The sequence below is a fragment of the Bos grunniens genome, chromosome 2 (genome assembly GCF_055505025.1).
Source record: "Bos grunniens cultivar Pamir isolate PY7600 chromosome 2, Bosgru_T2T1.0, whole genome shotgun sequence".
NCBI lineage: Eukaryota > Metazoa > Chordata > Mammalia > Artiodactyla > Bovidae > Bos > Bos grunniens.
Genome location: NC_141166.1, coordinates 17,844,926 through 17,989,104, shown reverse-complemented (window position 1 = coordinate 17,989,104; position 144,179 = coordinate 17,844,926). Strand labels below are relative to the sequence as shown.

At 41.0% G+C, this 144,179-nt stretch overlaps 4 protein-coding genes across 10 annotated transcripts in view; 3 read left to right on the top strand and 1 right to left on the bottom strand.

Moving 5' to 3' along the window:
• The window catches only part of SPATA3 (spermatogenesis associated 3), a 9,986-nt gene extending 6,288 nt beyond the window's left edge, over positions 1-3,698 (top strand). Inside the window, exon 3 of the mRNA XM_086335820.1 lies at positions 1,550-3,698. Within this exon, the coding sequence (XP_086191946.1) occupies positions 1,550-1,655 (106 nt within the window). The 3' untranslated portion in view covers positions 1,656-3,698. The remainder of the gene's footprint in view (positions 1-1,549) is intronic.
• Positions 3,699-36,705: 33,007 nt separating this feature from the next.
• C2H2orf72 (chromosome 2 C2orf72 homolog) lies at positions 36,706-46,554 on the top strand. Of its 4 annotated transcripts, none has more exons than XM_086335808.1 (4): positions 36,706-37,602; positions 41,222-41,332; positions 43,674-43,709; positions 43,858-46,554. In XM_086335808.1, exons 1-3 carry the CDS (start codon positions 36,744-36,746, stop codon positions 43,676-43,678), a joined length of 975 nt encoding a protein of 324 aa, XP_086191934.1. In that variant the 5' UTR covers positions 36,706-36,743; the 3' UTR covers positions 43,679-43,709; positions 43,858-46,554. The 4 variants fall into 4 exon arrangements, with proteins under 4 accessions (XP_086191934.1, XP_086191927.1, XP_086191918.1 ...); XM_086335801.1 differs by having other exon boundaries at positions 41,219-41,332; XM_086335792.1 differs by lacking the exon at positions 43,674-43,709.
• Positions 46,555-55,018: 8,464 nt separating this feature from the next.
• PSMD1 (proteasome 26S subunit, non-ATPase 1) lies at positions 55,019-136,672 on the top strand. The gene is made up of 25 exons (XM_086335730.1): positions 55,019-55,196; positions 59,296-59,339; positions 59,973-60,046; positions 60,234-60,403; positions 63,411-63,616; positions 66,778-66,921; positions 69,027-69,253; positions 70,593-70,653; positions 71,710-71,838; positions 73,271-73,359; positions 73,832-73,910; positions 74,506-74,679; positions 76,270-76,381; positions 76,943-77,139; positions 78,410-78,505; positions 80,494-80,558; positions 109,248-109,362; positions 112,942-113,058; positions 119,621-119,723; positions 125,258-125,427; positions 127,090-127,182; positions 129,093-129,179; positions 129,748-129,894; positions 134,462-134,617; positions 136,469-136,672. Exons 1-24 carry the CDS (start codon positions 55,181-55,183, stop codon positions 134,606-134,608), a joined length of 2,862 nt encoding a protein of 953 aa, XP_086191856.1. The 5' UTR covers positions 55,019-55,180; the 3' UTR covers positions 134,609-134,617; positions 136,469-136,672.
• On the bottom strand, positions 84,163-99,406 carry HTR2B (5-hydroxytryptamine receptor 2B). Of its 4 annotated transcripts, none has more exons than XM_086335750.1 (4): positions 99,299-99,406; positions 97,691-98,396; positions 89,282-89,482; positions 84,163-85,191 (listed from the first exon to the last, which is right to left on the bottom strand). In XM_086335750.1, exons 2-4 carry the CDS (start codon positions 98,211-98,213, stop codon positions 84,299-84,301), a joined length of 1,617 nt encoding a protein of 538 aa, XP_086191876.1. In that variant the 5' UTR covers positions 98,214-98,396; positions 99,299-99,406; the 3' UTR covers positions 84,163-84,298. The 4 variants fall into 4 exon arrangements, with proteins under 4 accessions (XP_086191876.1, XP_086191886.1, XP_086191872.1 ...); XM_086335760.1 differs by having other exon boundaries at positions 97,691-98,022; positions 99,299-99,395; XM_086335746.1 differs by lacking the exon at positions 99,299-99,406 and having other exon boundaries at positions 97,691-99,216.
• Positions 136,673-144,179: the final 7,507 nt, after the last annotated feature.

The window sequence follows — 144,179 nt, the reverse complement described above, 5'->3', positions numbered from 1 at the left end:
AACAGGGAGCTTTACTCTTAAAAATTGTGCCATCCACATGGTATCTGATTCGCGCTCCTTCCGTGGCCACCAGACCAAGGGGGAAGGCCTGCCTTTCCTCCCCACAAGGCCAGGGCCCTAGCTGCCTGCTTCCTTTGCCCCAGGGACCAGTTCTTCACTGATCTTTCTGTTTATGAAATTGCCCTTAGCCTCAGCAGGTCATGGGCTTCCCTGGTGGCTAAGCTGGTAAAGCATTCGCCTGCAATTTGGGAGACCTGGGTTAGATCCCTGGGTTGGGAAGATCCCCTGGAGAAGGGAACGGCTACCCACTCCTGTATTCTGGCCTGGAGAATTCCATGGACTGTATAGTACATGGGGTCGCAAAGAGTCGCACATGACTGAAAGACTTTCACTTTCATTTTCTACATGATAAGCTAAGACGTGCATCTAGAAACTCCGATGCAAACCAGGAAGGGATCTGTGTCCCAAAAGAGATGTTCAAAGAGCTTCGCTCCTGAGCTGGGGTCCAGGTAGATGCTGTGTTATCAGTCATATCTGAGCTGAATCTGGAAGGATTTTAGGATGCTCTTGAGCACACACATACATGCGCACGCACACACATACACATGGCCTATTTTAAAGGGAAAGGATCCCGGGTGGAGGAAAAGGTACAAGCGAGGCTCAGAAATAGGAATGTGAAGGGGAGGGGCCGAGGTCCAGTCTGGCCTGTGTCAGGTGTGCACCTAAGTCTGCTCAAGTTCACACCTGCTTCTGTAACCTTTCCATTTCTATGCAGAGTGGAGTGTTGGCTCTGGCTTTAAATAAATTAAAATTTTGATTTTTTTAATTAAATTAAAAAATTTTAAGTGCTTAAATATTAAGTAAGAATCTCTGCTTTAGTAGGGTCTTTGTCCAAATGGCTACTGCTTTTTCTGAGTGCCTTCCACGTCTGCCTGCAGTGCAGGAAACCTGGGTTCAATTCCTGTTTTGGGAAGATCCCCTGGAGAAGGAAATGGCAGCCCACTCCAGTACTCTTGCCTGGAAAATCCCATGGGCGGAGGAGCCTGGTAGGCTAAAGTCCATGGGGTCGCAAAGAGTCAGTCAAGTCACTTTCACTTTGTTCATACTTACTAGCAGCCTCGTGCAGTTTCCCTTCCCACCCGCTTTGTAGGGGTGTAATATGTGGCTTCTTCAGTTGCCTAGTCTCCAGAACAGACCTATGCGGCAGGACTCCTCCACAGCGGGGTTGTGAGGCCTGAAGAGGACACTGGGTGGGAGGGAGGTGTTTAGCACAGGGCCTGGCACACGGCGGCCTTAAACACCTTGTCATCTTCTCTCTGAGTGCCCAGGGGAGCTGGCATCCCAGGCCAGCCCATCCCCGGATCCTGGAGGGAGTCTTGTGGTAGAGCGTTACTGAAAGAGGCGAAAGGAACTGTGTTCCCTCGAGAGGAGGACCTTTAGCGGGGAGATGGGTGTTCCTGTCATCCTCATGGTTTCCTTTCCCCTGCCTACGGACGAGCACTAAAGCCCAGCTGCCCCCAACCCATGGGTTCTCTGCTTTGCTCTGCAGAAGACCTTCAAGAAAACATTCCACTCATCGTAATTCGCGTGCTCCGAGCCCTCGGAACTGTTGCTGTGGCTCTGGGAGCCCTAGGAGCTGCCTACTACATCCTTGAATCTTTGTAAACAAGTCCCCAGGCCCGCAGTCCGGCAGGTATGTGGACCCCTTTCATGCCCGTGGCCCTCTGCAGAGTGATCCTAGAGCCCATCGACTCGCCAGCCGTGTAGCATGGTGAAGCGCCTGTCCCTTCTCTGAAAGGAGGAGGTCTTTATGGGGGCACCAAGACCCCCAGTCTTTCAGGGGAAACTTGAGAGTGAGAGACTCATTTCTGGCCTCAGGGCCTACTGGCGTGGCTCTCTCGGGCAGCCCCGGACACTCATGGACAACGCTAAACCCATTGTTGGGATCGTCAAAACAGAGATTTCCCTGTTCCCTGCTGACCTCGGGTGGTTCCTCTCCTCACAGACCCCAGCTAGGAGGAGACAGGAGAGGTGAGCCGGGGGTCCTACACCTCTTGGAGCTTTTCCTCCAAACTTTCTCCCTGTGGTTCCCACTGTTTCCAGCCTTTCTTGTCCTCTGTGAACTTCGTGTTCCACAGAAACCTTCTCCCATCTTTTAAACCACTGTTCTCTCCAGCCTATTCCATCCTGTACTGTGGATGATTTTTACGTACATAGGTGGCCTGTCTCCACCTTCTAGTACAAGATCACTGAGGGCAGGGAGCCTGCCTTATGCAACATCTTGGATCCTCCCCTGTCTCAGGCTGGGCTCCCTAGTAGCAGAGCCTGAGACAAGGATTTGGGTGCACAGGATTTAGTGAAGGAAAAAGAGTGAGGGGAGGCCAGAGAGGGAGGGGACGGAGCAAAGCAAGGATGAGGTCTCAGCTGAAGTCCACTTAGCCTGGTCCAGGCAGGCCTGGAGGTTGAATGACACCCAGAGGGGGTATAGCCTTGGGGCAAGAGGGTTGGCCTTTCTTGCTCTTCTGTGAGTCAGTCGTTAGCTACTGGGAGAGGTTAGGAGTGTGTGTCTTTGTGAAAAAGTGGCTCCCGTTTGGGTGAGGACAAGTTCCTGGGGAAGCAGGCAGCTCTAGGCCATCAGTAGACAGCGTTCATAATTCACAGGACTGGGCAGTGGATATGCAAGCGCACAAACAGGATCTGAGCAGGCACTGAGAGCACCTTTTGCCGGGAGCCATCTCCCGGCATATTGCATATTGAGTGCAGCACTTTCACAGCATCATCTTTCAGGATCTGGAATAGCTCAACTGGAATTCTATCACTGCCGGGAGCCAGCGTGAGGAACTCTGCCCGTGGCAAAGGTCCTGAGGAAGGAGGCTCGGCATACGCAAAGGCGGGATCGAGCCTCAGGAGTCCCCTTGGAAATTCTCGAGCATCTACCCCCAAAACCAGAGTCTGCCTATTTTCTGCTTTGTGCTCTCACCTACACCTCTGACTTTATGGGGGGCTGTCCCCCACTACCTCTCTCTGAAAAAAAGAGTTAACTTACAGCTCCAGTTAATAATTCCTGGGTGTGATAGTGTTTCAACCTACAAACTCTTTTGGAAGTCCTCTAGCCTGCCTGAATAGGTTTTTCCGGCCACATGTGATTGCTCAGAGCCTCCCAACTGTGAGAGGCATGAGATGTTCTAAACTGTCTAAATACAGACTCCTTTGAGCAGTTAAAAGATTGATTAGAAATTGTATTGGTGAAGGGTTTGTCACTTGTTGGGCCATTGTTTGCTGCTAAGTTTCCATATCCCTTACCTGCTGTGTCCCTGGCAGTGTATTGATTAATATGATTGGTGTAAGTAGTAGCTTTAATGTTTGTAACCTGGGACCCTTGAGTTAATTCTTTTTCTCGTTATAGCCCACCACACCTTTGCCCTGTAGGAATGCAACTTTATCTATGCTTTTGGAGGGTGGCGCCTGACTAATCACCTTTAGAGAAAAATAAGTTTTCTGAAGAAAGGGTCTTAAAATGTTAACAGGCCTCCAGGCCAGAAGATGATGCAAATCACCTAAACTTTTGCATATGATAAGTTTGCAGGAGGAAAGCCTGGCTTGCTGCAGGACTCTACCCCTTCCCCCATTATTCTCTATGCATAACTTAAGTATAAAAACTACTTTGGCAAATAAAGTGCGGGCCTTGTTCACCAAAACTTGGTCTCCCCATGTCGTTCTTTCTCTCACCTTCTGGCTGAATTATTCAGCCTCTTTTCTCCACTGAATTTCCTCACTGAGCTATCCTTATTCTATTACTCTTTATATCTTTAATTAACATTTAAATAAGCTGTTGTTTCCTGATTCCTTCCTTCTCCGTTCCTCTCTCCTTTTCACTCTTTAGCTCTTTCTCTATCTTTAGATCTTTCTCTATTTTCTTTTGGTTATATACCCTATAATACATGTTCTAGGGTCATAGATGGGAAATAAGTAATTTTTTATATAATTCCAGATGTTATTCCAAAATTATTATTCAAGTACTCTCCAGTTACCATTATATCGATATTCTCATTGCTTTACATCACCAGTAATTGGCATCATCTGGTATCATACATGTTTAACTATCTCCTGATATGTGGAGGGTGCACTGATGCCTCATACTGGTTTTCAACTCTGTTCCACTTATTCCTTGTGAGGTTTACCAGGATAATTCTGTTTTTTTATCAATGAAATACCAGTTTATATATTTCTCCCACATTTCTATTGATTTAGAGAGCTTCTTTATATTCTGTTTGTCATATTTACATATTAAAAATACATTCTTTTCAAAAAAAGGGGGGGGGGAAGAAAAAAGGAAAGAAAATAGAGAAAGATCTAAAGATAGAGAAAGAGCTAAAGAGTGAAAAGGAGAGAGGAACGGAGAAGGAAGGAATCAGGAAACAACAGCTTATTTAAATGTTAATTAAAGATATAAAGAGTAATAGAATAAGGATAGCTCAGTGAGGAAATTCAGTGGAGAAAAGAGGCTGAAATAAGGATAGCTCAGTGAGGAAATTCAGTGGAGAAAAGAGGCTGAATAATTCAGCCAGAAGGTGAGAGAAAGAACGTCATGGGGAGACCAAGTTTTGGTGAACAAGGCCCGCACTTTATTTGCCAAAGTAGTTTTTATACCTTAAGTTATGCATAGAGGATAATGGGGGAAGGGGTAGAGTCAGGCAGCAAGCCAGGCTTTCTTCCTGCAAATTTATCATATGCAAAAGTTTAGGTGATTTGCATCATCTTCTGGCCTGGAGGCCTGTTAACATTTTAAGACCCTTTCTTCAGAAAACTTATTTTTCTCTAAAGGTGATTAGTCAGGCACCACCCTCCAAAAGCATAGATAAAGTTGCATTCCTATAGGGCAAAGGTGTGGTGGGCTATAACAAGAAAAAGAATTAACTCAAGGGTCCCAGGTTACAAACATTAAAGCTACTACTTAGATTCCTGAATGTAGTCAATACACTGCCAGGGACACAGTAGGTAAGGGATATGGAAACTTAGCAGCAAACATTGGCCCAACAAGTAACAAACCCTTCACCAATACAATTTCTAATCAATCTTTTAACTGCTCAAAGGAGTCTGTATTTAGACAGTTTAGAACATCTCATGCCTCTCACAGTTGGGAGGTTCTGAGCAATCACATGTGGCCGGAAAAACCTATTCAGGCAGGCTAGAGGACTTCCAAAAGAGTTTGTAGGTTGAAACACTATCACACCCAGGAATTATTAACTGGAGCTGTAAGTTAACTCTTTTTTCAGAGAGAGGTAGTGGGGGACAGCCCCCCATAAAGTCAGAGGTGTAGGTGAGAGCACAAAGCAGAAAATAGGCAGACTCTGGTTTTGGGGGTAGATGCTCGAGAATTTCCAGGGGAACTCCTGAGGCTCGATCCCGCCTTTGCGTATGCCGAGCCTCCTTCCTCATGACCTTTGCCACGGGCAGAGTTCCTCACGCTGGCTCCCGGCAGTGATAGAATTCCAGTTGAGCTATTCCAGATCCTGAAAGATGATGCTGTGAAAGTGCTGCACTCAATATGCAATATGCCGGGAGATGGCTCCCGGCAACCTTTAATTATCAGTTCAGTCACTCAGGCGTGTCCAACTCTTTGCAACCCCACGGACTGCAGCATGCCAGGCCTCCCTATCCATCACCAGCTCTCTGAGCTTGCTCAAACCAATGTCCATTGAGTCGGTGATGCCATCCAACCATCTCATCCTCTGTCATCCCCTTCTCCTCCTGCCTATAATTATCCCCATTGTCAAATCCATGTGCCATGAAAGCTTAATAAGTGATGAGGGGGAGGAGAAGGGGAGGCAGTAATGGGAGCTTTTTTTTCTTTTTTTTAAAAAACTTTTTATTTTATATTGGAGTATAGTTGATTAACAATAGTTACTTTCAGGTGGTTAGTTTCAGGTGAACAGCAAAGGGACTCAGCCATACATATACATGTATCCATTCTCCCCCAGACTCCCCTCCCACCCAGGCTGCCACATAACACTGAGCAGAGTTCCCTGTGCTATCCAGTAGGTCCTCATTGGTTATCCATTTTAAATATAGCAGTGTGTACATGTCCATCCCAAACTCCCTAACTGTCCCTTCCCACATCCTTCCTCGCTGGCAACCAGCCCCAGACCTCTAGCAGCCACAGCAGGGTGTGTGGTGGGAATAGATGCTCAAAAGCCCAACCCAGAAAATAAGCTCCAGGGAGAGCTCGCCATCTCCTCAAAGGCTCTGCTGCCTGATCATGGGACCATTCATAAAAGAGCAGAGAAGCACCTTAAGCTTTGCAAAATTCCATAGCAGCTGAGGATCCCCGGTTTCCTCATCTGTAAACAGGAAACGTCATAGAACCTTCCTCTTGAGATGGTTGGGAGCATGAGACGGGGTGCTTGGAGGGCAGAGAGCTGGCCAGGAGTCTTGTTACTGTTATCATCTTGGAGATGGTTGGGAAGATGCTGGTTTTGGAGTTAGAGCCCACGGTTCTAGTCTGGCCTCCACTCCCAGGTCGCTGGGTGTTCGGGCCCATATTACTTAACTTCTGTGAGAGTCGGTATCATCTCTAAAGTGGGGAGAATAACAGCACGTTCAAGGGCAGTGGTTGTGAGGATGAACTAAGGGATGTACGGCCCTCCCGGGCTGGCCACCGGCTGGGTAGACGGTGTGCTGTGCTGAGTCATTTCAGTCATGTCTGACTCTTTGCGACGCTATGGACCAAAACCTGCCAGGCTCCTCTGCCCATGGGATTCTCCAGGCAAGAATACTGGAGTGGATTGCCATGCCCTCCTCCAGGGGATCTTCCCAACCCAAGAACTGAACCAGCGTCTCTTACATCTCCTGCACTGGCAGGCTGGTTCTTTATCACTAACACCACTTGGGAGGCCCTGGGTAAGGTGGTAGTGACTGGCGTTTGAAGATGGTGCCTGAGCTAAAGCGTTTCATCTTAGAATCTCCTCCTGGCAGCACCCATGGGTGTGAGCTTGGGCAGGAAACCTTGGGATCAGATCCTCATTCTACCCCCAGTATTTCTTGGGCCTGGACAAGGTTTTTAACTCCTGATGCTTCATTTTCTTGCTAAGTGCTGATAATAATAGTACAGCCCACGTTAAGTGGGGGGACTCGGTGAAAAAAACGCATGTTAAACACAGTGCAGTGTCTGCCACAAAGAAGACCTCAACGTAGCGGCTACATTATCATCATCCTTTTTTAACTCAGTAGTCCCCAAATTTTATTGACCTTTGAAAGCTATAATATAATTTATTTTTTAAATATTTTTTAGAGTAGTATTAACCTACAATGCTCCATTAGTTATGGCGCACAACATAGCGATTCTATGCATTACACAATGATTGCCACAGACACTGTAGTTTTATTAAAACCTAAAATTGTTAACATCAGTAGATAAGAAATTTGTAAACTAGAAGTCAGAATATAGTCAAGCTATGTTTTACAGCTGATCACTTATTTTCTTTAAATTAGCTTCCTTTTTAGCTTAAATGCAATTATCTCCAGTTCAATTCAGTCACTCAGTCGTGTACGACTCTTTGCGACCCCATGGACTGCAGCACGTCAGGCTTCCCTGTCCATCACCAACTCGCGGAGTTTACTCAAATTCATGTCCACTGAGTTGGTGATGCCATCCAACCATCTCATCCTCTGTCATCCCCCTCTCTTCCTGCCTTCAATCTTTCCCAGCATCAGGGTCTTTTCAGATGAGTCAGTTCTTTGTACGGAGAAGGCAATGGCAACCCACTCTAGTACTCTTGCCTGGAAAATCCCATGAACAGAGGAACCTGGTAGGCTGCTGTCTATGGGGTCGCACAGAGTCAGACACGACTGAAGCTATTTAGCAGCAACAGCAGCAGTTCTTCATATCAGGTGGCCAAAGTATTGGAGTTTGAGCTTCAGCATCAGTCCTTCCAATGAATATTCAGGACTCATTTCCTTTAGGATGGACTGGTTGGATCTCCTTGTATTCCAAGGGACTCTCAAGAATCTTCTCCAACACCACAGTTCAAAAGCATCAATTCTTCACCACTCAGCTTTCTTTATAGTCCAACTCTCACATCCATACATGACTACTGGAAAAACCATAGCTTTGACTAGACAGACCTTTGTAGGCAAAGTTTCTGCTTTTTAATATATTGTCTAGGTGGTCATAACTTTCCTTCTAAGGAGCAAGCATCTTTTAAATTTCATGGCTGCAATCACCATCTGCAGTGATTTTGGAGCTCCAAAAAATAAAGTCTGACACTGTTTCCACTGTTTCCCCATCTATTTGCCATGAATTGATAGGACCAGATGCTATGATCTTAGTTTCCTGCATGTTGAATTTTAAGCCAGCTTTTTCACTCTCCTCTTCCACTTTCATCAAGAGGCTCTTTAGTTCTTCTTCACTTTCTGCCGTAAGGGTGGTGTCATCTGCATATCTGAGCTTATTGATATTTCTCCTGGCAATCTTGATTCCAGTTTGTGCTTCATCCAGCCCAGCATTTCCCATGATGTACTCTGCATAGGAGTTAAATAAGCAGGGTGACAATATACAGCCTTGACATACTCCTTTTCCTATTTGGAACCAGTCTGTTGTTCCATGTCCAGTTCTAACTGCTGCTTCCTGACCTGCATACAGGTTTCTCAAGAGGCAGGTCAGGTGGTCTGGTATTCCCATCTCTTGAAGAATTTTCCACAGTTTATTGTGATCTACACAGTCAAAGGGGTGCTTTGGCCACCTCATTTGAAGAGTTGACTCACTGGAAAACACTATGATGCTGGGAGGGATTGGGGGCAGGAGGAGAAGGGGACGACAGAGGATGAGATGGCTGGATGGCATCACTGACTTGATGGACATGAGTCTGAGTGAACTCCGGGAGTTGGTGACAGACAGGGAGGCCTGGCGTGCTGCGATTCATGAGGTCGCAAAGAGTCGGACACGACTGAGCGACTGAACTGAAATGATAAAGCAGAAATAGATGTTTTTCTGGAACTCTCTTGCTTTTTCAATGATCCAGTGGATGTTGGCAATTTGATCTCTGGTTCCTCTGCCTTGTCTAAAACCAGCTTGAACATCTGGAAGTTCACAGTTCACATATTGCTGAAGCCTGGCTTGGAGAATTTTGAGCATTACTTTACTAGCGTGTGAGATGAGTGCAATTGCGTGGTAGTTTGAGCATTCTTTGGCATTGCCTTTCTTTGGGATTGGGATGAAAACTGACCTTTTCCAGTCCTGTGGCCACTACTGAGTTTTCCAGATTATCTTCAAATGGGCCATAAATGCAAAATCCTACGTTTTGTCATTAAAAGATCACGGGAAATATAAACACTGTAAAAATGAAATGTCCTGGAATTCTGGCTGACGGGGTGCCTGAAAAAAATCTCAGCTTTGATGTCAGTGTCCTGTGTGTTCAAAGATACTTGATTAGTGCTGGGTGTTAAGACTAGCCAGCTCCACACCGAGACCTTCTTTAACCAGAGAGTTGAAAGACCACAGGAATAGGTAGTGATTCCATATTATTGACTGCAATGTCCAGTGCCACTCAGAGAGTCTGTGGTCCACGACGGGTATGTCCAGCCCTGAGCCATGGGGGATGGGGAGATGATGGGAGGAGAGACAGGAGGAGGGGAAGTGAAGGGGGGCGCAGACTGCAGGGAGAATGGAGAGGCAGAGAAGAGAGGAAGGAGTGGATTGGAAACCTGCCCTGCCTGGACTAGGTCACCTCCCTGGGACTACTGAGAGTTTGCATTGGTGGCAAAGTTAACAAGGCTCCCCAGAGACTGAATCCAGGCTCCACTCCAGCCCTAAAGCTGTGTGTATGTTGCTGGCAGGGGTCCAGTTGGCGGGTGGGGCTTGTTTGGGGACCCCAGCATCACTGCCATCACTTTCAAACCACGCAGTGTGCCAACATCACACAGTTCTGCCTCTTTCTTCTGTTCTGAGTGGTGACTCCTCTGTCTCCCTAGGGCAGGCCCCTTTCCCAACACAGAGTTAGGACAGGTGGGTCCTCCCAGGAACAGACAGACCCTCTGTCCTTGGTCCCATGATTTCCCTGGAGAAGAGGCAGACTATGCCAGCGCCCCCGCCCATGTAGTGGCCTGAGACAGAGCCCTTCCCAAGCCCCAGAGCCCATGCCTGGTGATTGTGAGGAGAGGGTGCTTTCTCACCAGACCCTCTGCTTCTGTCAAATTGCTCTTCTGGTGACAATTTGGGAACCAGTGTTGAGATCCACGCTCACTGGTATCACATGTGTTTTAAATGACCTCATTTCCAAACTTGGCTTCTGTCAGGGCCAGGCTGTGATGTAAACTCCCCCGTCATTCAGTGGATGCTGAGGGTTCTGAGGGTTGGATGCATGCACCACCAGTAGGAGGCAGGGAAGCATTTTCTGGAAGCCCAGAACTAATAGCCACTGGTGGCCATGGTATCTCCCACCTGGCTCCCCAGTGTCCGCCCAACACCCCTCCCCATGTAGGTATGCAAGTGGGTCAGCTGGGCTGTCACACATTAGTACTGACCATGTGCCCAGCACCACATCAGGTGCTGTGAGATGTGACGACACAGTAGGGCATGGACAGCCAAGTCCACCAACAGGCCAGGGCTAGACTCGCGACTCTGAGGTCTGGTAAAATCTGTGGATCTAGGCCAGCCAAAGTCCCCAGGCAAAGAGATCAGAGGCGAAAATTCAGATGGAGGCCCACATACTTACCTGCCATCCAAGCTAGAAGGTGGCAGAGTCCACACAGTGGGAAGTATTTGGTAATTAAATAATGCATTCATTCATTAGATATTTCCTGGGCACCTACCTTGTGCTATAGGAGTAAAGCAAGCCAGACAAGAGCTCTCCTCGGGGAGCCTACATTCCAGTAGATGCAGGCAGACTGTGGACAAGTCCGTGAATAAACAGGATCACTTGATTTGGTGGTAAATGTTGTCAAGGAAATAAAGTGGATCTGATAAAAGGCAGAGAGAGGTGGGCTGAGCAGGAGGGGCTGCTGCCAGAGCCTGGCTGTTCTGTGAAGACCCCTCTGAACTGAGGTACCTTTGGCAGAAGGAGCCAGACCATGCGGATCTGAGGGAAGAGCATTCTGTGCAGAAGGAACAGCAAACCCTACATCCCTGAAACAGGAAAGATGCTTAATGTTAAGTTTTAGGGCCAGAGAAGCCAGTATGGCTAAGAGCTAAGGGGTCAGGATGCCACTTTAGGGGAGACCAAGGTCAGGCAAGGTCTTGGAGTTTCCATTGTGTTCTAGATGTGGTGGACAGCCCCTGCTACGGAGCAACAGCAAATCCTTACATAAGCACACCTCTGGACACTTTACATTTATTGCGTGCATGCTAAGTTGCTTCAGTCATGTCCAACTCTGTGTGACCCTATGGACTGCAGCCTGCCAGACTCCTCTGTGCTTGGGATTCTCCAGGCAAGAATACTGAAGTCGGTTGCTATTTCCTCCTCCAGGGGGGTCTTCCCAACCCAGGAATCGAATCCAAGTCTCTATGTCTCCTGCATTGGCAGGCGGGGACTTTACCACTAGCGTCACCTGGGTTGACCAAAAAGATCATTGGAAATTTTCCGTAATAGTACGAAAAACCTCAAACGTTTTGGCCAACCCAATATTAACTCATGCATCCTCCTCTCAAATGGGAATATCTCAAGCTCCTGGTTTTGATTTCAAAACAATCACAGTATCTATTGGGTAAAGAATGGGAATGGAGGAGGAAGACCAGGTAGGACTCATTTGCACTGGTCTAGACAGGCAAAGACGGTGCTTGGACCAGGGCGATGGGTGTAGAGGGAAAATGAACAGGTACAGTGTGGGCTTCCCTGGTGGCTCAGACGGCAAAGCATCTGCCTGCAATGCAGGAGACCTGGGTTCGATCCCTGGGTCAGGAAGATCCCATGGAGAAGGAAATGGCAACCCACTCCAGTCCTCTTGCCTGGAAAATTCCATGGATGTAGAAGCCTGTAGGTTACAGTCCATGGGGTTGAAAAGAGTCAGACACAACTGAGCGATTTCACTTGGCTTCAGTGGACAGTGTGGGGATTGAACCAGCAAGTCTGGCTGGTAGACTGGATGAAACAATGAGGAAAAGGGAAGCCTCAAAGTTGACTCCAAGAGGATGAAGGCACAAGGGACAGAAATCAAGAGTTCTGTTTTACTGTTATTTTTGCTGGACAACCAAGTGGAGATGTCAAGTAGGTAGAAGGATAGAGGGAGCTCGCAGGAAAGGATGGGTCTTAGCTGTGAACATAAGGGTCATTAGCAATAGCTGATGTAGGAAAGATGGATAGAGCAGAGGGCCAACGTGGAGAAGTCTGATAGTGAAGGGAGACCCTGTGGAGTAGACACCTGTTCCTGGTCTTCTCTGGGTCTAGGTGAACACCTGGGATCTCAGGAGGTTTCCAGAGATAAGGAAAGCAGGCAGGCTCAGGTCAACAAGTGTCCACAAGGTCACAGAGATGTATCTCAGTGGGAGGAGCTGGTGAGCTGTGACCTCTGGTGGTAAGGCTCCAGCTGCTTCTCTCTGCTTGTTCCCCTGTTCCCTGACAAATGTGGACAGACAGATGTGCGCTTCCCCAACCTGGTGCCAGGACCCATCCCCATTCATGTAGCGAACAGTGGGAGGACCCTGAACCAGCACTGGGGTTTGGGTCTCATTGCCTCTTGATTGGATGAGCCGACCCTGGTGCTCACAGAGCCCCCACTTGCCAGGCATCTTGTTGCTCAGCAGCTGCTCTCCATGCAGACCCTTTCACGTGCAAAGAGTTTTCACTGCTTCGAGAGAAAATTTCCTTAGCTTGACAGTTGAACGAAGCTTACCTACCTCTCTCATGTGGTTAAGGTGCTTCCCAGTAAATCTGGGAAGTGTTCTACCAATGGCATCGCTCTGACGCCTCTCTTTTTAACTCAGCTGTAAGACGAAAGTGGGAACTGGTAGGTTTCCAAATGCCCACAAGGCCTTTTCAGTTCAGTCAGTTCAGTCGCTCAGTCGTGGCCTTTTACGACTTGATTTACAAGTGGATTATGAGTTAGGTTACTTGGTGCTGCCAATTTCAGAGAATCCAGTTCAAAATGATATTAAGGAGATTATCTCACATAACAACAGGACAGCCGGCAAGTGTCAGAGCTGGTTAACTCAACGGTGTCATCAGACACCTGGGGACTTTTCCAGCTTCCGGCTCTGACACCCTTAGCATGGGGCTGGCTAGTTCCCCTCCTGGGCAGATGGCTAGAGGAGCTCTCAGAATTGTATCCTCATACCTTAAAAAGCTAGGTGGCGCTGGTAGTAAAGAACCCCCCTGCCAATGCAGGAGACCTAAGAGATGCAGGTTCCATCCCTGGGTGGGGGAGAACCCGTGGAGAAGGGCGTGGCAACCCACTCCTGTATTCTTGCCTGAAGAGTCCCATAGACAGAGGAGCCTGGCGGGCTACAGTCTATAGGGTCACAAAGAGTCAGACACAACTGAAGCGACAGCACGCATGCACACCCTGACAGCCAGAAGCAAGGGAAAAGGCCACCTCCCCTTGGGTCTCTTCTTGAGTTAAAAATCTGTTCCCAGGGTGCCCCTCTCCTGGAATACTTGCTCCCTCATTGGGGGTGACAAGCCCCTGCATTGGGTCTCCTGCTCCTTCTTAAGCAAATTAATAGCATAGCAGGGTGAATTTTCGTGACTGGATTAGACCGGTCTAGATGTCCCCCACACCCTGCCCCTATGGACTAGTGGGGACAAGGAGGGGCGTATCCAGCCAAAGGAGGCCCCTGCCAGGAAAGAAGACGTGAGAGTGGATATGGGAGAAGCAGACAGCAGCACCGACTATGGCGGGCAAGAGTGTTTAAAGAAGGTGATATGTTAGGCAGTGCAGGATGAACGGCCAAGTGCAGACCTGTTGGCCTAGAGACCTCTCTGACTTCAGTATTTCAGCCACTGAAAGCCACCCTGAGGACCCGTGAATCAATGCACATGCGTATGTTGGTGGGTGGAGGAGGGATGAATTACGGGCATTTGCTGAGTCATCCAGAGCTTCAGAGACTCAGCTCTTAGACCTTCTGAGAGGGAGATGGGCAGTTGGGTGTCCTTCTTACCCTAGAGTGAGGAACCACATGATGACAGTGGCAAAGCCTCCTCTCAAGGGAAAGACGTTTACAGAACTTTCTTTCCAAAAACTTGGTGAGCCTCTCTCGCTGCATCCCACCAGTGAATGACGCAGCACTAAAATCAATCAGCTGCTTTCCCCTCTCCTTTTGGGCGCTGAGTGTAGTAAAACCACCACGGCCTTCCATTTCGGGGGAGAGAGGCTCCATCTTAAGTGCTGGGGACAGGGAGAGGAAACAGAAGGTGCCAACAATGGCCCAAGCCCAGTTCCTGCCAGGCATTTTGCATAAGCTCGTTACAGCCTGAACGGAAAAAAACAAAGTCTCTGTGAGTTCAGACAAAAGGAAGAGGGAAGGTGATGAATGGAAGAAATTTTAATCCTAAATTATTTATTTTCCCACAGGAGGATCTTAGCTGCTAAACCCTCACCCTGAGGCCATAAAACTGGAAAGCCACCAGAACTCTGGGGTCACAGAGTGTTGTCTAAGCTAATGGCTCTGTCCTTATTTTTCTTACAGATCCAGTTTTCCATCAAGGATCTCTCTTGTCACCAAAATAGAACAAAACCAAAAAAAAATCAAAAAAAGGAGTTCTGTTTCTTTAGTGTGTTTTACCTAGAGACACAAAAGTTGGTCTTGGCAAATGGGTAGGGAAATGTGAGGGCCTTGGTGACTTTGTGAGCCCCCCCACCCCAAGGTAAACCAAGGTGGAATCCTACCCTTCCTTTTGGGGGCCACGGACCCAAGGGAAGCAACTTTGTCTGCACACACTCACAGAAGAAACGATTTCAGATTTTCCTATTTTAAATGCAGGAATTAGGCAACTTAATTCAGTACCTAAGGTAACTAGTCAACGGGCACTAGTATCCACCACCAGAAAACTCTGTCCCTGGGAAATGGCTTCATTCAGCTTCGCCTGGGATGGGGGAAGTTCAGAGCCTGTCGAGGCGTGGCTCGCAGCCTTGTGGTTTGTCGGACGACGTACCTGCCCCCAGCCAGTGCCTGCTGGGTCTGGACATCTAGTTCCTGGACCGGCTGAGGCAGAAGTCTTAGTTCAAGGTTATCCCAGGAAACACCAATAGGGGAGACAGGTGTGGAACAGGTGCAGTGGCCACTGGGGGCAGATGAAGCTGTATCCTTCTAACAGAGTGCTAGGGAACAGAACACATACCTCAGAGTCACCCCGCCCCGGAGGGGAAGTTGGGTATTATTTATACACTCATCGGTTAAGGGCTCCTGGGAGGGAGGTGGTTAATTTTGTGCCCTGCCCCCTCGGTGGGGAGGGGGCCCAGGGGAATGCAGATGGTGGAAGTTGGGAGTTGAGAATGCACTGAAGCCTGTTACCCAAACAGGAAGGGGTGGGTAGCAGCAGGGGTGAGGACAACCCCTAACTCAAGTGAGCGAGTGCACAGAGCACCTGGGTGACCCGCTCGCCTCTAAGGGGCCAGGCTTGAACCAGCAGGACAGCCCTGGGGGAGGCAGGTCCGCCTGCAACAGCACAGGTGGGATTGAGCAAGAAGGTGGGGGGGGGGGGAGGAAGGGGAAGGCAGGTTGCCAGGAATCCCAGAGCCCACCCACCACCTCCCAATCCCAGGATTTCCCTTCCTGAGTAGACACTGGGAGACTTGGAGAGGGTGCCCTGGGTTGCCAGGATCCTTCTCTGGGCAGTCAGCTTTTGGGAAGAAGAATGCTGGTTTCTGCTGGGGTGGGGTGGGGTCCTGCTGCCATCTGGCCTGCAGAAAAGGGACCCACAGACACGGTGGGGGGACCAGGGACCCCGAGACTGCTGCGTCCGGTCAGCCCAATTCTCTGAAGACATTTAGCTCCTTTTTCTGGCATATTAATCAGGCCCCCTTTGGTTGTAAATGTCAGACAACCTAACCCCAAGTGGCCTGAGCAAAAGGAGCGTGTACAGACTCCAGTAAAAGTCAAGAGAGAGTTCAGTCCAGATGTGGTTTGTTCCCGGGGTGTAGGCTGTGCCCCCAGAGCCCGTTTCTCTCCATCTGCATTGTTGTGTCAGTTCCGTGTTCAGGCAAGTTCATCCTTCAAGGTGCACCAGCCATAGCCACCCCCAACCCCACCACCTCTGAAGTCAAGTCTGGCTGGGAAAGGCAGCCTGTCCCCGAAGCAGAAGGCCCCTGATCAGGCTCTGATTAGGTCTGGGTCCCTCCTGGAACTGCACTCTAGCCAGGGCAATGCGGTGCTCTGATTGGCCAGGCTAGCCCTACACAACCACCTTTGGAACTGAGGGTCAGCTCCACAGAAACTACGAGGGCTGAGAGCAGGGAAGAGACCAAACTGTTTTGGTAACCTTTAACCAAAGGAAATGGAAGTGCGTGCTAGGCAGCTACAAACAGCAGATACTGATGCCAGGTAGGTTTGGACCTGCGACCAGGGCCTTGGTGCTGGCCTCCCACTCCTGCTTCTTTCCCTTCCACCTCCACCGTTTCACCAACATGGAATTAGCAGGGAGCTGAGGATTTCCAGCTGCTTTGAGCCCCAGACCCCTGGTGGTCAGATTCCCCCCAGCAGTGGTGACCTCGCATTACTCCCCTTCCACCCAGGGAAATGTAGAGTCAGTGCTGACTGTCACAGTAATTAGGGGATACTATGGGCCACTAGTGGTGACGGCCAACAACACAATGCATGGGACAGTCCCACACAATAAATAATTATCCCGCCCCCAAACGCCAACAGCATCCTCCTTGGCAATCAGCACCACTGGGCTCACCCCAGATACTCTGCTGTGCTGGTCTAGCCTTGGGTCTCACAGTACTTATCATGGACCACAGGCATCACTCTTAAAGAGTGGGAAACCCTCCCCCATGAGAACAGCCACGTTCCGAGAGTCCCCCATCATCCTGCTGTGTGGCCTTGTTGTCCATCTCCCCCACACCACCACTCTCCCCTCCCCCCGTTAGGTCCTGGAGGCAGAGACCAGGTGTTTTCCTCTCTCGAATCCTTCCCAGAACATAAAAGAATCTCGTGAGTGAATAGGCCTGCCACCATTAGGACCATTTTTGAACAAACAGATTTGGCTTGGGTTATTGTATTCAGAGTGGTTTATAAATGTAATCATGGGATTGAACTAGAGTTGACCCTTGAACAATTCAGGTTTGAACTACACAAATCCACTTGTACACAGATATTTTTCAACAGTAAATGCTGCAGTACTACATGGCTCATGGCTGATTGAATGTGAGGATGCCGAGCAAGCGCAGATAGAGCAGCCAACTATAAATTAACTCAGATAACCCCTCATGTTGTTCAAGGGTCAAATGTATTTTAATTACTGCCAATTTCAAGCGATAGCTCTGTGAGTGCCAAGTCACTTCAGTCGTGTCCGACTCTTTGTAACCCTATGGACTGTAGCCCACCAGCCTCCTCTGTCCATGGGAATCTCCAGGCAAGAATACTGGAGTGGGTTGCCGTGCCCTCCTCCAGGGGATCTTCCTGACCCAAAGATCGAACCTGCGTCTCCTCAGCTCCTGCACTGCAGGCATATTCTTTACCACTGAGCCACCGGAGTAGCCGAGAGAGCTCCAAGAGGTGCTTTTGAAGTTTAGAACTAGAGAGAAGTAGAACCAAATATATTTGTAAACATAGTGCAATAACTAAGGTTGTCGTGGCTGTGAGCTTGTAGACAGCGTGGTCGAGGCTAGACTTGAGGATTTAGCATCTTCAACAGGCTGGACTCAGACCTCAACTCTGAATATGGTCTCCAGACCACGGGTTGGTTCTTCTTGGGAAAATCAGGTCTGTCCCACTGGAGCAATCCATCCAAGGGAGGGAATGAGAGTAGAAGAAGGAAAAGGTGGAACCAAGTCCAGAAAGCCCCATCCTCCAGCACTTGCCTGTCTGGTCCACCCAGCTCATTGGTTCCAGGAGCCTAGGACCAAGTGAAAGGTGCTGAGCTTTCAGATACTACTGTGGCCTTTATCCATCCCATCGCCACCTCCAGAGGACAACACTGTCCCACTGGTCATGAAGCATGGTGGGTTATAGGTACAGATCATTAGTAACTATGATCCAGAAAACTGAACTGACAAATCCATCCATAAAATTCATGAGAAACACCTAAGTACAGCCTCTTCCAACTCCTGCCTAGGGTCTCGGGCTCACTGTCGTGTCAGGCAAGGCAAGTCGTAACCCAGTGGAGCAAGGACAGCTTTTCATGCTGCCGTTGCAAATTGTGGCTTTACCAGGAAATTCAGGCAAATCCTGTGTCCCCAGGAAACTCCTCTTCTATATATGTAGAAACAGCATATATGTAAATAATATGCAGATTATATACGTGATCACACTTCGCACAGCCATAGAGACTCGAAGCAGGGATTTGAATCAACAAAGTGCCCTTGTCAGCATCCCAAGATGCATTCCTAGCCAAAGCCAGGAGGAACTGAGCCATGAACTAACAGAAGGAGTGGGACAAAGAGCCTTGAGGCACCTCCTCGCTAGACGTGTAGCATTGCTGGCTGACAAGGAGGAAGCTCTCCAAGAAAGAGGACCGCTTGGTCCCAGCTGCAGGGTTGAAGCAAGGAAGCCAAGCTCAGACTCCTCCAAGAGAGAGAACTAAAAGTCTATACATGTCTGGGGTGACCAACCCCAGTTGAGTACATAAAAGATACACACAGGAAGGCCCACCTGTCTTCCGCTGGACTCAGGGTGAAGAGTCTGGGATGCCTGATTCCATGAAAACGCTGAACACCCTCACTGGATTCTCCTATATGCCTTTCTCCTCCGCCTCACTCCATTTTTCTGCCCTTCTCTTGCATGCCCACCTCCAGTGCTCTAGTGAACTGCTTTTACCATGTTCTGGGGAATCTGATTATACCCCCAAAATGGTGTTTGGATTGCAGTCTGCTGGAGAATGGCACTGGGGTGTGGTTTTATCTGCAGGTGTGGTTGGAGGTGATTTTAATGTGCTGATGAGCCATCTTCAGAGACATAGTGTGTATGGAAGGTTCCAGAGACTACAGTTGCTCAAAGAGCCTGGGGCTCCCAGCAGGCCCTTGGCTGAGCCCTGGGAGTTGGATAACGCTGACTGTCTCATCCTCCAGGGATGAAGGATCATTTGCGGTATATTTTGGACCTTTGGGAATGGCATCCCGTCATATCAGTGTCTTCTAGGAGTATCTGAGGTTACACATGTAGTTTTGTCGTTGTTCAATCACTATGACTCTTTGCGACTCCATGGACTGCAGCACACCAGGCTTCCCTGTCCTACACTACTTCCCTGAGTTTGCTCAAATGTGTGTCTGATGAGTCAGTGAGGCCATCCAACCATCTCATCCTCTGTTGCCCCTTCTCTTCCTGCCCTCAATCTTTCCCAGTATTAGGATCTTTTCAAATGAGTCAGTTCTTCGCATCAGGTGGCCAAAGTATTGGAGTTTCAGCTTCAGCATCAGTCCTTCCAATGAATATTCAGGACTGATTTCCTTTAGGATGGACTGGTTGGATCTCCCTGCAGTCCAAGGGACTCTCAAGAGTTTTCTGTAACACCACAGTTCAAAAGCATCAATTCTTCGGCACTCAGCTTTCTTTATGGTCCAACTCTCACATCCATACATGACTACTGGAAAAACCATAGCTTTGATTAGACAGACCTTTGTTGGCAAAGTAATGTCTCTGCTTTTTAATATGCTGTCTAGGTTGGTTATAACTTTTCTTTCAAGGAGCAAGCGTCTTTTAATTTCATGGCTGCAGTCACCATCTGCAGTGATTTTGGAGCCCAAGAAGATAAAGTCTGTCATTGTTTCCATTGTTTCACCATGTATTTGCCATAAAGTGATGTGACCAGACGCCATGATCTTAGTTTTTTTGAATGTTTAGTTTAAAACTAAAGCCAGCTTTTTCATTCTCCTAGATTTCACTTTCATCAGGAGGCTCTTTAATTCATATTCCGTAAGGCTGGTGTCATCTGCACATCTGAGGTTATTGATATTTCTCCCGGCAATCTTGATTGCAGCTTGTGCTTCATCCAGCCTGGCATTTCGCTTGATATACTCTGCACAGAAGTTAAATAAGCAGGGTGACAATATACAGCCTTGACCTATTCCTTTCCCAGTTTGGAACCAGTCCATTGTTCCATGTCCAGTTCTGACTGTTGCTTTTACACATGTAGACACCTCAGCAACTTGACCCCAAGTGCACACTCAGGAGTCGAAACAAGAATTGGGACAGCAACCTCAGAGGGTCTTTCATCTTTCCAAGAGAATACACCCAACAGGCCCTGGGGTGGGGTGGAAGTGGAGGAGGGTGTTGCTAAAACACCCGCATCTTTCTCACTGTGACCTCTAGGGGGAGCCTCCTGCTTCCTCCAGCTAAGAACCCACAATGAGGACCCTTACTGGGACCAATTCCTGGCCCTGAGTTTGAGCAAGCTCCTGGAGTTGGTGATGGACAGGGAAGGCGGGCCTGCTGCAGTCCATGGGGTCTCAAAGAGTTGGACACGACTGAGCAAATGAACTGAACTGAGGCTTCAAAGCCTCCTTCCTCCTCAAGGCTTTCTCACTCAGCCTCTCCAGAGCGGGAAGAAGACGAGCATGGGGTGGGGCCAAAGGGAGCAAACGACAAGGGTCAGGTCTCCTGACCGCCCCTTGGTTCCCACAGGACCCCGGGGAAGTGAGAAGGGATGGGAAAGGAGCCCCTCTGAGTGTGGGGCTGAATCTCTTAGAAACACCAAACGGCTAGAGTCTGCCCCTCCCCAGCGTTGCCCACTGGGCTGCCCTGCCCCTCCCCACCAGGCCCGGTCCTCCAGGGAAGAGGAGGCTGCAGAGCACCAAACGGTGGCGGCCCTTGGCATTGAGAACAAGGTTGCGTGTTTATCTCATGCAAAGCAGCTCCCTGGAAACCTGCAGGGGGAGGTGACTCCACACACATCCCAGAGTCCTCCTCACTCTTGGCACACACGCCGCCCCCACCGGCTCAGCCGCCTGATGCCCTGCACTCCTTTCTCTCCTCCCTTCTGTATCCTTCACATGGTACAACAAACATAGAAAGACTTCATTCACAGGCTCCAAGGCTCGGCCTTCTGTGGGAAGCTTTCTAAATATGCAAATTCCTCAGTGTTGGATTTCTCTTTTCAAGTGTATTCTCACTGAGAGCCCTTAAGCAGATCAAGACTTTCCTGTGCAAAGGGCTCCTTAAAAATGATATCTGCATGTAAAGGAGAAGCTTCTGAAACTGCCAGGAAGCAGAACTTCCAGCTGTCAAGTCAGGCCTGACCACGAAGGGAGGGAGACCAGTTTCTCAGAGCTTCGCAGGGGTGAAACCCTCACTTTTGATCTTTGTGCCCCACCCTCATCTAGGCCTGGGCCCCTCTGTTCAGAGTTGCCCTGCACCAGTGCACATGTTAGTCCTGGATAACTGGGAACTCAAAACAAGACGGCTGTCACTCACCAGAAGCTCAAACCCAGGGAGGAGGACAAGCCTTGAAATGAGCCAGCTCTCCACTTTCCAGAAGCCCAGCTCCCTTTACCCCCACAACCAGGAGGTTCGGGCCTCAGTGCCTCCTGGACAGAGCAGATCCGCCCTGGGGCAACTGTTGGGTCAGTAAGTATCGGGTGTTTTAAGGCTTGATGTCCTGTCTGGGCTGCCCCCACGTTGGCATTTCCAAGAGTAGGTCTCTTCCCCTGAGCTTCTCCTCTGACCTTCACCCTCTTACTCTCTGACCAGGTGACCCCCCAGGAGGGGGTGCCCTAATCTCCCTCTAGCTTCACATGGGGTTTAAGCTGAAATAACTGAGGCAAACAAGATTCCTCTCTCCTGTTACGCCCTTTCCCAATGCCGCCAAAGAGATCACTTGGTTAAAATGGACATTTTTTCCCCTGATTATATAAGATTTCATGCCTATATTTGCCACCCGCTCTTGTCACTTCTCTTGGAAATTGTTCCATGCAATACATCATTTTTAACAGCTACATGAGGTGCTGTCATCTGACTGTTCCTTAACTGATCAAATGAGCCTCTGCAGGTTCCGCATATTGCTGGCTCCCAGTGCTAATCAGCGAATACTGGCTATGATGCCTGTCGGACTCACAGATGGGGAAGGGGGACCTAGCTGCATCTGGCTTAGCCAATAAGGGAAACAGTGGCTCATGATCTGTAGAGTCTACTGATCAAGCAGGCTCTGGGGTGGGCTTAATCCAAAGATCCCATTTCTTTCTTTTTCTCCACTCTGCCTTCCATGAAGTTAGCTTCGTACTAAGACTCCTTGAGGTTGTAAGACGGCTGCCAATAGCACCTGTTACCAAACCAAACTTGAGTCTACTTGCCTGCGCACAGTAAAGGCAATCTACCACCACGAGGCTGTGGTGCAGGAAACTGCAGTGTTCATTGTAAGGTACCAGACAAGGAGTCTGGGGCAGCTAATGCTCAGTGAACCTGTGCGGACATAGGGCACCACATTCTCACAAGTTTGGAGTGGAAGCTGTCAACATAGTCTATAATATCTCCTTGCTAACAATTTTAGTTGCCCACTTACATATATACTCTTATTATCCTAATCATTAACTGCTCAGTTTTGTACTTGGGAGGAGCCCTGCTGTGTTCTGCTCAGTTTGAATATGGCTGATTCTCTGTTTAAATTCTTACCAGCTCTCCTGGCTCAACTGGCTATTTTTGCCACTACATGTTCACATTCTTTGAATCATTAATTCTTGAGCCAGGCTCTTGTGACTCAGGGGAGGCCTAGGTGACTACAGCTTTTCTACAAACAAGAGGCAGGCAGAGAATATGGGGAAGGAGTCTGTCCCAGGAAGGTCCCATGGCCTGACACACCCAGGACCATGAAGGGTGACAGCGTATTTTACCCATAAATGTGCCATATTTGTTTTGAGCTAAAAACACTTAAAGCACAGATGATGCAAGAATGGCATCCTAATCTCCCCTTTCCTTCCTGAAAATAGGAAATTAAAAACTCCCATATGAAAGAAGCCTTCCAAGTACCAGAAAGAAAGTAATATTCTTATCAAGGACAAAACTGACAGTTGGGACTGAGAGAATTCTATACAAACAGGCTTTGTTAAAATAATTCTTACCTTCCTTTAGCCTCCCCACACAGTTCAGTAACTTTTCCACAATTGCCTGTCTTTTTTAAACTAATATAAAAGCATATATGTTTTTCTGTTTTTGGGGGGTGTTCATTTCCTTATAAGGGTTCCAATGTCATATAACATTCTTAGAAATTTGTATGTTTTCCTCTTGTTAATCTGTCTCATGTCAGTTTACATCTCAAGCCCAGTCGAAAAACCCTAAGAGGGTGCAGGGAAAAGGTTGCCTCCCTGACAGTTGCAATATGTCTTTGTCAACATCCAGAAAGGGCCCACAAGCCTGTGCCTTTCCCAGCATTCCAAGTAGCAGTCCTATAATTTACTCTAATTGGACCCCTTTGAGTCACAAACCACCAGTGATGGAGACCAGGGGAGTGGAATGTGCTGATTGTCTTAGACCTCCCAGGGGCCACCTACAGATTCGGGTTGAATTAGCTTCCCCTGAAGTGAGTAGATTGCATGAGAGAAGGCATATGATCTGAGTGAAAATTAGGTTGTTTTAGTAAAGAAGCTTATTTAGTAAGGGCTTCCCTAATAGCCCAGTTGGTAAAGAATCCGCCTGCTTCGCAGGAGACCCTGGTTCAATTCCTGGTTCAGGAAGATCTACTAGAGAAGGGATAGGCTACCCACTCCAGTGTTCTTGGGCTTCCCTTGTGGCTAAGCTGGTAAAGAATCCACTTGCAATGCAGGAGACCTGGGTTGGGAGGATCCCCTGGAGAAGGGAAAGGTTACCCACTCCATTATTCTGACCTGGAGAATTCCAGGTCGCAAAGAGTCTGACATGACTGAGTGACTTTCACTTTCAGTAAGGAAGCATGGAATGCTGAGGAGATGATCAACATGTACATTCTCAGTATTGGTTTTTTCCTTTTTTAACACGTCACCTACTGATGGATATAATAATGTGCATGTTGGCTCAGACAGTAAAGAATCTGCCTAACAATGCAGGAGACCTGGGTTTGATCCCTGGATGGGAAAGATCCCTTGGAGAAGGGAATAGCAATCCACTCCAGTATTCTTGCCTGGAGAATTCCATGGACAGAGGAGCCTGGTGGGTTACAGTCCATGGGGATGCAAAGAGTTGGACATAACTGAGCAACAGACACTTTCACTTTCACTGATGAAGATACACATTTTCCCAGTCTTTCACTCTTAAAAACAGTACTACCATGAACATCCTTAAACATACACACCCTTTTGCACAGGATCCCCAATACCATCTTCAAGCTTGCAGTATACTTCTCTCTCCATGTTTGAGGCCCCAAGAACAAGCTGCCTGACACCTTCACTGTCATGGCCTGAGGAACAAAGACAGAAATGAGTCAGGGTGGCTGTCCAGGAAAAAGTGAGGCCTGATTCTCACTGCACAGAAGCCAATTATGGCCAGGGTGTACTCCCCGAGGGCCAGAAATCCTGGTCAGAGACCTTCATTGGTGCAACTGCCATGTGTTTTTAGACTAATTCTGTGAAGTACAAAGACTAATTAGCTCTCTGATACACACCTGACAAATAACAGTGAGACAGAGACAGAAAACAGCAATGCTCTCTCATTCAAAAAGTTGATGGGAGGGCTTCCCAGGTGGTCCAGTGGCTGAGACTCTGTGCTTCCTATGCCAGGGGGCCCCAGGTTTGATCCCAGGTTTGACCAGGGAACTAGATCCCATATGCTGCAACTAAGAGTTTGAATTTGGAAAAAAACAAAAAAAACAAAAATAATGCTGCAGTTAAAAGATCTTGCATACTGCAACTGGTAACAACTAAACAAATATTTAAAAACAAAAAACAGGGACTTCCCTGGTGTCATAGTGGAAAAGAATCTGCCTGCCAATGCAGGAGACACAGGTTCAATTCCTGGTCCAGGAGAATCCTGCATAATGCAGAGCAATGTAGTCCATGTGCTACAACTACTGATCCTGCGCTCTAGAGCCCACGAGCCACAAGTACGCAGCCTGCAAGCTGCACTGGTTGAAGCCTGTGTGCCTAGAGCCCATGCTCTGCAACAAGAGAAGCCACTGCAATGAGAAGCTTGCCCTCTGCAACGAATAGCCCCTGCTTGCCATAACTAGAGAAAGCCCACCAAAGCAGTGAAGACCCAGCACAACCATAAATAAACAAATAAAATTATTTTTTAATAGAACTTTGAAAGAAAACAAAAAACAGAACAACAGCCAAAAAAAAAAAAAAAAATTGAGGGGAAAGAGGGACATACAATCCATAGCTATAACAAAAAAAACTTTCTACATACTGATTTAGTCATACCTCACACATTTTGGTGTTTTATTTTTACTTTTACTCAATTAAAAATATTTCCTAACTTTACTTGTTTTCATTTGCCCCACGGGCTACTTAGAAAGTGTCCCATATATTTGAGGAATTCCTAGATATTTTATTGATGACTAATTAAATACCTCAGATACTGTACCTGTGTGTTTTCAACCCTTTGAAATTGATTGAAGCTGGGGGATGAGTCTATCATAGTGAAAGTGCTACATGTTTTTTTTAATACAATCTGACAATCTCTATTTTTCACATAAAAGTATTTGGTTCATTGATGTAAATAATTATTAATATGGTTAGATTTCAGTTTACCGTATTGGTTTAGTTTTCTGTTTATCCCATCTGTTCTTTTTTTCTATTCATCTCTTCCCTGAGTATATTTAGTCTGCCATTTATTTCATCTATTTTTTTAGCCAAACTTCTTGGTGTTGTTTCTAGTGTTTTGTTTTGTTTTTTCTAGAAACTGGAACATTCATCTTTAACTTACCCATGTAATGATCTCAAGCCTGCCTACCACCACCTGCATGCTACCTGCTACATGTGAACTGTCTGTCCCTCAGTCACAGCATTTTTCCAGTCACAGAAGCTATTCATTCAGGCATTCATCTATCAGGTACACTTAATGAGCACCAGGATATTGCAGGAAGGAGGTGCTAGTTCTCAAACGAAGTGTAAATGGAAAAGGATATGTTTCCTTCTGGGCTTCCCCAGTGGCTCAGCTGTATAGAATCCACCTGTAATGTATGAGAAACAGGAGATGCAGGTTCAATCCCTGGGTCAGGAAGATCCCCTGGAGGAGGGCGTGGCAACCCACTCTAGTGTTCGTGCCTTGAGAATCCCATCAACACAGGAGCCTGGCAGGCTACGGTCCATAAAATCGCAGAGTTGAACACGACTGAAGCAACCAAGCGCGCATGGTTCCTTCCACCACCAGAAGTGTCAAGGCAGTGCAATCATTATCTCTAAGACCAATATGAAATGATGCTGTCACTGGAGAAAGTAAGGCCATTACAAGGATGAAGGCAGACTCTCCTCAATCATGTCCCAAGCAGTTCCAGTCAGCTCGACTTGAATGCAAACAAGTCAAGCTTCCTATACAAAATTATTACCTGAGAACAGGCAGAAGTCATTGAACTAGGAAAGCCAGAACGATTATGGGTGACTTGGAGCCAATTTTCCACACTGGTATATCTGAGGATGGTTTAAGAGCATCTTTAAAATGATGATTGAGAGGATTTTCAAATCATAAGACCAGTGCACAAGATCCGTATGTGTCAGGCTGTGCACAGAGGTGCTTTTTATAATGGCATGCTGCTGCTGCTGCTGCTAAGTCGCTTCAGTCGTGTCCGACTCTGTGCGACCCCATAGACGGCAGCCCACCAGGCTTCCCCGTCCCTGGGATTCTCCAGGAAAGAACACTGGAGTGGGTTGCCATTTCCTTCTCCAATGCATGAAAGTGAAAAGTGAAAGTGAAGTCGCTCAGTCGTGTCTGACTCCAGCGACCCCATGAACTGCCGCCTACCAGTCTCCTCCGTCCATGGGATTTTCCAGGCAAGAGTACTGGACTGGGGTGCCATTGCCTTCTCCATTATAATGGCATAAAAGTCCCCAATTCAAACTACCACACAATTGCACTCATCTCACATGCTAGTAAAGTAATGCTCAAAATTCTCCAAGCCAGGCTTCAGCAATATGTGAATCGTGAACTTCCAGATGTTCAGGCTGGTTTTAGATAAGGCAGAGGAACCAGAGATCAAATTGCCAACATCTGCTGGATCATGGAAAAAGCAAGAGAGTTCTAGAAAAACATCTATTTCTGTTTTATTGACTATGCCAAAGCCTTTGTGTGGATAAACTGTGGAAAATTCTTCAAGAGATGGGAATACCAGACCACCTGACCTGCCTCTTGAGAAACCTGTATGCCGGTCAGGAAGCAACAGTTAGAACTGGACATAGAACAACAGATTGGTTCCAAATAGGAAAAGGAGTACGTCAAGGCTGTATATTGTCACCCTACTTATTTAACTTATATGTAGAGTACATCATGAGAAACGCTGGACTAGAAGAAGCACAAACTGGAATCAAGATTGCAAGGAGAAATATCAATAAGCTCAGATATGCAAATGACACCACCCTTATGGCAGAAAGTGAAAAACTAAAGAGCCTCTTGATGAAAGTGAAAGAGGACAGTGAAAAAGTTGGCTTAAATCTCAACATTCAGAAAACTAAGATCATGGCATCCAGTCCCACCACTTCATGGGAAATAGATGGGGAAACAGTGGAAACAGTGGCTGACTTTTTTTTTTTTTTTTTTTTGGCTCAAAAATCACAGCAGATGGTGATTGCAGCCATGAAATTAAAAGATGCTTACTCCTTGGAAGGAAAGGTATAACCAACCTAGACAGCTTATTAAAAAGCAGAGACATTACTTTGTCAACAAAGGTCCATCTGGTCAAGGTTATGGTTTTTCCAGTAGTCATGTATGAATGTGAGAGTTGGACTATAAAGAAATCTGAGCAGAGAAGAATTGATGCTTTTGAACTGTGGTGTTGGAGAAGACTCTTGAGAATCCCTTGGACTGCAAGGAGATCCAACCAGTCCATCCTAAAGGAGATCAGTCCTGGGTGTTCATTGGAAGGACTGATGTTGAAGCTGAAACTCCAATACTTTGGCCACCTGATGCAAAGAGCTGCCTCATTTGAAAAGACCCTGATGCTGGGAAAGATGGAGGGCAGGAGGAGAAGAGGACGACAGAGAATGAGATGGTTGGATGGCATCACTGACTCAATGGGTATGAGTTTGGGTAAACTCCAGGAGTTGGTGATGGACAGGGAGCCCTGGCGTGCTGTGGTTCATGAGGTAGCAAAGAGTCGGACATGACTGAGCAACTAAACTGAAAAATCCCCAACATTTGGGTACTGATTGAAATAAAGTATGGTTAATCATGGGCTTCCCCGGTGGCTCAGATGGTAAAGAACTTGCCTGTAATGCAGGAGACGCCAGTTGGATCCCTAGGTCAGGAAGATCCCCTGGAGGAGGGTATGGCAGCCCACTCCAGTATTCTTGCCTGGAGAATCCCATGGACTGAGGGGCCTGGAGGGCTACAGTCCATGAGGTTGCAAGAAGAGTTGAACATAACTGAAGCAACTGAACATGTACATACACACGGTTAATCATATATATGGGACTTCCGAGGTAGCTCAGTGGTAAAGACTCCATCTGCCAATGCAGGAGACATGAGTTCAATCCCCAGGTCAGGAATATCCCCTGGAGAAGGAAATGGCAACCCACTCCAGTATTCTTGCCTGGGAATTCCCATGGATAGAGGAGCTTGGCGGACTATAGTGCATGGGGTCACAAAAGAGTCAGACATGATTTAGCGACTAAACAACAACAAATTACATATACGTGACACTATTTAGCCTTTTGAAATGACAGTGTCCGTCTATAGATGTTGACATGGAAAGATATCCACAATATATGGTCCAGGGAGAAAAGCAGGTACTCGAACACTGCGTGGTGCCATCTGCATGAATAGTTAATGGTAGAGCAGACCTATGGTAGGAGCCATGGCAACCCACTCCAGTGTTCTTGCCTGGAGAATCCCAGGGACGGGGGAGCCTGGTGGGCTGCCGTCTATGGGGTCGCACAGAGTCGGACATGACTGAAGCGACTTAGCAGCAGCAGCAGGAGTCATGGACCAGGGATTGTGTCTGGTTTTGAATACCGTCATATTCTAGAGCATGACACAGGGATTTACATATTCTAGGCCATCAATAAATATGTGTTAAATATAATCAAGATTTTGTTAAAAACCTTGAAGGTTAACCCCCTACCTGTTAATAATAGAATAGTCGGTGATTTTTTTTTTCTTTTTTTATTGTCTTTATTGTCCGTTCTTTTTCTGCAAGAAATATGCTGAGAAGAGGACTGACCGCTGCCTTCAGAATTACACCGTAATGAATACATACATTCCTCTGTAAGCACACACTGGGTTTTCAGGTCCCTGTTGTCTGTGTTGCTGCCTGAGAGAGATGGAGGCCAGTGGAGGCTCTAATGAAGCTTTAGTGACTGCATTTTGTTCTTCTTAAGTTTGCCTCGCAGACAAGCTAGTGACTTTCTGATGTTAATCTACCAGATCCATGACCAGAGCGGGGAAAAGTGCTTAAAAACTCAAAATTCTTAGAATTCTTCCTGAGGATTATAAGGCTCCATGAGGACATGAGTTTCTGAATCCCATTCCACTATCCAAGCAATAAAGATAAGTTCATAACTATTATGTCACATGTCAAGTAAACATCAGATGGAAGAAGAGGAGTTTTGAAAGACTGCAAGTGGGTAAAAATTCTTTCTACTGCAGGAATCACAGAAATGGTAACACAATGATTATTCTCAAAGGCTGAAATAGAAACTTTCATCTCAATAAAACCCCTGAGATTCCCAGATTAGAGAATGGCACAGAGTTCAGGATAAGCCCAAGTGAAAACATTTGAGATATTTTATGTGTATCTTTATTTTGATCCTGCTCTGACTAAAAAATAGAGAAAAAAAAATTTAAGCTTGCTTGCGAAATACATTAATAAAATATTTTTTAAGAAGTCACAGATGCTATTGGGAAGAAGAGAGAATTAGCTTAGGAGAAATAATGTGAAGCCAGGGATAAGGTTGATACACAAAATGCTTGTAATGAAAGTTCTACACAGTTGCTAGTTACGAGCCACAGTTTGAGCTTCCTAGTAGCCCATACAAAGAAAGAAACAAGACCAGCTGTTTTACTCAGGATGTCTGTGAGTTTAAAAACAATCATGTGCTTAATTCCAAGACCAGAAAGGCATCTCTTCCATGTGTTTTCATAGGGAACAAGGGGTCCCATCGAACACACAGATCTGTCAATGGAACACATGTTTCCATGCACTCACTGAGCCCATCTTTTTGAATCCTTGATCCATCCCTCTGGGAAAGGGAAGTTCCAGCCAGGATCTGGTCTGAGCAAGAAATGTTACAATAAGATTCATATTTAGTGGTCAGCTTATCTTACACCAGTCCCCCTGTGAACATTGATCATGAAGTCACTGATGTCCATATGCTCAAACACATATGTCCTAGATCTTATCAATTAGGGGACTAAGGGGAGGCTGAAAATGCACAGAATGAGACGTATAGGTAGAGGAGCAGGAAGTCCGTGGTGAGTGCTGGCCCTCAGGTCCACCCCATGGACACAGCTGACCTTCTATTTGATATTCTGTAAAGTGGAGCTTGCTCTGAGTCTTAACTGAGGAATGGAGATGACGCCTGTGAATACTGTCCTTTCATCCCCTCTGATCTCGAGGTGCCTGGCAGGGAAAGTGTGCCTGGTTGCTGAGATCTGTACATTCATGATGTCCTGGAGAGGTATGGTCTCATTCTACTTTTAGAGCTCCCCTGGTACCTTTAGAGCTTCCTGGCCACTCGTGACCAGCATCATCCTACCATAAAGCTGGATCTGGAGAGACTCAGGCTCAAGCTCCAAGTTGATACAACCAGGTGGATTTTTTTTCTCATTCTTTTATTTTTTTCAATTATAAAAGTATGGCAATACATTTAAATGAGACTTGGAAAATATAGAACAAAGTTACATACAGTTCCACTATATATTACAATTATTTTTGAGTAGATAAATTAAGATTTTTTAATTGGAATTTCAATATCAAACTCTCAAAAATTAATAGAATATACAGAGAAGTAGAAGGATATAGTAGACCTAAAAAGCATCATGAACCAATTCAACATGATTAAGATTTATACAATTTTCACACAACAGCAGGATACAAACTCTATTCAAATTCCCATAGACTGTAAACTAGGAGACACTGGAACATATCCAGGGTGCAAGAATTTCATGGTCTAAAGGTATTGAAATCCTACAGAGTCTGACTAGGTGGATTTTTAAAGGAAGACCAAGTTGAGTGGCTTTGAAGTTCTTACAGCACAGTTCAGCTGTTGTTCACTCCCTGCCCCACCGAGCCTCAGATGCGGACAGAGCCTCCTGGAGCCGCCTGGAAGCCATGGCCCCGGCAGCGGGTGCAGATACCCTCTTTGAGGGTGCAGGTCGAGGCTGCTTTTTGCCAACACTGTGCTAAAGATGCAGACGTGCAAGCCCTGCTCAGGGAGCCTGTCAGCTGCTCCTGGATGCTAATTAAGCAGGGTGGGCTAGCGTGCACCCTTCACCCAGATGTCCTTTCAGCTGTTGCTCTCGGGTCTTCTATCATGAGCCCCTCAGTGGATGTGTGGGGCTGGGATGGGGTAGAATGGCTGAAATGTGGCTAGGTTTCTGCTGATGGAGGGGGTGCCTCTGTGCCCTTCCCCCATCCACCCAGATAGTGCAGGTGTGCCCTGAGGGCCTGCCCACCACTCCCCCTGACACCGCTGTACCATCGTGGGCCCCTCGGGAGCACTACAGGGGCTTAAGTCAGGGTTTCTGGTTCAGCGTCCTCTCCCAGGCTTCTTAATGAACCTTCATTAGACCCTAGAGTTCAGGTAAGGCTGAGATGCTTAACCCCCAGAAGAACACCTGCTGTCCCAGAGATCTGCACTCCCAGTGCCCTAATGGGAACCAGCGCTGGCCAGGGAGAACACAAAGGGGAGCAGAACATGCCACCCGAAAGTGTGCCACTTTGGTGTGTGGATTATTTTGAACTGAAGGCGATTAAGACCTTGAAAACTTAGGAAAACCTTTTTACCTCTTCTTTAACTGCCTGAAAAGTGAACACGTTAGTCGCTCAGTTGTGTCCAACTTCTTGTGACCCCATGGACTGTAGCCCACCAGGCTCCTCTGTCCAGGTGATTCTCCAGGCAAAAATAGTGGAGTGGGTTGCCATTGTCCTTCTGACCCAGGATCTTCCTGACCCAGGGATTGAATCTGCTTAGCAGGCAGATTCTTTACTGTCTGAGCCATCAGGGAAGCCTAAGAGATTTTTGAAAGGAAGCTTGTATCAAAAAGACAGCTCTTACCAGAGATAACTTTTTTCTAATCTGAGAGACTTACCGGCCTGGGTAATATCTGATGCCAACCATCTGCTCTTCCCATCGTCCTGTGAATGGCCCTCATCCTCCTCTGGCACCCCAGAACCCTAACCCTTTCCTCAGCTCAGGATGGCAGCAAAGCCTCAATTGGCCAACCGCCTTTGTATCTTCTGTCTATGTGGGGCTCCAGTATGCACATAATTTGTTTTTCTCCTATTAATTTGTCATCTGTCAACTTAATTATTACACCAACCAAAGAATCTAGAATGGAGGAAAAGAATCCTTTTCTTCCCCAGCAACGAGGAGATGAGCTTCTAGCACAAGGGAGGGAGGGGAAGGAGGAAGGAAGAAAAGACTGGGATGAAAAAGAGGGAGAAGAGAAGAGAAAGAGGTGCCAGCAACTCAATCAACATTACTCCTTGATTTCTAAATCAGCACTTTTCTATCACTCCTCCTCCCAAGCTCTACTTGAGCAAATACGTGTGCTAAGTCGCTTCAGTCGTGTCTGACTCTTTGTGACCCCATGGACTGTAGCCCACCAGGCTCCTCTGTCCATGGGATTTTCCAGGCAAGAATAGTGGAGTGGGTTGTCATGCCCTCCTCCAGGGGATTTTCCTGACTCAGGGATAGAACCCAGGTCTCCTGCATCTCCTGCATTGCAGGTGAATTCAGTACCACTGAGCCACCGGGAAGCTGAGCAAATATAAAGAAGCAAATTGTTTCAGAAATCCTAGTTTCACTTTATGTCTCCATTGCTAAACCAGAGACATAAGAGCAAGCCTGTTTGTTTCATGATTTTTAGGGCATGAACAGAGGGAAGGAAGAAATACTCTTGGCAGCCTACCGCTTTCTCTAAGGCCTTCGTAATTTCCTGTTAATTTAAGACCTGAACCTTTGCCAGGTAAATAACACAGGTAAAGATAAACTTCACTGGCCCTGGACTCTGACCTTTGTTGAACGCCCCGCCCCCTCTCCAATCTGGCCTCCATCCCACCGCTGGAAAGTTTGGAACTGTTACCTGGAAATTTTGAGCAGAGAACAAATAGCTGAAGAGACAGAGCATATTGATTTTAGACCAGTGAAAGTATAAAAACACCAGCACATTTGAGAGTTCCTCTCCAGTCAGCTGATAAGTTTCCCTCTCTTTCTCAAAAAGGTAACCCAATGGAGTCAATTTCCCTTCCACGTTCTTGATAGGGCTCCCACCCACTCTGCCACCTCCCAGCTTATACCCACCCAGGCTGTACTTTGCCAGCATTGCACAGAACAATTTACTTAGACAAGAGTAATTTAAATAAGTATTTAATCGCTTTTTCTCCCTATTGTTGAGCACATCTATATTTCTCTTCTTGTTGGAAGGCTTCCTCTAACAGTGATTTCAAAGAGGGGCTGTATATGATAAAGGGGTTATACCCTTTATATAGCTGATAATCTAGCTAGAGATCAAAATCTAGGTTCCAAGTTCTTCTCTTTGATACTTTAAAAATATCATTCAACTATTTTCTTAAATCCAGTGTTACTGTTTAGAAATCTGAAGGCAATTGATTTTTGTTCCTTCCTCACCCCTCCGCTATCCTGTTGCCTGGAGCATAGAGGTAATGGCTGGAGCTTTCGCTGCCAGTTTGAATCATGAGGACAAGATGGAGGAATAGTGATCCAGAATGAAACCTGTGTCTTCAAAGACCCAGTAAAACAGAGCTACAACATCAGCCATGAACTATCCATCTTTAAACTTCTACAACAGAGAAAAATAAATGTTCACTGTGTTTATACAGTTATGTGTAGTCTGTGTCATTAGCAGCTAAAATGAATCTGATTTCATGTATTGATTAAATCTGCATTAGCTTATACTTTCCAGAAATCTGATTAATTTTCTCAGTGAGTTCCTGTTCACCAGATATCAGCTATCTTGGCTGGCAGCGGGTAAACATGAAAGGGACTGAAATTTAGGGTTTATCTTGAGCTCCCTCCTAGTGAGCTCAAGGAATATGAGTGGGCATAGGAATGGCCTCTGGCATGACAGTGGGAATTTGGCAACTCCCCATGTGCTACTACGCTCCACCCCCATCAGGGGACTTGTGGGCACACTCTCCCCGCACGACTCTTTTCATGAGCCAGGCCTTGTGGTTGGAATGCCCTGTTCCCGCCAGGGGAAAGAAGGGACTGCTAGGCTGCAGGTCTGCTTGTCTGTACTTCTGCCCTCAGCCTGATGTTACCATCTGGGGCTGTTTTCAGTGCCATGGGAGGCGGGGTGGGGAGAGGCTGGAATTGGGCAATGATCTATGGAGGCCTCTGTGGGGTGAAAAGAACACATCACAAGGCGATCGATCACTCAGCCTATCCCTCTCCAGGGCACCCAGCTCTCATCTGGAAAGGGTTTCTGTGTCTCTCCCACACATGTGGCCTCCCCGCTGCGGCCGCCAGGAAGGTAGGGTGGGGGAGGGCACATTTCATGGTTTTAGGTTTGTCTCTCTGTCTTCTTCAACCTCCCTCTCGCTTCCATAGCACCATCAGGTCTGTATTCACGGGAGTGTGCTGGCATCTCAGGCACATTACCATCTTGTCAGCCCTGCATTTTTTCATTGTACCAATCACCATCTGAAGCTGATATTTATACATGTATTTGTTTACAGTCTTTCTCTCGAAACCTCCACTAGATCTGCAGCTCCACAAAGGTTGTAATTTCACCTGTTCACAGCTGTCTTCCCAGCACTGGGCACAGTGCATGGTAGAGATGCTTGATAAATCCAAATTGTTGACTGAATCACTGAGCTGGTGCTGGAGCACAACCTGATTCCAGCGTGGGGATTCCTGCTCCATATCTTGTGCTTTTCCCACCAAAGTCCCTGGATCTCCTGGGCAAAAATGGTGTAGAGAAGCAAGAGCTCATATTAACTAAGACCCCAACAATGATATTGGGTCCTTCCCGAAACACTGGCTGAAATCACTGCTGGATGATCAGACGTAGGGCAGGGCTCCTCTGTCCATGGAATCCTCACGGCTTGAGCTCAAGAAAGCTTTGTTTTAATTGAATACACACACAAACTCTCCAGGAAGAGGTGTTTCAACATAACTACAGGGGGCAGGAAACAAGGTAACTACAAGAGCAGTTTGGGGGTTATATGGTGGAGGAGAGAATGGAATACTAACGTGTTCTTGGCTCAAAAGGGCCTTTGGTCTATACTGTCTCATAGAGGGCAGGTAAAGAGCCTTGACCAGCGCTGCCCAATGCCCTAGCCACTCATTTCGTGTGGCTATTTACACTTAATTAAAATGAAATAAAATCTAAAATTCAGTTTCTCAATAGCACTAGCCAGGGCTACTGATTTCCAGTGCTCCATAATAGCCACATATGGCTAGTAGCTATTGCACTGGACAGCTGTTGTTTAGTTGCTTAGCACTGTCCGACACTTCTGCAACCCCATGGACTAGAGCCCACCAGGCTCCTCTCTCTACAAGATTGACCAGGCAAGAATACTGGAGTGGGTTGCCATTTCCTCCTCCAGGGGATCTTCCCAACCCAGGGATCGAACCTGCATCTCCGGCATTGCGGGCAGATTCTTTACCACTGAACCACTTCGGAAGCCATCACTGGACAGTACAGATAATATATAAAACACTTTCATCATCACGGGATGTTCTGTTGGACAAAGCTGACTTAGACCCTCAGAATGAAAGGGAATTCGTTCCTATTGCTGACCTGGCCTACTGACATTCTCTTGTCTTCCAGCCCATCCCCACGTCCCCAACACACACATAGATCAAAACAGCATCCCATCCCCACAGACTTCCTGCTCCACAGGGAGCAACACTGTCTGCCTTTACTTCCAGGGCCCTGCAGGTCATAGGATTTATTGAAACGATGAGCCCTCAATACGTTTTTGTTCAAGGCTGAAGGCCCCCAAAGTGAGTCAAGGACCGAAATAAAGGAAGAGATTCCTGCTTCCCTTCTTTTCTCACCTCTGGTGCCCACACACACACACCCTCCCCAAATTCCAAAGCGGCAGTCAGGGACAGTCCCACCTCCAAAACTTCTGTCCCCACACCACAAGAAAGCCTCAGAAATATCTGCTCCAGGTCTCAGACCAGTCTTGCTTGTGAAGGTACATTTGTTCACATGATAATTTTCTGTCTTACCCCACCTTCGACTCCTGTGCACTTAGGCCAAGTGTGAGCTGCTCAGCCGTGTCTGACTCTTTGTGACCCCGTGGACTGTAGCCCACCAGGCTCCTCTGTCCGTGGAATTCTCCAGGCAAGAATCCTGGAGAGGGTGGCCGTTCCCTTCTCCAGTGCACCTAGTAGGTGTTCAGTAAATGTTGAATGAACCGCTCAGTTTCCCCTTGTCTGCCGCCCGGGGGACCTCGGGAGGCGCCACCCTTAGAGAGCTGGTGGGGAGAAAGCCCCCGCCCAGTTCCCGGCTGAAGCGGGGCGATCCGGCCCGAGGGCCGGGGGTCGGGCGAGGCGCAGCCCTGGAGGCGTGTCCTCCCGGGCCGGGCGCTGCCGCCCCGAGAGGCGGGCAGTTGGCCCGGCAGGGCCGCAGCGGCCGCAGAGGTCGGGCGGCCGCGAGCATGGAGAGGGAGCTGGAGGCGCTGGCCGCCCGGCCCGAGAGCCCGGGCGAGCCGCCCTTCCAGGCGCTGGTGGAGGCGGCGGGCGGCCGCGGGCAGGTGCTGCTGGTGGGCGAGCTATGGGAGCGCGAGCAGAGTCGCGCGCTGCTGTGGGACTTCGCCCGAGCGATGTTCCCGCCCCAACAAGCCGCCGGCAAGCCAGGCGGCGGGGCCGCCGAGGGCGCGGGGCCGGGAGCGCCGAGGGCGCCGAAAAGGCACGCGACCGGGGCGCGCGCCATCCGCTCGCCGCTCGTCTTCGTGCTGTGCCGCGCGTCGTCGCTGGCCGCCCGGGGGCCGCGGCGCCACCTGCGGGAGATGCTGCGGGATGTGCGAGGCCGGCGGCGGGCCGGCGCGGCGCTTGTCGGGGTGCTGGTGGCCGAGGCGGAGCCGGAGGACGCGGTGGCCCCGGAGCTGCGGCTGCTGGAGGCGCTGCTGCGCACTGTGTTCGGCCGCCAGGCGGGAGGCCCAGTGCAGGCGGCCGCCTACCGCCCTGGCCAGCCGGGTTCCAGCCTGGCGGTTCAGGCGGCCGCCTGCAGGGCCCTGCAAGCCGCCGGGCCCTGGCATCCAGGTGAGGGGGGCGCGAGGCCCGCGGGGCATGGGCGGGCGGCAGCTGGACATCGCACTGGGTGGGAACTCTTTAGGCCAGCGCCCCCCGCCCCCGCCTAGTGGTACCCGGAGGTAAACTGAGGCCGGGAGAGAGGCGGTGCCTAGCCCTAGACCTCCCAACTAGGGCGGAGCGGGCCCTGGGCAAGGGGCCGAGTCTGTGCCAGGCGGACCCTGAGTGTATGCGAAATACAGGGGCTTAGGAAAGCCAAGCAGAAGGCAGGGGAGGTTGGTAGAGAGAGGGCTGGACAGCGCTGGACAAAGATCTAGAAGTTTCTGGGAGGAGAAGGAGGGCGAGGAGACGGGAAAGCCTTGCGAAACGCCAGTTTAAAGGTGGGAGGAGCACAGGACTGGGACTAGGGTGTTTCTGGTGCTGGGAGCTTCTAGGACGCGCGCTGCTAGGGATGCGGAATGCGCTACGGGTGCGATGGTGAAGCGCCGTGGGGTCAAAGGAACAAGGCAAGGAATAAATGCGGGGCACTTGGAAGTTGGGGGAAAAGGATGTAAGGGACTGAGGCACAGGCTTTCCCAGTCCTTCTTGACTGCCCACCGCAGTATCTGCCTCTCTTCCTCCTAAGGAGAGGGGAGGGGAGTGGGGGTCTTTTCCCAGCCCCGGTGACTGCTGCCATCAGCGAAAGGGTGAGAATCTCCTCCATTCTGGTACACGAGGTCTTACAGAAGCTTTCCAGGGCCCCGAGATTAAAATACGGACGCTAAGTACAACTGGACCTGGCAAAGCTAGGAAGTGCCAGAGCGATCTTTGCACTTCTAGCATCCTTCGCCTACTCCTGTCTCCAGCATCTGCCACCCCCAAGCCTTCCGGCCTCTACCAACCCTTCTTGCTACAGAGTTTCTTAAGATAGAGGCTGTATTCTGCCTCCCTGGGCATTCGTGTGTTAACCCAGCAACTGGGTGATGCCAGACTTAACAGGGGTGGGGATGGGTCTCCTTTTCCAGCAAGGAGACCTGGTACCCCTGATGTCACAGGCTTCCCTGCCAACTTGGCCAGCCTAGGTGAAGACCATCCCTTTCAGCTGTAGAGCCTGTCCTAACCTCCCCCACCCCTTCCCACATCTATTCTGTTGAGTCTGTGAGAAAGCCAGCTAAATTTGAAACACAGTGTCTAGCATCCAGAAAGACATAAGAATGTCCCGAGGTGGATTGTCATTCAGATTGTTGCTGCCAGCACCTTTGCTGACCTGGCCCCATGGGGAAAATTTTCTGTTCCTTAGTGAGTTTGTGCCTAGAAAATTATCTGAGCCCTTAGTTTCTTAGCTATCTACTATTCCCAGGGAACAACTTTTTAATTCCCCAGAGCCAAGCTCGCTCTGGCCTCTACTTTTTTTTTAACATTGCAATTGCATGAAAAGTGTTTTCTTCCATCCTCCTTCTCCTCTCACCATTCAGAAGTGGACTTCTCCTCCAGAAAGCCTTCCCTGACCCACTCCCCTTCACAAATCAAACCCCAGGACCCGCTTCTGCTCTCCAAGCTCTTACCATGGTGGTTTCGTCACTTTCCCATGTGAATCACCACTGTATTCCCATTTCCCAACACCCTGCTCAGCACATAGAATCCTTGCCTCCTTTTAAACAGTAACACTTAAAATCTTTTAAAAGTTTGTGAGGGAATCATTCTCTATTGGATTAAAGTCAATTATACTTTCATCAAAACGTATTGAACATGAAACCTTTCATTAATGACTGAAGGTCATGGGTGTAATTATAACTCATTGTCCAGAAATTCCTTTCAGGTTTTTGTGGTAGGCTATGCCGTGGATTCATGCTGCTAAGGTTTTGCTAGTGATAGCAAAGTTTTCCAGTCTCTTCCCTCACTGTCTGGTGGCTATTCTTAGACTTTTAGGCTACCTGCCTCTTGCTAGTGGTTGTTTACTCGGTGTATGCTTAATACAGCTGTCTTTTGGTTGCAAAACTAAGGACCCACTCTTATTAAATTGGGTACAAATTAAGAGTAAATGGGCCCCACATAAAGAATCATAAATAAGGATTTTCTGTGTTTTGGCTCTCTGGAGTCCGTTTTAAAAACTTTGTTCCAGTTGACCTGATTGCAGATGGCTAGGGATCCCCAGATAACTGAGGTGATACTATAATAAGGAAACTCGAATCAACATGTAATTATTTTGTGTATGATTATCAAAAATGATTAATTCTATTCCTATTAAGAAATAGTTTGATGGCTTTTTCAAGAATAGTTGAATGGCCATCATTAAAAAATACAAATAATAAATGTTGAAGAGGGTTTGAAGAAATGGGAACCGCTCGCTACACAGTTGGTAGGAATGTAAAGTGGAGCAGCCACGATGGAAAACAGCATGGAGGTTCCTCAAAAAACTAAAAATAGAGTCTCCACGCGATCTGGCAGTCCCACTCCTGGTCATATATCCAAGGGAAGCCATAATTCAAAAAGGTACACCACCCCTACATTCATAGCAGCACTGTTTACAATAGCCAAATGTGGGAACAACCTGAGTGTCCATTGACAGATGGAGAGACAAAGAAGATGAGATATATACACAATGAAATGTTACTCAGCGTAACAAAGAATAAAATAGACATTTATATATATATATATAATGAAATACTACTCAGCCATAACAAAGAATGAAATAATGCCATTATATATATACAATGAAATATGACTCAGCCATAACAAAGTATGAAATAATGTCATTATATATATATAATGAAATATTACTGAGCCATAACAAAGTATGAAATAATGTCATTTTATATATATATATAATGAAATATTACTCAGCCATAAAGAAGAATGAAATAATGTCATTCTCAGCAACATGGATAGCCTTAGAGATTATCTTACTGAGCGAATGAAGAAAGTCAGAAATATCATATGATATCACTTATATGTGGAATTTAAAATATGACACAAAAGAGCATATCTATGAAACAAACAGACTCACAGACATAGAGAGCAGACTTCTGTTTGCCAAGGAGGAAGGGTCATGCAGAAGGAAAGGATTGAGAGCTTGGGGTTAAAACTAGTATGTATAGGAGGGACACACAGCAAAGTCCTACTGTATAGCACTGGGAGCTATATTCAATATCCTTTGATAAACAGAAATGGAAAAGAATATATTTTTTAAATGTATAACTGAGTCCCTTTGTGGCACAGCATAAATTAGCACAACATTGTAAATCAACTATACTTCAATAAAATTTTAAAAACTTGTTTGAACTAAAAAATCGAGGGAGGAGGTTTATGGGTCCTTGAATTTTTTCTTTTGTGCTATATAATTATAATTAACTTCACATCGTTTTGGTTACTGTTGTTTCTCCAATATGGTACCTACATAGGGTTTCTGTGAAAATGAAATGAAGTAATATCAATATATATAAAAACAACTGGGTTTTTAAAGTTAAGTTTGAAAACCCTACCCCCTTTTGCAAATTAGAATCTTTTTTTTTCTTTTCTTTTTTTTTTTTTTAGTTAGTTGAAACTAGGGCAGTTGACAGCTGAAACTTTGGTTGCTGAACTGAAAATTCTCTCAGTTGCATCAGGAATCATCTGACCCATGGCCTCTGAGACTTTGTGTTCTTTCTAGCAGAAGGAGCCTGGGAGAGACCAGGCCTTCCAGCACTGCTGGCGTGCTTTTCCTGGGGTCCCTGGAGCCGAGGGAAGAACCCAGATACCAGCTCCCGCAGTGGTCCAGCTCAGGGTGAGTGTGTCGCCTTCTTGGACTCCTGGACCCTGAGGCGGGGGCGGGGGGGGGGTGGGGGCGGTTGGGGTTACAGTCAGGTGCACACAGGGACAGGAGGGATGGAGTGGACCAACATCCAGGAAGGCGGGGAGTAGCAGGGTGGGGTGGGGTGGGGGCTCTAGCCCCAGGAGTCTCCGCCTAAGGAAGGCCGTGTGGGCGGGGCCGTAAGGCAGATGTCAGACTTGCCTGGTGGGGCACCTGGAGCCAAAAGCATTGTTCCCTGCCTTGCCCCACCCCCGCACCCCTGCCCACCCCCCCAAGGATCCTGGGAGGTTCCCCAGAACAAGTGACTTTTGAGCTAAGGGTTGGGGGATTTTCTTAGATGGAAATGGGAAAGCTTTGGAGAGGGAGCACTATGAACCAAGGCTTGACAGCATGATGTCAAGCTCAGAAAAGGGACCCCTGCCCAGAGGGCCGGGGTGTGAGACGCATAAGAGGACTGGTGAGGGCCAAGGCTGAAGAAGAGAGTCAGGACCAAATCAGGGCCCTGGGCCCAGGTCTCTCAGGAATAAGGAGCCACTGGCGACTTCTGAGCAAAGGCGTGCAGATTAGGATGTTAAAGAGGGGACTGGACTGCAGGAGCAGGGAGAGACCAGAGGCAGAGCCCAGCTAAGAGGGAACTGCACCCTGCTCGGGCGCTGGGGTCCCTGCCTCCGCAGGCTGTCACCCCAAGAGGCCCTGAAATTGCCTCCTCTCCCAGGCTCTCTCATTCATGGCGGCTGCTCCTTCCATCAGCAAGAGAATCTCCAGCCTCGTGTAACATAATGTAATCACAGGAGGGACAACCCGTCACCTTTGGCACAAACCGAAATCAATGGCCTGACTATCTCATCATATTCACAGGTCCCACCCGCACACAAAGGAGGGGATTATGCAGCATAAGTGCCCCAAGGAGTGGGAAACTTGCTGTCTTAGAATTCTGCCCACACAATCGAAAGCTTAAAAAATACAAAAGGAGAAACACAAATATTAAAAATCATTCGTTTAATTCCCTCACTCAAAGGTAACTATAATTTGGATAGACTACTCTGTCTCCTTAGCTACCTATTTATAGCACCTTGTACTATTTACATTTTAATAAATTCACTTCTATATAATAGATAAATCATCTGCAAAATGCATCACATATTTAAAATATTTAATTACAAAAATGTTGACTTCAATCTCTGCATCATCATTTTGGATGTATCTGGAAACTAAAGGGAAAGAAAGTGAAGGAATCATAAACAACTTTATGTAGATCTTGGATCACTTCCCTCTGTAGCATAGAACAGATTGTTTAGTCTCATGTAGAAGTGAATACATTAAGATGCAAATTGCATTTACAGACCATATGTATACGTTTATAATGCAGATCATAAATAGTAGATTATACATACGTACATATACTGTTTTAGAGTCTGCTTTCTTCATCAATAGCATAGTGTGACTGTGCAGTATTCCACAGCAACAATTACACATCAGCATCTTTCATCTTCTTTTTTCTTTGAGATAATCATAGATTCACACACAGTTGGAAGAGACCATGTAAAGAGTTTCTATGTACATCTTGCCCAGTTTTCCCCCATGGTAACTTCTTGCAAAACTGTAGGATAATATCGACAACCTGGATATGGACACTGAAACAATCCACAGGCCTTATTCATACACAAATGCAAGTAGAATTAAATATCCCTAATTCTAATTGCGTTTGTGCATGTGTTTAGTCTTAGGGAATTTGATACATCATTTTTAATGCCTGAATCCCATCATATGACTGAGTAAGCGATAGTTTACTCAGCCAATCCCTTTGTCAGACCTCATATCAATTAGGGTGCTCTCAGCTCCGGGTGAAGAAACCATGATGCAAACCAGTATCAACAGCCCAGGAATTCATTATTTCACCTAAAAGACAGTCTAGAGATGGAATCAGCTTCAGGGCTCATTGATTCAGGGGCCCAGCGACCCCATCAAGGACTCAGGCTCTTTCCTTCTCTCTGCCGGGCTGTCCGTGCCGTTTCATCGGTAGGCTGGTAGCAAGATGGCTGGAGCAGTTCCACTGCTGCTGGTGCTATGCTGCTGCTATATCGCTTTAGTCGTGTCCGACTCTTTGCAACCTCATGGACTGTAACCTGCCAGGCTCCTCTCTCTATGGGATTCTCCAGGCTAGAATACTGGAATGGGTTGCCGTGCCCTCCTCCAGGGGATCTTCCTGACCTAGGGATTGAGCTCAGTCTCCTGTCTCCTGCCCTGCAGGCAGATTCTTGACCGCTGAGTCACCACCACTGGGAATTCTAATTATTCCTAATTATTTCCTTAGGATAAAATCCTAGAAGTGGAATTGCTGGGTCAAAGGGTATGTACCTTTTTAAGGTTTTCGCTATGCATTTTGTTGGGTTTTTAAAGTAGATAGTTACTGGGGCCGACTTCTTCGCTTTCATTCCCAGCGTACCCACTCAGAAACTTTGTCCTCTGACTGGGTGATTCCTTCTCTTATGTTCCAGGTGACCTCCGGGACTCTGAGGAGGAGCTGGTACTGACGGCTGTATATCCCAATGGAGATTGCGAGGATCCCGGAGAGGGGTCAGAACCCTGTGACAGAATTGCCTCTGCTCCCACTGAGCCCGCTGGAGACTTGAGATGAAGGCTGGACCCCTGGCTGCCCCAGCTCTAACCTGCAGACTTGGAGCTGGCTCTTCTCACTGAGCTCCCCCTGCCTCCATGTTGACCTTGGAATGATGGTAACTACAAGGTCCCACCTGCCGGGGGCTGTTGCATTAACATGTTACCAGCCAGGCAGGGAGACTTACGAAGCTAAGTAGGGCCTAGGAAAATGTATCCTCTGGGAACCTGCAGCCCACCTTGCATCTGCTCATTCTCTGGTCACAGTGGGGTTATTATTTCTCTTTGTGCCTCGGTTTCTCTATGCCATTGAAACAGACAGCTATGGGCTTTGAGGTCCTGTGGTGCTGTGGCATCCTGTCGTTGTTTGCATGAGCATCCATCATTTCAAGAGCAGCTGGACCAGAAATCATCAGATCTGAGAGAGGAGCCCTGGACCTGTCACTCAACCTTTGGGGCTTCTAGTTTTCAAACACGTAGGAGTGCTACCAGCCCAGTGGCTCTCAACCAGGGGCCAGGCTACTGCTCCAGGCAGCATTGGAAACTGTGTTGTGTGTGTGTATTGGGAGAGTCACTGCGACTGTGGGGCACCCCTGGAATTTAGTGGGCACCTCATAATGTACAGGACAATCTCCAATGGTGCAAAATTGTTCCCTTAAAAAATGCCAGTTGTGGCAACTTTGAGAAACGCTGGGTGAGACTGTCTCCTCCCAGTCAAATTCTAGGAAGAGTCCCCAGAGCAGAGAGAATTAGATTTCCTGGGGCTTTGGCTCCCTGAGCAAGGCAGAATAAAGATGCACTGCCATCCTGGGGGCCTCTGGGGCCAGAGCGAAGATGGCCCATGATGCAGCCCCAGAGTATAAGTAGTTTTGCACATCTTTATTCTCCACGTTGACATTGACTTTCTGTGCCAAGTTCTTTGAGAATAAAGATGCTGGGAACTGACCATGTCACCAAACAGAAGGAAAGTTAGGGGTAGGAATTACAAGAGCATAGGATTTGTTTTGGATCTCAGATCTGGTCCTAACACAAGATCAAAGCTGATGAAGCCCAGAGGTACCAAGTTCCAGAATCCTTTTTGCTCTGCTTATGAGTCCATCGGAGTCAATGATGTTCCTTTAAAAGTCAGGAAGACCATCTGTGGTTACTCAGAGAGAAAACTCTGTATTACCTCCCTTGTCCTTCTCACCTGCCCCTGGAGAAATCCAGTCTTTAGAATGGCAAGGAGAGCTCTGATTTTCCCAAGTAGAAAGCACTATCTGTGGGAAGCAGCTAAATGCATTCATCCATGCATGATTCACTCAGCAGACATGCAGCTGTGACTGCTATTTGCCCAGCACTCTACAAGATGCTACATAACTTGTGTTAGTTATTTCAGCTCTTGCTATGATGGCAACCAAACATGGAATGGGAAACCTTCTGCTGCCCAGGAGCTCTTTGATGTTAAGGAGGAGCGCTTTCTGCTCCAGGCCTCCTGTTTATTCTATCAGGGAGCCTAATCCATATTCGACTTCCCAGGTGACACTAGCGGTAAAGACTCTGCCTGCCAATGCAGAAGAGGCAGGTTCTATCCCTGGGTCAGGAAGATGCCCTGGAGGAGGACACGGCAACCCACTCCAGTATTCTTGCCTGGAAAAAGTCCATGAACAGAGGAGGCTGGCAGGGTACAGCCAGAGGGTCAAAAAGAGCTGGACACGACTGCATGACTGAGCACACACACAGTCCTTATCAATGTGAGGGCAGGTAGGATGACAGGAAGGACTTCCCCATACACAAGAATGGATCAGTGAACTGCTGGTTTTGTTTTAAAACAAGGGGCCCCATTCCTTCAACCGTGGCCACCTCCTGGGAAGAGAGGAAGTGGGAGAGCAGCCCATGCCCCCTGTCACCCACGTCCTCCAGCCAGGCAAGCTGTTTGCCTGCACCGCCACTGCAAGCTGGATCCAGAGTTGCAGGCAGACCAATTTCTGCATCAGTATTATCTCGACTGAAGGCTAGGACTGCAGAGGGCTCTGCAGTATTTAGTGGGGCCCAGAATGGTGTGTCTCAGTTAATCCAGAGGGAGTTCAGACCAGTGCAGTCAGCAGAGATGCTGAGACTGCAGCCACTGTTATTGGTGCACTTGTGCAACAACAGGAGTGGCTGGTTCCAGTGCTGGTATTGGAACAGTCTTCGGCAGCCTCATCATTGATTATGCCAGAAACCCTTTTCTGAAGCAGCAACTATTCTCATATGCTATCCTGGAATTTTTTTTTTTTTTTTTTTTGCCAAACCACATGGCATGTGGGATCTTAGTTTCCAGACCAGGGATCGAACCCACACCCCCTGCACTTCAAGGCGGAGACTTTACCACTGGACTGCCAGGGAAGTCCCTGATGATTGCTTTCTTGAATTTTGTTTGCCATGTAACAGAAATTACTGCTTGAAATGTTGGCATTCATATTAATTATGGATGTAATTCTGTGTATCTTACTGTGACTCTGAAAACTGTAGTACTGGTGTCAGGGAAATGTACATTATTTCCAAAGTCATTTCGTTAACGATAAAAACTTTAAAAAATAAAAAGGAATTAAATAAAATGGGAAGGCTGGTAATTTTGAAGCTGCTATATATTTCTATTTCTCTGTTAACCTCTTTGTAATAATTTGATTGAAGTTTTTTTAATCTAGTGGGGGAGGTGGGAGCTTTATTTAAGTTGGGAAATTGTCTAAGACAGAAGTCACACGACAGCAGCCTCTGCTGTGTTTAAAAATCTTTTGTAGGGATTTCCCTGGCAGTCTAGTGGTTAAGAATCCACCTTCTAATGTAGGGGATGTGGGTTCAATCCAAAGTAAGATGGCAGCTGAGCCCACGCACTGCAAAAAAGAGTCTGCCACTACTGAGACCCGCAAGTGAGTCTGCAAGCCTCTGGTGTGAAGGGTGATTTGGTGATGTTCAGTCGCTTCAGTCATGTCTGACCCTTTGCAACCCCATGGACCGTAGCCCACCAGGCTCCTCTGTCCATGAGATTTCCCAGGCAAGAATACTGGAGTGGATACCATTCCCTTCTCCAGGAGATCTTCCAGACCCAGGGATCGAACCCAGGTCTCCTCCATCTTCTGCATTGTAGGTGGATTCTTTACCGCCTAGCCACTGGGGAAGCCCAAAGGGTGGTTTACACATGATTTTTTCATTACCTTCAGTATTTGCTGTGAATAGTTGAAGAGAGCAGGTCTTTCTTTACTGAGCTTTGGGTTCTGCCTCCCAAATGTTAAATGGGACTGAGACCCACTTTTGCTTCCTTTGGGCAGGGTCTCCTCCTCTTCCCATCCCACAGTTCCTGCTTGGAAGCCCTGGCCTGCCTTCTCTGCCATCTCGAGAAATTGCTAAGACAGGCCCCATCCTTTCAGGAAGTATGGTTGCTGTCTTCTAGCAGACAGTAGAGTTGGGTACCAGAGGGATGCCCTTGATGGTGAGTCTCTTCGCAAGGTGCAAAGGTTGGGGTGGGCCTGTCTGAGGGGGCAATTAGAACAATGGTACCAGGAGCCATCAGCAAGGGGCCTCCGGTCAGGTCCCAGTGTGGACTCTTGGGGGCTAATCTTTCTAATATGGCCGTGGTTCTGACTTGAATCAAGAATTCCTAATAGCTAATAAAATCAGACCTCATTGCTGTCTAATCAAAAACAAAATGGATCTTCCCCTTTATTCTCATAAAATGTTTCTTGAAGGGACCTTTGAGAGCAGGGCATCAGGGTGAATGGCAGGGCCTCTGGAATCATCTGGTCTGAAAATCCCCCAGTCCTGGGCAGGGTGACATGTCCGCGACCACATTTGTTGGGATTGGAAAACCGGCAGCTGGAAAGTATCAGTAAACATTTAAAAGAGACTGCCTTTTCTTTAAAAGATAGCATTTAACTTGGTACTTATCAGGGTGTGTGTCTGCACACGCGAATGTTTAACAAGCCGAGACAGCCTAACGGAGTCTCAGAGAACCCTTTATACTATGTGCGTCACGGTTTCCTCTCAAAGCCTTTGTCTACAAGAGGACTCTGCACAGGGGTCCCTTGGTGATCAAACCACAGGCTTAAGGCAAAGTTGCAAAGGGGCCAGGGGCTGAGGCCCCCAAACCTGTGGTCTAAACAAGCCCCTCTCAGCCGGGACAGACCACCTAGGACCCCACGTGCCTGGAGAAGGTTGACGGTGGCCACGTTAACCTGAAAGCCATCCATGCTGTAGCAGATCCCCGCTGCAGGGCTGTTCCTGTGGTCAGGAGGCTGCACTTTGTCCTGTTTGGGAGGCAAACACAGCCCACACAGCGGAGGAAGCCAGTTGTTTAGGAGGAAGCCGCTTATTTTGTACTCGAGGCCTGTATAACCCCCTCGTGACATGGTTTTGTGTGTAAGTGGCTCAAGGATTGGGACAGAAGTGGAAGCTGCCCTGGGCAGCCTGCCACATTATTACATGTGGAAAGTTCAGGGGGAAACAGGGTACAAGGCAGGAGTGACGCCCAGAATCCCACATGTATCCCTGAAGCCTTTGGTCCCTGGGCCGGAACCCTCTGGTTGCCTTCAATCTGGGGCTGCCTAATTGGAGCAGGGGCTTCCCTAGTGGCTCTGTGGTAAAGAATTCGCCTGCATTGCAGGAGACATGGGTTTGATCCCTGGGTTGGGAGGAGCCCCTGGAGAAGGGTGTGGCTACCCACTCCAGTATTCTTGCCTGGAGAATTCCATGGACAGAGGAGCTGGTGGGCTACAGTCATGGGGTGGCAAAGAGTCAGACACGACTGACCTACTAACACACATATACAATATGGAGCAGAGGCAGAGACCAAGCCATGCTGTGGTTCACAGAGATCTTGGAATTCGACTCGGAGGGACCATGGGATGTGACTGGCTGGGCGCTGAGGCTGTCGTGGGACCAGGGCTTTGACAAGAGCGTGAATCTTGTCTGGCTTCCTCCCTGAGCTGCCCAGTCCCAGCCAGGCCTCCTGCTGCAAGTGCAGACCAGTGCATTTCCAAGACAGAAATTCAGATTTTAAGTCTTAAATCATGCTTGTGACTGTCCTGCTCTGCATTTATTTGGAGTAATTAGGTGCTGTGCTTAGTCCTTGTGACCAAGCCCTCATAAAGAGTCCCAGTGGCAGAAACCGGGCCTTTGTCTTGTCACAGGAGTTCTTTCTCTTCCTCACTGGTTGACAAGGTCTTCGCAGAGCAGGGTGTGGCCTCAGATCACTACCCCAACACCAGAAGGCCTCCAGCCTGACCACCCTGACCCTCCCCCGTCCGGGGCACTGTGCTCTCCAGAACTCCTAACTGCCACGGCGGTCACTCCCAGCCCCTTAACCCCAGAGAGAGGTGGGTATTGTGTTCAACTTTTGCCCCTGGTCTGGTCTGGCCCTGCCTGTGCCATCACCAAGGAGCAGCCATGACTATGAAGTAAGGCAAGGGGCCTGGCCCGAATCCAAGGGCAGAGGGACTGCGGCCTTTGGGTGCGTCTAGACCAGCTCGTCTCAGGAGAACCTACAGGCACACCTGTAGCTTTAGCTTTTCTAGTAGCCATATTGTAAAAAAGATCAAAAGAAACAGGGGAAATCATTTTAATAACATTTTATTTAGCTCAGTATGTCCAAAATAGTATCATTCCAACCGCATTTTTAATACATTTTAATGAGACATTTTGCGTCTTTGAAATCCCAGTGAGAATTTTACACTTCAGATAAGTTTTATTCATAATACTTACTCTATATTTAGATTTTATTAAATTTACAGTTGCAAAAATAGATTTACATCTTCAGATTGTTCCACATACACTTACAAATTGTCCAGTGACTGAACTGGGTGTCCGTTTTTAAATTTCAATGGAAAAAAATTGTAATTTAATTTAAAATCAGTTCCTGGGTTGCACAAGCCACATTTCAAGCGGCCACCTGGGGCTAGTAGCCATCGGCTAGAACAGCCAGAGTGCAGGAGACCTCTCCTGAGGGCACATTGTGACTCCTCCCACCCCTGGCCACTAGCCCAGAGCTGGCTCATCATCTTAGACCTTTCACTCTCTCAGCCACCCTAGCCCCTACTCCGGACCCTATACCCACCATGCCCTCTCCCTACACCCTTCCCCCACCCCACGAGGGGACAGTGGCTTCCAGCATCAGCTCGTCCATGGCAGACTTCCAGTTTCCCAAGATAGGCATTGCCTTCCTGGTCACTGTCCTTCGAGGAAAGAGACCCTAACATCTTCAATGGCTTCCAGGGTTCTCTCATGCTTTAGTCCATCCAGGCCAATTCCAGCCCCAGCCAGGCATTTCCCTCCAACGGAGGACCTACCCCCTGGAGGCCCAAGTCCCCATCTGCATTTCCCGTTTCTGCTCCATGAATAAGTGCTTTCAGTCAAAAAGCATGTGGCCTGCGGGCTGTACGTGAAGCAACCAGTAGCCATGTGACCAGTTTTACTGCCCGCTGTCCTCTGCCAAGCCCTTGATGACAGCACCTCCCGGCATGAGCCCGGCTGCCACGTAGGTGGACCCACCCCCGATACAGCAGAACTACTGTGCAACAGGGATCTGATCCCTGGTGTCCTGGAACCGACAGCGGCCCTTTGCACCTTATCACTCGGCAGCTTAGGAAGCAATCCCTGGCAGTCAGTGATTAAAGACACATGGCTGGAAAAGAGGGAGAAAGGAGAAAGGCAGAAAGAGAGAGGAAGGGAAAGAGAAAGACAGAGACAGGGACACAGAAAGAGACAGAGAGGCAGAGCCAGGCAAAGGGCACGTGCACGGAGGTCTTCTGAATATTTGCCTGTGTTTGCTGAGCTCATCACCTCTGTGGAGATCAAGATCACTCCCATGAAAAGTGGGTCTGACATGTACTCCAGTGTTCATCGCAGCACTGTTTACAATAGCCAGGACATGGAAGCAACCTAGATGTCCACTGGCAGACGAATGGATAAGGAAGCTGTGGTACATATACACAATAGAATATTACTCAGCCATTAAAAAGTATGCATTTGAATCAGTTCTAATGAGGTGGATGAAACTGGAGCCTATTATGCAGAGCAAAGTAAGTCAGAAAGAAAAACACCAATACAGTATATTAACAACATATATGGAATTTAGAAAGATGGTAACAATGACCCTATATGTGAGACAGCAGAAGAGACACAGATGTAAAGAACAGACTTTTGGACTCTGTGGGAGAAGGCGAGGGTGGGATGATTTGAAAGAATAGCACTGAAACATGTATATTACCATATGTGAAATAGACTGTCAGTCCAGGTTTGATGCATGAGACAGGGTGCTCAGGGCTGGTGCACTGGGATGACCCTGAGGGATGGGATGGGAGCGAGGTGGGAGGGGGGTTCAGGATGGGGAACATATGTACACCCGTGGCTGATTCATGTCAATGTATGGCAAAAACCACCACAATACTGTAAAGTAATTAGCCTCCAATTAAAGTAAATAAATTTTTAAAAAAGAAAAGTGGATCTGCCACCCTCACCTCAGCCACCAGCACTTGTCTTTGGCAGCCCCAGGGGGCCACTTGAAAGGTGGCTAGTGCAACCCAGGAACTGATTTTAAATTAAATTAAAATTTTATTTCATTGAAATTTAAAAACCGACACCCAATTCAGTCATCGGACAACGCTTAAGTATATGTGTCTAATACGTCTAAGTAGAGGAGCTATCCCTTGAGTTCTGCCCCTGCCCTTGATTGGAGTGGATGGTGTCCTTTGGTGGTGTTCGTTTTAAATCCCTGGCGGGAGAACTAAGATCCCGCATTCCAGGTGACAAGGCCAAAAATAGATAAGTAGATTCAATTCGCTTAAAATATCTGTTGTAAAACTCAATAAATCAATAATTTTTTTTTTTTTTTAAAGAAAAAGTTCCAGGGCTTCCACTAGAGTGGGCAGGGCTTCCATCCGTGGTTGGGGAACTACGATCCCGCATGCCAAACGGAGGCCCCCCAAAAAAATTTTTTTTCAAAAAACCCCGAATTTTTAAAAAAGTAGCGGGGGGTGGGGAGGTGGAAAGCAATCAAATCCAGTTCTTCACAGGAGGACCGGGCCCTCCGAAGACCCAGGATTTAAATGCCAGAAGGCTTACGGACTGGGCGGGGGCGGAGGGGAGGCTGGGGCAGCGGATAGACGGTGCTCGCTTTGGAGAGCTCGCCCCTTCCCATTTTCTCCGCCTTCTGGGAGGCGCTGCAACCACTAGAGGGCGCTGCGCGGGCCACGGAGATGCTCCCGCTACGCTTCGGACTGAATCCTGCTCCAGGTGGGTATGAAAGTGAAAGTGAAAGTCGCTCGGTAGTGTCGGACTCTGCGACCCCATGGACTATACCGTCCATGGAATTCTCCAGGCCAGAATACTGGAATGTGGGTAGCCTTTCCCTTCTCCAGGGAATCTTCCCAAACCAGGGATCGAACGGGGATCTCCTGCATTGCAGGCGGATTCTTTACCCACTGAGCTTCAGGGAAGCACCAAGGTGGGTATATGTGCAAATAAAAATCAGAATCATGGTTTCCTCCTTTCACTCTGACAGAGACCCCGGCCCAGCCCATACGAGTGTGAGACAACAACTGACCTCGTTGGGGCTTTGAGATCTTTTGTGTTACCCCTAAATCTGGAGGGAGATTGTTGTTTTATGAACAGAGCACTGGGTAAGAATCCTTTCTGTGGTCTTGCTGTGTCCTTTGAAAAGAAATCACTTTAGAGTCTTGGAGAGGCAGGGGTTTCTAAGATATAGGTCTGAGTTCTACCCTTGTGCCATTGGTCTAATAAACATTTATTGATCATCTGTTACCTGCGTGACCCTGTGCTAGTTACCATAGGGGACACAGATGAATGAGATGTGGCTGTGCCCTTGAGTAGTTCCTTGTCTACTTGGAACATAGGCAAGGAGATAAGATTATAGCTGTGTGGGGTAAAGGCTGTAAGGGGACACATCATAAGGTGGTCATGGAAGGCTTCCTGGAGGAGGTGTGGCTTGACTGGAACTCAGGACAAGTCTGATTAGCTGGGTATGAGAAGGAGAAGGCCTTGAAGGTAGAAGGGCGGTCAGAGACAAGGTGCACGGCTGCACAGCTGCTCAGGATGGCAGGAGTGTGGCCCACAGGGCAGAGGAGTGGGGCATGCAGGTGGAGGGTAAGCAGGGTTGGGTGAAAGTCCTGGAGGAGCTCGGAGGAGAGAGTCCCTGTCTTCCTTGTTTTGAGTAGTGCTCCAGGCTGGCTGTGAAGAATGGCCCGCAGAATTGTGAGATGGTGAGCAGGAAGTCAAGGCTGTTGGGAGCTGCTGCAGCGAAAAAAGAAGAGGGGAAATTTATTTTTCTTATAAATACAAGTTTATACCTTTCTACCCTCTTCACCCATTTCACCCAAGTTACCAACTTTAAAAATTCCAAGGATTTCACAAAAAATTCTGGTTTCTGGTTTTTCTTGGAAAAAAGTCATAAGCCCTCATGACAGTAGCCCGCATCTTGGCCGACCACCACAGTAGGAGCAAGCAGCCACTGCTCTCTTTAAATGGGGTGGGCAAGCATTCGCAATCGCTCAGTCCAACTCTTTTCGACCTTTGGACTGCAGCTTGCCAGGCTCCTCTGTCCATGGGAGTTTTGAGGCAAGAATACTGGAGTGGGTTGCCATTTTCCTCCTCCAGGGGATCTTCTTGACCCAGAGATTGAACCTGTGTCTCCTGTGTCTCCTGTATTGCAGGTGGATTCTTTACCCACAGAGCCATCAGGAAAGCCCTGAATTGGGGCATCACTCTTCACTTTGTCCCAGTCGCCGCTACCCCCTACTGCCCCTCACACACTAGTATCAGTTTCCATGCACTATCCTGCTGAGCCGGTATTTTCTTACACTAGACATGCTTCACTCATTTCCACTACCTGTTAGCGTTTGTATCTGATTCTTTTAGGACTTTGGGGCACACAAGAGTCTTTATGTGAGTGATCAGTCAGAGTACTGATCAGTACTCAGCCTGTTTGTTTTTCATGCACACTTCTGAGGGCAGTGCCTTTTAATCTGAGCTAGATTCTTCAAAAGTGTTTAATAATTACATTTAATATATTTTAACACATAGCTTTAAGAATACTAATTTTTTTTAGTTGATGACACTCAAGTGTGTCATCAATCAAATTTTATTTCCAGTGAGAAACAATGGTTTGTGGAACTAGGTTAAACTGTTTTGAAAAGGCCTCAGAAATAAGCTTTAGTAATAACTAGCCTGTTGAAGACTAGCTTGATAGTGCGAGGCTAGAAGCTTTAAAATGCCACCATTTGTCACTCATGTTTGTCAAGACTTTCTCAGTACTGACTATTGAAGTAAATTGTCTACTAAAGCTGGAATAAAACCGCGGATGGCGATCATAACTGCCATTTCAAATCAGATATACTAAAAAACAGGAACCCGCTGCTATGGAGGCTGAGAGGAACTGGGCAGAGGGAAGGCAACAACGACATTTTTTTTCCTTTGGAACACTTTTCACTGTATATCTTTGTATATTTCTGATTTTTAAACCATTTACAATATTCACTATTCCAAATGTAAATTAAAACTTTCCTTGTTCAACTTTATGATAAACCAGTGATTACTTAGGCATTCACTGTGATACGATAATAGAGCACTGATGTGAGAATTTCTTTTAAAGCTGGGCTCCACTTTTTAAAATTTTTGAAAATCACTTTTCTAAGAAAATGCTGTTTGCACTACCCAGACCCTCAAAGGCTTGGCTGGGGGGCGCTGCAGGGAGACCGCCCAGGCAGCAGGTGGCGCTGCCAACACCGCGAGCAACCTCCCCTCAACCTCCCTTTTCTCATCAATGGCGGGTGACGGTGGGGTCCTTTTTCTAGGGGTGGCTATTCTGAAGCCTGACCCCAGGTGCGGACGCGAGTTCCTGTCCCCGTGGGAGCTGTGGCCTCGAGGAGGGTTAGAGAAGACCATGGAGCTCTTCGTGCACCCCCATCCCGCGCGAGGCGGGGCGGCAGCGGCGGCCCGGGGAGACACTGGCCCAGGGGGCAGAATTCGCGCCGGGCGGCAGGCGGCGTCGCGGGCAGCTCCGGGGCGGGCAGGGTCCTGGGTGAGAAGTGAGCCGGCGGCCTGAGACGGCGACTGACTCGAGCAGGGCACCGGGGGGAGCCAGGAGGCTCGGCGAAGCGAGCGGGCCCTGAGCTGACAGATACACCGCGCGGCCCGGGCGGCAAGCGAGCGGGCGGGCGAGTGCGGGGCGCAGCCATGATCACTTCGGCCGGTGAGTGGGGCCGCCGCCGGCGCCGCCAGGGAGGAGCCGCCACGCCGGCTTTTAGCTGAGTCAGGGCCGGTGACTGGGCACCTCGGCGGAGGCGCGGCGCGCCTCGCTGTCCGAAGCCCACCTCCGGGCGGGAGCTGGCCGTGCGGCCCGGCCTCTCCGAGGGGGGCCCCGCGACCACCTCCGGCTCGGGGGGAAAATCGCGCTGAGTGGACCGGCTCGTCGTCCCTCCCTAGCCACTCCCCCCGACCCGTGCCCGCACCCTAGGGGCTTCCCGGGCCGGTCTGCGACCCCAACGGCTTTTCCTTAATTCCCTCCCTCCCGAGGTTGAGCGTGTGGGGCCGTCCGATCCCAGCCCTTTCTGGCGGGTGGTTAGGGTGGGATGGTTCCCTCTGTGCAGCCGGACAGTAAGGCAGCCCATGCTACACAGTACTTCCCGACCTGACCCAGCTCTTATCTTCTTTGGAGTGAAATCTAAATTAAACGAGGGCTGGGGCAGGTCGTTTCTGAGTTTATTCCAAGGATATTTTAATTAGGCACCCCGAGAACTTTTCCTGTGTACTGAGAATCAGCCTAAGGTTTTGAGGCTGGATGCGCGGTAACTCTGCTACCTTGAAGAAGGAACTCCTGGGTGTGCGGGCGGGTTTCCTCTACTTAACCCTTGAGCGCGTGGATTCGTGGAATGACGTTTGCAGTGGTATCAGCTCCGAAGTCAGTTTTCAAGTGGAGATTTTTAAGCCCCTCACTACAGATCGATCTGCACAAAGTTGTCCACAGTCTTGGTGCCTTTTTTTTTTTTTTTTGCCGGCTCACAGACCTTTTTCTCGTCCTGATTTACTCTACACTTGTCCCGCAAGTGTTTTGTTGTAAACAAACTGATGATCAGAAGACAGTGACTTGCACTTTTAAGGAACTTGTGTTTCTAAAGATTGCTTAAATTGGCGGGACCCTGGAAGGCATAATTTTACACTTGAAGAAATGCCACCGGTACATAGACTTTTGTTTTAGTTCAGTATAAGTAAAAGCTTTTCCAGTCACAATTCTGTAAAGATAAAATTAGCATTAAATTTCTTACCACTTGTAAATGTAGGACTCATTATTTTTCAGATTCATCTTCTTAGCCCAAAGTACCTTCATCTCTTGCCTGGGTTGCTTTGAGAGCCCTAAGATTCTGTTTTTCCAACATTACCTCCATATAGTTTATTCTTCTTGTTGTAGTCAGAGTATTCTTTCTTAAACTTTAATCACATAATATTCTTTTGCTTAAAATCCTTCAGTGCTCTCTGTTGTGTTTATAATAAAATACAAGTTTAAAGACCTACATGATTTGATTCCTGCTTTGTCTTGTACTACTCTTTTCTTCGGTTTTACATAATCATACTGGCCTTTCTGTTCCTTGAATATGTCAGTTTCTTTCCTATGGGCCCTGTCACATTCTCTTCCCCCTTTCTAAACTCTTCTTCCTCAAGTTTTCCCTTAGCTTCTCAGTCCTTAGTTTCTGATCACATTTTAGTCTTTCCTGATCATCCTATTAAAACATGCTGGGTCTCTCCCCCTGATCCATCCCCTTCCTTCATTACAGTCCTGTAATTACTTTGTTTACTTACCTGACTACTGTCTTTCTGTCTGTGGTAGAATTTTGGGCGGGAAACCTTTCATAATTCCTAAAACTGCCAAGCAGATGGCAGAACTTCAAAAGTGTATCTCGAATGAAGAAATCAGTTAACTAATCGAATCAATAAATCAGTCACTAGAGTATTTGAAGTAGAGGCTAAAAAGAAAACACTTGTATGGAACTTAATAGAATTTAAACCTGATGATTTCTGAAGTCCTGCTCTGAGGCTCAGTGATGGTAGAATAGTACTTATTTTGTTACTCATTGGTTACATTTACAGGATTACTTAATCAGCTTCTGCTCCAAACCTTTTTGTCACCTGATTTCCTGTTCTTTGGCTGGCTGTGGTTTAGGATCTGTCCCTGGTGCTAAAGAGAAGCTAACAGGTTCCAGTTTGAATTAGTCGGTTTATTTGTTCATTTATGGTCTAGGCACTTGCAGGACACTACAAACACAGTGGTGAATAAAAGGTCAGCATGTACTGTTAAGTTTTTCGAGAGTTTTGGCTGTGAAAGGGAGTGGAGAGAGAGAGATAGGGGGTTATTAAAAGGGAGATGTTAGAATGAAATTCTTTGAGGCAACTGTTTGAACTTCAGGCTGTGTCTTCTGGAGCATAGCTTCATGTTTATGAATAATATGCTATTTTAAATAATGCTATAAGTTGATACAGCAACTTAGATAGTACTTGCTGACTTCGTATTACGGCACAGGAGATTTTTTAGCATCCTGAAACCTTTCCCATTCCCCAGTGCACCCATCCCCCATCTAAAGGTGAGTTCTCCTGCTTTTAAGATGGGAAATATTTGTGTATGAAGTGTAGGTATTTGATTTCATTGTGTTCCATGGACAATGGCAGCATTTCTAAGCCAGGACAACCATGTAACACGTTAGTCATAAGTGAAACCAAACAGGAGAGTGTACAAAAATTTTCATCACGTCTTTTGGTAAAAGCAGTTCAGGCATACTGTTGATTGTTGATAAGGGAATGGGTAGCATTTTTAGTATTTTGATAAAGCGTTCTGCTGTTTACCATCTGTTCCAGATTTAAGGCACTCTTCTCTATTAGCTCTTCATTGTCACTAGTTCCCAATCTCCCCCCACCCCCCACATTGGATTCTTTAATCTGTTTTCTCTTCATGCTTTCAATTCAGCCTCTCTCTTCTGAATTTGTTATACCAACCTATAGCACCAAGAGGTTCCTTTTATTTGCATTTAAAGTTTTAGAATAGTAATATGCCCTAGCTAGAACCATGGCATAGTTTCCTTCGCTGAATTTTGTGTCTTTTCCCATATGACTCTTTAAAGACTCCTGAAGCTGTTTGGCAAACCTACACTTAACACTTAGAAATGACTACATCTACTAAGGAAAGTTGCCTTGACACTTTTTGTATCAGCTTACAGTTTCAACTCACTGTTGCAGAATGATTTTTAGGACCTACATGGAAAACATCTGAGAAACATTTTAGTTTCCTTTATGGTTCAAGGACAATAATTTCCCACTTTTTTTCCCCCCTTAATAATCCCTTTGATATGTGACTGTATTTCAGGGTGCATTTTTGGGAGAGAACAGTTATTTCCTCTACTCTTCACTGTTGGTGCCAACACCTCAGGCTCGCATGAGGATTGCTTTGCTTCAGTAACATGTCAGAACAAGTGAGATTGCTCATCATTTAGCGAAACCTTGTAGGTTACTTGTAATACAACAGAGGTGCCTTAATATAAGCATCTTGAAATAGTCAAATTATTTTACTCCATTGAGTTGACAAGTAAATATTCCTGCTTCTGTAAATAATTTTATGACTCTTGGTTTATTTCGTGTGAATAATTTTATTCTAAAATTGTGTAGGCAAGTTTCTCATTTTGGTCAGTCAATTAGGCCAGTGATTCTCAAACTATAATGAATATCAGTATTGTAAGGAAGGCTTGTGGCCCCATTACTGGACCCCACCCCCACAATTTTTGATTCACTAGATCTGTAATGGGGCCAAGAATTTTTATTTTTAACAAGTTCCCAGGTAATGTTTGTACCAATTGATCCAGGAGCCATACTTTGAAAACTGTTGAATTAGGCACATAATGTGATATATGTGGTATCGTGAGAGTTTGATAACAGTTAACTCTTGAACTTTGAAATAGAAACTTTTTGGCTTTAAAGAAAAATAATCATTCCTATAATGAAGTCACCCCTCAAAAAATGCTTATTTTCCAACTGTGATATATTTTTCATTAAGCATTAGTTTATCTTAGCATATATATTGCATAATCACAATATATAGCCTCCCTGGTGGCTTAGTTGGTAAAGAATCTGCCTGCAATGCAGGAGACCCCAGTTCGATCCTTGGGTTTGGAAGATGGCAACCCACTTCAGTATTTTTTCTTGGGGAATCCCATAGATAGAGGAGCTTGGCGGGCTACAGTCTATCAGGTCACAAGAGTTGGACACAGCTGAGCAACTAAATTAATCACAGTCTACCTTTTGTCTTGTAGCTGGAATTATTTCTCTTCTGGATGAAGAAGAACCACAGCTTAAGGTATGAGTTGAAGAAAATTAACTGGGCTTAATATTTGTGCTTTGAAACTGTTTGGCTATATTGATATTTGTGTATATTCCATCATTTAAAATAGCATCGTACCCAGTCTATAACCACTCATTGAAATCTAGACCCAGAAGACAGTGTTTTGGCAACAACAGTTGGTTTTCCCTAGAGTTTAGCAAAGCTGAGGCAAATAAATCTCAGTATGGTACCTAGAAACCAACCCCCCTCCAATTTTCTATATCAACAGAAATCACATATTTTAAAACTTTTTTCATACGACAAGAATTTTAAATATACTTTAGTTGGCTCTAGGCACCTGAATTCATTTATATCCAAACCAGCAACCTAGAGTCAATCTTACACATACTGTCAAAGAATAAAAATGTTCAGTATGATAAGGAGTGACATTATATGGCTAGTCTCATGTTCTATGACTGAAAACAGAAAGGAAGTATGCAAGCCAAAGAGAAAATGTAAGTTAGTTGGTAAACTTTTATATTTGTCATAGATTAAAACTTTTAGTAAATATGACTTAAAATTTGGCCATTGATTTGTTTGCCTTTTTTTTTTAAGGAAATATAATGATAAGCCTGTCTCAAAATCAAATTTTGGTTTTATCTTCTACAGGAATTTGCACTACACAAATTGAATGCAGTTGTCAATGACTTCTGGGCAGAAATTTCTGAGTCTGTAGACAAAATGTAAGAATTTGTTTCTATTAATTGGAATAAAGTAGATCAACCTTAATTATCCATGGATGTGGGTCTTGTGATTTATAAATTCATTTAGAAATTTGCTGCCACTAAATTGTGACTTGAGTATATAGATTTGGAATTTTTAAAGAGAACCACAGTTTGAACTAGGCCTATACTTCCTAATTTCTTTCAGAGAAGTTTTGTATGAAGATGAAGGGTTCCGGAGTCGGCAGTTTGCGGCCTTAGTGGCATCTAAAGTATTTTATCACCTGGGGGCTTTTGAGGAGTCTCTGAATTATGCACTTGGAGCAGGTGACCTCTTCAATGTCAATGATAACTCTGAATATGTGGAAACTATTATAGGTAATTATCTTCCATCTAGTAAGGCTTTATATTGTTGGCCTCTTTCTTGCTCTCCTACATATAGCATTTTTCCCCCCTGAATTACTCTTTGATGTTGGCACGTTTCATTTTAATGAAAGTTCATAATCTTTCTACAATAATCTTATGCAGACTTGAGTTTTTAGATCTGCCTTAGAATTCTGTGCTGTTATTTATCATAATAAACAGTAACATCAATAACAGTAATTATTAATGAAAGCACTCACCTCACAAAATATTTTAAGAGTGACTAAGAAATTATTCAGAAACAGCTGACTTAAGGCAAAGTTAGTTATCTCAGTGGTTATGGTCATCTCTTTTCCAGTGGGCATATGCTTATACAAAAAAATTTAATCAGGTTATTGTGAATAACAGAAATTAAATGATAGCAATTTATAGAACTGTTTCTAGCACAGGAAAACATTATTCAGTATTTCCACTGTGCTAGGCACTGTCTTGGTCATTCTTCATTTCATGGTTTATTCATAGCTTTCCTGTGAAGGGGGAGCTCACCCTGTTGTAAAGATGAGAAAACTTGGGTTTCAAGATGATAAAGACACATGGTTATTAAATAGGAGGGTCAGAATTTAAAATCTAGGCTTAATCTCTACGAAATCCATATTGTTTCTACTAGTAACCGTTGTTGTCTTATTTTTTTCTGTATTTTTGAAGTGAGAAGGTAGCACACAGGCAAGCCTCTGGGTTCTCCATCTTGCAAGTTGAATCAGCTCTGTAAGATTTTGTTCTGAGCTTTTGTAGCTTTAAAAATGTTAGAAAACACTTGCTCTAATAGATGAAAGAAGAGATTGTGTACCCTTCAGACATGTCTTTAGGAATATCAAGCTTTAGGTCATAATTACAGATAGCCCAAGAGTGTTTTCTGGAAATGTGTATAGTATAGCTAGTTTTTTTAATTCCTGATTAAGAGGAGATCTGTATTATTCCCCTGAACTTTTAAAGGGAGAAAATTGGTATTCTCTTTCAGAAATTGGGAAATGCTGTACTAGGGAGTCCAAAGGGGTACTTTTCAAATGTCCCTGAAGTTTGTAGTAAGATTTTGTGTTCACATTTAAAAATTTTTTGCCATGATGGTGCGAGGATGTTTCAAGCTTTATTGTTGTTGGGGATTCATTAAATTGGAGTTTTCATCTGTGAATCCTGTGGGAAGAACAGATTATTTTAAAGAACAGACCATATCATTTGAAACCAGAACACTTCCCCTGCATTGTTAGGAATGGGGAGTTAAATACTTTTATCTCTTTTCTTTTATTTGAAGAATTTATTTTGATGAGTGTTGATAATTTTATCCAGCATTGATCTGCAGGTGCTTGTAATGTTACCATTTTACAAATGATTTTAATCAGGACAGTTGGTCCATGAGGTGGCAGCTTCCTTCCTGTGTATCATCTTAATCTTAGCTTGTAAGAGGTGATTGTTGACTGGTAGACCAGTTCTGTTTGCTCTTCTTTAGGTAGAAATGGGGTTCACCCTTCTAGTTTTCTTGGGACTATTAGAATGGATTTTTTTTTTTTTTTTTCATAATATCAGTGAGATCTGTGAAAAGATACATAAAATAGAATTTAGGAACACCTTCCTAGGACCTTAAATGAATGTCATAAACAGTACACTCAGAAAACTCAAGGCTAAAAATTTTCTCCCAATTGTAATAAGACTTTAGCTAGAAATGAGGCTACAGTTAGTATATACCTGGTAAGTGAGAGCACGAGTCTCATTTGAAACTAGGAGGTAACATTTTTCTTTCTCCATTATTAAATCTGAGATTCCTCTCTGGTGAGACAGGGGTAATGTTTCCTCGCAACTACATTTGGTTCAAAAAGCTCCTGTTGGGGCCTGGTAAAGATTTTCTGCAATGAAAATTGTTTAAGGTCTGTGTTGTGACTGCCACTTTGTTCTTACTAACTGTACCTGAACCTGTCTAATTCTTCCTGGATCGATCCTGAACCTGGTATATTCCAGTTTAGGAAAGTGTTCTGCTTCCCCCGAATATAGCCCCATTGACATGGGCCTTGTAGTCGATCGGCAGTTCTTCCTGCTAGTTCAATCATTTCTGTTTGCTAAGGCTGTAGTTTGCAACTCATTAATCTTGTCCTTGTACCTTTCTCTTTGAAATGGAGAGTGACAAGCCAGTGAGTTATAGAGAGGACAGCTGTTATATATCTCATTTAGCTTGAGTGGCTATCTTCCTTATGAAGGTGGAAGAAGTCTTAGGGTAATTTCCCTTTTTGGTTGCTCTTAACAAGTTTATGGTATGATGGTAAAGTAGTGTAAGTTGTAAACATGATACTTCCTCCCCTTTCATCCAAATCATTGTGAAATGTGAAAGCCAAATAGTGCATGTGCACCACTGCATGAATTTTCATACTCTAGGGGAGAGGGGAAATATGTGTGAAAAGTTCACCCTACCTCACATTGAGGCAGTGAATATTTTAGTTGATTGCTGGAAAGGGTTTTGGAAATCTTCTTTAGGATTGCCTTTGGGACCAGTGACACATTTCAGGTCATTTCACCATTATTCTACAAAGATGATTAAGGCAGGCTCTACTCTCAAGGAACTAATAGTTTCATTAATGTGAAGACTGATAATTTATTGCCACGTGATAATTGCTACAATAGGTTTTTGTTAATATTCTCAATGGCAAGTGTTTGTTTTTTGAAAAGTGAAACAGTCAGCTATTTGTAGACAACTCTGTAAAATAAGCAGCTTGGCCAAGTTGAATAATGTAATTTTGGTCAAAGTACAGTAAAAAGATAGTAATGTTTTAAATAATGTCAACTTATGGAATTAGTATAACTGTTATGAAGGGAGGTATTGTTTGAAGGTATAACTTCTAGCATTTAAAATATTTGAAATTTACTTATTACTCCACAGTCATCCCGTAAGTTTTCATGGTGATAAATGTAGGTATTGTCCTTTCTAGTAGTATCAGCCCAATTTACAAAGTAATCAGTTATTTTATTTTCTCTGTAGCAAAGTGCATTGATCACTACACCAAACAATGTGTGGAAAATGCAGATTTGCCCGAAGGAGAAAAAAAACCAATTGACCAGAGATTGGAAGGCATTGTGAATAAAATGTTTCAAAGATGTCTAGATGATCACAAGTATAAGCAAGCTATCGGCATTGCTCTGGAAACACGAAGACTGGACGTCTTTGAGAAGACTATACTTGAGTCGGTAGGTAGAGGGTGCAACTTTAGAGATTGTTATTGATGAAGAATCAGCAGAGCAAATTATTAAAACTGAAAATTATAGTGAGAAGAAACTCTAGCTTAGAATAAAATGCAATGCTCTTTTGAAAAAAGTTTATTTTTATGATTTTAAAATATGCTTTTTTATATTTTTAATGTATTTTAAAGGAATTTTGGCTGTGTTTGTTGAATAGCCTCTTTTGTCTTACCACTTTTATTCCTTTGAGGTCTTGCATGGGGAAGTTGTCTTAATTAGGCTTTCTCTAGTTGCTGTGCTTGGGCTTCTCATTGCCGTGGCTTCTCTTACTATAGCGCATGGGCTCTAGGGTGCAGGCTTCAGTAGTATGGCACGTGGCCATGGCTCTCCTAAGGCACGGGGAATCTTCCCAGGCCAGGGATTGAACCTGTGACCCTTTCATTAGCAGGCAGATTCTTAACCACTGGACCATCAGAGAAATCCTCTGCCCTTTTAAAGAAGACTATAATGATAGCTACTATTGTAGTCCCTTTATTACGGCTAAAACTATACTTTCCTAGTTTGGGGGTGTTTTGCAATAATTATGACAATTGTAAGTCACCAACCAATGTGGTCAGAGAGGTGCAAGCCTGAGTTAAATGAAGATTGATCTGTTAAGTGCCCACTTAGCCTGCCTCACCCTCTTTCCTTCTCCACGAGCTAGCTCTCTGTACTCCAGCCATCTTGACTTTGTCTCTTTTTCTAGATGGACCGTGCCTCATTCCCCTTACCAAAAATATTGCCCCTCCGCAAAACATCCTTTTCTTTTCCTTACCTGCTTTATTCCTGTTCAAGATTCATAGTTCAGTTCACCTGTCATTTGTTTACAGATCCTTCTGTCACTCCCTGCCAGCCATATCCTCCTCAACCCCTAGATCCAACTAGGTCCACCAGATCAGAACCTACTTGAGGACAGGTGCTTTTACCACTGGGTTCCTAAAGCCTAAGGCAGCATTTAGCAGCAGTGGTAAGATTTGTTTAAATAAGTGTAAATATATGAATGGCCCAGTGTCATAGAATGGCCCTTATTTTGCTGTTTGATTTTTGTGCAGTTACTCCTTGTCTTCAGGTGACTAGAACTAAAATACTTGTTTGTATTCATTCAACACTGTTCTCGGCAATGGAGATAACAGTGGGAAGCAAGGAACAAAGTTCCTGCTCAAATGGAATAATCCACTAGGGGAACCGGCAGTGACACCTATTCCCTGTAAGGTAAAGAGGTGATAAGTGTTTAAAAAAAGAGTAAAGCAAAGTAAGAAGTACATCTTACTTTGTCTCCCAATGCTCATATGCATATATTAATGCTGCTAAGTCACTACAGTCGTGTCCGACTTCGTGCGACCCCATAGACGGAAGCCCACCAGGCTCCCTCGTCCCTGGGATTCTCCAGGCAAGAATGCTGGAGTGGGTTGCCATTTCCTTCTCCAGTGCGTGAAAGTGAAAAGTAAAAGGGAAGTCACTCAGTCATGTCCGACTCTTAGCGACCCATGGACTGCAGCCTACCAGGCTCCTCTGTCCATGGGATTTTCCAGGCAAAAGTACTGGAGTGGGGTACCATCGCCTTCTCCGACATGTATTAATAGATGTAACTTAAGATGAAATGTGCTGTGCTTAGTCACTCAGTTGTGTCCGACTCTCTGTGACCCCATGGACTGTATCCCTCCAGGCTCCTCTGTCCATGGGGATTCTCCAGGCAAGAATACTAGAGTGGGTTGCCATGCCCTCCTCTAGGGGATGTTCCCAAACCAGGGACAGAACCCAGGTCTCCCTCATTGCAGGCAGATTCTTTTTGTCTGAGCCACCAGGGAAGCCCATAAGATGAAATAATACCTACTTTTTCTGCTTGTGATATAATCATGGTATTTTAAAATTGTACTTCATTTTTTTGAAAAATGTTAGTCTTTTAAGTTGATTTCATTATGTGTGCAGATTTGTCACAACTTGCTTACAAAATAAATTTTGTTTTATCATTGAATGTTAACTTTCTTTAAATTCTATAGCAATTTACAGCTTTTCAAAAGTTTTGCATGCTTTTTATATAATCCTGTATTAACCCTTTTTAATCCCCTACTCTTCTACCACCCCTCCCCCTTCCCTGTCCCCTCTGATAACTACTAGTTTGTTCCCTATATCTGTGAGTCTGCTTTTGTTTTTTATTTTATTCACTATTTTGTTGTGTTTTTTAGATTCCACGTATAAGTGATACCATATGGTATTTGTCTTTCTCTATCTGACTTTATTTTACTTGGCATAGTGCCCTCCATATCCATCCACGTTGCTGCAAATGGCAAAATTTCATTCTTTTTTATGACTGAGTAGCATTCCCTTGTATATATACATATGTGTGTGTGCATATATATGTGTGTGTGTATGCATATGTATGTACACACACATATCTTTATCCATTCATCTGTTGATGGATACTTAAGTTGCTTCCATATCTTGGCTATTATTAATAACACTGCTATGAATATTGGGATGCACAACGGAAGTCTTTCTGAATTAGTGAATTTTTTTGAATTTTACATTTCTCAACTCCATTTTTGAGAAATACTCCTGTAGCTCTTCAGCATGCTTGTTTATGCTGAAGAACTTTTATAGGTTGGTATCTCAAAATTCAGGCATGCTTTGAAGAACCACAAGGTAAACATAAATAATCAGGAGTCAAAACTTCCTCAGGAGAGTGCCAGTTAGATGTGACAGCACTCAAAGCTTGAGTCACTCAGAGCTAGAGAGCATTTCTATCGTCTTGTGTTCCTGGTCATTGAATATAGGCGATAAATCCTGAGGATTAGCTAGGTTGTCTGCTTGGTATATGGACAGTTGTGTAGATCTTTTTATAATAATTAACAGCACCACTCTGTTATAGTATACTGTGTTCATATAGTGATGATTCTGGATGAGCACTAAATATTTGTTTTCAACCCATTTTTTCATGAAGACGGGGAAATAGGTAATTTTCTTTTAAGATTTTCATCTAAAATAGTTAAAAATTTTAAATTTTATTTAAGTAGCAAATAAAGCTTTAGCTGCCTAGAATGACTAAAGAATATTGATTTAAATAATTTGATTTCTAAATAAACATGCTTCAGTAACTAGATAATGATGTCTCTTCAAATTATGTCTTTCAGAATGATGTCCCAGGAATGCTGGCTTATAGCTTGAAGCTCTGCATGTCTTTAATGCAGAATAAACAGTTTCGGAATAAAGTACTGAGAGTCCTAGTTAAAATCTACATGAATTTAGAGAAACCTGATTTCATCAATGTTTGTCAGGTAATAACATTGTATTATTTTACACTGTATTGCTGGGTAATGCCTCACTACCTCATGTGTGTACCTCATCACATCACTGTAATTTCATACATATATCTGTCAATTGATCTTTACAACAGCCCTGTGAAGATAAGTTGTGTATTTATGTTCTGCTTTACTGATTAAAAAACCTGAAGTTCTCAAAACTAAAAAGCTATTTTGTTATAATGTATTCCTTGTGTTCTTTTTTTTATTTTGAAAATAATCCAGGCATTTAAGGAAGTTTTTGGAAATGAGGTTAAAAAAAAATAAATAGAAGAAAAAATAAAGATAAAAACAGTACCTATGTTATGTCATTCTAAAAGAATTTCACGTATAAAAATTATCATTGGTTTCATTTCCCAAACACAACCAGGACCTTTGAGTATTTTCTTTCTTTTAATGTATGGATTTCCTTGCCTAATTAAAAAGAAATTAAGACAGTACAGAAAATATATAAAATGAAATCTGTATCTATCTCTTTCCCTGGGCATTTTCCCAGTTAAAAGATTCATAGATGTTTTCCTCCAAAAACATATGGAGCTACGTCATTCTTCTCAATGACTGGATTGTATTTTTATTGACTGGAAATGCTCAGTTTGCTTTTCAACAGTTACCACACTGTAAATTTCTGTATTCTGCTTAGAGCATAGCATTTTATCACACATTTTTTTATTTGTTCACTATAATGTATTCTCAATATGTGTTTCTATCCTCTATACATATTTAAAATTTAGATTAATGCATCCTTTTTTGAATGCTTTTTAAAAAAATCATTATAGGCTATTACAAGATAGTGAATATAGTTCTCTGAACTCTGTTGCTCATTGGTTTTATGTATACCTTTTGATGCTTTTTAAAGCAAGTGTGAAACACAGAAAAAGTTGGAAGAAAAATATCCACCTTTATGTCACTTGAAGTCTACTAACATTTTAGTATATTTCCTTTCACTTTTCTCTATATAGTTTTTTTTTTGAGTTTTGTTTGCTTCTAAATAGTTTTTAATAGTTTCTTACGTGTTTTTTTAAAAGTTACATGAAAAACGATAGTCCTTTGCCTTCTTTTCTCAGTGTATTTCAGTTTTATTTCCCAGAAGTAATTTTATTTATTTTAGTATTTTATTCCTTGTCCCTGAAAAAATATTTTTTGAATTTTACGTTTTTAAAATTTATTTTTGAACAGATGATATTACGTTCACATGACTCAAAATTCATGAAGGACCAAGGGGTATATAGTTAAAAGTCTTCCTGCCACTTCTCCCTTTGGCTTCCAAGTTCCCTTACCTGGAAGCAAACTATCAATTATATATGTCCTTCAGTTTAATGTTTTTTCCATGTTTTAACTCTTCACAAACTCTTGTACGAACTCTTTCTTGATTATGCAGTAGTCATTCAGTGGGTGTTCTTTGCCTTTTTTATCCAGTCTCGTGTTATTGGTCATTTATTTTGTTTCCATAATTTCCTGTTCTTAGTTTATAATAATTTTGATTAATGTGTTCATTTTGAAATTGAGTTATTTGCTATTTAAAACAAATTTTAAATTGAACTCTTAAATATCCTAAGTTTATTGGATGGCTTTTGTTAAAACATGTGGCAGATCATAAGAGTAGTAAGAGAAATGCTTCTGAATGTTCATGTTAGTGCCTCTTGTCCTAGCCCAGCACAATGCAGTGCGTTATGAATGAATAAATGAATGGCTCCTACAGTTTATGGTAAAGCAGAAATTAGAAGTTTTGTTTGCTTCTAAATCACTATCAAGAGCACTTGATAGTGATTTATGAGTAAGTTTTAAAGAAGTCAGGATTCATTCACCAACCAGTTATTAAGTATTGCTAATTGCCAGGCACAGTATTAGGAGCCGTGAGCATAACTTGTATGGACTTTCTTATAGGAGGCAGATTCTACTTTCAGGAAAATTCTGGTGCCAGGATGAAAAGTGGAATGCTATTATTAGACTAGATAGTTAGTTTGCTGCAGTTTGCCTTCACTTTTATTTATGGTTTCCCGTGTTGTTGACTGTAACTCTTTAAGTATCTTACAGAGCAAAATTTTCGATTACTATGTAATTGTTCTCTATCTGTGTTTCAGTGCCTAATTTTCTTAGATGATCCTCAGGCCGTGAGTGATATCTTAGAAAAACTGGTAAAGGAAGACAACCTCCTGATGGCCTATCAGATTTGTTTTGATTTGTATGAAAGTGCTAGCCAGCAGTTTTTGTCATCCGTAATCCAGAATCTTCGAACTGTTGGCACCCCTCTTGCTTCTGTGCCTGGGTCCACCAACACAGGCACTGTTCCAGGATCAGAGAGAGAAAGGTACGCCTATCTGTTTCTGCATAGAACTAATCCAGCTATCTTTATCTTATTTGGGGAGTAGATAGAGTATTTCTAGACAACATAGTCTAAGAATAAATATCATTAGGTTTCATAGATTGTAAACTCTTAAGAAGACTATTGCTGTGTTTTGCACTCTGCTGGGCACATTAAGGAAAATGAAAAAAAAATGGACCCTCCTGGAAACAATGAAAGTGGTTGTCTGATGGGGCGGATGTGGGTCCTGCATGCTTTCTTATCAAGTAAATTTAAAAATCTCAGGTAGGGTAGGTTGGGCTAGATTTTAGGTGTTTGGTTAGATATTTTACAGGTAGAAACATCCTTAGCTTTTTTATGCTTTTATTAGAACTGATAAAAATTATTATAATCCAGTAATCTTCATTTATCTAGGTTTTTAAAAAATTTTTCTCAACATTATTTTGTAGATTTTGGTACAGGACTTTTGTACATTTTCCCCTAAAGTTATTCCTAAGTATATTATGTCTTTTGATACTATTGTAAGTGCTATGTTTAAGTTTCAATTCAATTTAAATTGCTTATTGCTAATATGTAGAATTATACTTGATTGTTGTATATTAAAATTGAATCCCACAACCTTACTTAAGTCATTTAGTGGGTTGAGTAAATTTTTTTATAGTAATATTCTTTTATAACCTGTAGTTTATCTGTACTGAAATTAGTTTTCCTAAGTATTTACAAAGGAGGCTTGTTTAGGATAGTTTCTAGAACTTCCTGTTCTGTTGTGTTGTGGAGTTTTAAACAGAATGGTGTCTTATGTTGTGAGATCTCCTGGCTCTGTTTCCTTTCTCACGTTCATTTTGGCCTTCTTTTTCCCTCGTTTCTGCTTTCTTAATTTGAATTCTGTGCCCAGCATTTTCTCTTTTGTGTTTTGCTTTGACCTAGAAGAGAGTGTTGGCCGGTCGGTTTTAAGAGTTGTTGGAGCTCTGACTGCTTTACTTCAGACTGGTTTTGTGGCCGGTGGTGGTGGCTCTGTTTTGGGAATCTGGGAGATACTTTGTCCCCTGGTTTCGTTGTATTTATTGTCCTTTTTATTTGCTAACCTAGTTAGTTGCTTTGCGTGTTTTATGAAATTATCTGGCGGAAATTTGGTAACTGAACTGCCTCCATCTTATTTTACAGTCTTTTCTGTTTCTTAACAGCAGTACTTTAAAAGTTATTTAGTGTTTTTTCCTTGCAAAATACTTCTTATGGACATGGTTCAGATCTTCCGTTTGATTAAAAGGAAAGAGAAAAAGTCACCCACACATACCATTCAGAAAAGATTTATCATACTGATAACTGTTGGTTCTCTTCGTTTTAGTGACTCGATGGAAACGGAAGAAAAGACAGGTAGTGTACTTGTAGGAAAGACGCCAGAAGTGGTAAGTGTGCTTTTTGAAGTTGAGGTTTCCATTTAAACATAGATTTCCACACTATATTGTAAATTACTTAAAAGTGTTACATACCTGTTTTTATGGAGGTTTATTAATAAGTTTGATATCAAAGTTATTTTATAAAAGTAGACTTTGTATAAAAAGTAAAATTTTAAAAATTAATCTCAGGAAATTCCTTGGTGGTCCAGGGTTAGGCCTTGGCGCTTTCACTGCTGAGGGCCTGAGTTCATTCCCTGCTTGAGTGGGGAACTAAAATCCCACAGGCTGCACAGCACAGGCAAAAAGCAAAAGATTGATCCCAGAAAACACTTGCCTTAGAAGAAATCAAGTCCCCAGATCCGTACCAAAGAATGAACTCTGTTCAGAATAACTCTGAATTATATGTCATAGCGTGAGAAAAAAACTATGGCCTCTAACAAATAAATGGCAACTTGTAGAGACAGAGGACAATTTAGTTGTCTTTATTTTTAATATTCATAGTGTACTTACGAGTGAGGCAAGGATTAGAGCAGTAGTCTGTTGGATGTAATGTGTCCTACATCAGAATTTTTGGTTTCTGGTTATCAGGTATATAAATTTCAACTCTTGTGGTTGGAACAAGTTGTGTTGGTGGCTTGGTATAATTCGTGAGATCATATATATGTGTTGATTAAAAGTGCTTTTTCTGTTGGATGTAATGTGTCCTACATCAGAATTTTTGGTTTCTGGTTATCAGGTATATAAATTTCAACTCTTCTTGTGGTTGGAACAAGTTGTGTTGGTGGCTTGGTGTAATTCGTGAGATCATATATATGTGTTGATTAAAAGTGTTTTTTCTGAATTTTGAAGAGAGAGTTTCTCACCTAAACTATGAGTTGACTAAGTATAAAATAGTTCTTCCTGCATATCATCATTACTCTTACAGATTTTTTAAAAATTTTTTGTATTGGAAGCGTGCTTAAGTTTTTTTATGTGTATGACTGAATTTCACTGGTTTAAGGCTATTAAAATTAGCTTACTGGATTTCAGTAATATAATAATTTTCATTTTTGTTTGTTTTGGCAGAGTCCAGAGCCCAAGGACCAGACTTTGAAAATGATTAAAATTCTAAGTGGTGAAATGGCTATTGAGTTACATCTACAGTTTTTAATACGAAACAATAATACAGATCTCATGATTCTAAAAAACACAAAGGTAGAAAATTTATCTGTAATGGAGGCTTTTTTCTTATATTTATTTCTTTGTTGATTATAAGTACTTAATACTTCTTATTGAATAATTTGTTGCATTTTGTCAAGGAAATACATTTTTGAAAAAACAATGGGAGAGACACTTGATCTTACTGAAGAAGAAAGGGAATTAATACTGATTGAACTGTTTTTTGTGTTAGTCTGTCACTGGGAAGTTTAGTGTTTTTTTTTTTTAATTTGTTTATTTTTTAATTGAAGGATAATTGCTCTGCAGAATTTTGTTGTTTTCTGTCAAACCTCAATATGAATCAGCCATAGGTATACATATGGTTTGGTTTTAGTTGCTAAGTTGTGTCCGACTCTTGCGACCCCATGGACTGTAGCCTGCCAGGCTTCTCTGTCCATGGGATTCTCCAGGCAAGAATACTGGAGTGGGTTGCCATTTCCTTCTTCAAGGTATACATATATCCCCTCTCTTTTGAACCTCCCTCCCCATCCCACTCCTCTAGGTTGATATAGAGCCCCCGTTTGAGTTTCCTGAGACATATAGCAAATTCCTATTGGCTATCTACTTTACATATGGTAATAGCTAACTTTTATTTGAATGTGTACATGTGGCATTTGGACAGATACCACAATCAGAGCATTAATACAGGTTGTGTGTTTGTTTTTCCCAGTGAACTGCAGAGTCCTTGAGAACAGGGGTTCTTAACCTTGGTATTGTAACCTTTGCTGAGATATTCATCCTGATAATCGTTCACTTTAATTTTTGAACAGATAATCTATTCATCTGGTTCCAAAAAAATTTTAGTATGAAAAGATACATACTGTGAAAAATCTTCCTGCCTTGCCTGTGTTATTTACCCAAATCCTTTCCCAAAGTCATTTTACATAGTCATATATTATTTCATTAATATGAAGTTGTTTGATTGAGGTGTATGTAATCATGCTTCTCTGGATTTTTAAAATAATTTTTACAAGTGTGCAAGAGAAAAATTTGCATCTATGACAGTTTTCTGATGTTTATCTTTATAGTGCAGTTGAATTAAACAGAATTGCTCTGGTGCTGCCAGAGGTACAGTGCCAGAAGAGGTACACCATTGTTCCTCAAGTTACATCCATTCTTGGAGACCTTGAGCAGGATATCAAAGAGAAATGGCAAACTATTTAGAAACTAACAATTAGAATATCTACTATTAAATTCTTACTTGAAATCTATTGACCTCAAGTTAAGACCACAAATAAAACTTTTGATTTGCTGTTTTTTAATAAGCTAGCTATTTAATCTTTATAAAGAAATTTCCAAGATTCATATTTTAAATGCTGATTCAGTTTACTCATGTTTTCACCACAAAATAGTGCTTCTTATTGTGTGTTTACATGCAAGCTTGCATTTATATGAATACAAATGATAAATATCTGTGTTTGTTTTTTAGGATGCAGTAAGGAATTCTGTCTGTCATACAGCAACTGTCATAGCAAACTCTTTTATGCACTGCGGCACTACCAGTGACCAGTTTCTTAGGTAAATGTACTCGTAGGCTCCCACTTCAGTTTAAAAGTGTCTCTGACAGAGACTCTGTTGTCACTATTACATGGATGTGAGGAACTTTATCTGCTTGTCAGTCCTAAATTTTAAATTCTACTTTTGCTATTTTATAAATTTTTTTAATTGCATTTATCTACGTGTTTTGAGGTAAAATTAATTTTCTTCATTAGTTGCCTTGAATACAGATTTTTTAATGAAATATATTAACCTCTGAAGTTTGATATAATTTTGCTTTTGCTCATAGTGTAATTACATATGTGTTTTTAGAAAGTCCTTAGAATATTAAGAGGCCTTAAGAGGTAAAACAGAATCATCAGTAACTTGAAATCCATAAAGTAAAATGATTTTTAACAGTTCAAGGTAAAAATGTTAGACCTTTGACTTTAGTATTATAAAAAGCTGTATGAAATTCATTTTAATAATATTGCTAAATTTTGTTTTCTTACAGAGATAACTTGGAATGGTTAGCCAGAGCCACTAATTGGGCAAAATTTACAGCTACAGCCAGTTTGGGTGTGATTCATAAGGTAATATATACTGGTCTCTGTGAGCAGGCATCAGAACAGAAACAATTTTTCTCGAGTTAAGGAACAAAAAAATCGGGACTTCCCTGGCAGTCCAGTGCTTGAGACTCGGAGCATCCAATTCAGTGGACAGACCAGGGAATTAAGATCCCACATGCCACGTAGTACAACAACAACAACAAAAAATAGAGAAACATGTTTACTATAATGCATTGACAAGTACCTTTTGTTAAATTAGATCAGTCCTTATACAGGGAAGGATGAAGTAAATAAGAGATGTGTGGGTTTTTTTTTTAATAAGTAGAAATCTTTTTTGTGTGAAGAGTAAGCCCTTTCTTAAAAGATGAATTGAAATAATTATTTGCAGAGTCTAAGATAAATTTGGGGAAATGTTATGAAACAAAGAGGAGGGGAATGGAAGCATTTGTTTCTAACTAAGATGTGATTTAGGATCACTTAAATCTGTCTTCTGTGAGTGATAAAGTTGCTTAGAAGAGAACTCCACTTCCTCCTTCACTCTGGAGAAAAAGCAATAGTCATAGAAAATGTTTCTCTCACTTTCTTTTACTGACACCTCTGTGGTGGCTCACATTTACAGGGTCATGAGAAGGAAGCATTACAGTTAATGGCAACATACCTTCCCAAGGACACCTCTCCAGGGTCAGCCTATCAGGAAGGTGGAGGTCTCTATGCATTAGGTCTCATTCATGCCAATCATGGTGGTGATATAATTGACTATCTGCTTAACCAGCTTAAGAATGCCAGCAATGACGTAAGTATTATAATGCACAACTAAATTCCCATTACTTAAGAATGAGGGAAACATTATATTTGCCAAATTATTTCAGTGAATAGAAGAAATCTTGTAGGATTCCCAAATCTACATTCCCAGATCTAAAGTACTGTTTTCATAGAATATTATCTTTTAAAGGTAATTTCCTCTCCTCCTCTGTAAGCTAAAATTGTGTTTGTAGTCCCTTAAACCTTATGTGTGAAAAGTGAAATAAAGTATCAGATATTTATAAAATGTACATTGTATGCATTGTAAGACACTTTAGAGTCTTGTTATGTTACATAAGTGATTTTCTGTTATTTTATAGGAAACCAAAGCCCCTCCAAAATTGCCTGTACTCTTTTGGGAGTCAGAATTCTTGCTTGTGTAATCTTTTTGGTGATTTTTAAATGTAACTCTTTTAGAAAAACTTATTAAGCATCCCTGTTTTTATTTTGAGGAGCCATGACAGGATTTTAGACTTTTTAAAGTTTTATGTTAGGGTAGTCTCTATTAGAAAGCTATCGGGAGAATAGCTCAGTGAGCCAGAAAACTTTGTCCTACTTTAGCGAAAAGACTGAGATCAGTAGGATGGTCTGTCTCAGCTAATATGCCCCTATCCACAAATCTTACATAATTTATAGATATCACTGCCTTAAATTTCTGGTGATCTCAGGTAAAAATTTTCTTACCAGATAAAGCTTTTTGATTACCATCAACAAAAACCTCTGCTGACCAACTTAAACAAGGAGTTTATTGGAACTAGCTTATATAATTAAAGGAAAAGCTGGTGAACTAGTTCTCACAAAGGTTAAAGCAGGGTGATTCTGGGAATCTTGGTAATAGGAACTAATGGAATGGTCTCGTCGGGGCTCTGCTGTCAGGATGAATAAACTTGAAATGTTTTTGGTCCTTGGGTCCTTCCACTTAAGAAAGATTAAAATTCCAGAGGAGCATCTGATTGGCCTGTCTAGAGTCACAGGCCCACACTTTCCCCAGGGGAATATGAGAGTTTATTTTCAATGACAGTCTCACCAAGATTTGAACCAGTAGGGAGGAATATTCCCCAAGCAGGACTGGGGTACTGTCACTAATAAAAGGATACTGTACATTCAAAAGTAACAGATCATCACACAAATATTCTCCAAATAAAGACAAACTTTTGCTCTTGACACCATTTTCTCCCACTTTCTTCATAACCATGTTCCATTAGGTTCCTTCTCCTCTGTGCTTCCTCCCTCAGTTCATAAGCATATTCACCTATCCTAAAAAGACTCTTTTCTTGCAGTTGCTTCTCTCTCTTAGTTGTTGTCATCTGTCTCCTCCCTTCTTGTGTAAACTTATTAAAAGAGAGCTGTACTGTCTCCACTTTGTTTTCATTTCCTTAACTCCCCATTAGTTTATATCAGCAGGCAGCATTCTTTCGAAACTGAAATTGTGAGGTTACCACTGACCCTCTGTATCCTTTGATAATATCCACTAGGCCAAATGCTCTCCATGCCAACAGCACAATATATTTTGAAAGTAAAATGAAAGGTTGGATTTTAAGTACTGTGTACCAGATAAATGGAGCCCATGCTTTTTCTCTAGATCGTTAGACATGGTGGCAGTCTAGGCCTTGGTTTGGCTGCCATGGGGACCGCACGCCAGGATGTGTATGATTTGCTAAAAACAAACCTCTATCAGGATGATGCTGTGACAGGTAAGTGATTCTTTCCAAAGATGACATACTGTAGGATTAAGTAATGTAACTGTAACATTTGTTTTCTGCTTGTATTTTGTGGTCTCTTAAAAATCTAATAGATTTCTCTACTTGTAAAGGGTGTTAATTTTTGCCACATTTATTAAATTCATTGTATAAAAATATGTTTTATGATATATAGGCTTCTAAAAATAGTATATCTTGTGTGTATGTCTGATTACTGACTTTTGCAAATAGAAATTTATTAGAGTGATCTCCTTGTATCTTGGGACTATCTATACTGCTTGGTGATAATGAAAAAAAAATATTGCCATAGTATCTCATTTGAAATCACTGCAGGATTTCATGGTATATCCTATCACAATCTAAAAGGAAAATAGCTATAAATATATGGATGGACTTCCATATAAACTATCCTCCTTTATATCTGATGGCTTGGAAAAAATGCTACAGAAGCTGGTGGTTATTTTGATAGCTGTTAATAGTTAGCACTTCCAGTAGAATATGTTTTATTTACATACTTAACTCTTATTATTTAATGTTTTGCTTCCTACTCACTAGGCGAAGCAGCTGGCCTGGCCCTAGGTTTGGTTATGTTGGGCTCTAAAAATGCCCAGGCTATTGAGGACATGGTTGGCTATGCACAGGAAACTCAACATGAGAAGATTCTCCGTGGTCTTGCAGTTGGCATTGCGTTAGTGATGTACGGGAGGATGGAAGAGGCTGATGCTCTCATTGAATCTCTCTGCCGTGATAAGGTGAGATCACATATTATTCATCCTTTTCTCCCTCCTTTTCCTCACCCTTCAGTTATTATATCTAACATTTACAGAAACACTTAACCTTGACTAGAAATTATCTCTATTCCCATCAGAACTCCTAGGTACATTTATTGATGAAACTTCTCGAAAGATATATAAAGCCTAATAAAATTTAGGCAAGAAAAACACTGATTAGAAGAGGTGAGCAGAGCTAATTTGAGATTAAGACTTCAGTGGTTTTCAAATAAGCAGATTTAGAAAAGATCTTTAGAAATTGTAAGTTGATTTATTTTAGAAATAATGTTTTGGGCATGATTTCATAAACATTTAATAGGATACAAAGTTTACTTCATTGTTTTTTCATCACAAAACAGTGCCCATCTCTGGACTTTTTTATTTGGATGAGTTTTTTTTTCCTTTGCCTTTTGTCTTGTTTTTGAAAAACTGAAAAGTGAAAGTCACACAATCGTGTCTGACTCTTCGCGATCCCATGGACTATAGCCTGCCCAGCTCCTCTATCCATGGAATTCTCCAGGCAAGAGTACTAGAGTGGGTTGCCATTTCCTTCTCCAGGGGATCTTCCTGACCTGGGGATCGAACCCAGGTCTCCTGCACTGCAGGCAGATTCTTTACCAACTGAGTCACGAGGAAAGCCCCTGTCTTGTCTACCTACCATATACAATATAGTAAAAATGGTTTTACTGTTGTAAAAACAAAAAACAAGATGTGTGTGTGTGTGTGTGTGTGTGTGTCTTGTTTTTACAACAGTGAAACGATTTTTACTGTATTGCATATAGTAAGTAGACAGTGGTAAACAGTACTGTCCTCTGTAATCTGATAAAAAAAAATCCACTGCTACAGTTTATTGATAAAACTACTAATTATTTTGCTCAGCTGTCAAACTCCATATCTCTTCCACTCATAGCTCAGTGTCCAAGAATTAAGTGATAAGGTAAAAAGCAAATTAGAATAGCAAGCTTCTTTGTTGTTTGACAAATGAAAGACATAGGGCAGTTGGCTTGAGTTTATACATACTAAAAAGTGTGAGGCAGCATAGGTATGTTGTACAGAATACTGGGAATTAAAAGTAGTTAGTTATTCCTGTGTTAGAGCCTTTAATTTTCCCATTCATTTAGAAAACTACCAACCACAAAATGGTTCTCTTTTAGTTCATTTTCTGCCTAAAACCAGCTCCCCTTATGGATGCAACTAAGCCTGTAAGAAGTTACTATTTGAAATAAGTTGATGATGTTGAATTATTTCTTAGGATCCAATTCTTCGACGATCTGGAATGTATACTGTAGCCATGGCTTATTGTGGCTCAGGTAACAACAAAGCTATTCGACGCCTGCTACATGTTGCTGTAAGTATTCTAATCCTTTGTTGTATAGAGATGAAAGGGAAAGTTTGCAGATGGACCCTCAATGTGTTGATGACTGTAACACCCACACCACATAATCACCACCAGTGGTCTCAGATTCATATTCTCTTCCATTGAATACAGTCAGCCATAACTGAGCACCAGGGTCACTTAGCTTTTCCAGATAATGGTGTGTCTTATTTGAGTAGAAGTCCTTAAAGTCATTCAGGGCAACTTCTGGAACTCTGTTCCGAGGGAAACCCTCGTTAGTAAGAGACAAGACCATGTGAATGTGTGCAGCCACCCCAGGGTAGGGAAATCTGATGAACAATAGAGACAACTTCTTTTTACCTGTGAAGTTAGCTTCCAGGTAACCCTGAGGGACATGCTCTGTGACAGGAGACACACTGCACAGGAGAGCCAATGTCCATGTTTTCCAGTAGGCTTTTTCCACTCATAGTCACCCAATTCAGGTGTAGTTTTCCAATAATGTTGTCTGATGACACAGTGGACATTCCCTATGTCTTCACCCAGGACGTTTCTACCATCTTGGTGCTGGGAGAAGGTAGACCCAAGGTCACCTTCCCATGCAAGAAAGGGTTTAATACTGTTAATATTTTTTTCTTCCTAGAGATGTTCACATCACACAGTATTTATTAGCAATTTATTATTTATCAGTGCAACATGTGGTATGTTCTAGATGTTTGTCTTTTGCTTAAGTTTAGGGCATATTTTTTTTTAAACAACAATGAAGAAACGATTAGATTTTTGGTGTGGGCCACAAATGCTATAGTACAGCTGAAATAATCTTTAAAACTATCCCTGAATCTTAAACTTCACCAAGCTGTAAAGGATTTTAAGTCTTGAAATGAAGAAATTCTCAGATGAATCTTTCTAAATTTGGGTAAGACATTCTAATAGAGGAATATAGTAGTCTGCCTGCCTTATACATGGATATATGTTCTTAAACAACCAATGGATGCCTGAAACCATGGATAGTACTGAAACATACTATGTTTTTTCATATACAGATATATATCCATACTTGTAATAAAGTTTAATTTATAAATTAGGCATAGTAAGAGAATACTTGAATTGCCAGTATCACTACTTCTGTGCTTTGGGGCCAGTATTAAGTAAACTAATATAACCTTTATTAAGTAAACCATTATTAAGTAAATTAAATAATGTAAGAACTAAATAAACTTAGCCATTATTAAGTAAACAATAATAAACTTTTAAGTAACCATTATTAAGTAAACTAGAGGTTATTTGTGATCCTATGAACTGCAGCCCACTAGACCCCTCTGTCCCTAGGAATTCTCCAAGCAAGAATACTGGAGTGGATTGCTATGCCCTCCTCCAGGGGATTTTCCCAACCCAGGGATCGAACCCAGGTGGATTCTTTACCAGCTGAGCCACCTGGGAAGCCCAAGAATACTAGAGTGGGTAGCCTATCCTTTCTCCATGGGATCTTCCCAACCCAGGAATCGAACCAGGGTCTCTTGCATTGCAGGCAGATTCTTTACCAGCTGAGCTACCAGGAAACCCTGTTTGAATATAAGCACTGTAAAACCCTGTGGATCTGATAAATGAGTGGGTAACTAAGTGACTGGTGTGTGAATAACAAATACAGCTTGGATACACTGACCAAAGGGTTATATCCCAGTTGGGACAGAGTGGGACAGCATGAGAATTCATCTCGATACTGAGAATGCATGCAGTTTAAAACTTGTGAGTTGTTTATTTCTGGAAATTTCCATTCCAGATAAATAAATTCAGACCACAGTTGATTGTGGGTAACTGAAACTGCTGAAAGTGAAACTGTGAATAGGAAGATAGCTAGGGTAATATACAAATGAGATCTAATTTACATTTAAATGATGTGGGCCACTCATATCAGTTTATTCTAGTAATAGAATGCATGCAATACAATGATTGTAGTAATAGAATGCATGTAGTATATAATCATCCTTTGAAATTTTTCCTAGGTAAGCGATGTTAATGATGACGTCAGGAGGGCAGCAGTAGAATCACTTGGGTTCATTCTCTTCAGGTAATTTCTAAGTTTTGATTCTGTTTATATTCCATTTCTATTTGTAATTGGTAGTTACACAGTAACTGACTCTCTGAGAAATCTATCTAGGTTCAGAATGTGGACCATTTAATAATAAAGTTAGTGTTGTTCCTCTGAAAAAGAAGCCAGTATGTTTTGAGAGATTGGGATGCTATTTGAGAAGTAGCAGTCCTCTTCTCATTTGGTAATTCAAATGGGATGCTGTCTTTCACACAGGCTTATAGAGTTCTTGAAGCTCTTTAATGAGACTGAAAAGTAATAGGCTTCGTTAAAATGCAGAAGAGTGAACAATTTGCAGATGTGGAGATGCCCGTGGCATTATAGTATGGTTGTGATCCAGGGGACACACTCTGAAACCAACCTGCCAGAATTGAATCTTGGCTCTGCCACTTACTGAGTCACTCAAAGTCTGAGTGACTTAGAGCTTGTTACTTAGCCTCTTTGAATTTCAGACTCCTCATCTGTAAAATTCTGTAAAAGAGGTAGAGTAATAGTATCTAAGACTGTTTTTTGACAACTAAGTGAGTTAATATATCTAAAGCCCTTAGAATGGTATCTGGCACTAGTAAGTGCTAGTCAAGTGGGTGTGGGTAGTAGCAATTGTAATAGTGGCAGTAGGTGCAATAACACCTCTTAAAATAGTTCTGCTGTCTGATCTCACATAGTTTCTTTTCACTAAGGTACTTTAAAGTGCAACACAGGAAGATTAAAAGTACTTCTTTCAGCTCTTTTTTTGGCTGGATATTGGATATTCTTTTTTTGGATATTGTGATGAAATTGCACCATAATGTAGGGATGGGAATCTGAAGGAACAAGTAAGATGAGTTTCGTGTTCTTTTAATCTCTGGTACAGATTTTCTACCCCAAGTTCCTGGAATAAACCTTTGTTGTAAAGATTGTAATGTAATTCAACAAATAATATTTATACATATATATTTTTTCCAACAAATATTCGTTCAGCATCCATTGAACTGGTTAGAGGACCTTCTCTAAGATGCAAGATAGAAAGTTAGCCATTTAGTGTAGACAGTAAATACTTTTTTCCTATTTTGGATAAAAATGTTGGCTAAAACAGCAAAGCTCAGATCCATATAAGCATGCTAATAGGTTTCTCCTTTCACCAGTCAGTTTGTTGAAGGAGGTTGTTTAACAAAATACTAATCTCCTTCAGTGTATTATCCTCTAACCCTCATTTGTCCAGCTTGTTCACAAAAACACTGGAGAGATTTCACTAAATCCTGTGGTATTTATACAGATCTGGTTTTCTTGCCTGGGAAATTCCATGCACAGAGGAGCCTGGAGGGCTACAGTACATGGGGTCGCAAAAGAGTTGGATACAACTTAGTGACAAAACAACTAGTCTGGTACCTCTAAAACAGAGTATGTGATTAATTGGTTATTACTGATTTTAGTAGATTCATAGAAGTATCAGGTGTTCATTGATTTCTTTTCTAAGATCTGATAAAACCTATTTGTATTAAGCTATTCCACGTTTTTTCAGAAGATCTACAACAGACTCCACAGTTTAAATTTCTTGATTCCCATCCCTTTTTTCTCTTTTTGAACGTTAGGATATTTGCCACTTACAGTCCTTTTGTACCTTTGCCATTTTCTGTTTTTCCTCAGATTTGTCAGCGATGGTTCTATAATTATATTCACAGGTTCTGTTTCAGGGATGTGAGACATTTAGCTTAGAGACTTGAACCCATTTAAGGTAGCCAGTCTCTTCACCTATTTTACATTTTGATCAGTTTTAACATTACTTTTTCTGGTCTAAAAATCATTCTCTTGAGACAAAAGATGGAAGCAGAATAGAAGCTGTGTAGTACTGTTTCCTTCCTGTTGTCTTTGGCATATCATTGTAGCCAATCTGTGATGCTAACCTTTCCTTATTTTTGCTCTAAGCTTAGACACAATTTAAAAACAAAAATTAATGGTTTTACTTTTGCCTTTCAGGGAGGGTTTTTTTATGAAAAGATAATTTTCATATGAGAAATATATTCTTTTAGGTGTACCCTTAGTAACTATTGGTTACCCTTAGTAACTTATAAAGAATCTTACTCATCAAGGTCTCTTCCTTTATTTATTCATTATCGGCTACTAATTCTTCCTATTAGTCACTTTATATTTTATATCATGTAACTCAGTCACCTCGTGTGTATATTCTGCCACACAGGAAGTTGAGTTTTCATGAAAACTGTTTTTTTTTTCCCTTTTTTAACCTGAGCATGCTTTGATCTCTAATTAACAAAATTCATTTCTGCTCTTGTATTTACTGTAGCTCACACATGTGCTCAATTCCCAGTTTCAGCAGCAGATGTCTTCCCTGAGCTGCTTTTAGGCTTTGCTAAGAATTCTCAGATCCAGCTAATGAATTATGTGTTTTTTATTTCTAAAAGGCCATTCAGGGTTTTGTTGTGTGTGTGTTTCCTTCATAATATGATTCTTATAAGAAGTAGAAACTATAAAAGATGTTAGGAATGCTTCTATCTAAAACTTCATGGATGAAGAAAATTAAACGTAATCAACTTGTCTAAGGTGCTGCAGTTAAAACCAAGTTCTCAAATTATTAATAACTAGTAAATGGCACAGACTGGATTTGTTCCACGTCTGGCAGTGCAAGTTAAAATGACAAACCGATGAATAAAAAATTCTGTGCCAGAAGTTCAACCAACTCTTTGAGCAAGCTTGGGCAGCCATGATCTTATTTACAAATTCATTAAAGTTTAGGTTCCTGGATTAAAGTCCCATGCCTCTAGTTTACACATGCTCTTTGAGAAACACAAGGTTCATGTACCCAAGACTGTTTTCATTTGCTTTTTCTTCCTCTAGGAAACCTGCCTCTGCTCAGTAAATGCCTGGTATGAGCCATTTAACAAAGAGCTGTAATTCCAAGATCCAGTTCTTTTGTGTGATATCCAGATAGTCTCTTCCCGACCCCCTTTCATCAAGACAGTTTCCTGATCAGTGCAAAATTGTGGCTGCATTTAACTAAAGTGAAAGTGAAAGTGTTAGTTACTCAGTCATGTCTGTGGCCCTGTGGTCTATAGCCCACCAGGCTCCTTTGTCCATGGTATTCTCCAGGCAAGAATACTGGAGTGGGTTGCCATGCCCTCCTCCAGGGGATCCTCCCAACCCAGGGATTGAACCTGGGTCTCCTGCATTGCAGGCAGATTGTTTACCATGGGAAGCACCAGGGAAGCCCACATTTAACTAAGCCAAACTGTAAATGGCAATCTTAGCTTATCTTCAGATGTGATCATTATTTGATACTCTTATTTTTAGACCTCATATCACTGTTGTTCTGCCTTGAAGACAAGGTTAATGCTTGTTTGTTTTGTTTATTTCATTCTTGGCATAGCTTAACATGCAGTTAGGAACTAAGTAAATTCTTATGGTAGCATTGTTTTTTTGTATGGTGACATTGTATTTTTCTAAACCACAAGTTTATTGATTTATTAATTTTATTTCATTTGACTATCTTAACATTTAACCAGTGTGCTGGATTGTTTTAATTTTCAACTCTACAAAAATGATTTTTTATTAGTAGTAGAATAGTTTTGCCCAAATAAAGAAAATTGGATAATCTTAATACATAATTCTTAATTTATTAAGAGATGATTTTTGATACATGATATAAAGTTCTTTATATAATTCTGGTATATTTATATTTTCTTCATCATCTTACTCATCATTATATTAAAATTGTGCCATTTCTACTATACGTAACTGATTTGCTCTTCAGTTTTGTCACCTTCATTTTCGGTGAGGAGAAGTGTATCTAGTAAAATGATGGATGAAGACTGAACGGTTGAACCTCGGAGCCTCATTGGACTCTGGTACTTGGCAGGATTAATGCCATTTCGCATTCCATGTTTCATAAAAAATATAGAATTCTCTGCCATTGGATTCTGGAAGTAGATATTACTGGAGCATTTTCCAAGGGTTTTTACTGATGTGGGGGCTCGGTAATTGCAGGTGAGGTACCGGCCAAATGCATCCCGAAATGTCTTGTTGAAGAGAGTGTAGACCAGAGGATTCACTCCTGAGGAAACATAGCCTATCCACACAAATATCTCCAGGAGCATGTTGAGAGTCGTCTGGTTGCATGAGTCACATAAAACTAAAGTTACATTTGTAATAAAAAAGGGGCACCACATAAGTAAAAAGAGGAAAAATACAATCCCGAGAACCTTTGAGGCTCTCTGTTCATTGGAAATGGTCTGCACTGACTTTTTCCCTACTGTGGACATTCTTCGCATAAGTATGTCAGCACTTGCATTGGGCAGAGTTTTGTCCTTGTGAAAGCCATCCAGCATTGCCACTTTTTCTGGTGATGAGCAAGGTGTTTCATCCCTTTGGAAAACTGTGGACACAGTCAACCATGTTAGGCGTTGAGGTGGCTTGTTTTTGACCAAGTAAGCTTTCTTCTGTAAAGCATGGATAGTGAGAAAGTAGGTGACAATCATGATGGCCAGAGGTGTGAAGAAGGAAGCCAGTGAGCCAAAGAGCATGAAACTGCCAAAACGATCCTTTGTCAGCCCGCAGGTGATGTTGTTTGGGTTAGCCACATCAGTTTCTATCCCTTTAATAGGAACTGGAAGGGCAATGCCTAAGGAAAACAAGATAAACTGAGTTATGACCTTTGATTAGATCCTTTTAAAGTTTGTCTTACTGACATTTCACTGTTAGTATATGTTAATTCCTGGTACCCGAAGGCAGAATCAAAGCACTTAATCAATGGAAGATTTGACAAACAGAATCTAAGTAGGCAAACCTGCTGTTTTTAAAGAGACACGTTAGTGGTTTCAATTGTATAATTAAAGCGTCGCTGAAACTATATTGTACCCATGACATAGAGAATGTCTTCATTTATTCTCCACTTCACAGTATCTATTTTTGTTTCTTGAGCTATCCCGGGTTAAGGAAAGGAATATAGGAGAGAAGCTGCTTTTATCTTAATATCCCATGTGATTGAGCTCAAAAGACTTAAGAATACATTCATGCAGTATCTTAGTTCTGAGTTGATACCTATTTTTTAATCTCTGAGCTTACACAGTTTCATTTAACAGTTTATCTTTTGATATTTGTGAATGTCTTTTAACTTCTTCTTTCTGACTTCTTAGGGAAAACTAAGGGTTCATTGTTTTTTATTAAATGTTACTTAAGAGTTTGTGGTCATGAAATTTATTTTCAGGATTGCATTTTCCTCCATTAGAAATGAAAGCAATATATTTCATGCTAATTTTCTTATACTTTAAATATTATGAAGTAGGTATTTAAATATGATCTTGCTTATTAGTAAAATAGCTTATTAGGAAGAGAACACAAGGGTTGGCCCTAATCTTTTCCCTTTGAAACAGCAGATATTTTAAAGTAAGTCTGAGTTAATTGATCTTTAGACATCTCTAGGATTCTTGAGGTATCATAGAAGGATTCACTTCTCTGAATCTGAACATATTCCTGTCATCTACATCGCCTTTTTATTGTAGCATGGAGACCTTGACAAGAATGTATTCCTCAAACCCTTTCTAATGAGGGCTGCTGCCTTGTCTGCTTTTTCTCAGGTACATCACCAGAAAGATCATCTGTATACTCTCTGTTCTACACTAGGGGTCAACAAACTGTGGCTCAGTGGCCAAATCCGGCCTGTCTTCCATTTTTGTAAATAAAATTGTGTTGGAACACAGCCATACCCGTTGTTAATATATGGTCTGTGGCTGCTTTTGTTCTCCTGCTGCTGAGCTGAGTAGTTTTGACAGAAATCATACAGAATCTGTAAGACCAAAACATTTACTATCTTGCCCTTTGCAGAAAACTTTCGCTGGTCCTTCTGTCCTATTACTTCCAGTAACCATTACACTGTTCTCCCCACTACACCCCCACCCCCTCAAAAGCACATCTCTTTCAAAGCCTGTGTAAGCTACTTACACTGTTCTCCATCTGGATCCTCTACCAACCTCCAGGATATATTGTCTGTCTTCCTTAATGGGTTTAGCCCTTTGCTGTAGTTTTCTATCCCCTGTTCCATTCTATCATCTTCCATAATTTCATCCCATTGATGACTCTTCTAATGCCTAAGGTTATATTTCTTGAACTCTTCACCTCCAGTTATTTGTTTGCATTCCTGAAGCCATCCATCAGTTCAGTTCAGTCGCTCAGTCGTGTCCGACTCTTTGCAACCCCATGAATCACAGCACGCCGGGGCTCCCTGTCCATTACCAACTCCCGGAGTTCACTCAGACTCATGTCCATCAAGTCAGTGATGCCATCCAGCCATCTCATCCTCTGTTGTCCCCTTCTCCTCCTGCCCCCAATCCCTCCCAGCATCGGAGTCTTTTCCAATGAGTCAACTCTTCGCATGAGGTGGCCAAAGTACTGGAGTTTCAGCCTTAGCATCATTCCTTCTAAAGAAATCCCAAGGCTGATCTCCTTCAGAATGGACTGGTTGGATCTCCTTGCAGTCCAAGAAGCCATCCATAAGTCCACTTAAAATTATCCCATATCTAAAATCATGAATGGTTATTTCTCTTTCTTGTCCTGCTGCTCTTCATTACTGTAGAACTTCTTTTCACAGTTATCTTGACCTCTAGTTCATCCTTCTCTTTTTCCCACATTCCATTAACTCCCATCAAGGCTCATGTTATCTTCTCAACCAGCTTGTTGGTCAGTAACCTTTGTCTTCTCTGGTATTTTGTATACCTTACCCTGTTACTCTCCTTTCAACCTTACTGTTGTCAGGTGTTACCTGGGATAACTGTAAATCCAGAAGAAGAAAGTGAGCTCTTTTCAGCACTTTCAGAGTTTAAAAACTGAACTAACATCATTATCTGCCTTTTCGTTTACAAATTTGTTAAATTGTCATTGGTTCTACAGCATAGAGTGTGATAAAATGAAAATGGCATTGATCTTGGCCTTTGTGCTAAAAACCATAGGTCTTTAAGCCAACTATTTAAATCCTCTAGGTTTCTTTTCTCATCTATAGAAGGAAAAAATAGGTTTGTAAGATCCCTTGTAAGCTGTAAATCTGAGGTCATCTTTTTATTCTTTTCTTCTGTATACTTAGTACTTACTATGAGACCATCTTCCTGAGTGAAAAGATTCTTTTTCTTATTTTTGTATTCTTAGTGTCTAACATATAAGCACTCTATAAATTTGATCAGTTTTATCAATGTAAATTCATGTCATCCAGGCTTAATCGAGGTACAGCTTCTACCAACAGGCTCTATATTGGCTTGAATATATATTTCAGTTTCACATGTTTTAATTCTTAAGGAGCCGTTTCTCCTATTTTCCCTCCACCTTTGCCCTGTCCCCCATTCCACCCCTCGCTTCCACCCTACTGCAACACACACAGTTTCCCTTTCCTTTCCTCTCTTTGCCCTGAGCTTACCAAAAAGATATGGGGTTTTTGACATGAACTTCAGTTTTCTTTCTCTCCACTTTAAATTTTGGCAGTTGTCACCCATTATCTCTAATGCCCTTTCCATAGCTTCTTTTTTAGGGGCCTCTTCTATTCTATCAATCAGCCTCTTTCCCCAAAGTTAGCTTTTTCTCACTGCTTGCAGATAAATAGACTTCTCCTTGACTCTTAATTTCTTCCCAAGCCAGAGTAGTAACACTCCTTACTTTAACCTCCAAAGTTTTCAAAAGAGAGTTGGTCTTGGTATCTGTATTCCAAGAATATGTAGGTCATTTTCAATGTCTTGCTTTCTTTTTTCCCCTAATCCCCAGTGTCTTTTTTTTTCTCATTAGAGAAAGAAGTCACATCTTTACTTGATTTCTTTCTAGCATTTCAAGTCTCTCGATTATTTCAAGTCTCTCTTGATTTTTTTCCTCTTTGAATTTTCCTTACTGGGAGAAGTGAACATACTGGTCAATCTGTTAATGATCATTGTAACTGTTGTGAATCTGTTTGTGTTTGTGATATTAGCTTATAAAAGATTTGAGTTACCATTTATGCTTTACTTCATTCTCAGATACTCTAATATAGCAGCTATCTTTGAGTATTAAAGATGGGCACAGGGGCATAAAACAGTTAAGAAATATAATTTCTTCCAGAAATTATTTCTGAATATCATTTATATCTCTCTTAACATTTCTAATTAAACACATTCAAGGACTTTCTTGGTGGTCCAGTGGTTAAGACCCCACACTTCCACTGCAAGGAGTACAGGTTCAATCCCTTGGTTGGCGATCTAAGATCTCACATGCCATGCAGTATAGCCAAAAAAAAAATTTATAAACATGTTCAAAACACTTAAACAGACACTGATGTGTCTAGTCTATGTACATATTAATTTCCAAGGTGACTATATGAACTTTGATATCGACATAAAATGTTTTGATTCTTTTTTCTCATTTCCTATTTATTTTCTTAGGTGTTATTTAAGATGCATGGCATTTTTTGGTGTTACTTTAATAACATTTCAAGATTCTGTATGCTACCTAGGCCTTAATGATTGGTTGACAAATATGAAAACCTTTTCAGATTTAGTCTTCCTGCATGTCAACAACAAGCCATGAACTTTTCTGCTTTTTCACCTTTTTTGTGATACAATGGTTTAGAAGCTATATGATGAGTGTAATGTTATGAGGAGTTTGTTTTGATGTATCACTGTCTACCAGGCCTGATAATCTCCTAGCCAAAACGAACCAAAGGCATGTATACCCCACCCCACACCCTGGCATTCCCCACATACCTATTGAAATTAACCACACCACGATAATCTTGATGAATGCTGTAGCTCGTGAGTTATATTGATTGGCCTGGATTGGCTTTTTGATGGCTATGTAACGATCCACTGAAATGGCGCAGAGATGCAGAATGGATGCAGTAGAAAAAAGAACATCAAGAAATAACCAGGCAGGGCATAGAACAAGTGGGAGGGGCCACATAGCCTCTGAAAGAAAGGAAAAAACAAAAACATATTCTCCTGCAGTTTCTTTTTTAACTGATAAATATTTTTTAACCTTTTTCAATATTCATCTGAAATTTTACAACTTAACTTCCAAGAAAACTTCAGATAATAAAGTTGACAATATATACATTTCTGTAGATGGCACCTTTTAAATAGATTTTGTTTTGTATAGTAATTACAACTCTTTCTAAATCAGTTTAGCATTTTTAGCATGATTTTGACCTTTACTCTTTGTCTATTTCTTTTGTAATTTTTTAGAAATGTATATAGTGTTACAGCTTAATTTTGCTATTCTGATAAAATTTATTTTTAAGCTGCTATTTAAAAACAACAACAACACCTTTTGCCAGATAGAGGAAGCAGTGTAATGTGGCAAAAATAATATTAGCATGGGAGTCTCAGGCTTGGGATTTGGGCTCATTTCTAGCATTAACTAGCAGGAGCAGCATGAGCCTTGTTGATAGCAAACTCTAGTTTGGTGAAATAACTAAGTGGAATGACTTGAGTTTTCCTTTTGACAGAAGGAGTTCTGAAATAAAGTTTGCAGTAGGAATGGCTTTAGGTTATTCCAGAGAAAAGTGGATTGTTACCCTTCCAAAAGTCCATCCTTCACTCTAAGCACTTGAGATGTAATACAGATTTTTGGTTTAAAAAGAACATCTCATTATTAGGCATGGTGATTAATTTAACAAAGTATTTAAAAAGCATTTATACCTCATACCTATACCTCATACAGTCTTAAACACTTTAGAATATTAAATTTTTTAAAAAATTTCAGGTTTAGGATATGCTATTGAATATTCTATGTAGTTTTCCAATAAACTTACTTAGAAGAGTATCCATACATATATGAATTTGATAGACTATACATTGTACATATATACTCACTACTATATTTTTTTGCAGTTTTAAAACAACTAAAATTTATTATAGCATTTTCCCTAGAGTATTTCAGTTTGAATCCATTTTATAAACACATAAATTTTAGAACTTTCTATAAAGGCACATTGCTTCTGTGTAGAACAAATGCCATACATATGAGATTATCTAAACCCTTTTTATGGTTTAATTGTTGTATGTCCACTGATGAAATGTAAACTACTTTTCTTGGTTTTTGCAAGTGTATCTGCCTTTGACAGGTATAAAATAATTGAGGTAATTGGAGGGGGAACGAAGATTACCTCAGGATTTCAGAGCACCAAGAGACCCTTTAGTTGTAAACTGTTTAAATTCAGGAAGTCTTAGGGGTGGAGAGAGGTTAGACCCCACCCCAGCCCCACCCCACCAAAATAAAGACTATAATTTAGGGAAAGATGTTTTAGATAGACTTGAATTTCTTTTTTTTTTTTTAAGAATCAAGTAGGATCTCAGTGAAAAATACTTGGATATTTCACCAAAAAAGCTAGCAAAGTTGACAAATATTCCCATTGGTGCCTTCTGCTTCCGCAGTTGGTATGTGGCATTCCCAACAGGAATATTAAAATATTTTTTAAATCAGTATTGAGTTTTTTTTTTATTGAAAAAGAATAAATGATTCCTTTGTACTTGGTTGCATCTTCAGCAGATTCTTTAAAAAGGCTTTAAAGCATCAGATGGAGGGAGTAATTCATACTTTTAAGTAAATTACTTTAATCAGGCTTTTCCTACTTCATTGAATTGGGGTGGGGATAAGGGATGGAGATAATAAAATTTAATCACTGAGCTGGAAGGGACCTTAGAGATTATATCCTGATTTTGCAGATGGGTAAAATCAGGTATAATTAAGTCTTTAAATGTGAGGGGGAGCATTTATTTATCAAAATTTACTAAAATGTAAAGGTTAATTGAAAGTGTTCTTTAGGACCTTGCTACTCAAGATACGCTCTTCAGATCTGCAAGTATCAACATCACCTGGGAACTTTTTAGAACTGCAGGCTCCCTACCTGCTGAATCAGACTGCAGGTGAAAGAAATAACCTTAGGTGATTTGTATGCAGATTAGTGTTTGAGAAGCCCTGCTTTCTTGAAAAGGTTGTTTATTGAGTTTGCTGGCATAGGATAGGCACTCAGAATTCCACATAAAAAACTTAATGGGAGACTGCTCAAAATAAACAAAAGAAATAAAATATGGCAGAGATACTTGTGTTTAGGAAGAATCTAATCAGTTAGATTTTCTCCCTCTTAGCTGTGGTGTTCAGTTTTCTTTTTAATTAGCAGGAAAGGACCTTGAACAGTCAAAGGCAGCAGTGTATTCTTTGACCTGAGCTTAAGGAAATTAATGGCCTAAATAGAGTGAAAAGAATCATCTATGACTGAGTTTTGCAGTGGAAACTAAAAGTGAGGCTGCATTTTAAACTCTCCTGAAGTTCAGGTTTAGAACTGAGCAGCAAACAGGAAAATACTTAAATCTAGAGCTACAGCCAGAGATTCTAATCATAGTTAAAGATTTTAAAAGGCAGTTAATTAAGGTCTTATGTCTTAGGCTTCCTCTTGTAAAATGCCTGCTCTCTATCATCTTTTAAATGGGTTGCTAATAATTTACACTTGCCTATTTAGCTATTCTAATTTTGGATTGTATTCTTTTCAGTTCTCGTCTGGAAAATTGTGGTCAGAAATCTAGTAGCTGCGAGCAGCAGGCCACAATAGAACTCTCATATTAAAAGTACATATCTCTGGAATTGAACTGTTTGACCTACATACTTCTGATTGTGAACTAAGAGGGAACGCTCTTTAGTCTTGATTTTAGCTAAGCGTAGAAGCCTTGTTAGCTTTGTTTTCCAGCAAAAAGAATTTATAAACTCTACAATTTTGGAGCAGAAAGGGGTTACTAAAATTAATGCAGATCATTAGAATATTTTGCTTTAGTCAGTGCTTTCTTAATCAATAACAGTAGAAATGTTGAAGCGTGATAGAGAATTTTCTTTAAGAAAGAAAGAGACTGAGATTTAGGATTAAGAGTGATAGATCTTTTTGTTTAACCTTTATGATTCCAGGTTTCATGAGATATTAGTGAGTAGGCTGTTTTTATGAAACTAACAAAAGTAACAGATGATTGGATTATATTATAGGAATCTTTTATACAAAGCCAAAATAATTGCCTAAGTAGAATTCATGTAATACAATAATTTATGCAAGTTAAAAACAGCTCTAGACATTCTCAGTTTATAAAAGGACTTTTCCTAGTCCAGATATTTTCATTCTAAAATTGTTTTCTCAGTTAGTATGAATTTGACAGGCTTGAGGTCAGAAAAGTTTGTTACTACTCAGAGTAACTGGAAAGGTTTTAAAGATTTATAATTTCATTTATTTGTTGCAGTGTATTATGTCTAACTTATTTCCATAAGAATGTAATGTATTATTTCAAATGGAAGTTAAGATTTACATAAACAGAAAAGTGTATCTAAGAATCTAAGGGAAATAAGTTATCAGATACTTAAACTAAATTAATTCCTGAGGCTCTATTTTTTTTAATAAAAACTATTACAGAAGAAAAAACATTTAAATTATATAGTATGTATCATTTAGTATGAAATATAACTTAAAACAATATTGGGTTCTGCCTTGTCTCTAGATAAAATTCTGTGGCCCTCCTGTTAAGATCAAGTTATTTAAGATAAAATGTTGCCTGCTTGCCAAATACAACAGTTTTGGTTGATACAATTTCTCATTTCATTTGAGAAAGCAGAGTAAAAGAGGTTAAGAGTGTGAATTCTAGAATTAGTTCTCCTAGGTTCAGATAATATCATTTATTTATTCCTATGTCTTCCCTTGTAAAATGAGGATGACAATAATACCATTTTATAGAGCTGCTTTGAGGATTAAATACAGTGATGCATGTAAAGTGTTTAGAACAACGTCTGGCATACAGAAAGCACCCAATAAATGTTAGTTCTTATTACTCTTATTGTTTGGCAGAAACTAGCCAACTAATCCAGCCATTAAAACCCTCCCACTTATAAACAATGAGCTGTATCATCAGTATAAAATCAGTGTTTGTCTTCTTGCCTGCGGTAGCAAAATGCATCCAATTAAAATGAAAACTCTACTTCAGAAAAAGGGCATGAGAACATATTTAACTGTTCAACTCTTAACTAAATTTGTCATGAAAGTATGCTTTTACTAAAGTTGAATTTTAACTATATCAAATATGGCTAAGAAGCATAAATAACCTGTGTGCATTGCCATGCCTTTTTTGTTTTGTTTTCTTTTGGGTGAGTTGTTTGTTTGGCTTTCTTTTTAACTGGTATATAAACCTGAATTTTTAAACCACAAACTTGGCTTCTTGATGACATAGACTAATTTTCATCTGAAACTTGCTTATCCTTGGGGCAAGTTTTTAGTTTGAAAAGCTGAGTTATGCTGTTAGTTTGGAAAGTAATTGACATTAATCTCTGAATCTGGGACATAAAAGATTTCCCTCTTGAAGATTTAAAGACTATTTTTAAAGCCATTCCAAGGGGACTCTGTTCATTGAGGTATGTAGTTCTTGAAGATACTAGAGCAGGACAAGTCCTAAATTGCCCTAATGTCCAGAAAGGACATAGTTTTCAAGTATGTTTTTTTTTTTTTAAATCTCAGAAATTCTTGTTTCTATATTTATCTTCTGGAAAAGACAGCTAGATCAGTGCTTAAATTTTTATTACAAAGCTTCTTTGTTTTTGTTATTGTTGTTTTTTCACTGTATTTGAGCATATGAAGGATCATAGGGTTAAATGTCTAATATAGTGTTATAAATGTTTCGAGTGATTTAATACTTGTGAAAATTTTACATTGGTTTTTTAAAATTTCCATTTTTCAGAAAGAAGTGCCTTTAATTGCTTTGCTCCCTTGTTTTTTCACTGTATAAATGAATAACTGATTTTTTTCTCTTTTACTGCTATACATTTATTTCATCTCTGGTCAAACTCATATCTAAACTAAATATTGTATTTAAGTATATAAACCTTTTGCATGTTGTACAAATACTTGCCAAATATTAGTGTATAATATGTGCTGGGACCTACTTGACAATTTCACAGGATAGTGGCAGTGGAAGATTCAGCATAGCCATTTTACACACGGGGTGCTTGAGCTCTGATATGTTGTTAAGTGACTTGCCTAAGCCAATACAGGAGAACCAGGATTCAAAGCATATGGTATCTTGCTTCAAATGAACCCCCATATTTCAGCCATTTTATATGCCCACTTTCAGCCGCACCACAGATACTGTTTCAACTTACAGATCATGAAACATTGTTTTAAATTTGTTATAAAGAAGCCAGTAATGACCAATGGATGACCAAATGTGTCCCTTTACATTTTAAATAATTTGTTTAATGGGAGAAGGGAAAGTTCAGAGACATTCTTAAACTGTAAATAACCTGTCTTTTTTATACTGGCATATGATACTCTTTTTTCCTTTGCGTTCTACTCAAATATGTCTAACCTAAGCATCTTCAAGCCTTAAATTATACGCTACTAATTCATGATCATAGTTTTTAAGAATTATAGACAAGACAGTGAAAAAACTAGAAAGTAAAGGTTAAGTCCAATGCTCCCAAGGAGGAAGAAGTGACAGAAAAGTTAATGTAGCACAATTTATTTGAAAAACCATGTTATATCAGTCATCATAATCTTGGTAAAATAGAAATTCAAATACTGTATAATCAAATATGCAAATTATTGCTTGGATAAAATGTTACTCAGTGTAAAAGCCACTTTAAAATTGTCAGTGCTGTCCTTTTTTTTTTTAATTTAATTTTGTTAGAATATAAAGTTTCAGTGTTACTTTCTTTAAATTTCCCTAAGATAACTGAAATAACTCTTATCACTAATAGTGGTAGTTAATTTTTTTTAATTTCAATAACCAGGGATACTTTTGTTTGTACAGACTTCAGAAATTCTGAAGATTTTTCCTATAATGAAAGAAAAATGCACAAAATCTGCCCCTGCATTTTAAAGTTACAGAAATTCTTATAAATGCATTGATTTAGTTAACACATGAAAGGTCATTTAAAAACTCAACAGTATTTGAACTCAGGTCCCCATTTATAATATACGCAGTTCCAAGTTTATGAATGCATCCTTTTGAAGCTTTTAAGAGGGCAACATGCATTTTCTCGTAGAAGTAGAATGTTTTCAATAATGAATTAATGCAGTAATAAATAGTGGTTCTCAATTTAGCTTGTTTTTAAAAATCTACTAACCTTTCTATGCAGCTTAGTTACTGATAGCAGAAATGTTTTGGGCTATGAAAGTTTATTTTGTAAATAAAAATTTACATTTGAAAGAACAAAATGAAGTTAAAAGTGTGTATACATAATTTTTTGAACATAGATAGGAAGATGTTCTACATATTGTATGTTAAAATATGTTGGATTTTTTGCTCTTATAGCTAAGAATATCTTGGGCCCCAAATATTTAAATATAAACTTAGTTTTCAGCTGCTGTATGCCTGCTGTTTTCCTGTGAAATACATGGGATTATCACTGTTACCTGCTCTTATATTTTGTTTATCAGCTTACTTTAATGTCATGAAACTTTGCCTTTTAAGATTCCTTAACTGTCTAACTGTTGGTTAAGTGTCTACAACAGTGTTTTGCAAATACTAATAGATGATTGATACTTATAAACTCATGGATTTTAAAGTTAAAATACATTTCAATCTCATTTATTCAGTGTAACATGTCAATTAAATTTTGTTTTGTAGTTGGGATGAGCATTTTAACATTTTCCGTATGCCTAACAGCACAGTTTAAAGAGTAACTTCACACATTAAACTGTTGTGCACATGGAGATAAGAATTTGAATTGGTGTCTGTACAATCTTTACCAAATATGCATAAATGTTCCTATATAATCCTCATTTACTTCTTTTAAACTTTATTCAGAATTAAGATTGTTTAGGCTGACCTATAGAGTAGATTTCTCAATCATTTCCCTGGTTGTGTGTTGCACTGGATTTTTACAAACTTACCAGAGAGGGGATAGATAGAGAATACTAATGAAGAGAGAGTCTTTTAAAGCAGAAAAGACATTACTATTTGTCCCACCAAAGAATTTAACACCTAGCTAAGAATAGAAAGTTTTAGCCTGTCACCATGTAATTGTATTTGAGGGATCAAGTATTAATATTAGATACCTTTCTATAATTACTTATAAAAATGTAACATTTAACCTGAATACAATCAAACATGCAATCTAATTCTAGTTAATAAATTTTACTTCTATAACCTGAAATCTTTTTATCTTCACCATATAAGCAACTCTAAAAAGCTCTATTTGCTGTAAATAATCATCTTCTTCAGCAATTAATGAATGGACTATCAATTTATGTCAAGCATTAAATAAGTTATATACCCTTTTAATGCTGATTCTTGAGAGCCTTCATAATTCATCATCAGAATTGTATTTACCCAAATTATATAACTAGAGATGTTATGCATGAATCATAAACTACTTGCATCATTTTAATATCATTTACTGTTTTATTATGACAAACTAAAATTTTAGTTCTAATTATGTTTTAAATTCTTATAATAACTCAGATTTGGTCATTTATTTTAATAACTTAGAGGTCTTATTCCTCTAACATACATCAAGGACATGAATGGTCAGAAATTATAAAAATTAAACAGATGGATCATCTCTTGGAATTTTCTGAGCCAGACCATTCCTTAGCAACTAAACATAATTTTTTGTTAACACAACACATGTGTAACACTTCAGTTTAAGTACACAAACTATAAAGAGCTATAGCAAGACTTTTCAGAACAATTCCAATTGAAATTTGAGTTTAGAGATTTATTTCAGCATTTAGTGATTCAGAGATCTCATTATAAATAATTAACCCAGCACATTAACTGTCACAGTAGTGTTCTAGCTATTGCTTTATCAAGAAAAAAAAGTACTAGTAATGGGATAAAGTATAGAGTCGTCTGTTCTTCACAATAAGTTTTAGGTAATACATTCAGAATATATGAATATTGCTAACTTGGATGACTTCTTAATGATTGTTTTAGGTGACTGAGAGGGAATAGAATTGTTTAAGAAATTATTTTTTGCTCTTTAAAACTGATTATCAACCATAGAAAATGATGAAAAATGAGGGACTCTTTACTCCCTGTATCTTTAAATAGTCCAAATTCATATTTAAACCCTGAATGAGTATCCATTTCTCTAATAGTATATCATAGTTCTGTGGTTTGATGGCAAGAACAAAGTGAAATACTTACCAAACATTATTGTTAAGAGGGCAATCGGCATCACAAACAATCCAACCAGCAAGTCGGCCACTGCCAGGGACATTAGGAAATAATTGGTAGCATACTGCAACTTTTTCTCCAGTGAAACAGCCAGAATAACAAGGATGTTGCCACCAATTGTGGGTATTATCACCATGAGTATCAGAAGAGCTGCCCATCGCGGTTTATTTCCCTGTTCCTCACCAGTCTGTTTCATTTTCTCTGTTATTGATTCTGTCTGTAATCCAGACCAGTTAGAAGAGATTAAGTGGTCAAATGAGCTCAGCAAAACATGCCCAGGACTTGTGCGTTGCTCGAATATTCTAAAAGAGAAAGCCATTCGCTGTTTTTCTTTGATTTGATCTGATTCCAGACACTGATCAGCATGGTCAGTAGCTAAGCTGGTCATCTGCTTTTTTAAGGCTTTGTACCCATGCCAAACACTCAAGGCCAAAGTTGACTCCTTCCTTAAAAAGAGAATTTCAAGTTCTATAAAATGAAAGTGTAAGTACATCTGTCCATGTCTGTAGGTGAGGCCCGAGTGGTTAGTGTTCTGCAGAGGCTCAGGTTTCGGAAGGCTTAGTGAAAGAAACTGATAGCTGTGGGGAAGAAAGGCTATTTTTTGGTTTCTCTCTCTCCCTTTTTTTTTCTTGTTGTGGCAGAATCGAGTTTGAATTTGAATGCCAAAGAGTTCTCCCTAGATATAAAATATATCAATTGCATTATTTTCTTTATTTCTTAATAAAACCCAGTTTAAAAAAGCAGTTGAATTTATTAGTAGCCCCTCCCTTCTCCATAGGTCTCTTGTGCATTTGTGACAATACAACCAGTTCTAAAATCATATATATGCCTGATATGTTCCAATTAGTGAAGTGGGAGATACATTAATTTTTTTCAGTGGTATAATGAAAACCTAGGTGCTTCCTGACCCTTGATTGTCATTTTACCTTTACTTTAGAATATGTACAGAAGATTAGAAACATCCAAACACCAAACAGAACTTTTCATACACACTGGCCTTCTACCTAGAAACACTCCAAGCCCCCACCCCCACCCCCCCGCCCCACCATGATTTACCAGCATAGGAATCCTTATTTGTAATTAGATTTGGTTGGATCAAGTTTATTTTAATACTCATATAAATGCCATTTTTATAAAACATTTTTATAACTCATTCTAAAAAACTGGGGTTTCTAGAACTCCTTTATAGTTTGAAAGAAGAGGAGAAAGTATTCCTAGGATCCAAATAACTGTTTTTACTTGTTTCATCTTTCAAAGAAAGCATGTTTCTGTACAGATATTTTCCAAATTTATCACTTTATGCCAAGTTTGAACCAGTTATTTTTTTAAGTAGTAATTTCTTTTTTTCTTAACCTTCCCAGTTTCTGAGGCAAGGAGAGGAGGCTAGGAGGAAGATTAAATCATTTTTTCATAAAGCCTTACAAATCCCACATTAAAATCTTCCCTTTAACATTTGTAAATTTTTCATTTTGGTTTTTAAAGCACTGAGTAGAAATAAAAAATTATGGTAGCAGAGTTTTGTAAGAAAGAAAAGGAAAAGCCTTTAGATTAACTCTATATTTATCTATGGGTACTTACCTCTTATTTGCGGGTTACTCTCCTAAGCGTGTCATATGATCTACTCAGGAGACCTGCTTGCTGCTGTGGTGGGAGTCCTCCTCCCGTTGACTTATTCTGAGCCTCCAGCACTGGTGCTTCAAATCATACAAATGTGTTGTGTAGCTGTAAGCGTGCCAAGGAGGTTGTTTCATCTTCGATACACTCGTTTTTAGAGAGTAGCAGCATTTATTATAATTCATAAAATCACCAGTTAAATATGTTGAACCAATTCATGATCCTTATTCAAGTTATATTCTTAAGAGCTGTCTTTAATTTGGGGGACTATGATAAACTCTGTCATTATAGCTTAAGATAGTTTCGTTTTCAATTAACCCTAGGCTGTTTTTCCTAATTGAGAAAAAATAAGATACAGTCTAGAGATACTGGAGCTTTAATTCTGTGGAGATTCTGCCCAGTGAGCCTTAAAGTGATTTCCAGAGTTTTAATTTCTACCAGTGAAACATGTGTCTTATGTAGCTTTCATGCCTTTGTTGTGGAACATAATTAATTTGCTCTGATTACAACCTTATATAGAAGAACACAGGAAGGTTTGAATTGTACATGCGTATACCCCTCTCCAGTACTCTTGCCTGGAAAATCCCATGGATGGAGGAGCCTGGTACGCTGCAGTCCATGGGGTCACAAAGAGTCGGACACGACTGAGCGACTTCACTTTCACTTTTCACTTTCATGCATTGGAGAAGGAAATGGCAACCCACTCCAGTGTTCTTGCCTGGAGAATCCCAGGGACGGGGGAGCCTGGTGGGCTGCCGTCTATGGGGTCACACAGAGTTGGACACGACTGAAGCGACTTAGCACCAGCACCATATAAGTTTTAGAAGAGACTTTTTCATTGCTTATTTTTAAAAAGATGACCTCTGGATTTGGCAGTTGATTCATTGGCAGTTTTTTGGGGTTTTTTCCCCCCCCATGGATATATTGGGAAAAGTGTATGATAGGTAATGAAAATATATTTCTGCCTTATTTTAGAAAATTAGTGTAGAAGTCTTAACAGCTATGCTATCTAAGCATCCTTAAACTAAAAGACTAGCTTTGTATTAGAACTTCGGCATTTTCAAAGCTTCCCTTTAAAAGATTATGTAATAGGGGACTTGCCTATTGGTCCAGTGGTTAAGAGTCCACGCTTCCAGTGCAGGGAGTGCAGGTTCAATCCCTGGTTGGGGAACTAAAGATCCCACATGCTACACAGAAATAGATAAAAGATCATCATACATCACTCATATTTTTAAGTTATTTAATTACTTCTCTGTTGACAATAGCATTTATGCCATTTCAAATTTATGTTCCTTAGCTTGTGTGAAAGTTACCAGAAAATATTTTGTTCAGTTCTACTGAGCACTTCAGATTTTATTCAATATTTGCTGCTTTATTTTAACTCAAACTTCAATATTTTAGAAAAAAATATTTACTAATAATTTTGGGTGAAGACAAAATAATCCTCAAGAACAATCAAATAAATTTTAATGTGCCAGAATTTCTTTTCAGGAATATGGAAATACCTTATAATAGTGCTTTATTCTGAACCACAGTTTGGCTTCTGTGCTCATGCAGGCAGGTAGGTATCTGCAAAACAAGTAATGTCAGATTGGAAATAGCACCATTATATTTAATGAAAAGACGTGTATGAAGTAAACCTTCATCAATTTGTGTTTACAGATAAGTTTTTTAAAATATTCATTGAGTATGTTATAAAAATACCGACCATTATTATTATATAATTCTGTGTCAATACTAACCCTTCTACCCACATTGACTCATTTCTTTTTTTAAACCTTAACTAAAAATAGTTAAAATTGGTTCCTAGAATGTTTTTATTTTATATTTGTATTTTTAATTAGCTTAATGGCTAGGGACCATAAGAAGTTAGAACAACTACTTATTGTTGTAGTTAACAACAACTTTGAGTTATTAGAAGCATAGCTGACAATCAGAGAGAAAGCAAAATAATTATACTAAATAAAAGAGTAGATGAATCTAATTGACAAATAACTAAATCTGTGCTCTAAAACTTCATGCACATTAGGTAGAAGACTGTCTGTAAGTCACCACTTCAAATCTTTTTTACACTAAACACACACAAAAACTTGTCTTTCCCCTGTCTTTAATGAAAAAAACCATTTGCCCATGGTAGTAAATCTAAGCAGTACAAAAGAATATTCAGTGATAAATTCACTCTTGAGACAGTTTTAACAAACACATTTCCGTCTCTTCTCCAAAATAGAGTAACAGATTAAAAGGTGGATGGCTCTTTGGTAATAGCGAATAGGGCCAACTGAAAAAACAAGAATTACAAAGAACAGGCATGTAGTTCTGTTCAAAATAGAGACTTGTAGCTCTCATAACTCAGCCCTCCACAACTCTTGTGTGGTATGGTAATTGATATAGTGATGGCTATCACATATTTAATAAATCTTCAAATGAAAGTGAAAGTCGCTCAGTCGTGTCCAACTATTTGCGACCCCATGGACTGTAGCCTGCCAGGCTCCTCTGTCCATGGAATTCTCCAGGCCAGAATACTGAAGTGGGTAGCCTTTCCCTTCTCCAGGGCATCTTCCCAACCTAGGGGTCAAACCCAGGTCTTCCTTGTTGCAGGTAGATTCTTTACCATCTGAGCCACCAGAGAAGCCCAAGAATACTAGAGTGGGTAGCCTATCCCTTTTCCAGGAAGTGGATCTTCTCAACCCAGGAATTGAACCGGGGTCTCCTGCATTGCAGGCAGTCTTTACCAGCTGAGAGCTTAAATCATCTTTATTCAGCTCTGTTCTGGGTGACTGGAATAAGTGAAATGCATTTTTTTGAGATTTCAAATATCTGGAAACTTTGTGTAGAATATGTTATTTAGAGAACTAGATAAGTTTATTTAATTAACTTAAATTAATTTATCAAGAACTCCAGATAAATTAATTCTTACTTAAGTAGCTTAAAGGTCAGTTTCAAACTCTAATCTGACTATAACCAAAACACCTAATTGGTGCCTTTTTTCCTAAAATACTGAATTTTATCCCTGATGCCTTTTGTTTTGTTGAACAGAATCTGTCTTCTACTTAAAGGGGCAATGTAGTATCTTTTATAGGTCTAGGAAGGCAATTTAAATATCAGCCAAGATGGTTGGCTAGTTGGATAGTCTATACCTCTCAGTCATGATACCTTTCAAACACTTAACACCTTAATGAATCTTTGACAATATGTGGATTGTGTTCATTACATATTCATTCATGTGTAAAGCAGTTGTTGAGTTCCATTTGCTTGTGGAGATACAGTGAAGAACAGAATAAGCATGTTTTGCCTTTATATAGAATTTATAATCTATGGCGGATGCAAACAGTGTGAGTGAGTGAGTGATAGTCGCTCAGTTGTGTCCAACTCTTTGCGACCCCATGGATTGTATAGCCCGCCAAGCTCCTTTGTCCATGGAATTTTCCAGGCAAAAATACTGGAGTGGGTTGCCATTTCCTTCTCTAATCAGATGCTCCAATCTGATTCTCCTAATCAGACACTCCCTTAAATACAAGATTACAGTCTCTCAGAAAACCTCCTATAGAGACACATAACTTCAGATCCAAGTACTAACAGAGTAAATGAAAATCTCTCAGGTCTTCAAAGATTTCAAAGGGAGGACAGGAAGCCAGGTTGAAAGAAGAGGAGGGAGGTGGGGGGCAAAAAGGGTGGAAACAGTATACTGATAGTGAAGGCAGTGGCACCCCACTCCAGTGCTCTTGCCTGGAGAATCCCATGGACGGAGGAGCCTGGTGGGCTGCAGTCCATGGGGTCGCAAAGACACGACTGAGCGACTCCACTCACTCACTTACAATATAGGTATGGTAGAGGTAAGACTAGCTCGCTTCAACAGGGCCTGCACTGCAGCCCAAAAACATCTTGACTTTTTTTTTTAATTTCTTTCTTATTCATTCTTTTTTGATGAGATCAGTGAAATAACTGAACTTTAGTAAGAGTAGCTGTTTTAGACTTAGTCTGTTCTCCTTAGACTCTTTGTGCTCATATTCCCCTGATGACTGAATTTACCACTTATTTTCATGAAAGGCTTAAACCAATCTGAAAGCTCAGTCAGCTTTCAACTTCTTAAAATGTCTTTCCATCCATCCTATTCTTTGGGATCATGTTGTCATCCCTCTTTTCCATAACTAACTTCTACCTAAGTTCTTAATCCCAACTCTTTATGATATTATTTGCAATCTTGCTAAATAAAGTATCTTTTTCACACATAGAATCCATGCCTTAAATATTCGTTTTCTCAGCTTTAACTTCTTTCTTGCAGACGTGCTCAGGTTTACCACTTAATGAAAAATAAAACTTTTCTTTATCCCTTCAGTCTCTTTCCTTCATCATTTGACTTTAGATAATTGCCTATCCTTTTTCCTTCTTACTGGGCTTACCTGATAGCTCAGTTGGTAAAGAATCTGCCTGCAATGCAGGAGAACCTGGTTTGATTCCTGGGTTGGGAAGATCCCCTGGAGAAGGGAAAGGCTACTCACTCCAGGATTCTGGCCTGGAGAATTCCATGGACTGTATAGTCCATGGGGTCACAAAGAGTTGGACACAACTGAGCGACTTTTACTCCACTTTCCTTCTTACTACCTACCTAGTCTGTAACCTTGCAATCAGATTTTTATCCCCAGCACTCTACTAAAATAACTCTTTGTTGTTCAGTTGCTTAGTTGTGTCCAACTCTTTGCGACCCCATGGACTGCAGCATGCCAGGCTTCCCTGTCCTTCACCATCTCCCTGAGCTTGCTCAAACTTATGTCCATTGAGTCATTGATGCCATCCAACCATCTCGTCCTCTGTTGTCTCCTTCTCCTACTGCCCTCGCATCAGAGTCTTTTCTAATGAGTTGGCTCTTCACATCAGGTGACAAATTTCAAACTTTTCCCCTCTATGTTCATGACTACAACCTTTTCCAAGTCACTGGTTATTATATCTTATTATATCTGGTTATTATATCTTAACCAGATTTCTGAGGTAGCCTCTTAATTGGCCTTTTTTCTACCTTTACCTCTTGTCTCAGTAGAGCAGCCAAAATGACTGTTTTTAAACAAGTCAGATCATATCATTCCTTCGCTTAGAATCCTGATAGCCCTTCATTTCACTCATAGTAAAAGCCAGTTTCCTATAACCTGCCCCTCTTTTCATCTGCTCTTCCCTCTTCACTACCGTCAAACTGTTGGTGTCTTTGCCCCTCCTCGAACATGCTGGGTGTCATTCTGCCACAGGGCACTTGCATGAGCTGTTTCCACTACCTGTATTCTTCCTCTGGGTAGCTACTTGGCTCACTTCTTCACTGCCTTCTTGTCTTAGCTTAAATGTCACTTCATCACTGAAGGTGCCCTGACTGCACCAATGAATGGTGCAAAATGCCCCATTCTCTTGGCTCTTCCAAGGCCCTTTACCATGATTTAGTTTTTTTGTTATTCATAGAGCTTCAGCTTTTTACTTACTTTATCACTTATTATTGTCTGTCTCCTACTAGAGTGTAGTCTTTGTCTTTTTTGTGTACCATTCTCTGAGTTTATCCTGCTTGGAGTTTGTTAAGTTTCTAGTCTTTCATCAAAATTTGGGATGTTTCTGTCCGTTATTTCTTTAAGTATTCTTTCAGCCTTCTCTTTTTCTTCTCCCATTGGGACTCCTATTATGCATATGTTTGTATGTTTTGTGATGCCCACAGGTCTCTTAGGCTGTGTTCGCATTTCTTCATTCTTTTCTTTTTCTACTCCTCAGATTGGATTGTCTCAGCCAACCTAACTTCAATTCTCAATTAACCTAAGAAAGATGATATTATCTCTGCCTGTTCTGCTGTTGAGCCCCCTCTAGTGAATTTTTCATTTCTTAGTTTACTCATTTAAAGGGCAGGGCTCAGAAACATGCTGATAATGCTGTAACTTTTTGAATGTTACTCTAGGTTCAGAAATGCACTCTGAGATTTTTAAGAGCTTTGTTGCTTATCACGGGCTTCCCTGATAGCTCAGTTGGTAAAGAATCTGCCTGCAGTGCAGGAGACCCTGGTTTGATTCCTGGGTTGGGAAGATCCCATGGAGAAGGGATAGGCTACCCACTCCAGTATTGTTGGGCTTCCCTTGTGGCTCAGCTGATAAAAAATCTGCCTCCAATGTGGGAGACCTGGGTTTGATTCCTGGGTTGGGAAGATCCCCTGGAGAAGGGAAAGGCTACCCACTCCAGTATTCTGGCCTGGAGAATTCCATGGACTGTATAGTCCATGGGGTCGCAAAGAGTCGGACACAACTGAGTGACTTTCACTTTCACTTCTTATAGTGAAGTAGCAATTTCTTTATATAAATCTTATGAATCTACTTTCTTCTCACCTCTTTGAGAAGATTTCATTCCATTTTGGCATCACCTGAAAGCAATTAATCTGTTTGGAAACATACCACAAGCTTATCTAAAACTATAATAATTTTTACTTTTTCAAAATACACTAAGATGATAAAAAAGAAATATTAAAGATAGGACTAAAATCATAAGGTTTGAGGCAGGGTCTGTGTGGTTTTGTTTTCCTTATGGTACTTTACATGTAGTAGATGGATAATTCTTTAAATACTAAATTGATGGTAAAAAACTGCAGTAAAAACTAATTTAAAAACTGCAAATAGCAGTAGCTTAGGATCCAGAATCTCAAGGGACACTGTCTTTTGGAGATGAAACTGTTTTCTTTTTCAGTTATTTTTCTGATAATATTTTATATATTTTTTATATTGAGATGAAAACAAAATTCAAAGTGTATACTATCACCCCTCTTTTAATCTCTAAATCTCATATTCACTTTCTAAACTTTTATAAACTAGCCAAAAAATAGAGCAGGAAATGTTCATGGAGACAGATGAACTTTTATTTCTGATTAGGGATTAGTCATTTAAATACTTAATTATACTGATCCAAAGGCATTAAAACAAGATACAGAAATTATTTGATGATGTTATCTTAAGAGATAAATGTTTACATAGAAAAACTAACATTCAAGGAATGTCAGAATTAGCTAAAACAACTGAATGAAAGTCTTATGAACTGTTATTAAAGAGTTAGTGTATTTTCTACTAATTTTCAGGTTCTTCCTCCATATCTTGCCTAGCCCTCCCCACCCTCATTGCATCTCTGTGTAATATAACATGTTTTTTGCTCTTCTGTATTTCCTATAAATTGATACATGTAAAGACTTGGTCTAATTCAGAGTCAGTTTTTCACTCATTTCTTCTTTTCTCTCTCTCTTTTTTTTTTTTTTTTAAATTTAAGGAGAGGCTGGCAGTGTGCATAAGGCATAAGGTCTAGTTGTTTTTCTTTTCATGATGTTAGCAGTCTGATAATGATGCTGATATCCATTAATTTCATTACATGTTGCAAAATATTGACTATATTGATATCATTTTGTCATTTATTCATTTATTAGCTTAGTTTTAAAAATTGTATATTTACCAGCATGTGTGTGTGGGGTTCCCTGATGGCTGTGTGGAAAGAATCCTCCTGCCAATGCAGGAGACACAGGTTCCATCCCTGGGTCTAGAAGATCCCCTGGAGAAGGAAATGGCAACCCCCTCTAATGTTCTTGCCTGAGAAATCCCATGAACAGAGGAGCCTGGTGGGCTACAGTCAATGGGGTCACAAGAGTTGGACATGACTTAGCAACTAAACAATAATAATAGCATGTATGTATGTGTTTGGATAAAGATTAACATAAGGAAGTTTTGCTTTCAGTGAATGTTTGCATTGCGATCATTGCTTGGAAAAATTCATTTGTACTTTGAGAACTGCCTATCGAAAAATTAAAGTAAACCTAGAATATTATGATTTGGGGGCTTCCCAGGCGGCGCTAGTGGTAAAGTATTCGCCTGCCAGTGCAGGAGGCATAAGAGGCACAGGTTCAGTCTCTGGGTCAAGAAGATCCCCTGGAGAAGGAAATGGCAACCCACTCCAATATGCTTGCCTGGAGAATCCCATGGACAGAGGAACTTGGCAGGCTACAGTCCATAGGGTTGCATAGAGTCAGACACGACTGAAGCGACTTAGCACTCTTGCATTATTTTATTTTGCTCTTGAAGAAGTTGAATGTCTAAGCTAATTTATTAATGAGTTTGTCGTTCCTTGTCTTAACAAATTTTCTGAAGAATGTGTCAGAGTTGGAATAATTATTATTAGACTGAGAGACATATAAGGATTTTTTTATGTGCTTTTTTGAGTTTCTAGCCCTCACAGCCTGTCTCAGTCATTACGGTAATAAACTAAGTAAAGCTCTCTGATTAAGCTCCCAAACAAAGGTCTGTGTTTGTGTTCACAGGCAAATTTTTTTCTAAACCTCATGAAATAGTTAATACTTTTTTTTAAAGCATAATACTTTTAACAAGGGGAGAGTCATAAAATAAGATTTTGATACGTTTCAGATAAAGTCTTTGTGAGTCACTTTTCCCTGGACTGTCCTGTCCTTGCTGCAGCTAAGGGGCAAAGTGGGCGGAGTGTTCTCTGTACCACCAACTCTCTGAAAAGTCAGTGACGAGATCTGGATGTCAGAATCCTAGGTATAATCAGTTTCCTGGGTTTGATATCCAACTGGTTTTTACATTGTTTTGAGTGAACTTTTGGGTATGAGTTACTTTTTTTTTAAATAATAAAGTTAGTAAATAATCCAACCTTCCCTTTCATCAAAGTTCTTCCCCCCCACCCCACCTTTTTGAGGTATGGTTGATGTATAATATTGTATAAGTCTTAGATGTACAACATACTGATTCACAATTTTAAAAGACTGTGTTCCATATATAGTTACCATAATATATTGGCTATATCCCCTGTGTTGTAGAGTGTATCTTCATAGCTTATTTACTTTATACATGGTAGTTTGTACTCTTAATCCTCTACCCCTGTCTTGCCTCTCCCCACAAATTCACCTTTATAGACAGTTTTCATAAATTTGGCTCTACTTCATTGGAAATTTGAATTTACCATTCATTGGGGTTTGAGGCTAGAGGACAGTTTCAGCATATTATTATAGGTTTGAATTGGTCTGTATGTAATAACTGCTTTCATTCACAACAAGATACTTTTTTTAACTTTCTATTGAAATGTAATATATGAATAGTCTCTTTTTTAAGTTTTTATTGAAGTATAATATACATCTAAAAACGAGCGCATAATTAGCCTACAGCTTGGTGAATTTTCACAGCTGAACAGCCTGTGTAACCAGACCTGGTTCAACATCAGCACCAGCCTTTCAGAATCCCCCTTACACTCTCTTCCAGTTATTATACGCATCAGGTTGCCCCTCACAAGTAACCATCCTAACAGGATAGTCTTTCAGAGAGGAGATCAGATACTTCATTTGTCAGGGTTGTCCTCTTTTCTCTATTTGCTGCAAATATGAAGAAGATAAGAAAAGAACAACTTCTCTTTTCTTATCAACACAAAAATAATTGCTGAAGGCAAAAAACAAAAATCAATTCTTTTCATACTGACTCCTATTTACCAATGTAATATTCCATCAGAGTAATAACTGGAAGATTTAAATCATTTGGAATCATGTTGGAGTCTCTGTATGTGACATTTGTCTTCTGAAGCAAGACCCAGAGTAAGCAGGAGTAATGAGAGGATGCAGAGCGGCGTTTGCCCCCACCCCCTCCACCCATGACTGTTTCCCACCCTGGAGGAGACAAGGAATGACAGATGCTGGGATGCAGAGCTGTGGTTGAGGGATCACCTGATACTTTCCTGTCTTTGCTTACAGTCTCTGAACGTTGATGATAGATTTCTAATATCAATATTAGAATTCTGTTGGAGATTTTTAATTCGGCAACTTCTGTGTTGAATATAACTCTCTTGTTTCCCATAACTTTCACAAAATTGATTAAAGTTGTTCCATCTTGATTTAAAATATGTCTCTGTTTCTCATCAGGACCCCTGAACAGTGCCCTAGCGTTGTTTCATTGTTGTCAGAGAGTTACAATCCTCACGTGCGTTATGGAGCTGCCATGGCCCTGGGCATCTGCTGTGCTGGTACAGGAAACAAGGTAAAGCCCAAAGCCAGGCAGGCAGCTCTTTCCTGGCGCCAGACTGTTTTTCCTAGCAGAAAAGTTTATGTAACAGCTGTAAAAATACAAGTGTGCTATAATCTGTACTTGCCTCGCAAGCTAAGCTTTCCCGAACTTCCCCACTTTACTGTGCCGGATTGCTGAAAGCGGTTTAAGAACAAACCACATTATATGGGTGGCTCTAGTAGAAACAATGCTGTTGAATTTTTTGAAAAGTGTTGATTTCTTTAAAAAGAAAAAAAAATATTTTTCTCTTTGAAGAACTACTCTGGCCATTTTACATTGTTATTTCACATATTTAATTTGCATAATTAGTATTGTGGAAATCAAAGTTCTTCTTGAGACCACCATGGTCAATTCAGTTTGATTTTTCGTGTGTGTGTTTTAACCTTATACCTAACTGCTGTTTGTCTGTTTTTTTCCTCAAGAACGTAATAGGTAACATGGTATTTGTTAAGCCCTCAAAAGTGACAGAAAGAGCTGGGCTAGGCACATTGATGATTCGAAAACGGTTTTTCATGAGATTCATAAAGAAATGCACCAGTGTTTTAATAACAGGTATTCGTGATCAACAGCAATGACATAATCATCACATTTTGCCTTTCATAGCACACATGAACACATCTTGCCTAGTTCCTCAAAAGGTGTACTTTTTCTTTTAATAGCGTACAAGCATGTGTCTGTGTGTGAAAGAGAGAACAAGAAAATGGTTATATCCCCAGAGTCTTTACATCAGAATGGAGCCATGTTTTAGAAATCATTTCTTATCCAAACTAAAGTAAAGCATAATTTTTGGTTTATTGATTGATTCCAGAAATTAGATTTTAACTTCCTTGACTTTTTCTCTAATAAGGAGGGTTAGTATTGGATACAAATAATTTTTCCTAGTCACATAAAACATTATTGAAGCTAGAAATTAAAATAGGCATTTTCACTGTGTGGTAAGAATTGTATAAAAATTTATAGAGAGACATGCCCTTCCAGTATTCCCATTCTGTCTCCTTACCCTGCTTTATTTTTCTTCAGAGCACTTAGCATCACCTGACATATTTTTATGACTTAATTGAGCAAAAGAGTTCTTGGTCAAATACAATGAACAAATGCTGGGATATACAAAGCTCTAGTGGTTTCTTTGTCTTTTTTTTTTTACTTTTTATTTTGACCTATTTATTTATTGTCTGTCTCCTCTCCACTGAAATGTAGGGTCCCTGAGAACCAAATATTCACTGCTAAAACCTAAAGTCAGACCTGACACATAGTAGAGTTTCAGTAAACATTTGTCAATTGAATGATAGAGGGAAGATCATTTTAAGGATATGATGAGGAGCAAGTTGGACATGGTTTCTGCCCTCACAGTTTTGTTTTTTTAAATGTTTTCATTTTTTTGGAGGAGAATTTCTTACATGAGAATGTATCTTCAGTTTTATTAGAAAAGTCATTGTGTGTAAAAATACAGTTTATAGAAATTGGCCTTCATTTTTTTCCAGACACATCTGTTCTATAAATAAAGGAAAAATATAGTTGAATGTTTTGCAAAGTATTTTCTCCCTCGGGTCTTTAGTAGACATTTATGTCAGACTTCATAAGTTAAATGTAAATTAGATTTTTTTTCTTTCCAGATTATTCTGAACTTAATATGGTATCTAGGAGCAAATGTTCTTTGAGACACAGCATCTGACAAGTTAATTCAATGAACATTTTTCATTACTTTTACTAAACAAGTCTGCTTTATTTCTAGATAGTTTATATGATCTACTTATGAATATCTGTCTGAAGTTTGGCACTTTAATTTTCTTTCTGAAAAACTGAAACACTCTGTTTATTCTAAAATATGTCTTTGAGGTTATATCACATACTCTAAAGGCCAAGTTAGTGTCTTCTAACTCATAAGTTGGAAATTCTGTTAAATTTTTATCATGACTACTTCATAAACAATATTAACAATATATGAATAATATTTGAAAAACTTATTCTTCTAAACAACAGCACTACATTTTACAGGGAAGTGAGAAAGAATGTACTTATGTGATGTTTATCTGTTAATCACTCTTGATTTTTTTTTTAATAAATAAATTGACATGTAAGGAAATCATTACTCCCCACCCCCAAAAAAGGATTCAATTCATTTACCCGGCTTTGAAACAAAGGACATTTGAGAAATTACATACTGTATTAAAATAAGTTTGATAATCATATAAACTCATTCTTCTATTCTTCCAGATTTATACTTACCTAAGGACCTTGTTAGAGGTGCTAAACAAAGCTCCTGCAGAGTGTTTAATAGAGCAAAAGAGTTCCTGGTCAAATATACAAAGCTCTAGTGGTTTCTTTCTCTTTTTTTTTTTTTTGAATTTTTATTTTATTTTGGAGTACAGCCAGTTAACAATGTTGTGATAGTTTCAGGTGGACAGAAAAGGGACTCAGCCACAAATATACATGTATCCATTCTCCCCCAAACTCCCTTCCCATCCAGGCTGCCACATAACATTGAGCAGAGTTCCCTGTGCTAAGGAGTAGGACCTTGTTAGTTATTCATTTTAAATATGCAGTGTGTGCATGTCAATTTCAAACTCCCTAACTATCCCTTTCCCCACCCTTCTCCCCTGGCAAACATAAGTTTGTTCTCTAAATCTATGAGTCTGTTTACTAGCGGTTCCTTTAATTAGGTTTCTTAAACCTTTTGTTATGATATATACGTTCCTGGAGCCCTTGATGTGCTAGATACATTTTTGAATCTGCAAGAGGGGTTAATATATAGTATGCTAGAGTTCCCAAACTTATTTAATCAAGGAATCCTGTTTTCGTAGAACTGATATTCTGAATAATTTAATATTGGGGAAATCCTGGTAAACATTTTGGAAAATTCCACCATATATAGTCTTTCAAAGTGTAACCATGGAATCAGTTCTAATCCTGTTTGATTTAATTTGTGTTGCCATTCTACTAGCAAGTAAAATCTTGTTTTCAGAGTTCTGTTTGTTTTTTGTTTGTTTCGATTTAGATTTGATTAATTTTTTAAATTAGGTTTTGTAAAATCATCTTAAGATATTATCTTTCTCTAGTATTTGAAAGAAGTTGGATACAGAGTCAGACTGGCCTGAGTTTGCTACACTTAGGTGATTTTTGGCAATTCACCTTTCTGTTTCTTTGTTTATAAAGATTGTTTTCTATTGCTCTTGTTGTTTTAGTGGAAGGTATTTTATACATTTTGGATGAATATACCCTCTTCATCCTGAATATGTAATAAATATATAAAATATCTTCCACTGCACCTGGAAAATAATATTGTTTATCAAACATTAATCTCATTTTTTCTTACTTTCTTCCTGACCTCTTTTACCTGAAAACAGGGGCACTCCTGTTCTCTAAGCTTCCTTTTCACTTACCATCAGTTATATTGAAACTTAAAGCATGCTCAGTTCTGACCATTACATCCAAATAGTCTTAAATTAACTTGTGAATACAATGTTAGATGGAAATATTGTGTTAGAAAGACAGTAACTAATTTGAAAATTTAGCCACATGAACTTTATTAAAAGTTTTTTTTTATGCTTTCAGGAAGCAATTAATTTGCTGGAACCAATGACAAATGACCCTGTGAACTATGTGAGGCAAGGAGCTCTCATAGCTTCGGCTCTCATCATGATCCAGCAGACTGAAATCACTTGTCCAAAGGTGAGCGGACAAAAATATTCTCTAGGAGAGAACTAGTTCAGACTTTTCTTTAGTAGATTATCTTCTCTTGAGTACATTTTTACCTCAGCTATTGTGAACACAATGCATAGGAAGTAAAGAAGTAGGAGAATGGGAAAGCTTTAAGTATATAATATTCTTTGAATGCATTTTTTATAAATTAATGGTCACTTTGTTAATTCAGCTGCATAGCCATACTTGAAAAATTGGAACTCATAGGTTGGCAAAATCATAAAAATCAACTTTAATTTCTGCCTTCTGCTGTCCTTTTAAAGTTTGTTCAGTGGGATGACCTGTTCCTCTAATACATGATACAAACTCAGTGGTCCATGACTTTTTTGATTCATCCTCTGAGGCAATAAAAAGTTCTGCAGTCACTTTATATAGTATATACAGTCTCAGTTAAGAAAAGAGCTCATCCAGATTCTCTGTAGCAATGTCGTTGCCTTCATTGGAGACCCCTTGGGCGGGGTTTCAAGTGGCTCCAGGAAGACTGACTTACTTTATCCACAACTCTTACATATTTTGCCCTCCTGCAGGTCAGATTGTAATAGATTTTCATTGCAGCTTTGCTTGCCTCTTCCTCTCTCTCCCTCCTTCCTTTTCTTCTCCCTCCCTCTTGCATTGCTTGTGCCTCAGTCAATAGCAAATGCCTCTCACTTCATGTGTCAGATGTCAGTGCACAGTGACCGCTGATTATATTAAGCCCACGGCGTAGTCTCTCTGAAGCCCATTTCTAGGCTTGGAGTTAGGAGGACTGATTTAAAGCCCAGCTTTCCCCATTCAAGTCCTTTTCACATATCCTATCATCTAGTCCTCACATAGACCATGTGGGTGACTCCATAACAGATGTCAAGGTATCTATTTTAAAATCTCACGGGCTCTCCTCTCAGACCTTATTTCAGACTTTTGTGTCTAATGTATCTTTGCAGCTCAGCCAGAACTTCTCATTTTGTTGAGAAACAGATGATGTATAGATCGTATTTACATATACTAAAATTACCATGTTTGACATAATGTAATAGATGTATATAGTTTATGCAGTAATTTCAGATCTTTTCATTCTTAATTTAAACTTAGAGCATTTAACAAGCTTGTATTATTTCTGCTTCTGTATGAGAAGCAGTGAAAGAGATTGACAACAGAAAATGCCATTGGTATACTGTCTTTTTGCTCATCAGGTAGATTTATTTTCATCAAAGTAGATAGACTGGGAAGGGGGCAAGGGAGGGTGAAGGAGAAAAATAATTTTAGAATTCATTGATTATTCTGTGAAACTTTGTTTAATAAATTTCAGTTTCTGAGCAGTTGCTATCATTTTTGTTGCTGTTTTTTGGGTTTTTTTTTAATCCAGTTCTACTCTTTCAAAATCACTTCTAAGACTTCTAAAAACTGGATTATTGCAGAAATAGAATCAAACTTTGCATCCTGTTTTAATAATATATTACTCTAGAACATCTTTTCAAACAGACCATGTTTCTTTTTGGGTTGTGTTTTTAAATACAGCAGTTGTAATATGAGTAGTTTTTGCATCTTTTATGTCTGCTTTTGATCATCTGTTGATCTTTGTTAGCTAGAAGTTATCCAACTGAGTAATGTCATTAAAGAAGGAAGTTTGGTCATGGAATGCATCTCCCCTAACAGAAATATACCCTGATATTTATTCACTTTGGTCTGTTACTTTCATGTTTATGTATTATGAACATGACAAATGTTTTACCATCTTCCCATCCTCTGCTGTAGAATTTCATTGATTTGATTTTATAACCATAAACTGTGTACCAACAATGGCCAAGTACTAATAAGTAACACTTTTGCATATTTAGAAAAAGTTAAAAAGAATGCAACAATTAGAATAATTATTATTTTGTAATCATTCTTAAACATTTGTTGAACCAAGTCTTAGCTGATGTGAATATGTGGAACACAATTCCATCTTCACATTGTATCAGAATCTTTGGTATTGATTCAGAATGTTGAAATGTAGTTATACCTGGTAGCCTATGCCATTAATATAAATTGCATGGGGGAAAGTTAAATGTGTACCCCAAGGACAAAAAAGCAAAACTTTATACAACAAATGTTCTTTCTGGAAACACTACCCCTTACAGTGAAATTGTTACTCAGTTCATAAATCCTTAAAGTTTCATAAATCCTTAGAGTTTAAGTTCTATTTTGTTGTTTTCTGCTCTGAAGCATATGATCAAGAGCTTTGTAGACTATAGTTCATATCATCTCTCTTTTATCTGATAATTGCTAAGAAGACAACATTGATTGGGAATTCCCTGGTGATCCAGTGATTAGGACTCCACACTTCCACTGCAGAGAAACTGGTCAGGGAACTAAGATCCTGCAAGCTTCACAGTGAGGCAAAAAAAAAAAAAAAAAGATATTCTTTCAGGGTGGTATGTGTTATTGCTGAAAAGAAACAACTGTTAACAAGCTTGAAGAGAAGTTCTCCAGGCTACAGGGTCCTAGTCACAAGGTTACAACCAGTCCATGAAATAAAGTGAAAATGCCTTGAAATCAAAAGTTGCATGTTAATTTAATCAAGACTATAACCCTTTCCTTAAAGGAATCCAGAAGAGATATTTCTGAGACATTTTGTGAGATTCTCAATGGAAATTTCCAAAGGAAATGTTTTTTATGTAATCGTGATCTATATCACATCCTTTTATAGAATGCTGTCTTTAAGCTCACTAAGCTCTACATATTGTGGTCTTAGTTGAACTAACTCCAGTACATCTTTGCTTTTCTTCTGCCGGTTTCTTACTCTCACAAACATAGGCCTAAGAACCTGTATACCCTTTTGGGTGATTACAGACCCAATTTAAAAAGCTGTTATACCAGAGGATCAGAACCATTTAACTAGAATAATGTTCTTTTATAGATCTTGAGAGTTATTTTGTCTCCAAAACCAAACTCTTTATGAAGAATCTACTTCTGTTTTTCTTATTAAATGAACTCCACTGTCAGCAGTTACTTGAACATGTATATAGCAAGTAACATACATAGCATCAGATAAAAATATTGAAGTATAAGAATAGGACCTAGTGCTCATCCTTGCCCAATATCATCAAGCCTAAGACCTGCTACAAGGAAGCTTCTCCTACCACTGACAGGTACCCCATTTGGAAGTAGGATCATATTTGGCCAAGTTTGATAAGCTTTTGCAGTTCTAAAATAAATCAGCATCAACTTTTATAAGGTTCATTTTATAGTATAACACATTTGTAAATAGAAATCTATATTACATACTGTTGCCTTAAGTAAGAGGGGATTTAGACACTACAGGTGTTGGTGGTAATATAAAGATAAGACACAGGCAACTAACGTGAACAAAATTATGCTAATAAAATTGAGGAGGAAGCTAGAAACATGATTTGTTATGTTGATAGGAGGAAATTATAATAGCACTGCCAGGAATATCTTGAAAAAGAAGAAAGATAATTTTCACTTTAGTCACATTAAGTTTGAGATTATAGCAAGTCATTTGGAGATAAGATGAGAACATAGGGAAATAATCAGAACTAAAGAAAAAAATAGGAGCCAGTCCAGATAAATTATGTAAGTCCAGAGCCCTTTATCTGCAATTCCAATTCCAGAAAACTCTAAAAACTAAGAATTTTATTTGTTTTTAAACTCTCATTTGGCTGTAAAATCTAACCTTGTATGAACATGTTTATAGCCTTTATCCCATTTAGTAAAATATTCAGTCATTTTGCTGCTTCAGAAATATTAATTTGGTTAATTATGGGATACTATCCCCATACTCCACTGAGGTTATTGCATAGTTAATGGTGTATGCACCTGTTAACTGTGAATTCTGAATTCCAAAATTCATTTGGCCTCAAGGATTTTGTGGAAGGAATTAAGAGCCCTAGTTGAAGTCATAAGAGCTAATGTATTATTATAAAAAGATAAAAGGGGGCAAGAAAAACCCTCTGAAATTGATCTCTGATGTACAGTTTCATTTCTATATCCTGGAAAACTGAAGGAAAAAAGAGAGACAGAGGAAGAGACATACCTAGGTGATAAGTAACAACAGAAAAGACTTAATGGAATTTTATTCCCTTCTCCCCACTACCTTTATTTTTATCTGTGGCATACAAGCATGGGTTATTTTTTTTCCCCGCAACAGTATAAGGTGTGTAGAAATAAAAACATGACGATTATTTAAAATGTAGGAATTTGGAGAGGGTAGACTTTAATCACGGAGAAGGCAATGGCACCCCACTCCAGTACTCTTGCCTGGAGAATCCCATGGATGGAGGAGCCTGGTAGGCTGCAGTCCATGGGGTCGCTAAGAGTCGGACACGACTGAGTGACTTCACTTTCACTTTTCACTTTCATGCATTGGAGAAGGAAATGGCAACCCACTCCAGTGTTCTTGCCTGGAGAATCCCAGGGATGGGGGAGCCTGGTAGGCTACAGTCCATGGGGTCGCACAGAGTCGGACACGACTGACGCTACTTAGCAGTAGCAGCAGACTTTAATCAAGCACAGCAGAAAGCATGGATCACAGCATTGTCTGAAATTTATCTTTTCTTTGAGATTATCATGATATAAAATGGAAAGTTAATATGACTTTCTTCTACAAATTCTAATTTGTTTTCTGTAGGGGCCATATTATTCATACTGATGAAGTTGAGTCAGAAAATCATGATCCTTAGCCATGAAATTCTTTATGAAGAATTGTAATAATGAAAATGAAGTCACTGCTGCATAAATAATAAAATAGAAAAATTTTTAATTGATGAACAAAAACTGGCTTTTTAAGTACTAGTCTACTTAATGTTAATTGGATAAACCTATTATGTATTTGTATTGATTTTTTTTTTAATTCCATCTTTCAGATGTTGCCTTCTTATTTTGGGTGTGATTTTATATTTAAATTTTTCCTTATAATGTACATACAGTGCTTTGTCCAGTGTTTCTTTTTATAAGTTCATGAACCATTTCATAAACTGTTAGCACATAAAATTTCCATCCTATATAAGGTAATGTAAGTGTTCTTCTAAAATAAGTTCAGAATCAAAGGAATTTGACCTGTTGAACTAGAGTAAAGGCATCAAACCTTAGGATTTTTAAAGCTGGAAGGAAATTTGGTGATGATCTCATCATGCAGGGTTTTATAGTTAGAGAAAGTAAGATGTAGAGAAGTGGCTTGTTAATGGTCATAAGCTGGGTAGTGGCACAGTTAGCTCATTGTTTTCCCCATCACATTCTGTTGCTGCCTATGAATAAGAGTGAGCACCATTTTAAGAAGTATTGTTTTGTTAGAGGTAATAGTCACGGAGGACCGGTGGGATTCTTCTCTGGTGTAGTAAGACAGCCGTGCTTATTGAACTATACAATGCCTTTTACACATTGCTTTATGTATATATTACCTCATATGATCCTTAAAACAGCCATGTAGGTGTTACAATCCCTGTAGACATGAAGAAACTGAGACTCAGAAAAGATCAGTATCAAAAAAAAAAAAGAAAAGATCAGTATCAAGAACTTACCCAAACAGCTTATTAGAGCAGAGGTATTTACAAGCCAGTGTCGTCTGATCCTGTATTACTCTGTATTATAGCGCAGTGTGGCCTCCCAGACCAAGATAATGGAAGGGAGAAGAGATTCTGAAAGAATATGTAGTGTAGATAAAATCATTATGTTAGGAAACTCAAATTCGGTGTTTTCCGCTTTTGGCAGATTTGGGGAACTCCATAATCATTCCTTCTTGAACAAGCAGGTTTCTTTCTCAGTACCTACCATTTGAAAAGTGCTTGGTGGGAAAAGAAAAGTGTAAGACATGGAAGAAACATAAAATATTTCCTTTATTGTCACACAAAAATCATAGGTACTTTTAACAAGAGCATATATTTTATAAATCCTCTTTTCTAGTTATAAAAGTTAATATATGTTAATTTTAGAAAGTACAGAAAATAATAAAGAAGCAAATAGAAATTACCCATAATCCCTCCCGAAATGTGTCAGCATGTGTGTTCCTTTTTGGTGTGTTCTTTTGGTAAGAGTAATTATTACTCCTCAAAAAGTTAATGTGTGTGCATAATGAAAATCTGTATTGTATGTGTGAATATAAATCCAAAACATACTCATGCAGCTGCAGTGAAGAGTAGTTTGTTTTAGGGTAGAATGGAAGGACTGTGCCCCATAGGAGCCCTGTAGGTAGATGGTGAGCAGAATAGCCCTAATGCACAGTGCAGCGAAAGCCTGTGTTCACTCACACAGTTTCAGCCTGCTGACTAACAGTGGTGCAGTACAAAATCGCATTCAGCATTCCCCCGAGTCTGAATCATCCACTGTGGAATGAGGATTGAAAACAGAACTGGTGCTCTGATACCAGAAAAGTCGTGACATCTGTGCTTCAACCATGGGACAGGTCTGCCGTCAAATCTGGTCCAGACCCCCCTCTCTTTGCATGTTGTGAATCAGAATTGAGGTTTCGTTACCACTTGTGCAGTCTGTTCCCTGCTCTAAAATCACACAGCAAGGGAATAGAATTAGGCTGTAATTCTTTTTCTTGTTCCTTCAGGTGAATCAGTTCAGACAGCTGTATTCCAAAGTCATCAATGATAAACATGATGATGTCATGGCCAAGTTTGGCGCTATTCTGGCCCAGGGCATACTGGACGCAGGTAAATGTTTTTAAATCTTCCACATTTATTTATCTCTTTAAACTAAATCTAATGAAATATCTTTTCTGACTATATGACAAAGTAGAAATTGAGTCTGAGACAAATTATTTCTGGAAAAAATTTGGAATCTGCAGTTCATAGAAATAATTTAGTACAGTTAAGGCTGCAAACTGTCAGGGTTTGAATCCCAGTTACTTTACAGTCCTAGCTATAGTTCCCCTCTTTATGTCTGTTTTCTTGTCTTGTAGAGTCTACCTCATAGTGTTGGGAGGATTAAAAATACATGTAAAGCAATTAAAACCATCCCAGTACCTTAGTAAAGTGTTTGATGAGTGTTGGCTGATTTTTTTCCTTTGATTTTCGTAGTATGTATCAGTTTTAAACAAGTTGACATTGGAAATTTTTTGAGGAAAATAAATTTTAGATAAATTCTAGCAGCCAAATCATCCTAAAGTGAGGTACATGCAATATTTGCCTCATATGCATAGCACATTGTACCGGCTCCTGAATTCACATTCGTCATTACTACGCTATGGTTTGTTTCAAAGAAATGGGCTGATTTTTCAAGATAGAATGGTGTGTTTTAGGACCTTGGATTTTGGGTTTATTTAGCAGCATACTCTTTAACTGTTTGTTATTATTGGTGATATTTCACTCAGTGAGATTCTTTCTCTAACTGTACCCTAGGCATGTATATAATATATGAATTATACATAAAAATAAAAAATTGTATAATCTTTTTTATTAATCTTTGCTGATTTGGAAGGTAAAAAATAGTATCTCAAGGTTTTCATAGTAATTCTATTATTAGGTGAGCTCTCAAACTTATTAGTTATCTTAATTTCTTCTAATAACTGTTAACCATATTTATTACCACTGTTTTGTTGGTCAACTAGAAATGTGTTTATATTTCTAGTGAATGAGATCAGGAAAAGAAGCTGAATGTTTTGATACCTTAGGTTTTTTTGGTTAACCTCTTCATATTTTCCACTTGGAGTATTTTTTAGTCATAGCAAGATTTTCAGTGTCCTTATTTTATAATTTTAGGTAATCTCCCTTATAGATGAGGCTTTTTAAAAAATCTGTCTCCTTTCTAATTTGATTGTTTTACCTTTTTCTTGATTAAGTTTATTAGATTTCTCTTCATATTTGTTTATATGCTACTGTTAGTCTTTCTGCCCCCTAGATTATTTTGGCTTGACTCTTATTTGCTTTTCTCTCTCTCTCTCTTGTTTTTTTTTGTAATGTTAGCGCAGTTTTCTAAGTTTCTAAGGCAAATACTCTTCTCTTTTAATCCATTTGTCTAATGGCATTTGTTTTGTTTTAATTTTCCAAGAAGTTGAGAGTTTTCTGCTTAAATTTTTAGTGTTTAAGGTACAGTTTATATTTTTCTCTTTTCAATTTAAAAATAGGTTTATTGCAGCTGTATATAAATAAGAAAAATATTCTATGGATACTTCAGATGAAGTAAACCATTTCAGTTCTTGACAATATTGATTCTCTTTTTCCTGTGGTTATAAACATTACAGACATTGACATGCCATAGTTTCTTCCTTCTCATTCTTTGCCACCTTTCAAGGTTTTTATGTTATACTTACATTGTCATTGTTGTTGTTCAGTGATTAAGTCATGTCCAACTCTTTATTACCCCATGAACTGCAGCACGACAGGCTTCCCTGTCCTTCACTGTCTCCCAGAGTTTGCTCAAACTCATGTCCATTGAGTTAGTAATGCCATCCATCCATCCATCCTCTGTCATCCCCTTCTGTTGCCCTCAATCTTTCCCAACATCAGAGTCTTTTCCAGTGAGTCAGCTCTTTGCATCAGGTGGCCAAAGTACTGGGATTTCAACTTCAGCATCAGTCCTTACAGTAAATATTCAAGGTTGATTTCCTTTAGGATTGGCTGGTTTGATCACCTTGCTGTCTAAGGGACTCTCAAGAGTTTTCTCCAGCACCACAGTTCAAAAGCATCAGTTCGTCAGCATGCAGCCTTCTTTTGGCTTCCCTGGTATCTCTGCTGTTAAAGAATCCACCTACAGTGCAGGAGACCCTGGCGTTGGGAAAATCCCCTGGAGAAGGGAACGCCTACCCACTCCAGTATTCTTCCCTAGAGGATTCCATGGACAGAGAAGCCTGGCAGGCTACAGTCCATTTGATTGCAAAGAATTGGACACAATTCTCTGAGTGATTTTCACTTCACACTCTTCACAGCCTTCTTTATGGTCCAACTCTCACATCCGTACATGACTACTGAAAAAACTGTTGCTTTGACTATATGGACCTTTGATAACAAAGTGTTGTCTCTGCTTTTTAATACACTGTCTAGGTTTGTCATAGCTATTCTTCCAAGGAGCAAGCATCTCTTAATTTTGTGGTTGCAGTCACCATCCGCACTGATTTTGGAACCCAAGAAAATGGAATCTGACACTCTTGACATTTTCCACATCTATTTGCCATGAAGTGATAGAATCTGATGCCACGATCTTAGTTTTTTTGAATATTGAGTTTTAAGCCAGCTTTTTCCTTCATCAAAAGGCTCTTTAGTTCCTCTTCACTTTGTGCCATTTAAGTGGCATCATCTGCATATCTGAGGCTGTTGATATTTCTCCCAGCAGTCTTGATTCCAGCTTGTGATTCGTTGTCATGGCTCATAACAAATACATTCTCTTGTGAAATTATAGTTCTCAGTTTAGTCTTAGATTCATGTTTAAATGAATTCTTGCTTACCACCATTTCTTTTTTGCTGCTGCTTTTTCCAGGGTATCTATACTAAGACTTGACACTTAACTGACTGGATTTTGTCAGTCTCTAGTATACATTCAGGTTCACTCTGTGGGTTTTGATAGATGCGTAATGATATGTATCCACCTTTACAGTATGATACAGAATAGTTGTACTGCCTTAAAAATCCTCTGTGCTCTACCTTTTCATCCCTCCCTCCCTCCTATCTCCAGTCCCCTAGCAGCCACTAATCTTTTTTGCTATCTCTTAGCTTTAGTGTTTCCTTTTCCAGAATGTTATACAGTTGGAATCATACAGTGTATAGCCTTTTCAGATTGACTATTTTTGGTAATTGGTTTTTAAATAGGATTTAGAAGTAACGTTTTACCACTCCATAATCTTTTATTTTTTCTTTTAGCTGCTTTGTTTTGAATTTTATGATTTTACATTTCAACCCTTTACTCATTCATTCATTGGATTTTTACTAAATCAGAGTCATTTGTTAAGGAATTGGGGAGAGAACAATTCTTTATTTTAGCTTTATTCTGCCATCTCTACTAGAAGTCCTCTCTGTGTTTTCCCCTCCTTCCTCTTTGAACCCCTCTCTCCTTCTGCCACTTTTTTTGTGTCGCTTTGATCTGTGATGAGCCAATTAAATTTTGGTGCTTCTTTCCATTTCTTTTTAGTGTTATTAAAAGTTCTGTAGTGCCATGTTCACTATTAGGAGCATAAAATTATTTCCTTTCCCTTTTTCACTTTGCTTTAGAAAAAATTTTAGTACTGTGATTTGTCTCAGAAGTTAATGGTAATAGAGAAAATCTGGAGAGGGAAACTTCAAAGAAATGAGTGAAGTTGAAGTTTATGAGAACTCATTCAATGATTTAGTCTCTTCATGGAGAAAAGCTGGAGATTAAGAAAGTTTATAGTTGAAGTTTATAAAACTGTGCAAATACTATCAGTAAAATAAACTTTCCCTTGTTTTATATTAATCTCACACTGTTAGAACAAAAGGCAGGTTTAGTTTCTAAGTCTGAAGAAGATAGATTTCATTGAAATAAAAGGAAATTCAGCTTCAAAACAGGTCAAATATCACATTCTCTAGGAAGCCTTTCCTTCCCTTCTACCCTCTTCAGCCTCTGCCATGGGTTAGGTGGGCCTAGCTTTATGTCTGTCATAATACTTTTATGCCTTATTTTAATTATCAAATTATCCATCTTCACTAGATTGGAGCTGCTTGGAATCTTTTTCAGCATTTTGTTCAGAATTCTCAATCCGTAGTAAGCATTCTGTGAATGTGAGGTCAGAATGGGGAGGAATATAAGCCAACAGTAAAAGTAGAACTCATTCCTGTTGGAAAAATACATTTAAAGTATACCTGATTTTTTCTAGGTAAAATTGTAAATGAAATATCTGTAAAGGAGTAACGAAAAAATCTAGGTTATTTGGTTGAACAGTAGAACCCTGATTCTTACAAAAAATTAAAATGCTTTTTGGTTTAAGTTTGTATTCACTTCCTGATTCCAAGCAAAATGTGAAGACATCTGTGAGATACTGAGATGAAGTGGAATCAAACAATGGAGATCCACAATTGGAATTCAGATTAGGATGTTGACTAGGCGCAAACAAGCCCTGTTTTCATAGGCTGCATTATATGAAGTACAAAGTTCACATCTTGAGTTCTGGGGTCCAACACTAACACTGTGACTGTAGACCAGAGGCAGCAACACAGTAGCCCGTGGGCCATATCTGCCTTAAACACGTGTTTTTGCCTGCCTAGCAAAATCTGCAAATGCTTGTCAGAAATCCAGATTCAAGTGCACTTTTAAAAACAAAATTACATGATGACCATGGACCTACACCCCGAGTAACATGTCCTCTTTAAATATGATACGAACTTTTCCGTTTGCTTCAACCGTACTGCTTTCTCATTTGTTTACCTGACCTGTCCTAAAGACATTCATGTTTGCAACCTCCAGAGCATCCTAGAATCTCAGCCTTATGAGGGCCTGTAAAGATGTAGCTAACTGACACTTGGACCTTAGTTCTTTCTTTACTGGCTTTCAAACTGTATTTCTCTATACTCCCTCAGGGGATAGTCTAGGAGACATGGCAGCTGGTAGATTAATAGGTCAGGTTCAAGCCCAAAATCTCTTCTAATTTAATAGAATTAGCTCTGATTTGTTTTATATATTATGCTTCCTCCAAAAATTTTTTAAATCAAATCAAGGATTCGATATTAAAATTTTTCTTCTTTCATGGTAGTGCTCTAGTGCAGATGGTCAGATTCAAACTCTCATTTTGCCAATGGGGCAAAAAAAACCTTTTAGAGGTAAAATGATTTGTATAAGATCACAAGCCTAGTTAATCTTGGTGCTACCTGCGTTCAGACAATACTAAAGCAGAAAGACAAAAAGAAGCAAACAGTATCTACCTCTTGTCTTATGCTGTTGTATGACATGTACTAAAATTTTACTTTTAGTTTGTACATTAAAAGCCAGTGTACAATATAGATTAATATTTAATTTAACGTACAAGTTCTGATTCCTTCAGGCTTAGTTTTTTAAAAATGCCTAGTGTATGTTTGTGTGTATGTATGTGTGTGTGTGTGTGTAAAGAAGTTTTCGATTACCCTGAGTCCAACATTTCCTTTTGGAGACCCTTGATAGATCACTGGCTAATTCCAGTGACTTCATATTAGATTTTATGAACTATACTCTCAAACTAATCACCAAATTCTTTTCTAGTGCAGTACTTAGAAATTGTAGTTTGCTCTGCTAGATTCATGTTCATGATTTCTGTCCTTTTCTGCAGGTGGACATAATGTCACGATCTCCTTGCAGTCCAGAACTGGACACACCCATATGCCTTCTGTGGTTGGCGTCCTTGTCTTTACCCAGTTCTGGTTCTGGTTTCCTCTTTCACACTTCCTGTCATTGGCTTATACCCCTACCTGTGTCATTGGCCTGAACAAAGACTTAAAGGTATGTTTGCAAGAGCTCAGTTTTATAGAATATCTTTACTATATCCTGTTCGCCACCCACTCCTGAGGATTTTCATGAAAATCTTAAAGATTAGTTGGCATCTTATTAATAAAATATTTTCCCCTCAGACTGAGTCACCTTACTGAGAGGAGTGTGTTGGTGGAAGTTTTGAAAATTAAGTCTCTTTACTAACTGTAACCTTGGGTAAATCAGTTAAGAAATGGTGAGAGGGGGCAAAGGCTTTATAATCATTGATGAATTTTATTTAATATTGAACGTCTGTGAGAGCTTTTGTAGGATTTCATGCAGATAAATGACATGGTGAGATTTGCAGTTTAGAAACATCATTCTCGTATCAGTGGAAATTTGTTACAATGCTGTTGCAACCGTCTGGGCAAGGGAGACCTAAACTAAACCTTACTAAGAAAGGAAGGTTAGAGACGGGGGTATGTTCCACTGTTATGCAATGCTAGAGTGTTTGCTGGAGGAAAGGATTGTTACTAAGGGAAAACCAGATAGGTAGATGTCCCTTTGGTAGTGACAAAACAGGACCAGGGAGGTGAGGAGCCAGGGGCAGTGATAGAATGAAACTAGTCACATAAGTCAAAGACTTAAGGTGATGCATTCCCTGTCATCACACTGTTTTGGAGTGGAACGAGGCAGGGGTCGTGGTTTCACTTGTGTCTTTCTCAGTCCTTTGGCCCAGTGATTCACTTTCTTGGTCTTCCATCCTCTCAGAGGCTTTCTGACCTTTAAATAACTCTTACATTTGGTCATCACTGTTGTTAAAATATTCTTTAAGTTTTCAAGGTGGAAAAATTTTAGGTAAAAAAATGACAGATAAAGATTGAGTGTTACACTGGATTGACTTTTTTTTTCTTCAGTATAGCTGTATAGCCAATTAATTGTCTTGTAAATGTTTCAGTATTAACTACTTGTATATATATATCGAGCAGTTTGCTCTCTTAGAGCAAGAATCTTTTGGTTTCCCAATCTCTAACATTGTGGTTAAACATACAGTGTAATCTTAGGGACTTCTTCCTCCGGCACACAGTTTTGTGATCTCTATATCCATTCCTTACAATGAAAGTGGGATGGAAAAGACAAGGTTGCTTGTCCTAGTAAATGTCGTGCTTATTACCATTCCCTATCAATGCAAATTGGGTAAAAGAGAAAATTTCAGACTAGAGAACTTTAAACCTGGTCACCAAGTAATGCAAAGCCAACTTTTCCATTAGGCTTATGCTAGACTCTGTAGTGTAAGGACGGGACGTGGAAGTTAGGTGTGCAGATTAGATAATCAGATGATACTACAAAAAAGGTAACAGTTGATCTGATGCTCACACCATGACTGGGACTTAACCCTCTGAAGCAGGGTGCATGGTAAAATGAAAAATGAAAGGGATGCCTGTTCAAAGGCACAGAGCTTCAAGAAAGTATAGGAACCACAGTGGTTCTGTAAAGCACCTCAAAACTAACTCAGTGAAAGAAGACAGATGCCTTTAAGGGAAGTGTGGTAACATAATTGAATAGCTGTGTGATTTAATGTGAATTGAAACTTCTGGCATCCCTTTGCATCTGTATGCTTATTTTGAGTATAGAATCCTTAAACCTTGATTTTGATTATTTTAATAAAGGGGAAGAATTCTCTTATTTCTTCAGATGCCGAAAGTTCAATATAAATCAAACTGTAAACCATCAACATTTGCGTATCCTGCCCCTCTGGAAGTACCAAAAGAAAAAGAAAAGGAAAAGGTAGGTTCTTTGTTACTTTGAGCACCATTTGTACCTATATAGGAGCTGCTTAGTGTTTCACTTGGGTTTGTTTTAAATACTGTTATGTTTTAAAGTAGGTATTTTTAAAGTAATACTTCTTATGGTCAAATCCAGCATTACACAAGAGATGGAGTGAAAGCCCTTTTCTCTCCTGGTCATCCAGGTCCCATGTTTCAGGAGTCATAATTTGTGAATCCTCCAAATGTTTTTTCTGCACATGTCAATACTTTTTATACCACAAATCATGTTTTCTACATACTGTTCTGCATCTTACTGCTTTCATTTTAGCGGTTCTTTTAATGTGTATTGATCTCATTTTTTCCAAAGCTGCAGAGCAAGCCCTTCGTGTGTATATTGTTTTACCAGTTCCTTATCTGATAGACATTTAAGGTTATTTCTGATTTATCACTGTTACAGATGAGACTGGGATAGAGTTTTTATACCTGTGTATTTGTGCACTTGTACAAGTATATCTGTAAGTTAGGATCTTAGATGTGGAATTGCTTGATCAAAAGTAATGCAAATTGTTCATTTTTATAAGTATTAACTGAATTTCCTTTCAAAATGGATATAACCGATTTATAGTCCTCCCAATGAGTATAAAGATATTCAGTTAAACTATGGTAAAATTGAGAGCTGTGCTTGTCCCTGTAGTTTTCTCAGTAAAATTATCCTTTATGACACTTCAGGTTTAGGAAAATGACTTTTTCTCTTAAGAGAATATTCCGTATTAGCCAGTTGATTGTTTGCTGTAAATGTTATGGTTGCTGCTGCTGCTGCTAAGTCGCTTCAGTCGTGTCCGACTCTGTGCAACCCATAGACGGCAGCCCACCAGGCTTCCTGTCCCTGGGATTCTCCATGCAAGAACACTGGAGTGGGTTGCCATTTCCTTCTCCAATGCATGAAAGTGAAAAGTGAAAGTGAAGTCGCTCGGTCGTGTTCGACCCTAGCGACCCCATGGACTGCAGCCTACCAGGCTCCTCCATCCATGGAATTTTCTAGGCAAAAGTACTAGAGTGGGGTGCCATTGCCTTCTCCGAATGTTACGGTTAAGTAGGGATAATTACGTAATTGATGAAATTTCCAGGTGGTAGGTGATAGTGTCCTTTGATAATAGCATCTTGTTCATCAGCTGTGTATCTTATTCATCAGCTGTGTTTCAGGGTGCCCCCCTACCTTTGAGTCTAAAACAAGGGCAGCTTTACACAATTACTGCCTAGCCTTTCAAGGTCCCTGTTTCACTTCTGGTTTCAGTGAGACCCATCAAGGATGATAATTCCAGATTAACCACTTAGCCACTGTGGGTTACCATTGTAGGGCATCTAGTCCAGTGAAAGAGCTTTACAACCAGGTTTGGAGAAAATTATTGTTTTCCAGTGCTTTCCCTATCAAGTAAAAAAGGATGTGGCACCCAGATCTCTGTCTCAGAAACTTATCGTAGCAAATTAACATCCAAGGTATACTACAGATTTAAATTAAAAAATTTAGAGCTATATTGGACACAAGCCTCTAGCAACTAAAGATTTACCTGATGACTGTAACAGTAAGTTATCCTTATATTCCCAGATTATTTTGTTCTTTTCGATTCTTTACTACCAGGAAACAACAGCATTGTAGAACGGAATTCTCACTGGGCTTGTGCATTTGTGTGTAAGTGAAACTGTTAGTTGCTCAATTGTTGTGACCTTGTGACTATAGCCTGCCAGGCTCTTCTATTCATGGCATTCTCCAGGCAAGAATACTGGACTGGGTTGTCATTCTCTTCTCCAGAGGATCTTCCTGACCCAGGGATTGAACCTGGGTCTCCTGCATTGCAGGCAGATTCTTGACCCTCTGAAGCACCAGGGAAGCCCGTGTATTGTAATAGTTTACTCTGTTCACTCCTCTAGGTTTCCACTGCTGTGTTATCTATAACTGCCAAGGCTAAAAAGAAGGAAAAAGAAAAGGAAAAAAAGGAAGAGGAGAAAATGGAAGTGGTGGGTATAACTTTCTGGTGATATGGGTTGATGTAGCTGTCTCTGTCATGGTCCAGATTCTTCCTTAGTTGAATGTTGTTATACCTTGTTCTTGAGTTCTTTAAATAATTATCCTGTTCCAAGCATGGAAACTCATAAAATTTTACTTGAAAGAGACTTTAGAAATTAAACTCATTCGTGGGAATAATAGTAGAGTACAAATCAAGAATGAGTTCTTGGAAGGAATGACAACTAAAATGGGTTTTGAAGGGCAGAGTAGGATTTTCATCAGACAGTGCGGTGATGGTAGGAGAAAGAAAAGCCCTTTCAGGCAAAGGCAACATCATTTATTTAAATATCTCTGCTAATGGAAAAATCTTCTTACCCTTTTCAATTAAGTTAAATATCACTCTCACCCCAAGCAGTTACCATCTCTGTCTTCTGAGTCTGGTATCAGTTTGGTTCTATTTCCATTATATCTAATCCTAACTACCTTTTGCACCTGATAGTTGCTCAGTAAATTTATTAAACAATGCTGTAAAACAGAAGTGAACCTTTATGGGACTATATTTTTTTCCCTCCCCCGCAGGATGAAGCAGAGAAAAAGGAAGAAAAAGAGAAGAAAAAAGAACCTGAGCCAAACTTCCAGTTATTGGATAACCCAGCCCGAGTTATGCCTGCCCAGCTTAAGGTCCTAAGCATGCTGGAGACCTGTAGATACCAGCCTTTCAAACCAGTAAGTTACCAATTGCCCTTAGTTATACCAGTAGGATGTTAATCTCTAAGGCAATGGAATCTTTATAGAGAAAGATAAATTGCCCAAATGTTGGAAACAGCCCTCTAGTACTAATAAATCTCTTAGCAAAAGTGAACATACCCTTCCATTCATACAGATTTGGATTCTTGACTTTTGTGTAACCATTCATCTACCAAAGGTTTACATCATAGAGTTACTAATACAGCATAGTGATTAGGACCATGGACTCTGGAGCTGGACATCCTGAGTTTAAATCCTGATTCTACCACTTTCAGCCTGAGTAATCTTAAGCCAAGAACTAATCCTCTCTCCATCAGTTTTCACTACTATAAAATAAGAATTATGATCCCTAACTCATGAGAATGTGATTGAACAACGTAATATACAAGCGTATACAAGCTTGTATACAAGCATATACAGTTAATACACAAGCACAAGAGTGTTCTGTTTTACAATTAGAAAAGGATCTTCATGCCACTTAATTTATTCTAGGGCAGAAAGTTTCTTGTTAGAAACAAATGCTGATCAGAAATTTGAGCATGGTAATGTCTTTCTTTTTTGAGTTCTTATATCTTGCAAATTGGAGAACCATTAGTAGATACACTTAGTACATTCAAATCCTGGACCAATCTGAAATGTCATAGATAAGATTTCTAGATTCTTCTGGAAAAGTAAACCCATTCTCATTGGCTTAAAGGTGTTCCCTGCTGGTGGTGACAACTCTTACTCACAATTGTGAGTCAGGGTCTTACCCGACTAGATTATCAGGAAACAAGGGCAGAGGATGGAAGATAGCTGTATTTAATGGAAGAGCTGGAACTGGGTGGAACTGAGTTTATATTGTAGCTCTGCCATGTCTTAGCTGTGTGACAGACAGCTCCTTAAATTGCTTCCTGTTTGTTTCCTCATCTAATAATTGGAATGGTGATATTACCTACCACTCAGGAATATTGTTAAGATTAAATAGGTTGTTATGTGTGAAATACCTAAAACAATATCTATAAGTGGTAAATCCTCAGTCAGTAGCTATTACTTGGTGATGGTGACAAGTCATTTCTGTGGGTAGCAGCAGTCAGGCCAGGAAGGATAGAACAGTTTGAAGGTCTTCTCCCACCTCCTATTAATCTTGCATTACTGGGACCCAATACTACTTGGCCTGTAATGTTGAATGAATGAATTGTTAGAACCACCAGTGGAGAAGGGAATGGCAACCCACTCCAGTATTCTTGCCTGGAGAATCAATCCCATGGGCAGAGGAGAGCCTAGTGGGCTACAGTCCATGGGGTTGCAGAGTCGGACACAACTGAGCGACTTTTACTCACTCACCAGTGGACACATTATATTAGTCACTGTCTAATCTGCAACCCAGCTCACCTAAGTGACATGTTTCTAGAAAATATATTCTAACAGCATGCTTTCAAAACTGCTCTTGCCAGAACAGCTGTATTAGTACACAACCAGTGAACACTTTAAGCACACACAAGATACCCAGTGATTTTGACAGTTATGAAGAACTAAAGACAGCAAAGTATATGCTCAGTGTCATGACACCATATGAGGAGGCTGGTTTGCCTCAGCTGGAACTTAAATGATTGTTAAACCTTTGCTCAAATCAGAGGAAATATATTTCCTATGTCTGTGCCTGGCTGGCTGTTGGTAGGACCCCAGTCATACACATAGCCCCTCAGCAAAGACTGGGAGACTTATTCCCAGTATATAATGATCTTCCTCACTAGTTATTAGCTGTCCAGTCAGATAACTGAGAGATTTCAGTGGTCACATACAACAAAAATACTCTCTAGAAAAGTCACAAAACATAACTTTTTTTTTTAATGGGCAAAGGATTTAAATAGGCATTTCTCCAAAAAGATTTACAAATGGCTAAAAGCACATGAAGACTCTCAATGTCATTCATCGTAAGGGAAATGTAAATCAAAACCACAAGGAGATGCTTCATCATACCTACTAATATACCTGTAATCAAAAAGGCAGACAGTAAATTTTAGATTAAAGTTAGCAAGGATGTGGGGAGATTGGAACCCTCAGATGGCACTGGTGTAGGAGTGTACAGTGTTGTTGCAGCCTCTATGGAAACCAGTTTGACAGTTCCTTGAAAAATTAAATGCAGGCATATCATATGACCCAGCAATTCCACTCCTTGGTATATGCCCAAGAGAATGAAAACCATGTCCACACAAACACTTGTGCACTGATGTTTATATCAGCTTTACACATAATAGCCAAAAGGTGTAAACAACTCAGATGTCCATCAAGTGGTGGGTGAATAAATAAAAATGATATGCACAATGGAATTTTATTCAGCCAAAAGAAATGACATAGTGATATATACGGCACCATGTTTGAACCTAAAAACATTAGCCTACGTGACAAAAGCCAGACCCAAAAGACCACATGTTGTATGATTCTGTTTATTTGAGATGTCCAAAACAGACGAATCCATAGAAACAGAAGTTGTTTTAATGGTTGCAAGGGCTGGAAGTAGGGAAAAATGAAGACTGGCTGCTAATAGATGCAGAATTTCTTTTAGATTAAACATGAGAATGTGCTCTTGAATTAGATAGTGGAGGTGGTTGTATGACTCTATGAATATACTTATGAAAAACACTGAATTGTATACTTAAAAGAGTTAATTTATATTATGTGAATTATATCTCAATTTTGGAAAAAAGACTGCCTCTGTGTGTTTGTGGTGAAGAAAAGAGTGCCCCCTGACTCATCTCCTCTAGTACCCTGCTGGCAGGGTCATCAGGTCCTTCCTCAGACATTGCGTTTAATCTTGAAAATGGGTTGCATTCCTACTGTTTCCTGTCCATCTTAAAAGACGCCTTACAGAGAGTGTGGAGCTTTTGGCAGCAGGAAGTGTCCCATTGTCTCTGTCTTCAGTTGTCACTAGCCTTCTCAGAAAACAGACTGTCGTATATCTTATTTTCTGATTAGAGAATGTGTGAACTCTCTAACATATAAGGCATTAATAAATCTAAACCATGTAGGTATAAAAAGCTCTTCCTATATGTTGGTTATACTGCAGGATTTGGGCTGGAGGATTCCAGTTAAGCACGAAATAGTACTGTTACAACCTAGAGCCATTGTTTCCAAAATGCAGGAAGTCCTCTGCTGACTCTCCATTGGTCCTTTAGAGGTTCATACACACTTTTAGACCATGAAGTATTAAGATAGTGGCCAAGTAACTCTGTTCTTGGGTGAATATTGGTAGTAAAGTCAGGGACCATTCATAAAATGGTTTTTTTCAAGAAAACTTTTTAAGGAAAAGGGTTATAGATTAATATGTATGGATATGTGTGTATTGAGACAGGGGAAATAGTTTAGAAATTCATGCAGGCACACCAGTTTTATAGCATGGCAGAGCAGGGTTCTGATGGGAAAATTAGATTAGGTTGAACCGCAGAGATGCTTATACATATGTGAATCATTTGACTAATGTGCTTGGGCTTCTTTTCCTTCCCAGTAATGTGCTTTGGTAGAAATGTGTTTTTTCCAGATGTGCCCTCCACTGTTGACTGATTTAATTAGAGAGAGCAGCTTTCCATTTCCTTTGACACAGGCAAGCAAATAGAATAAGATTGGTACACCAGAGATGGGCGAACAGTTTGGCTCTTGAATTTACCTTTTGCTAATATGTTTGGGAGAGGGCGTAATAGAATTGCTTCTACATTCTACTTCCCTTTTATTTCCCATCTAGTTTTTCACTGTCTTGCATCACAACGATTTGTAGATTAAAATGAAAAACACTCAGATATTTGTGATATTTATATTGTTCTGTCATTCTAAAATTTCTGGAGAAAAATACTCTTTTCATTTATAAATTGTCTTTTGTGTCCAAAATGATGCTTTTCACACAAATGATAAAAGGATCTATTAGATTGTGTGTCTTAAACTTCAGCATGCGTAAAAATCACCTGAGGATCTTGTTAAACACAAATTCAGAATTCTAAAGTAGGGCTAAGTTTTCTGCATTTCTAACAAGCTCTGACATGATAATGATGCTACTGGCCCAGGACCACATGTTAAGTAGCACAGCATTAGAGTGCCTCGTTGGATAGTAAACATTTTCCCTGCAGTCCAGCTAAGGCTAGTACAGTACTAGGTAATGCTTCTTAAATCGGGATGCATTGTCCAAACAGAGCAACACCGCGTGTTCCACCCTCCAGAGCCATTGGATTAAATTTGAGGATACTCTTATAGCCAACAGTTATCTTTATTCTTTGTTATATACACTGGCAGTGCTGTCCACGTTCAGTCCTCAGACTAACCTGAAGGAATAGATGAGGAAGATATTATTAGCCCCATCTTACAGTTGAAAAGTTAAGTTACTGGTGTAGCCTCACACAGGGACAAATGCCAAGTTTCCTGACTGTCATCTAGGAGAGTGTAGTTCCAGTTTTCTACTTCCAAATCATTCTCATTCTCTTGGGGTACCATTTAACAAGTATGCACTCAAGATTGTGGAGCATTCTGGAAATATGAGTGGAGCTTGAGCATCTTCATTCCTTGCTCTGTTTAATAGCTGTCCATTGGAGGCATCATCATTCTGAAGGATACCAGTGAAGACATTGAAGAGCTGGTGGAACCCGTGGCAGCTCATGGCCCAAAAATCGAGGAGGAAGAACAAGAACCAGAACCTCCAGAACCATTTGAGTATATTGATGACTAAGGACCAGAGGTGCGTGTGGAGCAAAATTGTGTACCACGAGAAGTCTCTCTGTCGATTCTTCACAAATGTTTTTACAAGGACGTGATCTCACTTTGCCCTTCTGTTCTTAATCCCTATTTGTGTAAATGACATTAAAACTTCTCTTTATTTGACCTCTTCCTGAATATGTAACCACCAATTCCTTTTTCTTTTTTTCTTGATTCTCTTCCCCTAGTCTAGTGTTCTGCCAGTTCTATTCAAAGTGGCTGATCTGCAAACTGTTTTCATAGGTCCCTGAGGAAGGGGCTTGCTCCAGAATGTAACTCAATGCTTCGCTCATCAAAAAGCCTTGCTATTCTCTAACCCCCCCAAAAAATAACTGAACTGTCTGTCTGTTCAGTAATGGAGTTGATTTCCATTCTGATGTAAGCTCCTTCTTGTGGATCAGTTATAGTTTGTGGACTGGCACTGTTCTGTAGATTACACTTTGAGTAGCACAAGTCTGAATTTCTCATGATTCTTCTCTCTTTCCTTTGGTAATACTTTGGGCTCTAAAAGCCTTACAATTCATTTATTCAGTGAAGCTACTGAACATCTAATATGTATAAGACAATAGTGCTTATTGGTACTTGTGGTCAGTTAGACTGTAAACAAAGCTTTGTCCAGTTGAAAAAGATAATTATTATGCTAGTTTCCTAACCGAAGGGGATTTTTAGGTGCAAAAGATTGCAATTTCACAAAATTATCATTCTGTTCCTTTATTTTTTTTTCAAATGGGTGTTACATATTTGAAGATGCAATTCCCTGGTGGCTCAGAAGATTAAAAAATCCACCTGCAGTGCAGAAGACCTGGGTTCAGTCCCTGGGTTGGGAAGATCCCTTAGAGGAGGGCATGGCAACACACTCCAGTGTTCTTGCCTGGAGAATCACCATGGGCAGAGGAGCCTGGAGGGCTACAGTTCATGGGGTCACAAAGAGTCGGACACCACCGAGCAACTAAGCACAAACTGTATAATCAAGGTTCTCTAATCCCACCGTAGGACAAATAGGTTATAAAACAAACATGAATTGTACTCTTCAAAGAAGATAAGAATAGTATCGTTATGACAAAGGAAAAATACATTTTAAATGTCATATTGCAGATCTAGCTTCATAAGTAACAATTAAAGCTTTCTCAGATAAATAATTAAGGCAGAAACCCTGCTCTTAGTAGCAACATATAGTCAGACCCCCAAGAGACAATTTTCAGATTGATAACTTCTATTCCTGCTTTTGAAAATTACCTTTCAGCTCTTGCTGGTTTCCTAAGCTTTACCCAACCAGCACACAGCAGTATTAATACCCTGAGCTCTCAGTTTGTGTGCAGAACTGAGCTCACGTTAGCCCCTGGCAGCCTTTCACAATCCCTTACTGAAAACCTCCCAATTAAGTCTTTCAGGGCCGTGAACTACCAGATGGCGTAGAAGTTTTCAGTTGGAAATTGGATTCTTGTTAGTTTTTAAAAGGGCAAAACATTCAGTCCAATAAGAATCTGAAACCTATAGTCTGTCTTAGTACAAACTGGCATATTGGGACTGTATCAGCAGGGTTAGGAGCTTGGTTTTTTTGTTTATTTTGTTATGTCTTGGCTGCACCAGGCCACATGCACGATCCTAGTTCCCAGACCAGGGATCAAATTTGTGCCCCTTGTGGTGGAGGTGTGACGTCTTAACCATTGGACCGCCAGGAAAGTCCCTAGGGGCTAGTTTTAAAGTTCAATATCTAGTGTCTTTGGGGCAGTGCGAGGTGGGAGGGTGGGGGGGTGGGGGGGGTGGTTTGTTGTTGTTGGTTTTTAATGTTTTTAAGAGTAACCCTAGCTTCTCCCTCTCCCCACTACCCCAGGATCTTATTGCTCACCTGAAGAAGATTGTCCAGGCTCATATTGGAAATGCCTGTGAGGAAATTTATGCTGAGACCTGCTATTCACTGCATGTATCATTGCCTCTGTGCTGACCTTGTCTGCAAGTCTTTGGTTGAAGAGATGGTATATGACTAGTGTTCTCTTTCACACAACTTGGTTTTCAAATAAATATATTAAGATCTTCAGATGGACAAGAACTTCTTGTTTGTTTTTCAGACTGGATTGTAAATAAATGGATCGAATACTATTCTCCCCACCATGAAACCCCTAAACCCAAAGAGCTGAATCTGATTCCTGGGGTGAATAGGCATGACTTTAATATCAGTGAAGGAGTTAAACTATTTTATAAATTATTTGAAAAATAATGGGAAAAAAATAAGAAACACAACCACCCTTGTTTATTCAGTTCAGTTCATTTTAGTCGCTCAGTCATGTCCGACTCTTCACAACCCCATGGACCACAGCATACCAGGCTTCCCTATCCATCACCAACTCCTGGAGTTTATTCAAACTCATGTCCATTGAGTCATCGCCTTCTCCTCCTGCCTTCAATCTTTGCCAGCATCAGGGTCTTTTCAAATGAGTCAGCTCTTTGCATCAGGTAGCCAAAGTATTGGAGTTTCAGCTTCAGCATCAGTCCTTCCAGTGAGCACCCAGGACTCATCTCCTTTAGGATGGACTGGTTGGATCTCCTTGCAGTCCAAGGGACTCTCAAGAGTCTTCTCCAGCACCACAGTTCAAAAGCATCAATTCTTCGGTGCTCAGCTTTCTTTATAGTCCAACTCTCACATCCATACATGACCACTGGAAAAACCATAGCCTTGACGAGATGGACCTTTGTTGGCAAAGTAATGTCTCTGCTTTTTAATATGCTGTCTAGGACGGTCATAGCTTTTCTTCCAGAGACAAGCACCTCTTGGCTGCAGTCACCAGCTGCAGTGATTTTGGAGCCCAAGAAAATAAAGTCAGCTACTGTTTTCCACTGTTTCCCCGTCCGTTTGCCATGAAGTGATGGGACCAGATTCCATGATCTTAGTTTTCTGAATGTTGAGCTTTAAGACAACTTTTTTACTCTCTTTCATTTTCTTCAAGAGGCTCTTTAGTTCTTCACTTTCTGCCATAAGGGTGGTGTCATCTGCATATCTGAGGTTATTGATATTTCTCCCGGCAATCTTGATTCCAGTTTGGGCTTCATCCAGCCCAGTGTTTCTCATGATGTACTCTGCATATAAGTTAAATAAACAGGGTGACAATATACAGCCTTGACGAACTCCTTTTCCTATTTGGAACCAGTCTGTTGTTCCATGTCCAGTTCTAACTGTTGCTTCCTGGCCTGCATATAGGTTTCTCAAGAGGCAGGTCAGGTGGTCTGGTTTTCCCATCTCTTGAAGAATTTTCCACAGTTGACTGTGATCCACACAGTCAAAGGCTTTGGCATAGTCAATAAAGCAGAAATAGATGTTTTTCTAGAACGCTTGCTTTTTCAGTGATCCAGCAGATGTTGGCACTTTGATCTCTGGTTCCTCTGCCTTTTCTAAAACCAGCTTGAACATCAGGAAGTTCACAGTTCACGTATCACTGAAGCCTGGCTTGGAGAATTTTGAGCATTACTTTACTAGTGTGTGAGATGAGTGCAGTTGTGCGGTTATTTGAGCATTCTTTGGCATTACCTTTCTTTGGGATTGGAATGAAAACTGACCTTTTCCAGTCCTGTGGCCACTGCTGAGTTTTCCAAATTTGCTGGCATATTGAATGCAGCACTTTCACAGCATCATCTTTCAGGATTTGAAATAACTCAACTGGAATTCCATCACCTCCACTAGTTTTGTTCATAGTGATGCTTCCTAAGGCCCACTTTACTTCACATTCCAGGATGTCTGTCTCTAGGTGAGTGATCACACCATCATGATTATCTGGGTCGTGAAGATCTTTTTTGTACAGTTCTTCTGTGTATTCTCGCCAACTCTTCTTAATATATTCTGCTTCTGTTAGGTCCATACCATTTCTGTCCTTTATTGAGCCCATCTTTGCATGAAATGTTCCCTTGGTATCTCTAATTTTCTTGAAGAGATCTCTAGTCTTTCCCATTCTGTTGTTTTCCTCTATTTCTTTGCATTGATCGCTGAGGAAGGCTTTCTTATCTCTCCTTGCTATTCTTTGGAACTCTGCATTCAAATGGGTATCAGATCAGATCAGACCAGTTGCTCAGTCGTGTCCGACTCTTTGCGACCCCATGAATCGCAGCACGCCAGGCCTCCCTGTCCATCACCAACTCCCAGAGTTCACTGAGACACGTCCATCGAGTCAGTGATGCCATCCAGCCATCTCATCCTCTGTCGTCCCCTTCTCCTGCCCCCAGTCCCTCCCAGCATCAGAGTCTTTTCCAATGAGTCAACTCTTGTGAGGTGGCCAAAGTACTGGAGTTTCAGCTTTAGCATCATTCCTTCCAAAGAAATCCCAGGGCTGATCTCCTTCAGAATGGACTGGTTGGATCTCCTTGCAGTCCAAGGGACTCTCAAGAGTCTTCTCCAACACCACCATTCAAAAGCATCAATTCTTCAGCGCTCAGCCTTCTTCACAGTCCAACTCTCACATCCATACATGACCACAGGAAAAACCATAGCCTTGACTAGACGAACCTTTGTTGGCAAAATAATGTCTCTGCTTTTGAATATGCTATCTAGGTTGGTCATAACTTTCCTTCCAAGGAGTAAGTGTCTTTTAATTTCATGGCTGCAGTCACCATCTGCAGTGATTTTGGAGCCCAGAAAAATAAAGTCTGACACTGTTTCCACTGTTTCCCCATCTATTTCCCATGAAGTGGTGGGACCGGATGCCGTGATCTTCGTTTTCTGAATGTTGAGCTTTAAGCCAACTTTTTCACTCTCCACTTTCACTTTCATCAAGAGGCTTTTGAGTTCCTCTTCACTTTCTGCCATAAGGGTGGTGTCATCTGCATATCTGAGGTTATTGATATTTCTCCCGTCAATCTTAATTCCAGCTTGTGTTTCTTCCAGTCCAGCGTTTCTCATGATGTACTCTACATATAAGTTAAATAAACAGGGTGACAAGATACAGCCTTGACGAACTCCTTTTCCTATTTGGAACCAGTCTGTTGTTCCATGTCCAGTTCTAACTGTTGCTTCCTGACCTGCATGCAAATTTCTTAAGAGAATATCTTTCCTTTTCTCCTTTGCTTTTTGCTTATCTTTGTTTCACAGCTATTTGTAAGACCTCCTCACAGCCATTTTGCTTTTTTGCATTTCTTTTTCTTGGAGATGGTCTTGATCCCTGTCTCCTGTACAATGTCACGAACCTCCATCCATAGTTCACAGGCACTCTTTGTCTATCAGATCTAGGCCCTTAAATCTATTTCTCACTTCCACTGTATAATCGTAAGGGATTTGATTTAGGTCATACCTGAATGGTCTAGTGGTTTCCCCTACTTTCTTCAATTTAAATCTGAAATTGGCAATAAGGAGTTCATGATCTGAGCCACAGTCAGCTCCCGGTCTTGTTTTTGCTGACTGTGTAGAGCATCTCCATCTTTGGTTGCAAAGAATGTAATCAGTCTGATTTCAGTGTTGGCCATCTATTGATGTCCATGTGTAGAGTCTTCTCTTGTGTTGTTGGAAGAGGGTGTTTGCTATGACTAGTGCATTCTCTTGGCAAAACTCTATTAGGCTTTGCCCTGCTTCGTTCTGTACTCTAAGGCCAAATTTGCCTGTTACTCCAGGTGTTTCTTGACTTCCTACTTTTGCATTCCAGTCCCCTATAATGAAAAGGACATCTTTTTTGGGTGTTAGTTTTAAAAGGTCTTGTAGGTCTTCAAAGAACCGTTCAGCTTCTTCAGCGTTACTGGTTGGGGCATAGACTTGGATTACTGTGATACTGAATGGTTTGCCTTGGAAATGAACAGAGATCATTCTGTCGTTTTTGAGATTGCATCCAAGTACTGCATTTCGGACTCTTTGGCTGACCATGATGGCTACTCCATTTCTTCTAAGGGATTCCTGCCCACAGTAGTAGATATAAGGGTCATCTGAGTTAAATTCACCCATTCAGTTCTATTTTAGTCTCTGATTCCTAGAATGTCGACGTTCACTCTTGCCATCTCCTGTTTGACCACTTCCAATTTGCCTTGATTCATGGACCTGACATTCCAGGTTCCTATGCAATATTGTTCTTTACAACATTGGACCTTGCTTCTGTCACCAGTCACATCCACAACTGGGTGTTGCTTTTGCTTTGGCTCCATCTCTTCATTCTTCCTGGAGTTATTTCTCCACTTATCTCCAGTAGCATATTGGGCACCTACCAACCTGGGGAGTTCATCTTTCAGTGTCCTATCTTTTTGCCTTTTCATACTGTTCATGGGGGTTCTCAAGGCAAGAATACTGAAGTGGTTTGCTATTCCCTTCTCCAGTAAGACGGTAGGCGCTGAGAGAGGGTATCAGAGGGAAGACAGACTGAAACCACAATCACAGAAAACTAACCAGTCTAATCACATGGACCACAGCCTTGTCTAACTCAATGAAACGAAGCCATGCCGTGTAGGGCCACCCAAGATGGACGGGTCTTGGTGGAGAGTTCTGACAAAATGTGGTCCACTGGAGAAGGGAATGGCAAACCACTTCAGTATTCTTGCCTTGAGAACCCTTGTTTATTACTCCAAGAATTCTCTGCATTTTTATTAATGGGATTGAGGATGTAGAGTGCTGTTCAGTTACTGAGGAAGTCCCTTTAATGATCCAAGGGAAATGAAGTCTACTTAGGCACCTCAGAAGCTTTTTTTTTTTTTTAATAAGCTTTACTTCTTGTTTCCTGCTTTTGATCCTGTTATGGACAATAGGTATAAACTTATTTAACCACAAGACCTGATTGTGTACCCTTTTTTCCTTCTTTTCTAACTTTTTTCCCATGTTTCCTTTTTAAATTGAGATATAATTTAAATGTAATAAAAAAAAAAATGCAGACATTTGGTTCTGTAGGGTTTTTTTGTGCCTTGGCCTTCAATCATTAAAGTAGGTAGTTTGCAACATTTATACATAAATGATTCTTTACTCCAGCCTTGATTTTTTCACTTTGTGATTTAAGATGTAGCCTCCTGCATCTAAGGAAAAGAAAATTAATCTTAGAGGAAACTAACTCCTGGATAGATGAGCAGTGTCCATTCATCCATCACAGCTTTACTGTTAGGTCTAGGTCTAAAGATTATTGATTCCAAAGGATGGCTCCACTCACTGGTTAATTTCATTGTTTCCCCTCATTTGTAAATTCCTTGTTTCCTCAATATCAGATGATTTCTATAAAAGAGATTATCTCATTTCCTAGCCTCTCATTAGCTATATCCTTCCTCTTCAAGGTCTTAACATTGCTTGCATTTCAGACAGTTATCACTACCATTTCCCATAATATATGAAATGTTTAAAAAAAAACAGAAGTCTCTCAGTGATGTCACTGCCCAAAATTGAGTAGTCTGGGAAAAGTGGTACATTCACTGGTCTCTGGCCAAAGTTAATAAATTCTTTCTAAAATAGTGGGTTGCTCCCTGAAGGAGCAGTCAGCACCAGTTCCTGGTAAGCAGTGCCATTTAGAATCTGTTATCTTGGTCTTAAATCTTAAGGTTACAACTTTTAAAAATGCAAGCTGTTGAGATAAAACGTCTATTTGAGTCAGACTGTGATGGGATGGTATCTCTTTTCCTGATTTTTTCCCTCTAGATTTCCTAAGATACTCATAGCATTGAGATAACCAAGGTGCAGAGAAATCTAAAGTGAAATAGAATAGAGTGAAACAAGGTCCTGTATGGAGATGGACAGGAGCTAGAATTGACACATTCAATAGAAGAAGCAGAAGCGAGAGTGGCAGTGCTTACTCAGGTGGTGTTCGTGTGGACACTGATTCAGAGTTGAAGGCAAGGGGGTGCCTCACAGGCACCAAAAACCATGTAAGCAAAGCACGTCCAGCCTCTTCTCCCCCTTGAGGGGCATGGGAACCCCTCCATCTAGTGATCCAACCAGATACCCAGAAAGGCTTCACCCTTGACTCAGGTTTACCCTCTCAAACATCTCTCCACTTCACCGACCCTCCTTCCCCACTCTTCACTACCCTTCGTTCAAGTACTTACCTGTCCTTCTGCCTCCAGACTTGCCCAGTATTGCCCCTGCGGTCCTCATTTACTGGCTCCGCATTTGTCTTGCTTACCGTTAAAACCCTAGCACACAATGTGTGATCATATATCCTTGGACTCTAATTGTTAGAATGGTGAGAGCTACACCTGAGCACTAAGAACAACTGGGACAGAACCCCTGAGCACAGGGGGGAGATTAATTCAAACGTCTCTCGTGTATCTCCTGCAGTGACTAAACTACTAAGAACTGCTTTTCAGGTGGTTTTACTCTTGAAGAACCTTGGCTTTTCTTTATGTGTACATGTAAGATAATGTGTCTGCAGTCTCTAACTGGCATGAGATGATGATAAGTGAACTTGGGCCAAGAAGTTTTCATGACTTTGTCTCAGTCCCCTCCCCAACCTCCTTATTATCCTCATCATAAATGAGATGACACTTCAGCTTTTCACAGAAAATCCCTTAGAAGGTCCTAAGCTCAATTGTTTGTAGCACTCAAGTTTTTTTTTTTTTCCACCCTCTCATTTTTCACAGTGAAGAGCTAGAAGGGAGGGCCCTATCCAAAGCAAACTGCGTAATGGGAAGACGGTGGACCCTGACTTCAGACTTTGGTTCACATCCAGATCTTGTCCCTTAATGGTTTCTTCATCTGTACAGAGGAAATAATGTTTACCTCAAGGTTGTGGGGATTAGATGATAATGGCTAATTATTAAGTGCTTGCTACATGCTAGATATCAAGAAATCACATATATTGATTTATGCTTCACAACCACCTTGTGAGGTAGGTGCTATTATGTTGAGAGAATCTATCTAGGTTAAAGAACCTAGCACTAAGCAGGTAGTCACTAATTTTTAGCTGAGTCAGAATGGTGTGGTCTACCCCTCATTTTACACATGAAGACACTCAAAAGAGTGAAGTCTACATCAAGCGCCATTTTTACAGTTGTGTCTCCAGTTCATCTTTCCACAAAGCAGGTCTCTGGCCTATTTGTTTTATGAGCTTATTTGATCCAAAGGCAGCAGACCTCCTAATAGCCATTTCTCTGCGCGTTCTACATCCATACTCTGCTCCAAGTCTGTGTCTTCTTCCATTCTCCTAAACCAGTGTGCCTTTTAAGAAAGAGATTGTCAACAAAAGCATTATTTCCAGATACCCGTTGCCTCTACGTCACGGCCCACTGCTGACGGGCATTTCCCATCTGTTTGCTGGGATCTGGGCAGTCCTTTCTTTGGTGTGCATGCGTTCAGTGATTGTCAAGTCAGTGAGTTATTTATTTATAATAAAATTGCATCCAGCAGATAATTACCTTCAAAGATCTTGGGCATTACACAGAGCTGGGACTTGGCAAGTGGTTGGACAGAGAGAAAGAGTTTCCCACCAAGCCGTGTTCCCATGACCTGGTGTGAGCAGCCTCTGACTCATGCCGTGATCTTCTCTCAGAAGCCCTGGTTTATGTTCTAAAGATTTAGGAGGTTTACATGCATCCCAGGCTCTCTGCTTATGCTGGGTATGAACCAACCCCTCCAAAACAAGGAATAAACATATTCCTTCCTTTGTTCT

Bases quoted from the DNA above. Each gene is read 5' to 3' on its own strand.
- C2H2orf72 (XM_086335784.1), top strand. From the start codon at position 36,744: ATGTTGAATGAACCGCTCAGTTTCCCCTTGTCTGCCGCCCGGGGGACC. The intron at 37,603-41,218 runs GTGAGGGGGGCG...TGTTCTTTCTAG, and splicing joins CGCCGGGCCCTGGCATCCAG to CAGAAGGAGCCTGGGAGAGA. The intron at 41,333-43,857 runs GTGAGTGTGTCG...CTTATGTTCCAG, and splicing joins CCGCAGTGGTCCAGCTCAGG to GTGACCTCCGGGACTCTGAG.
- PSMD1 (XM_086335730.1), top strand. The intron at 125,428-127,089 runs GTATGTTTGCAA...TTATTTCTTCAG, and splicing joins GCCTGAACAAAGACTTAAAG to ATGCCGAAAGTTCAATATAA. The intron at 129,895-134,461 runs GTAAGTTACCAA...TCTGTTTAATAG, and splicing joins GATACCAGCCTTTCAAACCA to CTGTCCATTGGAGGCATCAT.
- HTR2B (XM_086335750.1), bottom strand. From the start codon at position 98,213: ATGTACTTACACTTTCATTTTATAGAACTTGAAATTCTCTTTTTAAGG. The intron at 89,483-97,690 runs GTAAGTATTTCA...CCTTTCTTTCAG, and splicing joins CCTCTTAACAATAATGTTTG to AGGCTATGTGGCCCCTCCCA. The intron at 85,192-89,281 runs GTATGTGGGGAA...TGTTTTCCTTAG, and splicing joins GGTGTGGTTAATTTCAATAG to GCATTGCCCTTCCAGTTCCT.